This window comes from Loxodonta africana, chromosome 1 (genome assembly GCF_030014295.1).
Source record: "Loxodonta africana isolate mLoxAfr1 chromosome 1, mLoxAfr1.hap2, whole genome shotgun sequence".
Classification (NCBI taxonomy): Eukaryota; Metazoa; Chordata; class Mammalia; order Proboscidea; family Elephantidae; genus Loxodonta; species Loxodonta africana.
This window is the reverse complement of record NC_087342.1, coordinates 16,076,098-16,189,551: the sequence shown is the minus strand read 5'-3', so window position 1 is coordinate 16,189,551 and position 113,454 is coordinate 16,076,098. Positions and strand designations below refer to the sequence as shown.

Below are 113,454 nucleotides of genomic sequence, written 5' to 3'. Positions count from 1 at the left end.
TGAGGACATGTTGAGGCAGGAGCCTGCCTGGCTTGTTTACTTTGGCACTGGAAAGATATTTTGTCACCTCTTAGAACCACAGAGTGTTAAAGTAGATGGGCCCTGAGAGATCATCTGATTCAACTCCCTTGTTTTACAAAGGAGGAAACTGAGGCCAGAGAGAAGAATCTTCTTGTTCATCCCTGTCTTTCTCTGCCCTACTGATGTCGAGTGGTAGAGCAAAAACTGCTAGCTGTCTCCCCCCACCCCTTCTCTCCTTCTTTGGGGAGACCTCTAGACTGTATTTTCCCAGGCTCCTTTGTAGTTTGGTGAGCCATGTGACCATGTTCTCACCAGTGGAATGTAAGAGGAAGTGATGCAGGCGCTTCCAGGCCTGGCCCATCAAAACCTCCCATGCTTACACCTCCATGCTCTCTAACCTCTGGCTGATTGGCATGTCAATGCCCAGAGCAACTTTGGAAGGCACATGTCAGAGAATGGCAGAGCCGCCATAGAGTGCCTCTGTAAATGACTGTGAGAAGAGCCACCCCAGTCATCTGAGCATCAGTGCCTAAGACTCATAAGTGAACAAGAATTAAATGTCTGTGGGATGAAGTCGCTGCATTCGGGGGTCTGTTTGTTACTGCAGCTTAGCCTAAGCCTAGTCTAACTAACACGAGCCGAGTTAGGGAAGCCTCTGCAAAAGCTCTGACTACAGGCAGTATCAGGTGGTGGAGACGCTGGGATCGCTGACGATTTTACCGTCAACTTCGTTGGAGTGCCCCCCACTCCTACCTCCAGAGAGATTAGAAATGCCTGACTCCCAACTCACTCAGCCTTGGAATATAGTCTGAGATGGCTTGCCACCTGTTTCCTTCTAGATCAGTGGATTCCCAAGGCTGGAATGAATCTGAGAGGTTATCTGATGTATCCCCCTGGCCCAGATGGGGTCTCTTCTAAGCCATCTAAGAATCTTGTCTGGATTTTTATATCCCTGGGAAAGAAACATTATAAGTGTCCCTTGTACACTTGTTTATACCTCCTCGCTACTGTCTCAGAAGTTCTTTCCAGTTAACCAGTTGCTGTCGAGTTGACTCCAACTCATGGTGACTCCGTGTGTGGCAGTGTAGAACTGTGCTCCACAGGGTTTTCAATGGCTGATTTTTTTTGGACGTATATCTTGAGGTCTTTCTTCAGAGGCACCTCTGGCTGGACTCAAACTTGCAACCTTTTGATTAGAAGCTGAGTGCATTAACCACTCAAGGACTCCGAGAAGGTCTTTACTGAACCCTAAAACATCAGAGCTGGAGCACTCCTTAACAACCATCTAGTTTTGCAGGTGAGGACTGAGGCCCAGATCACACAACGAGATAGTGGTAAAGTCAGGACTAGAAACAAGGACTTAAGTCTATTACTCTTCCCAAGATTCTATGTGGTCTCAACTCTCCCTTGCTGAGATGTAGCCTGTTTTTTTCTTGTTCTCTCCTAGGCAGAGATGGAAAAGGGCTGGAATCTACCTTCACTGTGACCAACCTTTCCAGCTTCTTCATGTGCCTCTTGCTACTCGTCCACAGGCTAAGCCCTACCTAGCTGTGACAGTTAACTTGAACTCAGTCATTTCTGTTAGAAGATTAGAGAGAGATAAGCCTGTGGTGCTTAATGGGAGGAGCAGGTGGTGGGTGCATATTTGCTTTTTGGGCCTTGGTAGTAAAGGCAGATTCTCCAGTGGGATCTCTAAATACACAAGGGAAGCCCGTAAGGGTCATTAAATCATTAAACCTTACTGGTTGCCTAGAAGGACAACCCGTGCTGTGTGAAATGCTCTCTGTGAAGGGAGAAAGGAGCTGTGACCAGAGCCTCCGAGCACAGCGTCTTGGCTTGTTGGAGCTTGTCAGGCTGGGTCTGGGCAGCTGCGCAATCCTGCCTGTTAACAGGAGAGCAGGGTCCAGCAAAGTTGAGTTGGGGCCATGAGAGCGAACTGAGTTATTTACAGGGGAATTCTTGTTTTGGTACTTTCCTGGAGAGACCTGGACATTCCATAGGAGAACCTTGGAAAGCTGGGTTTGTTTTGAGGTTCTTTAAAAATAAAACAAAATCAAATCAAATCTTTACTCTTTTCTTCCCCATTTAAGGTGTGTTTATATGGAGCACCCTTTATGTTTTCTGCCAAATGACTCACAGAGTGACCACTGAGTCACTAGAAAGTGGGCCCAGGACACTGTGATCTGCTTATTCCCCTAGAGGTGGGTCAAGGAGATCTGGAGACAGAGTACCAGAGAGGGGCAGAGAAGTAGGGTGGAGAGGCAGGCCCAAGGGAGGAGGCCATCCTCATTTTTCTGAGAATTCAGTGGTCAGGCTGGGATCCTCAGCAGAACTGACAAGTTTCCCAAGAAGCTCCAGTATTCGTTTCAGTGGCGACATTGTTTGAATTATTGCAAATTCTGAGTTAGGGGAACAGAAGTAATGAAGCCACATGGAAGTATCACTTCATCTTTAGCGCCAGGATCTTGAGCAAGTTTTGTCCCCATTTTGAGCCCCCTTTATTTTCACCTATGAATGAGCCTTGCACTCCTAAATTTAGACATTTTATTATTTTTTATCAGCGGCTGGGGGGTATGGACACACGTGGTATGTAATTTACCAAGAAAATGTGTTTGCGCTGAATCTTTGAAATTCTCTCCTCAAGATTCCCGTTTAAATTCAGTGATCTCTACATCCTTTTGCTGAATTGTCATCCCGCATCCCTTTTGCTGATGGTAAGTTTGCCCAAGCCCTGCCTGAATTCACAGTTTCCTTTTCCCTGCGGCATGTTTGGGTGTCCCAGCGGCGACATCCCTGCAGAACTCTGGTTTGAGCCAAAGGCAGTGGTCGAAGGGGAACGAAATCCAGGCTCCAAAGGCGGAGGGGAAAGTGATGATTCCCACGCTGGCCCGACGGTGAGTGAGGTGTCAGCCGTGGCAAGACCAAGCACCACACAGCCCCGGGGGCCTGGAGAAGGGGTAGTGGTGGGAGTGGGTGTGCTTCCAAACAGTAAGGGGCGGTGGCCACGCGGTCTGGGGAGCAGGGAAAGGATCCCGCTTTTGTATCAAAGCACCTTATGTAATCTAGTTTGTGCCAGTCACATCCTCCGAGTACCTGCTCTTCTCAGACTTAGCGTCTGTTTAAGGAGTTGGGAACTTCTGGTTCCTGATTTGGAAGACTCGGCTGTTCGGGTTTTTCTCCAGAAAACAAAGCAATGCTAAGGGGGTGAGAGGGAGGACAGGGGCGTGGGACAGAAGTTGCACTGCGGCTCTGCCGACCTCATGCCGCTACCCCGGGCCAGGCCGATCTCCCGGGCGCCGGCCCCCGCCCCCTTCCTGCCCTCTCCCCGCCCCCGGCCGCCCGGTGATGTCAACCCGAGGAGGAGCCGCCCGCCCGGCGACCCGCCCGGCTAATTAGCATGGAGCTGCTCCGCGGGCCGCCTCCGCCGCGCCCGCCCGGCCCCCGGCCGCCCTCCCGCGGCTCCGACAACTTTTGAGGCGGGGACTGCGCGCGCTGCCTCACTCGGCTCACTTCCCCGGCCCCGCGCCGCACCGCCGCCCGCCGCCTGGCACTCGCGGCCGCCCCGCGCCCGCCCCGCGCGCCGGGCATGTGAGGCGCCCGGGCGCAGAGACCATGGCCTCGCCGCGCGCCTCGCGGGGGCCGCCGCTGCCGCTCCTGCTGCCGCTGCTGCTGCTGCTGCTGCTGCCGCCGCCGGCGGCCCCCGGGCCGCGGGGCCAGCCGCCCTCCCCGGCCAGCCGCGCGCCGAGCGGGGCGCCCCTCGCGGACGCGGGGCTGGCGCGGCCGCCCGAACCCGGCTCGGAGCGCGAGCTGCAGCCGCTGCCGCCCCAGCACAGCCGCGGGCCCGCGCCCCCCGCTCCCAGCCCCACGCCCTCCGGGCCGGGCGTCACGACACGGCGGGGCCCCTCCGGCCGAGGCAGGAGCGCGGGTGAGTGAGAGCCGGAACGGGCGCCGAGCGAGCCAGGGCCGGGGACCGGGGGCGCGCCGCGGGGCTGCATCTCCGGCCTAGGCCCCTCTGCGCTGCTCGGCCCGGCTGGGGGCTTCGCTTCCCGGCGCGCGTGGGGTCCTCGGGAGGGCGGCGAGTGGGGAGAGTGGATTTCCCGGACGCTTGCGCTGGTGGCTGGACCGGGGGTGTAACCATCCCGTCCGCCCCCATCCTTTGGAAGAAAACTTATCATCCCTGGGGTACCCTGTTTCGCCCTACACATCTCCTTTTAAAAAAGAAAGAACGCTTCCAAAGCGCTTCTCCCACCTCTGAGGTGATAACACACGGCTCGTCCATTCCCCAAATTCAATCTTTCTTTTCTTTAGATGCAGAACTAGCTTCTCCAGGTGCAGAGCCTCACTTCCAAGTATCAGTAACTGATGTGTAAAAGAGTTCTAGCACCGAGGATTTTGCAATGAACAAAGGAGTCGGTTCGAAACAAAACACTCTCCCCCAAGTCCGTTAAAAAGTTATTCTTTCCTGGTTCAGTCCCAAAGCAGAGTCGCTGGGAGACGGTTTGCAAGGTTGAAACCCTGCAGGACAAGCTGGCACAGGACGGTCCCCGAGCTCCCTCGCTCCTCAGCTCCAAAGGCAGCCACTGCGGCCGGGGCAGGTAGCAGGAACTGGCCTCCTCTCCTCCGAACCTTTCTGTCCAGTTCTTTCTTTCGGCCTGGAAGAAAATGCCAAGGACTGAGTGGGATTTTAACCATAATAACATTGGGACCTTGGAGACAGCACCTCTTTTGGTCTCAGTTCCACCATCTGTGTAATGGGAGTAATGATCCCTGTTCCTCCTGGCCTCCTAGTGATATGTGACAAAGTGAAAGTAAAAATAAATGGAAAGTGCTTTGAACAAAGTCAGCAACATGGTAGTGTTAGTCTTTGCCTTGCTGTGAGTGACACAGGGTATCCCTTCTCTCAGAGTTACCCTGGGGGAGCAAGGCTGCTTGCAGCATTAGGTTTTGACTTTGAGTTTAGGCGAAGGTTGAGCAGATTTCATTGGACTAATTGACAATTTATTTCAGTTTCTCAGATCACACAAACTTTTTGGCATATGAATCAGCTTGCTCTATCAAGCCTACGAATGCTTCTTGTAGTTGAATAAGTAAAGTTTTTGGCTTTTTTTTTTTTTTTAAATCAGGGGTCCTCTAGTCAAAACTCAAGTTCATATTTGGCCGTACTCCCATCATTGCAAAACGCCTTGCCCTTGTGAACTTCTACATCACTGGCATGAGATTGAGAAACTGAGGGAAAGTAGCTTCTCAAGACCTAGGAAACACATTCCGTTGTAACTCTGACTTGAGATAACTTACAACATACATTGGTTACTTTCCATGGGAAAGATCGAGAACATAAAAGATGTTATTTCCTGACTTTCCTGTCTTAGAAAAGTAACCGAGGAATACTGTGTGCTATTTTGTGAGTTTTTCTAAATAGAAACTCAAGTTCAGGGACTTGAGGACATGGCAGAGGAAACACCCAGGAAATGAAGGCAGGTTTCTCTGGCTGGTCTTTAGGCTTTGGTAGCTGAGGGCCCGTGATCTTGTTGTTAGGAGGTAGGTGGAGGGGATGCTGACTTGCAGGGCCCTGGGGGGCTGAGGTGGCAGGGGAACCTCCTTGCTTCTCTCCTGACTGGGAATCCCCGTAGGTCATGGAGAGGTTAAATGTTATGGAGAGATTGGAAGAAACTGGCTTAGGGGCTCAGCAATCTCCTTTGCCTAGCTAGTCAGAGACCTCCCCTTCATTAGAGGTGTGGCAGGTACAGCTGCCAGTCTTGTCTTTGAAACCTTCGTAGTTTGATTCATTTTGGAAAGTGAGAGTTTTGGAGGCTTCAAGTCCATGCGTCACTGGGAAGAATGCATCCTAGAGTCCCAGAAAGCAGTTAGGGAGGACTCAGGATGGTCTAAACCTTCTCCTACTACCGTGGTCTCTCTTGGGATCACCTAAGAAGTGCCGGCTCTTCAGCTGATCCAAGGTGGGATCTCAGGGGAGATGTTAGAAAGGTGGGGTGAGAAGAGATGAAAATGATTCTCTGTTCAAAACTGCTAGAAGTGACTAGTACTTTTGAGGATCCAGGCATGACCTGTACTTGATTTCTAGTGATGGTTCCAACAGTGTCACTTGGGGGAAAAAAAAAACAACAAGAAAACCAGTGGTAGGTAATATCAGAGATTCTGAGTTTCCTAATAACCTCTGAAGATTTTCTTCAGAGCCTTTTCATGAGCCGCTGTGTGTCACCAGGTAGTATCAGCTATTTCACAACGGGTAAAGTCTCAGTCCTGAAAGGGCCTAAGGAGGTCATCTGGTCCCCCCTGCTGCAGCTGTCTGCCCTCCACAGCATCCCTGACAGATGGTCACTCAGGTTCTGTATCACCATTTTGTATTTGGGGAGTTGCTTGTTCCTGCTGGTGATGAGCCCCGTGGTCTTACAAACAATGTGCTTCGTTTGGTTGTTGGGGAAACAGCCTGCAGCCCCTTCTGCTGCAGGGATATTGTTGGTCAGTGCCTCGCCTTTGTGGCTTGGTCTTCCAAATACACTGGTGTCAGGAGCAGGGACCAAAGATGTCCCCAGAGGCCACTCTGTGACTCCTTTTCTTCCCTGTGGTCCACTTCCAGCCCTTTTCCTCCTCTTGGCAGAGTTCAAGGCTCTTGCTGTTGAGTAATTATTTCCATTCTGTATGTGGGCTCTCTGCCTGCTTTGAGACGACAAGTCACTGGAGAACAGTCCCCTGTTTGTACAGCCATTGTTAAGCTTTTGTGCCCACCTGCCCACGCTGCTGGCTCTTCAGCTGATGTGTATTGCTGGTGCCACAGCCACTGGTGACAGGGAGGATGCTGAGTCCTGGAGGTTTTCTTTTTCTCTGTGTTTTTAACCTCTCGAGGTGTCTGAGCTGCAGTTCAGATCTGGATGCTAAGCTTATATTAATGTCTTGGTTTTTTTTTGATCCAGAGGCCATGGCTTAATTGTGAGGTTTGTAGATGAGAGGAACAAAAAGGCTTAAATCATAATGAAAGTCATTGCAGAAGGAAAGAACTTTCCCACCCACAGAGGAGATGATGCTGGAACAGCCAGCCGAAGGAATAAAAATCTTAGAAAAATGCACCTCCCTAGAGTAAAAGTAAGGGAGCCCTGGTGGCCAGTGGTTAATCACTTGGCTGCTAACTGAAAGGTCGATGGTTTAAACCCACTAGCCGCTCCACAGGAGAAAGATGTGGCATTCTGCTTCCATAAAGATTTACAGCCTTGGAAGCCCTGTGGAGCAGTTCTACCGTGCCCTGTAGGGTCACAGTGAGTCAGAATCAACTCGATGGCAATGACTTGTTTCAGAGTAAAGGAAGCGCTAGGAGGCCAGCCCCTTCTGAGCTGTTAAATAGCTGTCGCCTGAGTTGCCATAACTGTGTGGGCCAACTTCGTCATTTAGCCTGGCTGCTGGGAGACCATTACACGGTGACCCGGCCTGGGAGAGAGGCAGCCCCTTAGGGAAGAGAGAGTGGCTTTCTTCCAGGAGGCAGGAGGCTGGCATTCCTGAGAAGCCTGCTTGCTTTGATTGGGGGGTTGGGGGTGGAGGGGGTGGTGGTGGTGCCCCAAATAGAAGGAGGGATGTGGGGAAAGGGACTCTCAGTGATGCGTGTGTGTTTTAAAAGCCACATCCTTTTAACAGGGCAAGAGCCCTTTTCTTGCCTCCCTCCATGTGAGCGTGCAAAAGCTGAACTGATACTTCCTGGGGGAGAGCTGAGTGATGTAGGCAGAGGGAGAATGCAAGGTGTTTGCTGCCCACTGGGCGGTTACCGCATCCCTGGTCCTGGAGAGCCGGGGAGGGGCCTGTGCCCTCCCGGTGATCCCTTCTCGCCTTCCAGCAGCCCTGCCCAGCTGGCTGAAAACAGAGTTCCTGGAATTAAACTTGTCATTGCCCCAGAGAGTCAGAAAGAAAGCAAAGAACAGACGGCAGTTGAGGTTTTGCTAGCCACTTATTGCTGTCTTCAGTGGCTTCCCTCTGTCCCAGTCCCACCCCAGCCCCCTCCCTTTTTTTTTTTAATGAACGGAGGTTTCAGCTGTAATAAAGCCACCTCCCTTTGAAGAAGCCTGGGAAGCAACAGAGAAGGCTAGTGTTGGCCTTTTTTTTTTTTTTTTTTTGACTCCTAGGCTTTCAAGCTGGCTTGGCTTCCCTTTGAGCACCTATGCGTGGTTGGTGCTTTCCCACGCATTATCCTATTTATTCCTCAGAACAATGCTGTGAGGGATATTATTTCCCTTTTCCAGTTGGGGAAGCTAAAGCCTGGTGAGTTTAGATCACATAGTAAATGGAAGAGGCAGGATTTAAGTCCATTTTGACTAAATCCATTTGCTCTTTCCACAATATCATGAAATCTCAGTTTTCTTATCTGTAAAATGGGGCAATAGTTGTCCTAGACTGCCAAGATCCTCTCCAGCTTGTCATTCTTTTTCCTGTCTTCCTCAGTCCCCTGCTCTTGTTTGTTTCAGAGAATAGGGTCCAGGATTGAGGTGGAAGAAGAGATAAGGAGATGGGAATGGTAAGGGGGACAGTCTGCAGAGTACCAACCAAACAGTTGCGATCAAGTTGACTCCGACTCATGGTGGCCCCGTGTGTGTCAGCATAGAACTGTGCTCCGTAGAGTTTTCATGGCTGTGACCTTTCAGAAGCAGATCACCAGGTCTTTCTTCTGGGTTGCCTCTGGGTGGGTTCTAACTGCCAACCTTTTGGTTAGTCGTAGCTCAGTGCTTAACTATTTGTGCTATCCGGGGAGATCCAGAATTAATTTATGTATTTATTTATTTGAGGAATTGCCTGAGATAAGACTGCAAGCCTTTATAAAAACATGTATGAAATAGAATTTTGCATCGATATTACGAATTTTGCCCTATTTATATGCCAACTCATAGGTTACTGATGCTGAGGGCAGCTACATTATTTATTAACCAAACTGAAATGAATTGGTGGTGTTCTTAATGGACTGTCTTCTGGGAACATGGAGCATTGGCTGACACTATGAGGCAGTTGTTATGTTCAGTAGGAGGAGAGGTTAAAAGTACTCGTATTCAGTGCCATAAAATTGCTTTCTTTTTGAAGTCTATGCCCTCTTGTGCCCGCTCAGTCTTCATCCTGTATAAAACCAAAAAACCAAACCCGCTGCCATTGAGTCGATTCTGACTCATAGCGACCCTATGGGACAGAGCAGAACTGCCCCATACGGTTTCCAAGGAGCACCTGGTGGATTCGAACTGCCGACCTTTTGGTTAGCAGCCGTAGCTCTTAACCACTATGCTCACCAGGGTTTTCTCATCTTGTATAGGCAGATGTTTATCCCGTCTTTTCTCTCTCCTTTTGTTGGAGTGTGGCAGATGTCTCAGTCTGTGTCACATCTGACCAATTGGTAAATCGGGAAGTGTTTGCTGAGGCCTTCCCTGTGGATGAGGATCTGTGGTGGGTGATAGGGAGGGCTTCTGTGGAAGTGCATTTTGCCCCCCTGGAAATATGCATCGAACTGGTAAAAAGTGAAATAATGATGCAAGAGGTCTGAGTTCATAGCTAAAGACGTGGCAAGAAGATCAGAGTGACCAAAGGAATGGTGTGGCTAGAGAAGGACAGCAGCATGGAGGACTAGAGAAGAAGACTTCAGGGAGAAGGAAGGAGTTGTTTAGTGGTTGAAAGTTGACTAAGGATATGGAGAGACAGAGAGGCAGGGTGAGTATTGGCATCAGCAAAGTCCCAGATACTGAAAAGCTCAAGGCTTTTTAAATGGAGGTGGTCACTGCTTAAGAAAGGCCAGAAGAGAAGACTTGGGGAGGCTAGTTATCCCTCTAGAATAACCAGAGTCACTGAAGACAGGACTGGAGAGGAGATTAGGGCAGATCGTGGAGGGCTTCAGAGACCTGTTGAAGGTGTTTGGTTTAATGACATCTCCATTGTGGAGCCCTTGGTGGCTTTTGAGGAGGGGAGCAGTGGAGTTTGCTGGTTCCTTGTTTGTGATTGGTGCTGGGGGCTCTCAGATGAACCACAGATGAGCCACTACTGTCCAGAGTTATGTCTGAAATATTGGAATGCTGGCAGGCATTATACCAGATGTGTTGGAAGGAAAGGACTGAAGACAGGGCATGGACTAGAATGGAGGTAGGGGAAATGGAAAGCGAGGGTTGAAAGGGTCCTTTAAAAATGCAAAGCAGAGGGATTGGGGACTGGCTGGCTTAGAGACAACAGAGGGTGAGGAACCAGGGATGAGGGCAGAGAATGCAGAAGAGCTGGTTCGTCACTGAAGAGGTTACTTTAGTTTTAGTAACTTTCATTATCAAGGCTGCAGCGTGTCCTGCTGAGAATTTACCGCTGAACTAGAGAGGAGTCAGGGCTAGATACAGCCTGGTGGTGCAGGAGTTGAAGCCACAGAAGAGGAAACCAACTCGACAGAATGGAGAACATTCAGTGTAGACAGTGGGGCAGGAAGAGGCACCTGCCAAAAAGCCAGCCGAGCCTGAGGGTACCGTGAGGGCTGGGGCAGCTTGGAGGCTGGCTGTAGATCGGCAGGTGATGTGAATATAACACACGGCTTATGCATAAAATGCAACGAAGACCTATGCAAGTTAATACATAACTGCGTGGACCTGTGATCTTATCTGGGTGCCATCCAAGTTAAAAGGAAAAGGGAGATGGGAACAAAGGCCATGGAATTTGATTCTGAGGTGCTTGGTGGGGACTTTCAAGAGTGTAGGAAGCAGCCTGCTTGCACTGTGGTAAGCATGGGAGAGCGCAGATGTTGACCTTCCTATGACAAAGTCAACAGTGAAAAGAAGCAGAAAAATCAGAAAGAACCAGAACCCTTGATTCCCACCCTCTAAATCTGTTGTCGGTCGACCCCTGAATCTTCAGCGTATCAGGAATTGGCAACACGATCCACCGAGGTGCTTACGCAAGAAATCTGAAAATCATCCTCCATTCCACGACTTTCCTCACCTTCTGCATTCATTTTTTGGGTGACTCCAGTTGACTTTGTGTCTAACAGATCATCAGTCCTGCCTCTTCATCCCTATTGCTCTTGTCTGTTCTCCCTGCATCCACTCATGTTCTCCCTCTAATCCGTGCTCACGGAAGCCAAGTGATCTTCTTAAGATGTAATTCAGGTCACCTCACTCTTTTAAAACCCTTCAAGGGCTTTGCATTGTACTTTGAATAAAATCCAAACTCCCTGGGGTGGGATACAAGGTCCGCAGGATCTGACCCTGCCAACCCTCAGACTTCTCTTTCTCTACTTTGCTAACCACACCAGACAGTATTTAGTTGTTGTTATTTTTCAGTTTTGTTGTTGTTGTTGAGGTGAAATTCAAGCTACGTAAGATTAACCATTTTAAAGGGAGCAATTCAGTGGCAGAGTCCTGGTGGTGCAGTGGTTAAGAGCCATGACTGCCAACCAAAAGGTCGGCAGTTCGAATTCACCAGCCGCTCCTTGGAAACGCTATGGGGCAGCTCTCTGTCCTTTAGGGTCACTATAAGTCAGAATTGACTTGATGGCAATGGGCTTGGTTTGCGTTGGTTTAATTCAGTGGCATTTAGTATATCCACAGTGTTGTGCGACCACCACTTCTGTCTAATTCCAAAGCATTTCATCCCCTCTCCAAAAGAAAACCTCGTACCTGTTAAGCAGTTGCTCCCTGTTCCTACTCTCCCCAGCCCCTGGCAACCACCAATCTACTTTCTGTCTCTAGGGATTACCTATTCAGACTTTTTATGTCTGGCTCTTTTCACACAGCATAATTTTTTGTTTTGTTTTTATTTTAAGAGGAGTCGATAAATTTATTAATTATTCTTCTCTTTACACTTCAACTTGTTTAAATAAATCTTTACCTTAATATCCTTCTTAAAAATAATTTTTTTGTTGTTGATTTTTTTATTGTGCTTTAAGTGAAAGTTTATAGAAGTTAGTTTCTCACACAAAAATTTATATACTCATTGTTGCGTGACCCTAGTTGCTCTCTCTATAACGTGACAGCACACTCCTCCTCTCCGCCTCGGATTTCCCATGTCCATTCAACTAGCTCCTGTCCCCTTCTGCCTTCCCATCTTGCCTCCAGACAGGGGCTACCCATTTAGTCTCATGTATCTACTTGAACTAAGAAGCACACTCTTCACAAGTATCATTTGTCTTATAGTCCAGTCTAATCTTTGTCGGAAGAGTTGACTTCGGGAATGGTTTTAGTTCTGGGTTAACAGAGAGCCTGGGGGCCATGGCTTCCGGGGTTCTTCCAGCATCAGTCAGACCATTAAGTCTTGTCTTTTTACTAGAATTTGAGTTCTGCACCCTACTTTTCTCCTCTGTCAGGGACTCTCTGTTGTGTTCCCTGTCAGGGGGGTCATTGGTGGTAGCCAGGCATTGTCTAGTTCTGGTCTCAGGTTGATGGAGTCTCTGGTTTATGTGGCCCTTTCTGTCTCTTGGGCTAATATTTTCATTGTGTCTTTGGTGTTCTTCATCCTCCTTTGCTCCAGGTGGGTTGGGACCAATTGCTGCATCTTAGATGGCTGTTTGCTAGTAGTATAATGTTTTTGAGGTTCATCCACATTGTAGTGTGCATCAGTACTTCATTCCTTTTTTATGGCTGACTAATATTCCATTGTGTGGATATACCACAGTTTACCCATTTATTCATTGATGGACATTTGGGCTCTTTCCACCTTTCAGGCAGTTTTTATATACATGCCAAAGTCACTCCTGTCTTGTAGACTTGGCACATGGCTTCCTTCTGCCTGTAGCAAAAAGAACATTCCAGGCAGAGGGAGTAGCCAGTGCAAATGCCTAAGGTAGGAACAAACTTGCCATGTGTCAGGACTGGAAAGAAGGAAGGCCACTGTGACTGGACCGTGTAGGGTCATGAGAACCACTGTAGGAGTTCAGATTTTCTTATAAGTCTCATGGAGGGATTTTAAATAGGTGGAGAATAACCTGTTGCTGTCCAGTCAATTCTGACTCGTGGTGACGCCGTGTATGGCAGACTAGAACTGTGCTCTATAGGGTTTTCAATGACTGTAATCTTATGGATGTAGATCCCCAGGCCCTTCTTCCATGGCACCACGGGTTGGATTCAAGCTGCCAACATCTCGGTTGGCACCTGAGAGCAAACTGTTTGCCCACCCAGGGACCTTCGGTGGAGATTATTGTAGGAAAATAAGAGTGGAACTGAAGATAGGAGCCCAGGTCTAATTTTGTGCCTGGCGCATGTTAAGCACTCATGGTATTTGTTGAATAAATGATTGCAAAAAGGGAAAGTGGGTCCAGATGCAAAAGTTGGAAGTGGGAAGAAGAATGCATGCTTGCTGTCGTTTGTCCTGGCACAGCAGGAAGTGAAGGAGAAGGCAAAGAGGCTGTAAGTAGAGTGGAGAGGCTGCCCCTTGCTCTGGTGCAGAGGTGCGGTCCAGGGCGCTTGGCTGATGTGGGTGGCTGTGGAGGCAGACTCTCTAGAAGCAAGGATTTGGAGGTACATCTCTGGAGTGTGCCTTTTGCTTGTTGATAGTTTTTCTGCTTCCATTGCTAGCCCAGGAACTCTCAAAGGGCAAGGATGCATCTCAGACAGGTAGCCCCTGCCCCCTGACTTTGTTTCCCCTGCCAGACCAGAGAGGGTTTGGTGCCCTTTCACCTCATGCCAGCTTCCAGGCTGAGCTCTACACGTGGTAAGCAATGAGCCAGGAGGTGATGTTTTTGATTTAGGTGTTTAAGATAAAGTATGGTATTTCCAAGTTTGCTTTTTAAAAATTATAACATTTAATTTTTCTGGCTATAAAAACTTGATGTGTTTATCAGAGATATACTTTGAAAGTTATAGAAAAGTAAAAGCAACCAAAAAAAAATCACCTATATCCCAACTATTAAAACCAAACCAAACCCATTGCTGTCGAGTTGATTCCAACTCATAACAACGCTATAGGACAGGGTATGACTGCCCCACAGGGTTTCCAAGGAGCAGCTGGTAGATTCGAACTGCCTACCTTTTGTTTAGCAGCCAAGTGCTTCACCACTGTACTGCCAGGGCCCCATCCCAACTATCAGAAGTGTATAAAAATGTTAACAGTTGTTATTGTTTCTATGTAATATAAAATTATGTATATGTAACAATATAGGTATATCCAATCCATATATGTATCCGTATGAATATCCAGAATGGATACTGTGCCATTATACCATAATTGTTTTTAGCCATTTCTTTACTGGATATATAGAGTGTTTCTATAATGCTGTGATAAATATCTGTGTGCAAATGTCTTTGCATTTGTCTATGATTATTTGTTTAGTCTTAATTGCTGGATGTGGAAAAATTTTTAATATACTTTATTTTTAAAAATCTTTTATTGTGATTTTAGAGAAAATTTACATAGCAAATTACATTCTCACTTAACAATTTCTATGCATATTATTCAGTAACATTTGTCACACCTTTCACAATGTGTCAGCATTCTCATAGTTTCCATTCTGATTGTTCTGTCGCCATTAATCTAGCTTCCTTGTCCACCCTCACTTACTCATCTTCGGTCTAGGGTAAATGTTAACGTTAGGTCTCATTTAGATGATTGTTTAGAGGAGCACAATACTCATGGGTGATATTATTTATTTTATGAGCCACTTTGTCTTTTGGCCGATAGGTGACCTCTGAGAGTGGTTTGAGTTCCAAGCTTAAAGGGTATCCCAGGGTGATAGTCTTGGGGGTTCATCTAGTCTCTTCTGGCCCAGTAAGTCTGTCCTTTTAATATATTTTATTTTTTAGAGCAGTTTTAGGCTTACAGAAAAATTGTACGTATGTCCTCTCTTCCCCTTGAGCACAGTTTCTCCGATTATTAACATCTTGTATTCCTGTGGTACATTTGTTACAGTTGATGAACGAATGCAGATACATTATTATTAACTGAAGTCCATAGTTACATTAAGTATCACTCTTTCTATTTGTACAGTTCCATTGGTCTTGACAAATGCATAATGTTGTGTTTCCACAATGACAATAACACACACTGCCCTTAAAATGCCCTGTGCTTCACATAGTCATCCCTCTCCCTCCCCCACGGAACCCTCAGCAGTCACTGATCTTTTCATCATCTCTATAGTTTTGCCTTTTCCCGGAATGTCAGTTCCTCCATGTCTTTTCATAGCTTGATAGCTCATTTCTTTTTATCACTGAAAAATACTCCATCGTATGGATGTACACAGTTTGTTTATCCAGACACCTATTGAAGGACATCTTGGTTGCTTCTAAGTTTTGGCAATTATGAATAAAGCTGCTGTAAACATTTGTGTGCAGCTTTTAGCATGACATAAGTTTTTAACTCTTTCTAAGAAACTGACAGACTGTCTTCCAACGTGGCTGTACCATTTTACATTCCCACTGGCAGTGAATGAGAGTTCCTGTTGCTCCACAGTCTCATCAGCGTTTGATGTTGTCAGTGTTCTGGATTTTAGCCATTCTAGTGTGTAGTGGTATTTCAGTGCTGTTTTAATTTGCAGTTCCTTAATGACATGTGATGTTGAGCATCTCTTCATATGCTTATTAGCTATCTGTATGTCTTCTTTGTTAAGATGTCTCTTCCCAAATTTTGCTTACTTTGTAATTGGGTTGTTTGTTTTCTTATTGTTGATTTAAGAGTTTGTTGTGTATTTTGGATGTTGTTGTTAGGTGCCATTGAGTCGATTCTGACTCATAATGACCCTATGTACAACAGAACAAAATGCTGCCCATTCCTACACCATCCTCACAGTCCTTGCTATGTTTGAGCCCATTGTTGCAGCCACTGTGTCAGCCCATCTAGTTGAGGGTCTTCCTTTTTTTCCCTGACCCACTACTTTACTAAGCATGATGTCCTATTCCATGGACTGGTCCCTCCTGATAACGTGTCCAAAGTATGTGAGATGTAGTCTCGCTATCCTTACTTCTAAGGAGCCTTCTGGCTGTACTTCTCCCAAGACAGATTTGTTTGTTCTTCTGGCAGTCCACGGTATCTTCAGTATTCTTTGCCAACACTGTAATTCAAAGGCATCAATCCTTCTTTAGTCTTCCTTATTCGTTATCCCGCTTTTGCATGCATATGAGATGATTGAAAATACCATGGCGTGGGTCAGGTGCACCTTAGTCCTCAGAATGACCTCTTTGCTTTTTAACATTTTAAAGAGATTTGTAGCAGATTTGCCCCATGCAATATGTTGTTTGATTTCTTGACTGCGGCTTACATGGGCGTTGATATTTGGGATACAGGTCTCTTATCAGCTATGTGTTTTGCAAATATTTTCTTCCAGTCTGTGGCTTGTCTTTTCGTTCTCTTAATGGATGTGGAAATTTTATGATTCTTGACAGTATTACAAAATTATCCTTTAGAAGAAGAATTGTACCAAATTATACTTTCACCAGCATTATACAATTGTGTAGATTTCACCACACACTGTTTGTCAACAGGTATTTTGATTAAAAACAGAACAAAACATCTTTCTCAAAAAAAAAAAAAATTTTTTTTACCCCAGGTATCTTCTGACTCTGTGTGTGTGTGTGTGTGGTGTAGAGGGAGCCATCAATCTGAGCACCTTGCTGCTAACCCCATTTCCGGAAGCATCTGTGGCTTCTTCTGGTCCTCTGGCTTGAGGCAAGTTGAAGAGAGGATGGTTCAGCGAGTGGCTGACTTTACAGCGCTTGCGACCGGCAGGAAGCTCGGTCTACACCGTGGGCAGAAGTAGACGCCTTGAGAGCAGTCAGGCAAGCCACTCACAGTGGTGTGTCTCGGCAGGGTGGCAGTCAGAGCTTTGGCAAAGTGTCCCGGCAGGAGGGAAACAAGTATTTTAGAAGGAGCTGGAGTACAAAATTTGGGGTGGAGCAAGAAAAGGCCATGAGAACCTGGCATCTTCTTTCTAATTTAGAGCCATTTGATAGGCAATAATTGAGCCTTCAAACATTGGGGTATTGGGCAACATTAGATTTTTGTTTTGGGCCTCTAAGAGAACATTTTGACACTGTGCCTTATGTTCAGAGAATCCTAGACATTCAGAAATGGAAGGGATCTTAAAAGCTCTGTCTTCACTCATTAAATGATAGGAAGGCTTATTTCCAAAATTAAGAGGAAAAAGAAGAATCTCCGTTTTGTTTCAGGTCTCTCACTCTTTGTCTCGTCCAGCCTGGCTGATTTCCAGCCAGAGTCAGTAAATTTCATTTTTGTGCTCAGAAACTCTTGGCCTCTTTGTTCAGGGCAAGAAGCGAGGTCATTTGAGTTTGGGAGCTGGTCTGACAAACCCAGACACTTTGTACTGAGTGATGTGACTGCGGCTCACAGACACAGCTACTCGAGGAAAGTTGCTGGAAACCAGTGAGACAGTTTCACACCCATCCTAGCAACAGAGCTATAGCTGGGTAATGGAAACAATTTCACAACCATCCTCCAACCTGTAGTGGCCAGAGGTGAAAGCCGGTTGGAAGGTCTGGGGTCACAATTTTGGTTCTGCCACTCAGTCATTGTGTGACTTTTATCTATGACAAGAGGAGGGCAGACGTCAAGGTCAGGCTCCCCAGCTGGCTCTGCACCATCCTTGACTGTCTGAACTGAAGCAGTCAGATGGGAGGAAGGAGTAGCAAGAATCAGGAGTGAGGTGCCTGGTCGTAATCTGGTGGAGATGTTGTCCTCTGTGCGAGGCCCTGAGCAGTGGTTATCGTATGTCAGGCCAGGATTGAAAACCACTCCATTTTCCTTCCCTGGGTGGTAGGAGGAGATGGAAACGGCTTCAACTTGGGGACAAATGTCACTCCTACAGCCTCTGGGGCCGCCAGGACATTTGTTGCTGCCATGTAGTTAGAGTTTTTCCAGGATCATGCTGGTGAGCGCCCTCCTGGCCTTGCAGGCACAGACCCTGAGAGGTCCAGGCCTGGGGGTCAGACAGCCTCACTTGAGGCCCCAGCAGTGCCCCCTTGCTAGCTGTGGTTATGTAAGCTCTCTGTGCTCTTGGTTTCTCATCTGTCAAATGGGCTATTAACAGAACCTTGCTCAAGGAATATAAGTGCGAAGTGCTGGATGCCTCGGCAGGAAGACTCTGTAAATACCAGTGATGGTGATGCTACCAGATCCAGTGCCAGTTTCTGCTGATCCTTGTGTTTATGGTGATCCCTCCCCTCCAAGCCGCCAGGCTTTTAGATTTGGACGAGGGACAAATTCCAGCTTTCAAGGACCCCTGTTGCCTCATCATCCATTACCCTGGATGCCTGCCAGCCTCACTTCTTGGTATCCTTGAACCCCCTCTCCCTCATAGCATTGAACACAGAGAAGAAGGAGAGCAAGATCTGAAGCCAGAAAACCTCAGTGCAACAGCCCTAGCCATCTCAGAGAGTACAGTCATCTGAGGAAACCAGATTAACACACATGAAGCCATTAGAATTTGACAAAAACGGAATGTGAGGTGTGCCACGAAATAATAAGCCTTTAAAAATCAGTCAATCATACCTGGACCTCTGTAGCCAAAGAGTATTCTCCTTCAGGTCAGAACCTTTGGGGGGCTATTGACACATGCCTCAAAAGAGTCCGAAGGAGAGGCCACCTTCAGAGCCAGTGTAGGGGCTACACAAGCAAAACACAAAGGTGTTTCTTTGCAGCTGAACCTCCTCGTGCATCCAAGATGGCATCACCCACCTCAATCTCCTACATCATTTACTAGATTGGGCTTTGAATTTTTGTCTTCTTCCCAAAATAATCCAAGTCCATTATCAAGGAATAATGTTTGGATGAATGTTTGTCATTATTCAGGGTATTCAAGAGAATGTTCTGCAGGCTTTATTGAAAATCAGAGAATTTTAACCAATGGTTTGAACAAGAACCTCATTATTGGAGTAAGTATTGCCTTAGTGAGACCTCGTTGAAGAGGTGTATACTCACTTGGATAGGTGAATTCTCGTGGTTTGTTAGGAATTATTTATAGTATGGTCATGCCTTGTGTTAATGGAATGCTACTGTCTATAGCGCTGGCTGAGTTAGAGAAGACAAATGTCAGTGAGGGCTCAAAAGCTCTGTTGGGGAATAAGAGGACTGTTGGTCTCAACGTCTTCAACTTTCTAGCTATATGGCATTGGGCAGTTGCCTAATTTCCTGGATCTTAATTACCTCATGTTAAAGACAGGGACAATAATGTCTATCCTGCGTCCTTCATGGGGCTTTTAAGGGGGAGCAAATATAATTGTGACTGTGAAAGCACTTTTAAATGTAGACATAACAAATGTTTTGAGTCATAATACAGTTAACTGACATTGGGCAAGTCGTTTAATCTCTGAACATGTTTCTATGTCTGTAAAATGGCAATGATAATGCCAGTTCTGTCGACTTCACAGTGTTGTTACGATGAAGTGAATTAATGCACAGGGAGGTACTTTGGAAACACACGTGTGCTTACATGTCCGTCATCAATGTTTCCCAAGTAAACATCAGGCATTATTATTACTGTAAGTGAGGGGAAGCTTCATGAAGAAGGTAGGATTTGAACTGGTTATGGAAGGGTGCATCGAAAGTTGCAGAGCAGATGGAGAAAAAGAGAACATTTCTATGAAATCTCTGTGGCCTTTTCAGTCCTCCATCTCTTTGTCCTCTCAGCTGCCTCTGGTTCCCATACCTAATTCCTCCTTCCCAAGACCCTGTTTCCTGGCTGTTAGGATTCTGCATTCGCTGACCCACCTGGCCTGACCTTCCTGCTCCTTTACCTTTTGCTGTCTGCCACCTCTTCTCCCTCCCACTAAGTGGGAATGTTCCTCACAGTTCTGCCCTTGACCTCCTACCTGCCCTGTCCTATGCACCCTTCTCAGCTGCAGCTTAGTCCAGCGGACAATTATTGAGCACCTCCAGTGAGCTACACCCTGGGATTCAGAAATAAATGAGCCATGGTCCTTATAAGGGAGCTAGAACTGTGGTCAAATAAAGTATGATTCCTTAACAACATAAAACAATAGTCCAGAGGGAAAGAGCTCTCTCTGGGGAAGACTTCTTGGAAGTGGTGGTCTCCAGCCTGGTTGTGAGAAGTCAATCCGGTTTTGCCAGAAGGGCAAGGAGAAGGGAGTAGGGCATGCCAGGTGACAACTGCAGGGACAAGAGTGCAGAGGGTTGACATAGCATGGCTTGACATAGCGTGGCTTGACATAGTGTGGCTTGACAGAGTGTGGCTTGACATAGCGTGGCTTCGTTTGTTTTCTCTGAGCTGGTGATTCCAAGAACTACCTTTCTTCTCTTCAGAAATCTAATTCTGCACCTTCGGCCTTCTGTTGGACAGACATTCGCGCGTGTTTATTATCTTGCTGAACTTAAAACTCAACAGATAACATACTTGGCAGGGTTATCATGAAAGTGTTAAATGAGATAATAGATGTGAAAACACTTAGCACTTGCTAAGCACCAAATAAATATTAGTGAAATCTGAATCTATAGATCTATAAATGTAAATGTTGCCCCTTCCTCCCCCAAAACCTGACCTTCCTTTTCTTGTTAAGGGTCCCATTAATCTCCCATTGACACTCAAAACCTCGACCATCTTTGTCTCTTGCCTTCTGCTCTTGCTTTTTTACTCACATGTGAACACCGTTGACTCTTTCCTCCCTCTCTCTCTCTCCTTCGTCTTCCCCCCTTCCTCCCCTCTCCTTCTCTCCTTCTGTCTCTCCATCTCTCCTGCCTTCTTTCCTTCTCATCTTTAAACCTTTTCACCACACAACTCTATTTGGGCAGTGGGCTGCATAGAATGTCAAGATGTAACATCGCCCTTTATATCATGAAACTACAATTTGGATCTAAACGCCTTAGTGAGGCCTCTGCAAAGCCGACACGGAGGAAGGCCGTCTGTGTCCTTTCTGGGTTTTGCTTTCAGTACACGTTACCGTTTTGCTGTAGCTCTGTCAGAGTTGCTCTTTCTTATCCTTCATTCTTTCTCTATTTCTGTATTTCTTTTAAATTGGACTTTCTTTGGAGTCAGACAGACCTGGCTTTAGATCCATTTGTACCATTTGCTGTGCAACCTTGAGCACATTACTTAATCTTACAGTTTTTGGTGATCTGAAAAACAGGCAATTATGGTACCTACCTCATAGGGTTGTCATGAGGATTAACTGAGACAATCCATGTGAAATGCTGAGCAGAGTGCCTGGCATGGAGCAAATGCTACGTACATCTTGGCTATTATTCTTAGCCTGTTCTGGTATGTGTCTTCTATTGTTTTGTTTTAATTCTCCCTAGCTGTTATTTCTCCCTCCTCTTTATCTTTCTCCCTTCTGTTTTGTTTCTCTTCTCAGTCCTTTTCCTTTCTTCTCCCTCTATTTTGTCTCTTCTTCTTAACTTGCCCTGCTATACAGCTGATTTTTAAAATATTCGTTATATTTGACTAGAGTGTCAGGTTTCTCAATCTTAATTTAAAAATCATATCATTAAACTTTTAATTCATCTCTTTAAATAGATTTTACTCATACAGTCCCAGCGGATAGCATCCCCAGCTCCGATGTCCTCCCTGCCCCTTGGGGCCATGTGGTAAGTCTCCCGCCCAGAGTGAGGGTCCCTGGGACAGCCCGTGCCCTTATCCCCTCGGCTCACAAGCATCCCAGCTCTTTGTGCTGAAACGTCACCCCATTGTGTACATTTTCTAACAATGCTAAACTTTCCAGACAGGTTATGTTTCTATGATTTCCTCAGAGTCCTGGGCCACTTCACAGAGATCTGTAGAATAAATTAACTCCAGAACTTATAAAAGTCAGCTGCCAGCGCTGTGTCAATGTTGAAAGCCCAGAATGACAACTCATTAAGTTCAACCTGCACTGGCCCCAGCGGCTGAGGTTTCTTCCTGCCCCCTCCTCGAGCCCAGCCCGCTCCCCCCTCTTCCTCCTCAGAACCAGGATGTTTTTCCTTGCCTTTTTATTGTTTCGCTAACCTGGCAGGCCTCCTTTGGTGGAGCCCTGCCACCCGGCTTCCTCTCTGGGTGTGAGCGAGTGTATGGTGACAACACAGGCGACAGGACCGGCGCCGCCGCCTTGGGCTTCTTTCTCACAACGGGCTCTTTGCTGAGAGACTCTTCTTCAGCAACTCTGCGGGGTGCTTATTTTTCAAAGAGCAAGAGGGGCAAAGAAAATGGAGGCAGCAAGGTAGACGCCCCCTAGAAACAAAATAGGCATCCACGCAGAAAGCCTTTTTGTTTACTTATTTAACTCAGCGGGAATCTTCTAATCTTCAGCCCTAAGACTTTTTGCCAAGCCACCCCCCCCCAAACCCTTTTTAATCTATAGAATTATTTTTACTCTCAAGAGCTTGAGGTCCTATCTAGTTCCTTCATCTTTCACTCCTGCCTGGGTAGGCCTCATCCCTCCTCAGCGCCCTAGAGGCAGCCTGGGGCAATTCTGTTTCTGGAAGCCTAAGCCCCCTCCCTTGGGTCACGCCTCAGTTCCAGATCTGTCCCCCGCCCCCACCCTAGGACACTCAGCTGAACCAAAGCCTCCTCTTTCTCAGGGAGGGAGATAATATGCCTTGTCACCTTTCCATTCTAGAGGCTGTTTCAGGGGACCCTTTTTACAGATCACATCACTTCTCAGTGTGTATGATTTTTCTGAGGCCTGCTCCTTCCAGGGTAAGGACAAGGAAGGAAACGAAACTCCCCGAGAGCCCTGGACGGTCCAGATTGAGGGCTGAGTCCTTTGTTCACACAAACTCATTTGGCTCCCTCACGTCCTCCACCCAAGATCATTACATCCGCAGCAGCGTTTCAAAACACAACCCAGAGTGGCCGGCCGGGCGGAGGGGGCGGCTGCCTTTCTGGTGAGATCGTGGCCACCTCCCCCCACGCCCCCAAGGTTCCTGCCTGCCCAAAAATATCCACTGCGGCCATCCGGCCTGAAATCCCCCTCATTTGGATGGATCCTGGGGCGAAGGCAGTGAGGCAGACAGGGCCCCAGCCTTGGAAGGGTCGAGTTTTATCTGGGATGGAGGGCAGACGAGCAGTGGAAGGGGAGGCTGGGTTTCTTAGTCCTGTGCTTACCTTCCCCCTCAGCGTCCCTCTGTGCCTCTCTGGTCCACTTCTCACACCCCAACGACATTGTAATTATTTATTTACACGTTCAGCTCTCTGGGAAGCAGTAAGCTCCTTGAGGCAGATTCCGTGTCTGATTCACCCTTGTAACCCTCAGTGTCTTGCCTCTGGTTGGTGCTCAGTAGACATTTCTTAAATTCATAAATGCAACTCATTGATTGTGTTGTGGATTTGGAAATGTTACCTTCCCTCTTGGGCCCTCAGTCCTGTCATCTGAGGGTTAGACTTGTTGGTTGCTGTGGTCCCTAAGGATGGTGGTCATCTTTGTGCAGGGATGGGGGCACAAAAGACAGCCCAGCCGATTTCCCAACTTTGGCCTTGTTGGATGGTGCAAAGCAGTCATGGATGCTAGCTAGTGAAGCACACTGCATACCATGAATTAGTTTAGGAGGAGCTGTCTGAGCTTTTCTCTTCTCAGTCCTCACTGGTTCTCATTTGGGTGTGGTTAATGAGGAATGGTGAGCCCTAGTGGTGCAGTGGTTAAGCACATGGCTGCTAACTGTAAAGGTCGGCGGTTCAAACCCACCAGCGATTCTGGGAGAAAGATGTGGCAGGCAGCCTGCTTTTGTAAAGATTTACAGCCTTGGAAACCCTATAGGGCAGTTCTACTCTGTCTGTAGGGTCATCGTGAGTCAGAATCTACTCAATGGCAACAGGTTTGGGCTTTTCGTTTAATGAGGAAAGACACTGGTTGAGAAATTAAAGAGCTGGGCTTTAGTCACTGCCACTGTTCTCTGGGTTACTCTGGACAGATGACGGCACCAGAGAGCCTCAGCTTTCTCTTCTGTAAAATAGGGTAATAATTCCTATCCTGCCCATAACCTGAAATGTAAGGATCTAATAGGATAATTTAGGCCCCCTACATTTTTTTTTTTTTTTACATTATCCCATAAAAAGTGCTTTGCAGTTGTAAACGTGTGGGATTCCTTAATTTGATCTCTGAGAACGGAAGCATCACTTAACTCTCCAGGAAAGCACCTGTGAACAACGTTCTGCTCCTCTTGTGTGTGCAGCTATCCACCAAACTAAAGGGGGAATTAAAGGAGCGGGACTAAAATCTCTTTTCTCCTTCTCTGTGTGAGCAATTGGATTTTAGGAAAATCTTTCAATATTATACTTAAAAAGCCCCACTAGCATATAAGGATCCGTTGCTGGTGTATAAAAAAAAAAAAGGTGTATACAAGAACGTAAATACAAGGATTCCAGGGCCCGCAGCAAGCCCAGGAGGGGTTCTCAAGGTGAGAAGCCCAGGAAAGCTTTAAAGAGGAGGCAGAGCAGGGAATTCCATAGCTAGTGATCAGTGTCATAGTTTCAGAACCTCACCCTCACTGGCCTCAACCCCTAGCAATTTGGCCTCCATCTTCCATCCACTAAGTGGTACTCTGAAAAGCCCTTGGCACTTCTATTGACTAATTCATGGCTTTTTTGCAGGCCTGGGTGTCCACAGCCTCTGTGCTACATCTCGGTAACCACCACCTTCCTCTTACTGCTGCCTGTTCTCTCTCTTTTGTTTAGGGTTGCGGTGTGATTAATTACTTTTGTGTGTGGCCTTTCTGGCCATGGTCTTGTAACTTCCACCCACCCAGGTGATTATGTGATAGGGTAATTGTGGCCTACCAAGGGGATTGGTCGGTTTTGCCTGAAAAGAAAGCCAATTCCAGAGCAGAGAGGAGGAGCCCACCACCAAGGAAGGAGAGACCCAGCAGCAAGAGACGTTGTGGTGGGCTTCCTGCCCTCAGAGAGAGAAAGCTGAGTGGCTTTGGGCAGAGACAGAAGGCTAGGGAAGAGGTGTGCCTGCGAGCACAGCTGTGGAGAGGCTATTCTGATGGAAGAGCTGTATCCTGAGTGTTCTTAAGCTTGAATTGTAACTGTTAACGTCCCTAATAAACCCCATAATTGTGAGTGATGATCTTTGAGTTCTATGTGGCCATTGCATTGAATTGTCGAACCCCGTAGGGAGCGCTCTGGGAGGGGTGGTTGGTGTCAGAATTGGTAGAGGTGGCAGAGAAGGTATGTCTGACTTCCACCTCATAGGAATCAGCCTTGGGCTGTTGATCTTTGTTCTTCTTCTCCCTTGTCGGGTTGGAGGAGGTCAGATGCTTCCCCAATGCCATTTTTACAGTGGTAAATATATACACCCCAAAAATTGCTGTTTTAATAATTTTACGTGTAGAATTCAATGACATCAGTTACTTGCACCATGTTGTACAACGATCACCACTGTTTCCAAAAATTTGTCATTGCTCCAAACAGAAACTCAGTACCCCTTAAGTAGTAACTCTCCATTTTCCCCTCCCCCAGAACATGGTGACCTATGCTTGACATTTTATATAAGTGGGATCGACAATATTTACCCTTTGTGTCTGACTTCTTTCCCTTGGCATAACGTCTTCAAGGTTCATCCATGTTGTAGCATGTATCAGAACTTCATTTCTTTTTATGACATGATATTCCAATTTATGTATATACTACATTTTGTTTATCCATTCATCTGTTGATGGACACTTGCTTTGCTTCCACCTTTTGGCTATTGTGAATAATGCTGCAGTGAACATTAGTGTCTAAGTGTTTAAGTCCCTACTGTCATTTCCCTTGGGTATATGCCTATGAGTAGAATTGGCTGGGTTATATGGTATTCTGTGTTTAGCTTCTTGAGGAATTGCCAAATTGATTTCCACAGTGGCTGCACCATATTACATTTGTACCATTAGTAGGTGGGATTCAATTTTTTTACATCTTCACCAACACTTGTTATTTTCTGTCTATACGTATGTATATTTAATAACAACCATCCTAGTGGGAGTGAAGCAGTATCTCATTGTGGTTTTGATTTGCATTTCTCGAATGACTAATGATGTTAACCATCTTCTCATGTGCTTATTGGCCATTTATCTATATATCTTCTTTGAAGAAATGTCTATACAAGTCCTTTGCCCTTTTTTTTTTTTTTTAATTGGGCTCTTTATCTTTTTGTTGTTGAGTTGTAGGAGTTTTTAATATATTCTGGATATTAAGCCCTTATCAGATATATGGCTACCAAATATCTTCACCCGTTCTGAAGACTGGCTTTTCACTTTCTTGATAACATTCTTGGATGTACAAAAGTTCTTAGTTTTGATGAAGTCCAGTTTATCTTTTTTGTTGTTGCTAGTGCTTTTGGTGTCAAATCTAAGAATCCATTGTAAAATACAAGGCTCTGAAGCTTTACCCCTATGTTTTCTTCCAAGAGTTTTATGGTTTTAGTTTAGGTCATTGATCCATTTTGAGTTAATTTTTGTATAGGGTCTAACCTCATTCTTTTGCCTGTGGAGATCCGGTTGCCCCAGCACTATTTGTCTGTCTCTTTCACTGACTCTTCTTCCCCCTCCAAGTTCAAGTCTTCCATTGATTCAGTTCTTGATCCTCTCTTTTCCCCTCATGTGCCGTCTTTTTGTCCTTCTTCCTAATCCCCAGTCCCAAATTTTTAACTGCCTGTTGGACATTTCTACTTGGGAGTAAGTTATAACACCACCCCAAACTTCACATTTCAGGAACAGGCTTGTCTTATCCCTCAAACTCATTCTCCCTTCTGGCCCTATTGTTTTTTTGCCATCCTTTTAATCATCTATAAAATTACCCCCGAGTTAGAAGCTGATTTTAAAAGCCCTTTTGCTCAGACTTAAGGTATTATGAAGCTGTTGTCAAACTCAAGTCTATCTGATACCATAAGCCCTTGTGATATGGACATTTCCTTCTTCTTCATAGGAAGGAACAAGGTCAGTGCAGTTGAGTTTAAGGCTGAAGGTTGAATGCAAGGTGGGACTTTTTTTGGCCTTTGTCACTGGTTAGTGCCTTAAAGCTTTGCGTCCAGAATTAAGCTGAAGTGTTGATGGAACCAGCACCAAAAAATTGGAATTAGGAGATGTGGGTTTAAATGGTGTTTCTGCTGCTGTTTGGCTTGTGACTTTGAGCAATCACCTAATCTCTCTGCCCCCAGTTCCCTAAGTGCTGTATGAGGATAATAATACCCACTTGGCAGGGTTGTCATGAGCATTAAATGAGATAATAGATATGAAAACACTTGGCACTTGGTAAGCACTGAATCAATGCTAGTGAAATCCAAATCTAAACGGAGAGAAATGAAAATAAAGCGCTCGTTCTTCAGCTCTGTGCCCCAGAAACACAAGCGTGTACTGGCAGCGCTTGACTCACAGCCCTGCTGGTGACTGGCACCATGTGGGGGTGGGACAGGCCCTCCGGGAGGAAATTGCCTCTTTGGGATGACACCACATACTCCCTGTACCCTCCCACTCCACTGCTCAGAAACAATACAAGTTGAAAAACTCCAAATCGTTGGGGGAGTGGGGGTGGTGGTGGTGAGGCGTTGACTCTGCTAATTAGGAAGTCTATTCCCCGGCTGGTTCCCTGAGGATGCTGGTTCACAAACAGATGTTCTAGAACATTAAGGCACTGTAGAAGTGGAAGTTGTCAACGTGGGGGGGAAAAGAACCTGGCAAAGCAATAAAACTCTTCCTGTTAATTTCAATCTCCATTCATAGTCCAAGGGAAAGTGATGGCCTGACACAGAGGGGCGAGGGCACAGGGAAGGGTATTTCTAGCTCAAAAGGTACCTTAGAAATTGGGACATCTGAACTCCAGCGTGAGGCTGGTATGACTCAGTTGCCTCAGTATACGAGTGGGGTTTGAGTAATAGTCTCTAGCCATCTGGGGAGAGGGCCTGTGTGAGGTTCACTACAGCTGAGCCTCCAGGGTGCCTCCTCCACGCCCCCAGAGGATTCCCTGTGAATGTCAGTGGGGCAGAGTCTCTTCTGCTCACTCCACTCTGGCCTAGGCTCAGCAGCTTGAGGCATCCTTTCTCCTTTCCAGTCCTCCAGGGCCAAATTCTCTTCTCTACCAAGAGCAAGAGCTGGCTCCCTGGTACCTTTCCCAGCAAATGGTAGGTCCCTGTTGAGTCCTGTCCACTTTATTACTCTCCTACTCAGGGTTTACACGGGTGCCGACTAGGAAGTGACACCACAAACAAAATGCAACCACAATAGCTCTCAATAATTCAGTGCTTCGGAAAGGATTAGTCCTTGGACTTCAATAAATATTTTAACACTTGACCTATGGTTCTCCCTGAGATACAATATGGATTAGTGCAAAACACTCGGATGTTCACAGTCAAACAAGATTTTGAGTGGCGGAGGGGGTGGGCTAGGGGTGCTGCCTGCCCCTGCGGGGTTTGTTAATCCCTTTTCTGAGGAACAGTTAACAGGCAATGAAAGAATTGAGAGCATCCAGAGTTAAACACGGGGCCTTGGAATACCGTTCTTTCGGGACCCTTGCCATGATGGAGGTGGCCTTGGGTCTTACACTGTGCCCCCTGAATTCTCCATGCACCTCCTAGGAGAGGGATCATGGAGCAGAGCTTAGGATGAGACATGAGCCGCTCCAATAGCCACTCAGCCAACCTCAGTACTTTAGTCAGAGTGGACTCCTAGCTACCAAGAGTGCGTAGGAGCCTGGGTGGTTTTCACCTGCGGTCCCACCTCTACTCCACTGTATAGAGGAGGATTGGGAGACAGCCATGATTGATGAATGCCTGCTAAGGTCATCCCCAAATCTATTTGTTAAAAGTTGATAAACCTGAATCTGTTTAACAGCTATAGTTATATAGTACTCGTTACGAACTAGGTACCATTCTAAGCTCTTACATGTATATACTCTATTAGTCTTCACAACCCAGTGAGGTAGGTAGTTATTACCCCCATTTTACAGATGAAGTCAAAGCACAGAGAAATTCTGTATCTTGCCTAGGATCACAGGGTATGTAAGTGTTGGGGCCAGAAGATTAGCCACTGACTCTCTTACTAAGAATGGGATTCTGGTTCCAGGCATGGAGCTGGAAGCAGGTTCTTTTCCTTCTACATGAGTTGACCTCTACGTAGAGAACACAGAGTTACAAGGTATGGGCAAAACAATGCAACTTTTTGTGTTGTCTCCTGTGCTCCTAATACCCATAAGGGAAGAAAAAGATCCCTAGATAAGGAGGGCAATTAAATGTTGTAGTTTCTCACCATCCTGGCAGCTGTGGCATTTAGTGCCTGAGGAGAAGTGGTGGAGGTATCACCATAAGCCAGCAGGTATCCAAGGTCAGCAGGGCCCAGAAGTAGCAGCACAGACCAGGGATGTGTCCCATTGCCTCTAGCTGCCCTGGAGAGATGGTCATGGTCAGCTCTCTGATCAGGCCACCAGTTGTGGCCATGACTGGTACTGAGAACAGTTAGGCATCCATGGGGCAAGAGTCCTGGGCACAAGTAGTCTTCAGCCTGCTAACTCTGTATTCAAAAGCCACTCACATTCTTATGATCTAGAAATAGCATCAGAGCCAAAACCTATACACTGTATTAATATCAAGTTGTGTGAATCAATTTTATATTTAAGGCTTTCTGCTTTGTAGTGAGTTGAATAGTGTTACCCCCAAATTCGTGTCCACCAGAACCTCAGCTGGAAGCTTGACCTTATTTGGAAATACGGTTTTTGCAGATGTAATTAGTTAAGGATCTTAAGATGGAAGTATCTTGGTTTTAGGGTGGACCCTAAATCTAATGACTGGTGTCCTTACAAGAAGAGAAGAGGACATAGACACAGAGGAGAGGGCAACGTGAAGATAGAGGAAGAGATTGGAAAGGTATGTCTACAAGCCAAGGGACACCAAAGATTGCCAGCAACCACCGGAAGCTAGGAGAGAGGCATGCAATGGTTTCTCCTTCAGGAACCAACCCTGCTGAGACCTTGAATTCAGAATTCTGGCTTCCTGAACTATGAGAGAATAAATTTCTTTTGTTTTAAGCCACCCAATCTGTGGAAGTTTGTTATGGCAGCTATAGGAAACTAAAACAGACTTCAAATACTTTAGGAGGCAGTCTGGGGGCCAAAGAAAACCCATTACAAAGACATTTCTCCATGTCTCCAGAGATTGTCCTGGGGACCTCTTACTAGGATAGCGACCTCTTTTTGTTCTTTTTCTAACACACACATTTTTAATAACATGGGATCATATGGTACATACCATTTGGTAATTTTTACTTACAACATTCCTGTTGGCATCCAGTGGATTCCAACTCATAGTGACCGTATAGAGTAGAACTGCCCCATAGGGTTTCCAAGGAGTGGCTGGTGGATTTGAACTGTCAACCTTTGGGTTAACAGCTGACCTCTTAACCACTGTGCCATCAGGGCTCCACTTACAACATAGGGTGAGCATAATACATATTTAAAACTGTATATCTATCGTTAATATATTTTGCTCAGTCCTTTAAAATTTTTTCTCGTAATTAAGTTAGCCAACTCCCTGTTGCAGAAATTTAGGTTGTTTCCAATTTTCATTATTATAAACAGTGCTGTGATAAACTTCCTTAAACTTAAAACCTGGTGCACTTCCTTAATAATTTCCTTACAATTAATTTCCAGAAATGGAATTCCTGGATCAAAAAATACTTGTTTTTAAGGCTTTCGATATGAGTTGTTAAGTTTCTCACCATAAAGACTGTGCCAATTACATTCTTACCAACATTATAAGTCTTCTTTTTCTGTACCTGCACTGACGTTAGATATTATCATTTGCAACTTGATTGGCGGTCAGTCAATCAAAGTAAAGATCTTTTCTAGTTTGGGTTTGTATTTCTTTGCTTTCCAACAATACTCTCATGTATTTATTCTCCAGTTGTATTTTCCTCTTATAATTACATATTCTTTTATGATTGCACATTCATGTTCTTTTTCTATGAGATATACATCTTAGGGTTTTGAAATTTTTTTTTCATGTATTAAGGATGCTAACCTTCTGTCATGTGTTGCAGATATTTATTATTCAACTTTTAAAAATTTAGTGTTCATTTTTATAAAAGTTACACATAGTTTAATCAAATAGCTTCTATAAGGCTATCATAAAAAACCCTGACCACCCTATCACCATCATTTTCTGCTCCCCAGAATCAACCGTTTTAACTGATGGTTTTAGTAATTATATCCGTAATATGCTTATATTGCCACTTTTTTGGTTTGGTTTTTGCCAATATTTACTGATTTCTCTTTATGGAAATTTTCTATTGTTTCAAGCTCTGCCAGCTAGGAAGTGATGCATTTGATTTTATTCTTTAAGGTCTGCTTGAGAAACTTTAAAATTCATTTTTAACACAATTCAAAGTTACTTTTCTTCTATGCAGCGTGATTCTGACTATGTACCTTTGAATTAAAAAATAAAATAAATTAAAAAAAATTTTTTTTTTTAGTTGCCCAGGATTTGTTCTATCTTGTTTTAGCAATCCCACAAATTAGAAATTATTATTATTTTATAAAATCAATGATTCTTTAGATTTATACACATACTTACCATTTTCTTTGCTCATTATTTATTCTTATATCTCATATCCTTCACCTAGGATTGTTTTTCTTCCATTTGAAATAAGTCCTTTATAATTCCTTTTAATGAAGGTGGTCAATAAGCTCAAATTTGACTGCAGTTGTTTTTATTTTGAAAGATAGTCACAAAATGTTTTTGAAAAGATAGTTTTGCTTCATACACAATTCTAGTTTTTTTTTTCACTCGCTCAGAACATTGAAAATATTTATCCACTGTCTTTTGGCTTCAATTGTTGTTGTTGGAAAATCAGCTGTTAGTCCAATTGTCATCTTCTGTAGATGATTTTTCATTTTTAACCCTAGCTTCTTTTTATTTATTTTTTGTGGTAAAGTACCCTCTGGTTGCTTTTAAGATCTTCTCTTTGGTTTTCTGCAATTTCACTATAATGCAAATGTAGATTTCTTTTTATTTAGCCTTCTTAGGGCTTGTTGGGCTTCCTCAGGCTGAGAATTTATGCTTTTTATTGGTTCTAGAAAATTCCCATTCACCTTTTTGAATTGCTACTTCTCCATTCTCTTTCTCCTCTCCTGCTAGAACTTCAATTAGATGTGTGTTGGGCTTTCTCACTTTATTTTCCTTGCCTCTTAAACATTTTTCATATTTTCTCTTTATCTCTTGTTCTATTTTGGGTATTCTGTTGTTTTTTGTTTGTTTTTATCTTCTAATTCTTAATTCTTCATTTATATCTAATATGCTCTTAAGTTTTAGTTTCAATTTTTTTTGTTTATAAAATTTCCATTTTAGTTTCTTTCAAATCTTGATCATTATTTATAGTCTCATTTTCAGTTTTTTTTTTTTAAGTACTGTATATTTATTTAGAAGCCCCGGTGGTGCCATGGTTAAGCACTCAACTGCTAACTGAAAGGTCGATAGTTCAAACCCTCCAGCCACTCTGCAGGAGAAAGATGTGGCAGTCTGCTTCCGTAAAGATTTACAGCCTTGGAAATCCTATGGGGGCAGTGCTTCTCTGTCCTATAGGGTCTCTATGAATTGAAATTGACTAGACGGCAATTTTGGGGTTTTTTTTTTTTTTTTTGGTCTATTTTATATTTTTTGATAATTCCAGTATTTGAAGTCTCTGCCCATCTAACTTTGCTCTCTGTTGTTTCTGCTAACTTTTGCTCGTTGGTGCCCTGTTTTCCTCTATATTTTGTGATTTTTGACTGTGATTTCTCATTCTTAGAATTTTGTCAGTAACTATTAAAATTGGGTTGAGGGTATGTTCGTCTAGGGAGGATTTCCATTTGTTTCTGCTAGGTTCCTGGAGGCGCTACAAATCAGGGGCACTACCCCTCCCATTGATATTTATATATATACGTGTGTGTGTGTATGCATACATATATATATATATATATATATAAAAAAAAAAAATTTTTTTTTTTTTATATATATATATATGAAACCCATTGCCGTCGAGTTGATTCCGACTCATAGCGACCCTATAGGACAGGGTAGAACTGCCCCATAGAGTTTCCAAGGAGCTCCTGATGGGTTTGAACTGCTGACCCTTTGGTTAGCAGCCATAGCTCTTAACCACTACGCCACAAGGGTTTCCTATGGATATATATATATATATATATATACACACCCACACCCACACCCACACCCACACCTCACTTATTGACATGGTTAGATTCTAAGGACCAGATATTTATGGGAAAATCAGTGTTATATGAAAATGGAGGATTTTTTTTGTGTGTGTTTTCAGACCATCCATTTGTCCTTTTTTTTTTTTTAATTTAGAAAATATCATAGAAATAATAGCAAAGATTTGCTGATATGCTCATCCCTGTGACGAGTCCAGTTATGGATTATTCTTCTGTGGAGAAGGAGCCTTGGCGGAAATAAGGCTGGATAAAGCTGGAGGGCCCATGGCTTAACCACTTCACCTTTCTCTTGTGCTGGGTCAGAGCTTCCCTCTCACAGCTGCCTCCAGGGCTCCACTCCTACCCCTACAAGCCCTGTATTTATAATCCTGGAGCCTGCTCTTCCCTCTGGGCCTGGCAAGTCATCAAGGCTTGAGTGCTGGGAGCCTGGCCTTGCCCCGGCTGCAGCCGCGCCAAAGGCAGAGGCTTCAGGCCCCATTGGGCTCACTTTGGGATGTCATTAAACTCATACACATTTCTTCCAAACACCCTCTTGATGCCTGTCTTTCCTCCCTTCTAACCCCACAGAAATTTTGAGCTCCAGGGACTCAGGCAGCATAGGAGCTGGGAACCCAGAACAGGCGCCCACTGGCTGGCTCAGTGCCATGGCTATGAAGGAGGCCAGCCCCGCATGGTAGCTGGATGAGCAGGACGCTGGAACCATGCAGCAGAAAGCAGAGGACACAGGGCAGCGTGGCCCAGCTTCTCCGAGGCCGGCTGCTCAGAGACAGCCATTGCCGCCTTGCCCTGCCTTGCCCTCTGCTTTGTTAATGTGCAAAATAGTCGCATAGTAGATTTTTTATTATTGTCGTAAATGCAAAATGTTACATAACAAGATAGTCGCTAAGTGAGGAGCAGGCAGTTCAAATATATACTGGACAGTGGTCCTGAACCTTGTGAATCTTTTCAGCATAAAAACCTCTGAGTTATACACTTCAAATGGTGAATTTTATGGTACATGAATTATATCATTCATTATCTAAAGTGTATAATTCAGAGATTTTTATGTTGAAAGATAAACAAGGGTCAGGACCACTTTTAAGCATATCCTCAGCTCGAGGTTTAGACCACACAGGTAATGTAAAATTATGCTGCACACCCACATGGTTACAAATTCTTGGGTGAGATTTGTTTTTTCTTTCCCCTACCACCAAGATTGAAAGGCCAGGGTTCCTTGCTGTCCCCTTCTACAGGACAAATTTGTCTCAATTTGCCTTATACCCAAGGTACGGTCCTTTGGGGTCCCAGCTTTATATATGGGTTTCCTTTTAGACTCCCTCCTTGAAGGGTTTGGTTTCTCATCTCCTGTAGTCCATGCCGTCAGAACAGAAGTTCAAGGTCACAAACATTGAACAGACGCCCCCAGGGAAGCTACCAGCTTTCAAGTTAGCTCGGCTGTCTGAATTCCCGTGCTTTATTCATTTTTGTCCTTCGAAGATTCGAGTTCTTACTTGTCAGCTCAACAATGCAGTTAGAAATATTTTTTAAACTATCGTATTCAGCATTTTTAGTTGTTTGCAGCGGAAGAGTTATTTAGGATACTCCAGAACTATTGTCTGCCTTTGAATTTTTTTTTTTTCTCTTACGACTTTAGTCCACCCTCTTGGGAGAGAGTGGTTCAGAGTTCGGCAGGTCCTTTCTGCATGTGACCATTCTTTCCCTTTTGGAGACTGCAGTAGAATTGCTTGAGCTGACTGGGGCTGGGACACCCACACCTTGGGACATCGTGGCTTCCTCAAAGGCTCAGCCACACTCACAAATGAGTCTCATGGCCTTCCCTTTGCTCATGGCTTGCCAGCTTTGGGGCATGGGTTTTGAGTCTCTTCTTCTGCCTCTCTACAAGCACTTGTTTCTGGCTTCCTTTGAGAATAATTTCTCACATTGTGCCCAGTTAACCAAGAGGATAGAGAAGTAGTCCTCAAACGCCTTCACCTTCTACTCTGCCTGAGGAAACTTTGTAGCTCAGATAGGAAGAATAAAGGGAACTTGCCCTACAGGTCACTGCTGTCTGTAATCTCAGAGTCTCAAGTTGAAATTATGGACTTTTTGGTTGCCCTAGAATCTCACCCTCCACGTCCTGTATCTAGCCAAGTTTGGTCCTTGCCTGTCTAGGACTGGGCCCCAGAACAGGCTAGGTGCCTGGTCAACTTCCCTTCTCATCCAGGAAGCTCCTGTTCACTACCACCTACAGGAAACAGGACAGGAGACATCAACAACAGTAATTCTGAAGGGCTTTTAGGATTCCCTTAGGAAAGTTTATCAGAATCTTGTATGGAAGTTTTTCTAATCACTAGCGCCTCACTTCCAAACAGGTGAAGCCACTGTTCCTGTTAGGAGCGGACCAAACCAAAAAACCACTGCTGTTGAGTCGATTCCGACTCATAGCGACCCTATAGGACAGACTCGAACTGCCGACCTCTTGGGTAGCAGCTGTAGCACTTAACCCCTACGCCACTTAACCAGGGTTTCCAGGAGTGGACCAGCATGGGGAAAATGTTGAGAACCATTGGTCTAGAACCTCACTGTCCAATATAGTAGCCACTAACCAAGTGAAGTTATTGAGTTCTTGAAATGTGGCTAGTCTGAATTGTAAAATATACACTGGATTTGAAGATTTAACACCAAAAAAAGAATATAAAATATTTCCCTACATTTCTCATATTGATTACTTGTTGAAATGATAATATTTTTGGATATGTTGGATTAAATAAAATAGTTATTAAAATTAATTTCACCTGTTTCTTTTTATGTTTTAAAATGTGGCAACCAGAAAATTTAAAGTTACCCAGGTGGCTTGGTTTGTGGCTCATGTTCTATATCTCGGGTACACGATGCTGACCTAGAAGGTAACACGTTCCTTTTGGGAGTATATGGTGTGCCTGTGTATGTATGTGTGTGATATTTTGAGTTGAACTGTAGATTCTACCTTTAACCTCTATTTGTCAGATGGTTTGCCATTTTTAGGGTCACCATGATTTGGAATCAACTCGACGGCAATGGGTTTGGCTTGGTTTTTGGTTTTCGTATGGGTAGAAGTGACTTCTTTCATTGCTGCAGAGATTTCTCAACAGTACCCATAGTTCCGGATCCTGAGCAGAAAAAAAAAATCTTATTCTCAGATGGAGAAATAAAAATGGGTTTTTCAAGAAGCCATGTGGTCAGTAATCACTTCAAACGATTCTTGTCCTCATCCTTGCTCTCTCGAGACGCTCATTAAACTCAGCATCCTGTAGTTAGCACGTGCATTTCAGATTTGCTGCCGTGTTAGTTTGGATATGGTCTTAGAATGCTCTTTATGTTTGATGTTATCTTCCAGAGGCTTGGCTCATCCAGCTTTTGCTTCCAGGCTATGGCTGGGCTGGGTGCAGATGTCTCCCAAGTTGCAGGATAACCTTCTAAGGCCGGACTTGGGCATCCCACCTATCTGTTCTGACTCTGAACCCCCCACCTTCACAAATGACACTTGAAACTCCAGAGGATTTCCTCTGCAGTCACTTTCAGCCCCCAACTTTAACTTCATCCTCAGAGCATTTTGAACTAATATCTTCTTTGCTATCATCTTGATGATGGTGGAAACCCTGGTGGCATAGTGGTTAAGTGCTACGGCTGCTAACCAAAAGGTCAGCAGTTTGAATCCACTGAGCACTCCTTGGAAACTCTATGGGGCAGGCAGTGCTTCTCTGTCTTATAGGGTTGCTATGAGTCGAATGAACCCAGCAATGAGTTTTTTTTTTTTTTTTTGGTTGATTGTGATGGAAGTAAAATGATCATTTAAACATATTTTCTAATATAAATGAATTCCTGATTTATAAACTGCATGTCCATATTTACACGCAACATTTCATCGGCACCCCTAAACTGAAAGTTAGAGGGCATGGGAGGATCCATCCTAAAACTCTTCCCCAGCACTTTATTCTTCTGGCTGAGCACAGCTAAGAGGGAAGGGGCTGGGCTCGGAGCAGGCTGCCTGGTGGAGTCCTAGTTCTGTTGCGAGTCCTAGTTCTGTTGCTTTTTAACTGTGTGACTTGGACAAGGTACTGACCTCTCTGTGCCTGCGTCCTTGGCCTCATATGTAAAATGAGGATAATAAGACCACTTATCTCTGATTTTGTGTGAAGATTAAATGAATTAATGCTCATAAAGTCCTGAAAACAGTGTTTGGCATGTACATAGTAAAAATTCAATACACGTTTGCTAATGTTTTTATTATTTATGTTGCAAAAACGGGATCACACTCTGAATTCTATTTTGAAGCCTGTTGCTTTAACTCAGTAATATGGTTACTTCTAGAACATCTTTCTTTATTCTTATATAACATCTTTTTTTAATAACCATAAAACCTGTTGCCGTCGAGTCAATTCCAACTCATAGCGACCCTATAGGACAGAGTAGAACTGCCCCATAGAGTTTCCAAGGAGCACCTGGCGGATTCTAACTGCTGACCTTTTGTTTAGCAGCTGTAGCACTTAACCACTGTGCCACCAGGGTTTCCTTAATGACCATACACTATTCTTTTCATATGGATATAACTTAACTGATTTATCTCTGGTAAGATTTTTTTGTTTCTTTCTTTGCTTCTTTTCTATAGTAAACAATGCTGTAATGAGCATCCATGCAGTCCACATTCTTGAGTATTTCCTCAGGATAAATTATTAAAAAAAAAAAATTACTACATCAAAAGTATTTACATCATTAAGGTTTTAGCAATATTGCCGAATCTTTCACATGTCTTACCAGAAACTGTACATGCCCCACCTCCTGCCTACAGGAACAGATTTCAGGATTAGGTGTTGCTATCTTTCACCGCCCTACTGCCTCAGAGGGCACAGTTCTTAACAGCCTTGGCTATATAAGAAGAGCTTCCCCATCCGTCCAACCTGACCCGCCTCTTCCATGTCCCTCTCTGAGACTGCCCAGGCCCCACAGGTTCAGGCGTTCTTCCTTGAGCCCCGAGTCAATCTCTTTCTATTAATTTTCATCATTTATTGCACCCACTACAGAATTTGATTTTATATACTGTGTTGTTGCTCCATAATTTCTCCCATTGCATTGCAGGAATAATTAATAGAGGAATTAAAGACAGATGAAATTATTTTACTTGAATCTATTTCTGTACTGATACATTTGCGTTTCATGTCTCTGCTGAAGGTTTACTTTTCCTTTCAGAAGCCAGCAAAATGTCACTTATCCATTTTCTTACTGTTCCAGCTGCCGTCCGGAACCATTGGCCAGAAAATAACACTGAGCCCCACTTAGAAAACATCACCTTTTATCAGGGTCAAGGAAACTTTTCAGCAGTGGTCTCCAAAGAGCCTGTGATGGTTCAGACTTCCAGAAAGAGCCACACTTCTTCGAGCGCTCCAGAAGACTTTACTCTACTGACTGAAACAGCGAATACTGGAAGACGATCTGACTCTCCTAGTGGAACAGATTTCATCATGTCCCCTGCTGGGGGCTCACCTGAGGTAGCAACAGCTCTGAATTCCCAGAACAACACCTCAGGTGAGTTTGTGCTGATGAGGCTCATTTCATTCATGTGTGTCCACTCATGGAAAACAAAGCTTCCACCAGAGTTACCCCCCTCCCAAGGGTCCTGGGCTGGGGTGGACCAGACCTGTGACTTAGGGTCCCCTTGTGATGTGTTGTAGTTAATTGCTGGAGCCCTGATGGCGCAGTGGTTAAGCACTTGACTGCTAACCCAAGTTCGAATCCACCAGCTGCACCTGGGGAGAAAGATGTGGCAGTCTGCTTTTGTAAAGATTTACAGCCTTGAAAACCCTATGGGGTGGTTCTACTCTGTCCACAGGGTTGCTATGAGTCAGAATCGACTCGACAGCAGTGAGTTTGGTTTTTGGTGGGTAGTTGATTAAGTTGCAAGCACAAACCAGATGAGGGTACAGATTTGCTAAGAGATCTAACAGTTGACAGGTTTCAGAGCTGGGATTTGTATCTGAGCCAGGCGGGAAGGGTGTCTGAGGAGTGGGACTTCCCAGCAGTGTGGATGAAGATGCACAGGAGAGACAGAGAAGGTGGCCTCTTCACGGGGCAGCAAGGCCAGCAGCCTTGCCTGGGGAGGCTGGTAATTGCACACCGAGGAGAGGAGCAGAGGCAGAATACAGTCATGTGAATGGGACTCTGGAAACCAGACAGTTCAGATTTGATGGGATAGGAAGAGTCACGGAAGGCTTTTGAACAAGGAAGTGGCATGATGAAAGCAACTTGGGGGAGGATTTGCCTGGCAGTCATGTATAAGATATTAGAGGCTGGAGGGATGGGATGGGGAGGGAACCTGCAGTCAGGAGGACCACTCAGGAAGACACAGAAATTCACACCCAGATCTCAGATGCTGAGATATGGCCTAGTGACTACAGGGATGGAGAGGAAGTGGTTGGTAAAGTGAGATCTCACAAAGGAAAATTGATGGACTTGGTAAGGGTCTGAAAGTAGAAGATGCAGGCATCAGAGAGTGTGCCAGGATTCACGCCCTAGTGACAGGAGGTCTGGTCGGAGACTCAACTCTGTAAAGAAGACACATGAAGGTATTTCGTGCTTCATCCATGAAGGATGGTCGCAGAGCTTGCGGCCACTGCATGTGTTGCTGCCTGTGTCACCAGCCATGCAACTAGTGGGAGTTTTGTTTGTGTTAATGTCAAGCAAATCCTGGGACCAACTTTGTGGAATGTGAGTGATGTGCCATGATGACTGCAATCTGATCTCTGATTCCATATGATCTGATGTTGCTGTTAGTTGCCATCATGTCTATTCCAACTCTTGGTGACTCCAAGTGTGCAGAGTAGAGGTGTGCTCCATAGAGTTTTCAAAGCTGTGACTTTTCAGAAGCAGGTCGCCGGGCCTGTCTTCCAAGTTGCCTCTCGGTGGGTTTGAACTGCTGACCTTTAGGCTAGTAGCCGAGTGCATAACCATTTGCACCACCCAGGAGCAACCCATATCTTCTGATACTTAGCTCCAGTATGCCCCTTTTCTGATAATTTTACTATAAAATGCAAAGTATTTGGTTAATGAGATCCAAAAACAGCCTTTGTCTTGGTTTGTGATCTCTCTTTCAGGACTTAATGTTTCATAGAATGAATTAAAAAAACCAAACCCAGTGCCATCAAGTCAATTCTGACTCATAGCGACCCTATAGGACAGTAGAACTGCCCCCACAGAGTTTCCAAGGAGCGCCTGGCAGATTTGAACTGCCGACCCTTTGGTTAGCAGCCATAGCCGACCCTTTGGTTAGCAGCCGTAGCACTGAATAAAGTTGTGCCTAATTTCTTTCCATGGCTACACATTTTGTAGAGGTCAGAGCTGGGCCCACTAAAAGACTGTTAAAACATTTGGAAGTCTGATGATGGAATTTTAATTGTTGCTGTCTGGTTTCAGCCTGGGAAAAGCTTCACTGGTCATCCAGCGGTTCAGAGTCAGAAAAAAGGATTGCTGCTTCTCAAACAGAGAGTGGAATGCTCCAGGGCTCCCTGGCCATGGGAAAGCGTCTCCCAGAAGAAGCGACTATGCGCCCTCAAGTGGCTGCCACTTCTGTTTTGAGCCAGTCCTCTCTTCCTGCTTTGGAGATGGGAGAACAGACCACGTTCTTGGGGAAGAGAAACTCCTGGGGACCAGAGCTCTCCTCCCAACATTTCTCCAGGACTCCAGCTTACACCCCTCCCTCAGACCATTCTTCATGTGAGTTCTCCCATCCTCGGCTTAAATGGAAATAAATAGATGGATGCAGCTAGGTAGAGGCTAAGGCGGAAAGACAGTAAACAGAACTGGTGTCACTATAATGCAAAATGTTTGATGCAAAAGTACTGCCTGCAGTTTGTCCTAGTGTTTTCTTTAGCTGCATAAGGAAGAAAAGAATAGTTGGTCTGGTGACTCCTCTAGGTCTTTCTGTCCACCAACCCCCTGCTTTCCGCACCCCTCACCGCTCCCCCCCACATACTCCCACATATACGCACAACAAAGACTAATTGTTATTGGTGTGTGTTCTTAGACAGGCCTCTCAAACGCTTACCACACTCAGCTGCTAACCGAAGGGTTGGTTTAAGTCCACCCAGAGGTACCTCGGAAGAAGGTCCCGGGCTGCTACTTGCCCCAAATCAGCCACTGAAAACCCCACAGAGCACACACTTCTACTCTGACACGCAAGGGGTCACCACGAGGCACAATCAACTCAATGGCATCTGGTTTTATTCTGAGACAAGAGACCATGGCTGGAATAATGTATCCTTTGATTGGGAATTAAACTTTTAGTTTGTCTCCGTTACTGCAAACATGTTTCCTTTGATTGCGAACAAAATGTGAGTGTACATTTTTCTAGGAAAAAGAAGACAACAACTCAATGCAGATGTTGGCAGGGCATGATATTAGTAAGTGCAGCTGTAGCATAGCCATCTTCCTCCCTGCCAACCCCATTCCTACCCATCATTTACGCCTCAGCACAGGTATTCCACTTCCGTGAAGCTTTTCTTCAACCACACCCCCCACCCCGTCACCCCAATCCTCAGTGATTTACAGACTGTGCTAGTCCCCTGGTAACGCTTCGTTGTCTAATACCTTGTGTGCCCAGGTAGACTGTAATTCTCTTGAGGACACGGGCCGGGTCTGTTACTTCTCGTAGCTTCCCCCCTGCCTGAGAACAAGGTGCAGTTGATAAGCAATGGAGATTAGCGTGTGCCCATATACCCTCACAGGGCAGATACAGCCGGCGGACAAAGAGAGGGTTAGAAACTGCCTGTCTTTTCTATTCCCCGAGGTTTTATTCCGAGTCTGTGTGTGTTACTGGTTTTCCTCCCCGTGTCAGAGGGAGAAGACAGAGAGGGCTGGAAATATGACTGGGAAATAGAGGTTAGCTTGTTTCAGGGATTGCCATTTCCAAAATTTTTATAGGTCGGAGGTTTTTAGAAGTACTTTGCAAGGCTAGGTATTTGGGTTTATGTCATCAAAGCAAAACTGAACCCAGAGGTCCTTTCTGTAAATCCTATTTTGAAATCAGCCAATTCCTCTTCTGTATCCCCTGTATACAGTTTCCTGCTGACTGGATATACATATAATTTATGATTCATGTTTTTAAGAGATTGCTTTTTAAGGTTATGATCCTTTTTAAAGCTATGATCCTTTCCAGATCCGAAGAACTGTGGTTCAGTGATTTACAACCAGCTTCACTGAACAGTGGGAAGAGAGCTTTTTCTAGACAACTATACTTTGATTCTGGTCAGGGTCATTTAATATTTATAATTTAAATTCAACCCACTAATGTGGTATATTTGAAAATCAGCACGTTTCCAACTTTATTGGATTTTGCTATGTAGTCTCCTATATTTTTCAACATTAAAAAAATAATTGGTCCTAAAATTCTTTGGGAAACCCTGGTGGTGTAGTGTTTAAGTGCTATGGCTGCTAACCAAAAGGTTAGCAGTTCAAATCTACCAGGTGCTCCTTGGAAACTCTGTGGGATAGTTCTACTCTGTCCCATAGGGTTGCTATGAGTTGGAATCAACTCAACGGTAATGGTGGTTTTGAAAAAAAATTCTTTGGGCATTCATCCTTTTAGAACTGTATACTTTTAATTTCTGGAGAGTGCTACCGTATCTTTCATACTCCTTGGGTCTTTGTGAACTGGGTTATCTCTTCTAGGTTGGGTCCTAACTCCCTCTGAAGTATCAGAGAGGGCTTTGGACACTGTTAAATGGGAGTATAAATGAGGGGATCCAGGATCCTCCTTGTGGAGATCCCAGACAAGACTTGCACAAGGAACGAGACTTGCACAAGGAACTGAAGCCATACTAAAGTTCTGCTGTATTTTAAAGCTGGGCTAACAACAACAGCAACAAAAAAATTGCTACTGTTGAGTCAGTTTCGACTCATAGCAACCCTATACAACACAGTAGAACTGCCCCACAGGGTTTCCAAGGAGTGGCTGGTGAATTCGAAATGCTGACCTTTTGGTTAGCAGTCGATCACTTAACCACTGCTCCACCAGGGCCTTAAGCTCGACTAGCACCTGCTAACTCCCTAAACAGAGCTTTGGTCTCCTTCCTGAAACAAAACCAGTTGCCATTAAGTCAATTCTGACTCGACCCCACGTTTGTCAGACTAGAACTGTGCTCCGATGGGTTTTCAGTGGCTGTGATCTTTCAGAAGTAGATCACCAGGCTTTTCTTCTGAGGCATCTCTGGGTGGACTCAAATTACCATCCTTTCGGTTAGTAACTGAGTGATTAATCATTTGCGCCACCCAGGAACTCCTGGTATACCTCCTGCCTCCCTTTAAATCTAAATCCTAAGGCGTTACTACCTGGTAAAGGAACTGGGCATGCAGGCAAGAGTGCTGAGAGAGAGCTGGCAGGACTTGCCAAAGGTGGACCCAGAGTCAACCCAACCCGGCCGAGCAGCTCTATGGAAGTACAGAAGAAAGGAGGGAATGCAGTGTGGGCTTGTGCCATTTGACACTTGGCCGCTCCATCTACTAGTTAAGTGTGACCCAGTAAAACCCTTGGCCCTTAGACCAGTCAGATTAGTGATGTTTCTCACTTGGTGAGAGCTAGGATGGCCACCCAGGAGCCTGGCACGAGGTGGACGGGGCTAGCAAACAAGGTCCTTATTTGTAATATGAGGGGACTAGACTTTTTTTTTTTTTAGACTAGATGATCTCAAAGACCCTTTCTAGTTCAGCATCTCTTATTCCAAACACATTCAGCCTTTGTATCCTGTGCCTTCTTTCACGCACCAGTCTGTTACACAACACAACCTCTTCTGAGGCTGGAAGAACCGGGCGTTACCTGCTTCCGGAAAGAAATGGTTTGCCTTACAGTATTAAAGCAGGTATAGGATCAGGCAGCTAAAACAGATTTATGAAAGGGATTGGAAACCTTTTGAAAGAAAAAAATTTTTTTTTCTGCTTTACATCTTTGTATGCTTTCTGTATTTTCTATCGTGAACATGTATTATTTGAACATTGGAGTGTGGCGAGGAGTAAATGAAGGAACAAACAGGAAAAAAAAGCCTCTTTTGAAGGCGAAAAGATATGTGTATGTTCAATTGTGTGAGAGTGGCTACAGTTGAGCACTAAATTTAGCACTGAGCTTCCTGGAAACCAGGGCATAAAGGGAAAACCGGGTGGAGCATGCGATTGTTGTCAGATAAAGCAAGCCTATGGTTTTATCCATAGGCATAAGTGCTTTGTGAGCAGTAAATTCTACAAGGAATATTTACGGAAGGAATATGGAAGATCATAATGGACAAGGCCTCCAACTGCCATCTTTGGGAAATTTGTGCTCATGTTCTATAAAAGGTGGTCTCTTCTATAGATCTTCAAAAGGAGCTCAGGGTATAATAATGCATCTTAACTCATGAAAGTATTTCTGTGGGTTGCTGAGCTAACATGGTTCGGGGTAAATTGCTTTGTGGTGATTTCATTTTGTAAAGGGAAACAACATTGAAAAAGAAACAACTCAGAAGGTTGTTGATTGAACGTATCTTTCGCAAATATCAGCTGTGTCAGCTGTAATTTTGGCAAGTTCTGGATAGCAGTCAAGATTGAGTATTCTGATGTATGCACGAGGGTCCGGTGTTGGATGTTGCGCCTGGAGAGCCATCCATATGCTTTTACCAGAGTGGTAGGTGTTCTCTCCAGCTCCTGTTATAAAGATTAAGGAAACTGGCTTATTTTTGTTCCCAAATGGGTAGTTGTGGTTTTTTGTTTTTGTTTTTGTTTCTATTTGAATGGCTGATTCAAAGATAGAAATGAGCAAGGAAGGGCAATTATTAAATAATCAACAATGCTGGCCTCTTGATTAGAAGCAGTAAATCCCCCCTTAGATTTATCTAATGGGCATTCATTTACTAGTATAAGTGGTGATGGTGGTTGGGTTTGACCAAACGTTTACTCCTTTTACTAAGAGGCACCAGCTCTACAGAAGTACTCACACCCATTTCATGGTTTTACTATGAGGATTAACTGAGATTATGGATATAAAGTATTTAACACAATGCATGACACATTGTAATTGGCCAATAAAGGGTAGCTTTTAATAATGATGATAATAATGAGATCAGCCAAAGAATGCTCCGTAGAGCCGTCAGGGCCAGGGAAAACATAATAACTTCCCTTTTGTGACTTTCAGCATTTGCAACTTTTGTGATTGTATTTTTGTGGTCACTGATTTGCCAAAACCACAGGAGGTGAACAAGCCTGAGATCTTCAGGCCAAGTCCAACATAGCTGCTGCTGTGTTTTGGTGAGAACGTTGAATGAAAGCATGAGGTTTGCTGGAAATAAAAGTGTTTTGAAAGAACATCTAACAATCCAATGAGGTTGTAATTTGGTGAACGTAAAAGATGGACTCCAGGTTAGGTCTGAGAAGCTAAGGGGTTGAGTGAGAATTTGGGAATAACGTATAATAAATCTTTTCCAATGAGCCCTGGTGGCACAGTGAATAAGCTTTCAGCTGTTCACCAGGAGGCCAAAGGTTGGAACCTCCCCAGGAGCTGCACGGGAGAAAGACCTGGTCATCTGCTCCCATAAAGACTGCAGCCTAGAAAACCCTACGGAGAAGCTCTACTCTGTCGCGTGGAGTCGCTAGGAGTCGAAATCGACTTGATGGCACTCAACAACAACCATGCTTTTCCTTTTTTATACTCGAAAGGTTTGTGTGTGTTTGTTAGTTTTGTTTTTTAAATAGGAGTGAATAGACTAGAACTCTGCTTTTGTGTCCAGGCTTTTCTATTTATTTCGGGTACTAGTTTGATGGATCACGTGCGTGTTCATTTCGTCTTCCTTAAGGTCAAGGGACCAGAGCAGCAGACCGTACTCTGGGTATAGCTGGTTCCATAGGTTTTGTTCAAGAGTAGAAGGAGCCTCTTCGTTTCCTCTCTCTAGCTGATATTTATTTGTGCTTTTGGTCACAACTGCACATAGGAATGGTCTTCAGAGAACAGTTTATAATGACCACTTCCTTCTTCCCTTTTCTCGGTCATAATTAACAGCTTGAAACCTTTCATTATATAGGTGTAGAGTACTTTTTGTTATTTTTCCCCCACAAGCAAAAAAAAAAAAAAAAAAACAAATCACCCTCTTTTCTTCCCTTTGAAACTTGCCAGCCATGTTTCTGCCCACTCACTGAGCTTTCCCGCAGTTGGCTCCTGGCTTAGGAATTAATAGCCCTTTGTACCCCCTGGAGGTCAGTTCTCAGGGTGTCCTTTGGGAAATTTCTTTGTGGAAGGGAGCCTTCAGCGAGTCACCTACAGAACAGAGTGTGGATTTTCACCAGTGGTGTAAAATTTAATCCTTGAAGTTCTTGACAATTGTTTAGTGGCTACCATCCTTTTTGATAAGTATTGAAAAACTCTTCCCAACCTGAAGTCCTTGGTCTCCTAGGGGCCTGTTGGAGTAGTATATAGTGTCAGGAACTCATCTCCAAAGTCTAATGAGGCTAACTAAAATAATGAAAAAATAATGAAGCCTGTGTATTTATGGATGGAATTATATTAGTGGGGTAACAAGGAGCCCTGGTGGGACAGTGGTTAAAGCACTTAGCTGTGAACCAAAAGGTCGGAGGTTCGAACCCACCAGCCGCTCAGCAGGAAAAAGATGTGGCAGTCTGCTTCCGTGAAGACGACAGCCTTGAAAACCCTGGGGCAGTTCTAGTCTGTCCTGTAGGGTCACCGTGAGCCAGAATCGACTCAGCGGCGATGGGAATGGGGCAGCAATGAGTATCTCCTGCTGATCAGAAGCTCTGTTACTTAATAAATGCAGTTTGGTTTATAGTCTCTCAAAACATAAGGTTTATCGTGGCCCTGAGGTGGGGAATACTAGAGTCCTTGATGGTGACTAGGCTGAGAATTATTGTTCTGGGCCAGTAGTGTTCCAGCTGTGTTCTGCAAAGCCCTAGACCTCCTCAGTCATGACCTGGGAGTGGGTGCCCTGGAACTGGCCCACTTTTACTCATTTGATATATTGGGTTTTAATGTGTAATAGCATTTGAACAAAAGAGTTATGCTGCTAAAACAAAATAAAATACAACAAAAATCACCCTGTGCCTTATCATGAGGGCCTATCCTGTTTAAGTCATAATGTGGAATTCAAGGGTAGAAGTGTTCACCTTCCTCTATAGAAACCAAAGCAAATAATATGGAGAGTCTTTCTCCCGTCTTCCCTTTAGCCTGAGCATAAAATTTTCATTGTGGCTGGTAGATGACCTCACTGCTTCTCTACTTAGCTTATGAGAGTTAGAGCTAGGGAAGAAAGAGTACATGAAGGTGTCCTGATTGCACAAATGTTTATTTCTATATTAAGCCCACAGTCATTAGATTTCTTTTTAATTGTTTATTTAGTTGCTCTTGTTTGGAATATACACAGCAAAACAAACTAATTCAACAGTTTCTACAGGTACGATTTGGTGGCATTGATTACATTCTTTGAGTTGTGCAGCCATTCCCACCCTCCTTTTCTGAGTTGTTCCTCCCCAATTAACATAAACTCACTGCCCCCTGAGGTTTCTGTCTAATCTTTTGAGTTGCTATTGTCAGTTTGATCCCATATAGATGGGTTTTAAAAGACCATAATGCTCAAAGCAGACATTTTTTACTAGTTAAGCTAGTAAACTTAACTAGTTGTTTGGTTTTAAGTTTTCAGGGGATATTTTTGGTTTAAGGTTTAAGGATTATCTCAGGGCCATAGTTTCAGGGGTTCATCCAATCTTCATGGCTTCGAGAAGTCTGGAGTCCATAAGAATTTGAAATTCTGTTCTGCATTTTTCCCCTTTTGATCAAGATCATTCTATAGAATCTTTGCTCAAAATGTTAAGCAGTGGTAGTCGGGCACCATTCAGTTCTTATGATCTCAAGGCAAAGGAGGCAGTGGTTGGCAGAGGCAATTAGCCACACATCCCATATCCTCCTCCTATTCCTGACTCTCCTTCTTCCTCTGTTCCTCCAGGCTAGTAGAGACCAATTGTTGTGCCTTGGATGGCTGCTTGCAAGCTTTTAAGACCCCGGACACGATGCAACGAACTAGGGGGTAGAACAGAAGCACTAAACATGTTATTAGGCCAGTTAACTGGGGTGTCCCATGAAACCATGACCCTAAACCTCCAAACCAAAGAACTAAATCCCATGAGGTTTTTCATTGTATATAAGCAGCCTCAGCAGCTGTTTTTTTTTTTTTTTGTCATTGTTGTAAATTTATCTATCACACAGCTTTTGCCAATTCAACTGTTTACAGGTGTACAACTTATTGACAGCAATTGCAATTATCGACTCTGCAGCTGTACCCTTAATCAACATTATATTTCCATCACCGTTAACCCCTCCTGACCCCCTCCCTCCCACCCTTGGTAACCACTAATAAACTTTGTTCTCTATACACTTGTCTTTTTATGTAAGTGAGGTTATACGGTATTTCTCCTTTTGTGATTGACTCATACCACTCAGCATCACGTCTTCCAGTTCCATCCATATTGTAGCATGTATCAAGACTTCATTTCTCTTACTGTCTGAGTAGTATTGCCTTGTATGTATGTACCACATTTTGTTTATCCATTCATCTGTTGATGGGCGTTTAGGTTGTTTCCACCTTTTGGCTATTACGAATAGTGCTGCTATGAACCCTGACGTACAAGTCTCTGTTTGAGTCTTTGCTTTCAAATCTTTTGGGTATATACCTAGGAGCGGAATTGCTGGGTCATGTGGTAGTTCTATTTTTAGTTTTTTAAGGAACCGCCACACTGTTTTCCACAATGGCTCTACCATTTTGCATTCCCCCCAGCAATGGACAATGGTTCCAATTTTCCCACATCCTTGCCAACATTTATTATTTTCTGTTTGTTTTTAATCTTAGCCTTCCTAATGGTATCTTATTGTGGTTTCAATTTGCATCTTTCTGATGGCTAATGACACTGAGCATCTTTTCATGTGTTTGGTGGCCATTTGAATCATAGTCCCTAGATTTATCTACTAAAATCTAAGAAATGTTATTTGTATCTAGATACTTCGCTGATTTTCTTAAAACCTTTGAGTTTTGAAGCTTATTTTCTTCTGTTTTAGCTTCTGGAAGTATAAAGGAGCTAAATAACTTCACTGCCTTCAGTAGTCCCTCAGCCAGTCAGACAGAGAGTATGCATGATGCCACCATGTTTACTGATGGTGTCCCTAGGATGCTCCAATCTTTACCTGTCAGCCTGGGACCTGTAAATGAGACAGAGCACTTCCCTGAGTACTCCGAAATTGCCGCCACTTCAGCATCAGTCCATTCTTCACCCTCTGTAGAGGAATCAAGAAGGAACAGTGAAGTAACTGGGAATCTAGGGAATGCGGAGATCACTGAACCGTCAACAGAAAATGGATTTAAACTTACATCTTCTGAGATCTCGATGGAATTTTGGCAAAGTGATTCTCCAAGTAAGTGTTCAGTCTTTACTTATGAATGTTATTAGATAGTTGAATTTTCTTGAGAAGTTGCTTCAAGACCATTTGCAATCTCCAAAGAAAAGCATATTCTTAGATAACACCAGCTCGTTTATCTGTTACACCACCTTGTTGCATTTTGATTTTCATCCTTTGCAGACCGTTGTGCAGTAAGCCAAACAGGTACCACTCCTCCCTCTTTTTTGATAAATGAGGACACAAAGGCTCAGAGGAGTTGAGTAATGAGCGCAGGATCTCTCAGCTCACTCACAGCAGACTCGGCTGGTCCCTCAGCCTTGGGGCTCTCGCTTCCGGTTCCACCTGCTTTTCACTCTGAAGCATTGTCTTCGCAGTGAGAGCCGGCCCACCCTTTAGAACGACCTTTTGTTATTTTATGTATGGATTGTCATTACAAAATAAAACATGCAGATATAAATATATTCCCCAAATCCATGACTTTTGTTTACTCCCTATACTTGATTTATTTCACTGTATTTCAGAATTAGAATAATCTTTTCCAATATCAGAACTGTTTTAGAAAAGTGTTTCTGACCATGCAGAATATTTACGCCTATCGTATTTGCTAGACTTAATGATGCACTTAACTCCTTGACCACTTTTTAGTGGAAAGAGAATAAAACACTTAAGCCTATAAGTAACTCTGCCACTTTGCACATATTGTTCAAAAGCACTGAACTCCAGCTTCCCTCTTCACTACCTTTTACTTAGGTATCGCTGTCTTGCTGACACCTAAGAGTTTTGAAATAATTACTTAGAGTATGAAACTACATGCCTGGTTATACATATAACAAATGCTGTACAGGGTTCCTTGGCAAAGGGGATCTCTTTTTAGAGAGGAATCACCTCTCGGTTGTTGAGGATTCTCTCTTACACCTGTGTAATGGTGGCATTTTTTTCTTTTTTCCCAACTTACAGCCTCCGGAGGACATCACCTTGCCACCATCTCTGATGCAAACAATGGAAGTTCCATTTCTCAGACTGAGACTGTGTCTAGATCGGTGCCATCCATTGAAGGTGGAGAGAGCACAGCACACTGGTCCTTGACCAACAGCAAGATGTTTGTAAATGGGACAGGAAGCTCGACTTCACCTCCTGAAGCTATGAACTCTTCAGTTTTGACCCAGTTCTCTGACTCTGCTCCACAGCCCGAAGGAAGCACGTTGAGTGATAGGAATTACTCTGAGCCATCCACAGAGTCTTTGTCTGTATCTTCCTCAGAAAGCCTGGATCCCTCAGCATCACGTGGTGAACATTCAAGTGAGTTTTCATTTCATAAAGCTGAACCCCACTGCGGGGAGAGGGGACGTACTGTGTTTATGATCTTTGTGGCATAGCACCAGTAATCAGTTGCCACTGAGTCGACTCCAACTCATGGTGACCCCCATGCATGTCAGAGTAGAACTGGGCTCCATAGGATTTTCATTGGCTGATGTTTTGGAAGTAGATTGCCAGGCCTTTCTTCTGAGATGCCTCTGGATGGACTCAGTCCTCCAGTCTTTCCCTTAACAGCCAAGTGCCTTAACTGTTTGCACCACTCAAGTATCCCCTGTAACGTAGCAAGGTCAAGCATTAATGAAATAACACCCCTGGGCCCCTCTAGTTTTATGCGTTAATGAAATAACACTCTTGGGTCCCAAGTCATTCTTCTAGCTCATTGCTACACATATACCTGTATGTTCCCAAATTCTCCCTGACACATCTCCAAGGAGCCACTGCTGCCACCTGCCCCTCCCAGATGCAGCTCAGGGACCCCACTGCCCATCTCCTCTTACTCCCTACTACCTACCCGCCATCCCACGTTGTTGTTGTTGTTAGGTGCCATTGAGTAGATTTTTGACTCATAGTGACCCCATGTGTTACAGAGTAGAACTGCCCCATAAGGCTTTCTAGGCTGTAAATCTTGAAGGAAGCAGATCGCCAGTCTTTCTCCCACAAACCCTATGGTGGGTTCGAACCACCAACCTTCCGGTTAGCAGGCAAGCACTTAAACGTTGCGCCCCCAGGGTTCTTTCCCTATCCCCATACCTGCCTCAATCACAGAGCTCCTGAAAGATGAAAATAACACCTTCTTAGGAGCAATTGTTCGCCACTGGTCTGGATACTCATCAAGGGAAACCCTTTCTTCCTTTTTTATTTTAACAGCTTTATTGAGGTATAATTCACATTCCATACAAATTCACCTGTTCAAAGTGTGCAATTCACTGGTTTTAGTATATTCACAAAGTTGTGTAACCATCACCACTATCGAATTCCATAACATTTCTGTCACCCCAAAAAGACGCCGTGTGCCTGTTAGCACTCACTCCCAATTCCCCCTCCCTCCATCCCCTGGCAACCACTAATCACTTCCGTCTCTATGGATCTCCTATTCTGGACTTTTCATATAAATAGAATCATACAGTACGTGGCCTTTTGTGTCTGGCCTCTTTCACTTAGCATAATATTTTTAAGATTCATCCACACTGTAGCATGGGTCAGTACTTCGTTCCTTTTTATGGCTGAATAATATTTCGTTGTATGAATGTACTACATTATGCTACATTTTGTTTATCCTTTTGTTAATTTATAGACATTTTGGTTGTTTCCATTTCTTGGCAATTATAAATAATACTGCTGTGAACATTCTGGAACATATTTTTGTGTGAATGTATGCTTTAATTTCTCGATCATATGGTAACTATGTTTATCCTTTTGAAAAACTGCCAAAGTTCTTCCCAAAGTGGGTTACCATTTTACATCCCTCTCAGCAATGTATGAGGGTTCCAGTTTCTGCACATTCTTGTCAACACTTGTTATGGTTCATCTTTTTTATTATAGCCATCCTAAGTGGGTATGAAAGAGCCTGGGTGGTGCAAGTAGTTTGCAATCAATCACTGCTAACTTAAAAGGTTAGCAGTTCAAACCACCCAGCTGCTCTGTGAAAGAAAGGCCTGAAAAACTGCTTCTGTAAAGATTACAGCAAAGAAAACCCTATGGAGCAGTTCAACTGTGTAACACATGGGGTCGTCTGGAGATGGGGGCTGACTTGATGGAACCTAACAACAACGGTGGGTATGAAGTGGTATCTCATTGTGGTTTTGATTTGCATTTTCCTAATGACTAAACTCCACTCATCTGTCAATTTGTCAACATGCGTGCTGCTGTGATGCTGGAATCTATACCACTGGTATTTCAATACCAGCAGGGTCACCTACGGTGGACAGGTTTCAGGGGAACTTCCAGACTGAGAAGACTAGGAAGAAGGACCGGCAATCTACTTCTAAAAAAATTGTTCAGCGAAGATCTTATGGATAGCAGCTGAACATGGTCTGATATAATGCCGGAAGATGAGCCTGTCAGGTTGGAAAGTACTCAAAATATGACTAGTGAACAGCTGCCTCCTTAAAGTAGAGTCAACCTTAATGACGTGGATGGCATGAAGCTTTTGGGACCTTCCTTTGCTGATGTGACATGACTCAAGGTGAGAAGGAACAGCTGCAGAAATCCATTAATAGTTGGGAAGTGGAATGTATGCAGTACAAATCTAGGAAAACTGGAAGTCAAAACTGAAATGGAATGCTTGAAGATCAGTATCCTAGGCATTAATGAGCTGAAATATTGGCCATTTTGAATCAGACAATCATATGGTCTACTATGCCAGGACTGGCAAATTGAAGAGGAACAGTATCACATTCATCATCAGAAAGAACATTTCAAGATCTATCCTGAAGTATAGCACTGTCAGTAATAGGATAATACCCGTACACTTTCAAGGAAGTCCAGTTAATACGTCCAGAATTCAAATTTATGCACCAGTCACTGATGCCGAAGATAAAGAAATTGAAGATTTTAACCAGCTTCTGCAGTCTGAAATTGATCAAACATGGGATCAAGATGCATTGATCATTGCTGGTGATTGGAATGCGAAAGTTGGAAAAAAGGTAAAAAGATCAATAGTTGGAAAATACGGCCTTGATGATAGAAATGACACCAGAGATCGCATGATAGAACTTTACAAGACAATGACTTATTCATTGGAAATACCATCTTTTCAATACCATAAATGGTGACTATACAGGTGGACCTAGCCAGATGGAACACACAGGAATCAAATCGACTACATCTGTGGAAAGAGATGTTGGAGAAGCTCAATATCATCAGTCAGAACAAGGCCAGAAGCCGACTGTGGAACAGATCACCAATTACTCATATGAAAGTGAAAATTAAAGCTGAATAAAATTAAATCAAGACCACGAGAGGCAAAGTATGACCTTACGTATAGCCTACCTGAATTTAGAGACCATCTCAGGAATAGATTTGACTCTTCGAACACTAATGACTAATGACCAGATAAGTTGTGGGACGATGTCAAGGATACCATATGCAAAGAAAGCAAAAAGTCATTAAAAAGCAGGAAGGAAGGAAAAGACCAAAATGAATATCAGAGAGACTCTGAAACTTGCTTTTGAACATAGAGTAACTAATGTAAACAGAAGAAATAAAGTAAAAGAGCTGAACAGAAGATTTCAAAGGGTAGCTTGAGACAAAGTAAAATACCATCATGAAATGTGCAAAGACCTGGAGTTAGAAAACCAAAAGAGAAGACAACGCTTGGCATTTCTGAAGCTGAAAGAACTAAAGAAAAAATTCAAGCCTCAAGTTACAATATTGAAGGATTCTATGTGGAAAATATTGAATGACATAGGAAGCGTCAAAAGAAGATGGAAGGCTTAAAAAGCTAGAAATAGAACTACCATATGATCCAGCAATCCCACTCCTTGGAATACATCCTAGAGAAATAAGAGTCTTTACACGAACAGATATATGCACACCCATGTTCATTGCAGCACTGTTTACAATAGCAAAAAGCTGGAACCAACCAAGGTGCCCATCAACAGATGAATGGATAAATAAATTATGGTATATTCACACAATGGAATATTACACATCCATAAAGAACAATGATGAATCCGTGAAACATTTCATAACATGGAGGAATCTGGAAAGCATTATGCTGAGTGAAATTAGTCAGTTGTAAAAGGACAAATATTGTATAAGACCACTACTATAAGATCTCGAGAAATAGTTTAAACAGATAAGAAAATATTCTTTGATGGTTACGAGAGGGGAGAGGGAGGGAGGGTGGAAGAGGGATATTCACTAATTAGATAGTAGTTAAGAACTACTTTAGACAACACACAATACAGGTGAGGTCAGCACAACTGGACTAACCAAAAGCAAAGAAGTTTCCTGAATAAACTGAATGCTTCGAAGGCCAGCGTAGCAGGGGCGGGGGTTTGGGGACCATGGTTTCAGGGGACATCTAAGTCAATTGGCATAATAAAATCTATTAAGAAAACATTCTGCATCCCACTTTGGAGAGTGGCACCTGGGGTCTTAAACACTAGCAAGCAGCCATCTAAGATGCATCAATTGGTCTCAACCCATCTGGACCAAAAGAGAATGAAGAACACCAAGGACACAAGTAATTACGAGCCCAAGAGACAGAAAGGGCCACATAAACCAGAGACTACATCAGCCTGAGACCAGAAGAACTAGATGGTGCCCGGCTACCACCAATGACTACCCTGACAGGGAACACAACAGAGAATCCCTGAGGGAGCAGGAGAGCAGTGAGATGCAGACCCCAAATTCTCATAAGACCAGACTTAATGATCTGACTGAGACCAGAAGGACCCCAGTGGTCATGGCCCCCAGACCTTCTGTTGGCCCAGGACAGGAACCATTCCCAAAGCCAACTCTTCAGACAGGCATTGGACTGGACAATGGGATGGAGAGGGATGCTGGTGAGGAGTGAGCTTCTTGGATCAGGTGGACACTTGAGACTATGTTGGCACCTCCTGCCTGGAGGGGAAATGAGAGGGTAGAGGGGGTTAGAAGCTGGTGAAATGGACACGAAAAGAGAGAGTGGAGGGAATGGGCTGTCTTATTAGAGGGAGAGCAATTGGGAGTATGTAGCAAGGTGTATATAAGTTTTTGTGTGAGAGACTGACTTGATTTGTAAACTTTCACTTAAAGCACAATAAAAATTAAAAAAAAGAAGATGGAAGGAATATACAGAGTCACTGTACCAAAAAGAATTGGTCTACATTCAACTATTTCAGGAGGTAGCATATGATCAAAAACTGACAGTATTGAAGGAAGATGTCCAGGCTACGCTGAAGGTATTGGTGAAAAACAAGCCTCCAGGAACTGATGGAATACCAACTGAGATATTTTGTCAAATGGATACAGTGCTGAAAGTGCTCACTTGTCTATGCCAAGAAATTTGGAAGACAGCTACCTGGCCAACTGACTGCGAGAGGTCTGTATTTGTCTGTGTTTGTGCCCGTTCCAAAGAAGGGTGATCCAACAGAATGCAGACATTATTGCATAATATCATTAATAATCGCACTGAAATAAAATTTTGCTGAAGATCATTCAAAAGTGATCGTAGCAGTACATTGACAGGGAACTGCCAGAAGTTCAAGCAGGATTCAGAATAGGACGTGGAACAAGGGTGTCATTGCTGATGTTAGATGTATATTGGCTGAAAGCAGAGAATACCAGAAAGATATTTACCTGCGTTTTATTGACTATGCAAAGGCATTTGACTGTGTGGATCATAACAAATTATGGATAACATTTTGAAGAATAGGAATTTCCAGTACACTTAATTGTGCTCGTGCAGAACCTGTACATAGACCAAGATACAGATGTTTGGACAGAGCAAGGGGATAGTGCATGATTTAAAATCAGGAAAGGTGTGTGTCAGGGTTGTACACTTATTCAGTCTGTATGCTGAGCGAATAATCCGAGAAGCCTAACTATGTGAAGAAGAACAGGGTATCAAGATTGGAGGAAGACTCATTAACAACCTGCAATATGCAGATGACACAACCTTGCTTGAAAATGAAGAGGACTTGAAGCACTTACTAATGAAGATCAAAGACTACAGCCTTCAGTATGGACTACACCTCCACATAAAGGAAACAAAAACCCTCACAACTGGACCAATAAGGAACATCATGATAAACAAAGAAAAGAGAAATTGTCAAGGATTTCATTTTACTTGGATCCACAATCAATGCCTATGGAAGCAGTGGTCAAGATATCAAATGACTTGCATTGGGCAAAAGACCTCTTTCTTTAAAGTGTTAAAAAGCAAAGGTGTCACCTTGATGACTAAGGTGCGCCTGACCCAAGCGGTGGTATTTTCAATCCTCTCATATGCATGTGAAAGTTGGAGAATGAATAAGGAAGACCAAAGAAGAATTGATGCCTTTGAATTATGATGTTGGCAAAGAATATTGAATATACCATGGACTGCCAGAAGAACAAACAAATCTGCCTCGAAAGAAGTACAGCTAGAATGTTCCTTAGAAGAGAGGATATCGAGACTTCATCTTGCTTACTTTGGTCACATTGTCAGGAGAGACTAGTCCCTGGAGAAGGACATCATGCTTGGCAAAGTAGAGGGTCAGCAAAAAAGAGGAAGACCCTCAATGTGATGGATTGACACAGTGACTGCAACAGTGGGCTCAAACATAGCAACGATTGTGATGATGACACAGAACAAAGCAGTGAGTTGGAATGGACTTGATGGTACCTAACAACACAACAACAACGGCTAATCTAGAGCATCTTTTCATGTGTGTATAGGCTTTTTGTACATCTTCTTTGGAAATGTCTCTTCAAATCCTTTGACCGTTTTTTAGTTGGGTTGTTGTTTTATTATTGTAAGAGTGTATATTCTGGATAGTAGGGTCGCTGTGAGTCAGAATGGACGCCATGGCAGCGGGTTTGGTGTCGTGGTTTTTTTAGTCCTTTATCAGGTACATAATTTGCAGATATTTTCTTTCGTTCCGTGGATTATCTTTTTGACCTTTTTGATGATATCATTTGCAGCTCAATAGTTTTGAGTTTTCGTGAGTCCAATTTATCTGTTTGAGAAACCTTTGCTTTAATGGTCCCTTTTAATAATGTGTTTATTTAAAGTGATTAGAAAAAAAAACTCTGAGCAGCCTTATCAATGTAAAACATATGTTGATGAAAGCAAAAACCCATTAACTTATCATTTAAAGTTATCACAGGCTTAAATTCTTGCTTCTCTACCACTAATAATCATAGCTCCAGTTTCTCTGTGTGAGAATCCTAACTAGTGAGGAGAATTGGCGTTAGAAAAGCATGTGCTTATCATGAAAGAATGACCACGCATGGGTGGAAGATATTTATGCTCTTCTATGTCTGTACATGAAAAACACAGTATCTGTCTCCTGAAGTAAAGGAATCCTGTCCCACCGTCACCACTGTGGGGCTCAGAATTTTACCTTCTCAGACCAAGGGCTTGGCTCCCAAGGCCTTTCCCTTTTAAATCTCTTCCGTCCCCTTTCTCTCTGCAGCTCACGCTCGCTCCGTTGTTTAATCTGGAAAATGGGATTCCAATGTGAGCAGATCTTGCAGTTCGATTATAAAGAGCTAGATGAGGAATAACCTCACTCCTGTCTAGTTCAGTTATAAAGAACTAGATAAGGAATAATCTCAAAGGTTTTTCTTGATTCCTCCAAATCGGCCAGAGCTGACTGATTCTGCAATCCAGCTTCAGCATCCACTATTCATTTCTTTTTTGAGTTCAGATATAGTGCCTGCTTCAGGGTGTGGCCCTCTACTTCATAAAGTCTGTAACCCTGACGTGGTTATTTGCCTGGATTTAATTAACCAGAGTTTTTTTAAGATTTCTCCAGCCAAGACCTTTTTCTCTTTGCCCGGAGAAATTGCGCTCAGATACGCTGAGTTCTTCAGCCTCTCCTGGTTGACTTTTCATAGGTCTAGAGCCCTGCGGTTCTACTCCGTCCCATAGGGTCGCTATGAGTCGGAGGAATTGACTCGAGGGCACTGGGTATGGGTTAGAGCCCTTCAGCCTGAATCCAGTCGTCTCTCTCTGGTCTCTGGCTTTCTCAGTGCTGCTCTAGGTCACTGTACGTTCCTGTCCCCACTCTTTTTCCTGCCTATCAGTGAACTCAAGCCTATCATAATCTTACCTGAAATTCACCTTTATATCTATTTTCCATGAGTTGTGTCCATAGGATGCTAAGGGCCAGCCTGGGCTGGAAATGGGAATAAGAATCTAGAAAAGAGCCTGTTTCCTCAGAGTCAGATTGTGAAGTATTTAGGCCAAGAAGGGATTGGGCCTCACTTTCCTCATATGTATCTGAAAAAAGGGGTTTGTTTGATAATCCATGATCCCTTTTTATTCTAAGACTCCTTAAGCTTAGAACATAATATATACCCGAAAAGGGAAGGAAAGAATATACATTCATGTATCACTTATCCCCCTCCATCCCCATCCATAAAATAGAACAAATGCATTAAAAATAATAATAAAACGAAAAGCAAACTACCTGTAACCTCCAACCACAGTGCCATTGCTAGCTGATGTGTTAAGGCAAAGAAATAACACTGCACAGAATGAGAGGCCCCGTGTTAATTCGTGTGTCACAGGTCATACAAAGAGGGGAAAGCCTTTTGAGTAACGTGTGCCTCCCTCCTGGGCCTTCTCAGAACACCTAAATCCCCAGTAGGGTGGTTAGTCTTTTACCCGTCATTCACCGCCCCCACCACCAATTTTCCTGACGTAAACTCTATTTATTATGTATCACTGAGCAGAAATACGGCATTGATCCTGTTCACTGAAGTAATAAACCTTCCCAGAAATCTGAGTCACCTGAACAGATATGCTGATCCGCAGTCCCTCTTGAGGTTTTAGTCATTTTGCTATGTGTTTATAAGAATGACATATATTTTGGTTTTCCGCATTGTCGGTCTCAGATAAAGACCCTGAGATAGCATAGGGAGGCGTTTTGGCTCACATAGCCCAAGAAGTGGGCCTTATTCCTGACACTTGATTTCATGTACAATACTGTTGCTCTGTTCCTATATTTGGGGGCGGTGGTGGTTCAGTGGTAGAATTCTCACCTTCCATGCAGGAGACCTGGGTTCGATTCCCAGTCAGGGTACCTCATGTGCAGCCACCACCCGTCCGTCAGTGGAGGCTTGCGTGTTGCTATGATGATGAACAGGCTTCAGTGGAGCATCCAGAATGAGACAGACTAGGAAGAACGGCCTGGTGATCTGCTTCTGCAAATCAGCCAATGAAAACCCTATCTATGGATCACATGGTGTTTTGTTCTGCTGTCCACGGGGTTGCTGTGAGTTAGGAGTCAACTCGACAGCAGCTAACAATGGCAGCAGTAATCACCGTTCCTTTTTTTCAATCTTCTTTTAGCTGTTGAAGGCAGCCATGACGTGGCAGGCAGTTCAGTCCCACAGGAAAAGACTTCCGGTTCTCACCCTCACAGCCCACACACGTCAGCTACTTTCACTAGAGGTGGAGAGCGGACGCTGCGGTCTCTTACCAACGGGAGCACAGCTCCTGAGGAAGTGGGGAGCTCTGCCTCGGTGCTCAGAGAAACAGAGAGCGCCACACAGCATCTGGACGTGACTGAGGACACAGACTTCGTTTCAGGTTCACTGGCTGCCTCGCATGTCCTTGGGGGTACTGTGTCTGCAGCTGAATCTCCTTTTCCACATTCCTTCAGCTCATCTGTCCATCTTCCCACAGCCCTAGAAGGACTCAGTTTTCTGTCAACACGGAATGTACCTTTCAAGCTCTCCGGAGGTGAAGGGAACTTTCTGGGTTCTCCCCGATCAGGAAAATGAGCAGCCCTTCCCAGCCTGTTCCTCCCCACCCCCCCACACACATACACACTTGCCTTGGCATTTGGGTTGATGTCTCCTTCAAATAAAGGAGACCAGCTACTTTGTGGCTAAAGGAAACCCCCTGGGAAAGAAATATCTCATTACACGTGATGGAAAGTTGGGAGGGTTTTCCTTTTTCCATTTAGGCATAACAATTGTTCTATTTGGGGTCTTAAGAGCTTTTATCAAAAAAGGCACGTGGAAGGAATTTGGATCTGTTCCCAATTCTTAGGCTTGCAGCCCCTCCTTCTCCTTTATTACCATTTCCTTTGCCACTACCACTGTTCCTCAGGGGAGGAGTAAATAGCCTCAGAGCAGACACTGTTCTGCCATCTGGTACTGTCCCTTATCCGGAGTGCTCGCCATTGAAAACCACCTCCCAAGGAAGTGTTTCACCTCAGTCGTGTTCATGGAAAGGACATTGAAAGTCTATTTTATATTTCATGTTTGTTCAGTTGACCTAACTTTAGTTTTTCCCTTTGCAGTCACTGGAGTTGGTTACGGTCAATTGAATGGCACAGATATGGAACAGAGGACTTCCAGCGACCTCACGGACCACACCTACGCTTCATCTACCTTCACCAAAGGAGAACGGGCATTACTGTCCATTACAGACAACATGGACACAAGGGAGAGTTCAACCTCTTATATCAAGATCTCCAACTCTTCACATGTGCAGTATTCTTCCTCTTCTCATGCTCGGACTGAGAGAAGTAATGCCTCATCCTCATCCTATGATGGGGAATATGCTCAGCCTTCCACTGAGTCACTGGTTATGGGTACTCCCAACCCTCCATCCTACACGCCCACCACTAACTTGTCAAATACTTCAATTCTTCCGGACGTGTATGCTGAACCTGTTGGTGACTCCTCTTCTTCTCCATCAGGGGCCCCTTTGCCTCTGCCGTCAGTGTCACAGTCCCACCAATTGTTCTCATCAGCCCTACCATCAACCAGTGCCTCTGCTCCTCTACTGAAGTCTACCTCGGATGCGTTTTTATCTTCCTCACCTTCACCTTTACCAGTGTCCTCGATAGCATCTACCCCTGCCTCATCTACCACTGCCCCGTCTACCCCTGCCCCATCTACCCTTGCCCCATCTACCCTTGCCCCATCTACCCTTGCCCCATCTACCCTTGCCCCATCTACCCTTGTCCCATCTACCCCTGCCCCATCTACTCCTGCCCCATCTACCCCTGCCCCATCTACCCCTGCCCCATCTTCTGTCTCACAACCAACCTTACCACGTTCATCTTCTACCCCTGTCCTGCCTAGGACAAGGGAGACTTCTGGGACTTCACTTGGGACATGGACAATGGCATCATCCATAGCCATGCTCCATAGCAGTCAAACAGCAGATCCTAAGAACCAGAGTGACCCATACCAGGAGAAAGCCATTACAGAGCCAAAGTCACCAAGCCTAGGGTCTTTGCCAAAAGTGTCCACCGAAGCTGGAACAGTGAGTTCTCCTTCGGGAGTCCCTTTGCCCCCAGCCTTAACAGAGTCCTCCACCAAGCAAACTCTTCCAGCCTCGAGCACCAGCTTAGCCCAAGTGTCTCCAGCTCTGAGAGCCACCACTCTTGAGACTTCTCATCCCTCTGTGACCACTGTCAGTCTCCCATCAAGCACAGTGGCTCTGATGAGTGGTACCACAATAGTACAGACTACATCTGGAAAACAGGTCTTGCCAATAAGTCCTGAGATCCTAGTGCCACAAATCTCAACACAGGATGCTGTCACCACAAAAAGGACTCAAGTTCATGTAGATACTACCACCAGATTGATTCCTCTGACCAGTGCACCCACATCAGCAAGAGAATTGGCTACAAGGCTTAGTGTTACAGAAGAGCACAGCCCAGCTTCACATTTCTCCAGAGCACCTCCTTCTCCTCAAACCACAGATGTTTCTACTGTTCAAGCACTGACTCTTAAATCTACCACCTTCCCTGCTCAGGGCAGCACACAGTCACCAACGGCATTGTCATCTCCAGCCTCAGGTAAAAGTCTCACAAGCACACATTGAATGGGAGGCCCAGTCAAACACCGAGAGCTGTACAGGGCTCGAGGTTCGTGTGGATGTGTGGATGTGGCTAGTATTTGAAATAGTATGTGTCTATTCTGTGATCTAAAATGCTTCCTGTTGAAGCACTTAACCATGAAATAATGTCACGGTGGGCCTAATGTTCCCACCCCTGAGTTACATGATTCTTCCTGAAGAGGAGCGGATGCACTGGCGTGCATGACATTAGTAGGCAGCATAGCCGTAGCTTTTAACGCCCTGTAATTGCAAGAGCTTTCAAGCGTGACTCTCACCCTTCCAAGGTCAGAGAGGGGCAGCAGTGTGGGATTAGAGGGTGAGGAGACTGAAGTAAAGAAACTTTAGGTGGCCTCTGGGACACGGAATGAGTCCGCCTGCTCCCAGATCAGAGCCCAGGGCTTGTGAGCGAGTCAGCAGGCTCCCCTACCCCCTAGGGAGACTTCTCTTGATCCAGAGGAAGCATGAGCTGCTCTGTCTCCCTAAGATTGTGTTGCTAGTTGAGATGGCAGGGCTGGAGGGGGCATGGCCGGTAGACCTGTCCAATGAACTAAATTTTTTCCATAGTGACTGCATGGCCAGGGCTCCTTTACATTGCGCTTGAGGTTACCTTTATCTATATTCATGTTAAAGTAACTGGTGCAAGGAAAATAAAGCCATCCAAATGATTCTTTACCATTTAAGAAAAGATAGAAGGAAGCGGGATGATGTACCTTTTGATGTCATGTTCAAGGTTGTCCTTTTGGCTTGTCCAGACCAGGAAGGAAAGAAGAGAAATGTTTTGTAGTGACAGGAGCAGGGACTCAAGTTACTGACAGTCTCAACCAGTCTACCGTGATCAACCTGTGGAATTGGCGGGGGATCGTAAACCACCACCCTCGCCAGCCTCAGAATACATGAAACATCGATACCCCCCACCCCCTTTGTGCCAGTGATCCCAGGACCTCTGGGAAAGGAAAGATGGATCATTCTTCAGGGAAATTTGGGAACCCTGCTTCAGAGCACACAAGGCTTCATTTCCAGAGGCCAAACATATTACAATACCAGAAGGTACTTTACAAGTCTCCCCTTAAGGAGGTGATGGAATGCAGTTCATAGGTCATTACAATGATAACTATAGGCAAGTATTAGGAGCGTAATTACTGGCTGGTAATGTATTCTTTGTGATGGTGTTTGTGTGTATGTAAGTGTTTTTAGGTAATAGTTAAGGTAGCAGTGAAGAATAGCAACACCACCTTTAGATTTAGGCATTTGTTTCTTGGGGTTATTGTGTTGGAGTTTGAGCTCTTGACTTCTTTTCTTGTTCCACCATGGATATGCTCCTTGTAGACAATGGAGGTATGTTGTGGGTTGCAGCTTTTCTAAGTCAGTGCGAGTAGCCTTTGTTACGAGGCCCCTGGAGCATGGTACTAGCAGTTATACAGAGCAAAGCAGAGAGTTGTGGTTACTGCCCTCGGGGGCTGGGAGTCCAAGATGATGTCAAAGTGTGTGAACCATTACGGCCTAAATGAATTCAGATAGGGCTGATTTTTACATTATGTGAAGAGAGAGGGCAATTGTAGTGCCCAACTCTGATCATTTTTCTAAATGATTGCACAGTGTGTAGAGACCCAGTTAAATTTTGAGTTTTCAGATAAAGGATGCTATGGTTTTGATAAAACACTCAGTTGCACAGTTACAGCAGGGGGAATGGCTTGATCAGGGATGCTTTCTTCTCCTTAACATGTTGGAAATTGGCATTGATTCAAACAGAATTTTCCAAGTGTCACAAAGGCAATATAGCCATCAATCCTGAACTGAGGGACCTGTGAGCAGTGTTTAGATGTACAACAGAGCTTACATTCAGGGAGCCACTGGTCTCGCATTTGTATGTGTACACAAACTGGTACCAGTGCCCAGGGCTACAGCACCTGTCTTCTGTACCTCTTGGGGGTCCATAGTATTCTGGAAGTATGGCCTTTCAGGGTAAGTAAACACAAATAAGCAAGAATCAAATATTAGCTGGGAATACTAAATACCTACCTAGAGCTGCCTTTACATTTCCTGTGCGATTAACTGCCTTATTCCTGGAATGTGTTTTCAGTCAACATCTGTGCCACCAACCCTTGTCTTCACGATGGGAACTGCATTGCTGATGCCTCCAGCCGTGGGTATCGGTGTGTGTGCTCACCTTCCTGGAGAGGGGATGACTGCAGTGTGGGTAAGAGCAAAAGTAATGTCCAGTCCACCACAGTGTCCCTTTGAGATATTCAGTGAGCTCTATAGTCCTCCAGAATTAGGGAAATAATATTTTCTAATTAATACTCTGATCCACTGAGAGTTAGCATGATTATGTGTTCTCTGCAGGATAGCGTCAGACACCGCAGTGTGACGCCGACAAGCCCCACGAGCTGGCTCCACTCTGTGGGCTTCCGATATGCTAGCCACACTGGACCACCTATAGCTCCCTAAAGACCCCTACACCTTCCTGCCCCGGCCTTTAGCTTACGGGTGCTTCGGCCTAGAACGCCCCCTCCCTCTGCTTATTAAAGTCAGTCTACCTTAGTCCAGATGTTATATAAACAGTTTTTAATTCTCTCCCTCCATCAAAATCTACTCCTTTCTTTATACTTCCAAATCCTGTCTTGTATTTATAGTCGAGGAGCCTTGGCGGTACAGCAGTTAAGTGCTTAGCTGCTAACCAAAAGGCCAGCAGTTCATACCCACCCACTGCTCCGTGGGAGAAGGATGTGTGGCGGTCTGCTTCCATAAAGATTAAAACCCACTGCCGTCAAGTCAATTCTGACTCATAGCGACCCTATAGGACAGAGTAGAACTGCCCCGTAAGGTTTCCAAGGAGCACCTGGTGGATTCGAACTGCCGGCCTTTTGGCTAGCAGCTGTTGCACTTAACCACTACGCCACCAGGGTTTCCTCTGTAAAAATACAGCCTTGGAAACCCTAGGGGGCAGTTCTACTCTGTCCTTTAGCGTTGCTATGAGTCAGAATTGACTCAAAGGCAATGGGTATTTATAGTTGGTGATTTACATGGTGGCCTCCACCCTTACTGGGTTTTTTCCACCCTTAATAGACTATCAGCCCCCTGAAGACAAGGCTGATATCTTACTCATCTCTGTGGTCCCACTGTACCTGGTGCCATTTGGCCCTTAGCAAGTGCGGACTGTTCTAGATCATGGTCATGCTGTCTGCCACAGATCCCATAAGGTCTGGTTTCCTCCCTTCCGCAGATGTGAATGAATGCCTCTTGAATCCCTGCCCTCCCCTCGCCACATGCAACAACACTCAGGGATCCTTCACCTGCAAATGCCCTGTTGGGTACCAGTTGGAAAAAGGAATATGCAATTTGGGTAAGAGACTTGGTCTATGTTGGATTTTATTTTGTACCACCATGTATTTTATAAAATAACATCTACTGTTTTTTTTTTTAATCTCTAATCAAAATCAGTATTTCTCCAATCTGTAAACTTAAGGAATATGGAGAGAAGTAGAAGACATTTCCTGTAATTCCCCCACTCAAAGAGATAGCACTTTACTTTGCAGTCTTTTTTGGTATGTGTTATATTTCTACATAGTTGAAATCCTAAGGCATATGCCTGCACTCTGTATTTTAAACATTTTCCCGTTATTAAAAAAATAGTATACAAACATCTTAATGACTTCGTAATATGCATTACATAATTTACTTAACCATTCTACACTGCAGTTAGGAAAAAAAATTATCAAAAGGGCTTTCTAACAACACAGTAAAAAAAAAAAAATTAGGGGGAGAAAAGAGAATAAAACCCTGATTGGCCTACCACTTGCACATTCTTTTCAATTCTAAAAATGGTCTCCCTGTTCTTACCCACAGTCAGACAGGTTTTCACAAAGATGCTGTTGTAACTGTACCACATCATTTGTTGTGTTTTTGTTCCCTAATTTGTAACTTAGAAGCTAGTTGATTTTAAGTATAATCTCTGCTTTGCAAGTTAGAAAGCAAACAAGTAAACCAAATGAAAACAAAAGCCCTGAGAGGGTGCTATGCTAATGTGGCTAAGCTTATCCAACTGGCTGATGAGAGAGGCCTGATTTCCAGCCCACAGTTCTTTCCATTATACAATAAGGCATTAATCATAAGAGCTTTCTTGCATACAATAAAAATAAACTAAAAAAAAAAAACCACTATGGGGCCCAGTCCTGCTCAGACACACACGGGGTTGCCACGAGTCAGGGTCAACTCGATGACAACTGGTTGGGTTTAAAAAAATCACTTGCTATCTAGTGGATTCCAACTATATGTATTTGGTAAAACTAATTTTCCTTTTTTAAACATGAGAATAACAAACAGAAAAATAACCTTGGAGTGAGAGAGAGGCAAGGCATTGGAATCTATGAGAAACAGACAGGGGCTTTCAAACTATGGTAATATGAGGTGGTAAGTTCACATGGTTCTTAAATTATTAGTATGCTTCATAATTTACAGTGATATTACATGTATTCTTGGCAGGTACTAAATAGTAAATAAAGATTTTTTTTACCTCTTATTTTTGTACTTTAGACGAAGGTTTACAGGGCAAGTTAGTTTCTCATTAAATAATTAATACACATATTGTTTTGTGACATTGGTTGCCAACCCAATGACATGTCAACACTCTCCCGTTCTCGACCTTGGGTTTCCCATTACCAGCTTGCCTGTCCCCTCCTGCCTTCTTGTCCTTGCCCCTGGCCTGGTGTGCCCATGTAGTCTCGTTTTGTTTTATGGGCCTGTCTAATCTTTGGCTGAAGGGTGAACCTTGGGAGTGACTTCAGTACTGAGTTAAAAGGGTATCCAGGGGCAATACTCTTGGGATTTTTCCAGCCTCTGTCAGACCAGTAAGTCTGGTCTTTTTTTTGTGTGTGTGGTGAGTTATAATTTTCTTCTACATTTTTCTCCAGCTCTGTCTGGGACCTTCTACTGTGATCTCTGTCAGAGCAGTTGGTGGTGGTAGCCAGGCACCATCTAGTTGTGTTGGACTCACTCTGGTGGAGGCTGTGGTAGTTGTGGTCTATTAGTCTTTTGGACTAATCTTTCCCTTGTGTCTTTGGTTTTCTTCATATTCCCTTGCTCCAGAAAAAAAATTTAAATAGTATGTAAAAAAAAAAAAAGAAAAAAAAAGCTCTGAGTAAGTATTTTTTGAAAAAACAATTGTCTGTGTCCTTTCAAAGTGTTATCTGTATGAATTCCTATTATTTATAGGGCTACAACAACAACAATATAGGGCTACAACAACAACAGTAGGACTAAGGAGATCATCAGACTTTTTAAGAAGGTTGGAATGCTACTAAAATAACTAGAATTTTGAAAATTGATTAAAATATAAGATTGAGCCAAAGCATTATTAAAAGAAAGAAATATCTAGAAATATAAAATACATATATATATATAATCAGTCAAAATCAAGAATTCGTCATATTTGAATCATTTATCTGCATTTGGATAACCTAACCCGCTTAGCCATACCCAATAAGGAATAAAGCAGGAATTCTGGGTTCATTCAGGAGTGGAGGAGGTGGAAATGATTTTGTTTTGAAACAATATGGAAAGTTACACTTGCCCAGCGTCCAGCTCCAGGCCTCCTACCTCCCATACCTGAGCCTCAATTTCCTCATCTATAAAATCAGATTACCAACTGCTCTGCTTCCCACTCAGGGTTCCTGTAAAGATGACATCAAATAATTACTTCCACAAGCTCTGAAAATGATAAAGAGCTCCCCAGATGTGTGGTAACATTTAACATTATTCTTCAAACTCTTGGACCAGAATTAAAAGCAATAAAAACAACAGACTACTATGAACACAAAATAATAATTACAGATCTTTTTAAAAATCATCTTAGATAACATATGGATACCAACAACAAAATTTGAAATAAAAATTCAACTTAAATCAGATGATCTAACTGTAGGCATGAACGGGTGGGAAGAATACTGTATGATGCTGTCTTTATATTCGTAATGAAATCCGAGGCCATGCTTACTTGAAGCCATCCTCTCGTGATTCAGATGAGATCTGTGTGCTTAACATTTACAATATGGGTTTCTTTTTTTTAATTTTCTTTCTATTTTAATATTTTATTGTTGAGCGTATACACAGAAGAGCATTCATCTATTTCTATGTGTACAATTCAGTGACATTGATTACATTCTTCAAATTGTGCAACCATTCTCACCCTCCTTTTCTGAGTTGTTCCTCCCTTATTAATGTAAACTCACTGCTCCCTAAGTTTTCTGTCTCATCTTTCGAGTTGCTGTTGTCAATATGATTCCCTGGTGGTGTAGTGGTTAAGAGCTCAGGCTGCTAACCAAAAGGTCGGAAGTTCAAATCCACCAGCCATTCCTTGGAAACCCTGTGGGGCAGTTCTGCTCTGTCCTGTAGGGTTGCTATGAGTTGGAATTGACTCAGCAGCGGGTTTCGTTTGGTTTTTTAGGTAGTTCTTAAAAGAGCACAGTGCTTAAGGCAGACATTCTTTACTAGTTAAGCTAAGCTATTGTTTGGCTTAAAGAAGACGTCAAGGAATATTTTTGGTTTAAAGTTTAAAGATTATCTCAAGGCAGTATTTTCAGGGGTTGCAATATGAGTCTGGGTATAACCCTTGACATGCATGGCCCTATGAAATATAAAGAAAGATAAGGAGTAGGGTGACCGTTCTGGAAGCCTGTGTGTTGAGTGTCCCACAGGTAGCCCGGATCCAGAGGAAAGTAATTCTATTGTGTTAACAGCCATCTTTTCCTTTTCAAGTCATTTAGCTTCATTGTTCATAAACATCGCAGGAACATGCAAATTAGAGCATGCTGGAGTGCTTTCATTTGGTGGAGAATGTTTTCAAAAAGCTCCCTGCTGCTCAGAAAGAGTCCTAAGCAGCTGGCTTCACTGAACTGTAGAACAAGCAGAAAGATGTTAAATAAGGATTAAGGGCTTTAGACAGTAAGTATAAGATGTTAAACGTTTTCCCGGGCTCATTGTGGGCCTTTTTCAGAATTCAGCATGCGAGCTTTCTTTGTAAGGGCAGCTTCACGGGCTTCTGGTTTTTGTTTTTGTTCTGGAGGGTGGGGTGGCTAGGAGGGATCCTTCTCTCCCTCCTTAGGGAAAGATAAGAATTTAATATAAAGAGAGATAAGAGCTAGCTATAAAGCAGGCTATACTCATTTTTTGGTTGCCTGCCCACTTATAAGTTTTGTTTTGGTATTGCCCACTTATAAGTCCCATTTCCCTTAGGCCCAATCAGCACAAATTGGTATTAAATACAATTTTATTTTATGAGTGAAATAGGCCTTGGAAACAGGGCTGCTTTCTTTCACTTCTGAACCCACGGTATCTTCATTATGAGTTATTTTCATCGTGTGGCTTATAATCATGGATTCTGGCAACTCCCAGAGTGTGGGACCACTACAAATGTTTGACATCTTTCTCTGTAGCCCCTTGGTTGTCCTCTGATGCCTCTGGGGACAGAGGGTGTGGTGGGTAAAGGAGAGCTTTGAAGATGAACACACATGAGTTTGAATGCTAACTTTGGCACTTGGAAGCTGTTTTTCTGAGCAAGAGGGATGATGATAGCTCCAGTGAGAAGAAAAAACTGAAGCAGCCCTTTGAAGTTGAGGGGTAAACTTGGTAAAGGACCCCAGAGACCAAGAGTGTTCCTCAAAAGCTTTGGCAGGCCTGACAAACATTTTAGTATCTAGCGCCCTGTCTTCCTCCCATTCTCCTCAGCTTATATTTAGAGCAGCTCATCTTTCTTCTTTGTCAGCTTTATTGAGCATCTGTTATGTGCAAGGCCACAAGAAGTTGCTTGGAGTCTCTCACCCAGAGACTTAAGTTCAACAGATGCTCACTGTGCTGGAAAGGGAACCCAGGAAAGGGAGAGGTGGTTTCCACCCTCAAGGAGAAAGAAATGCACAGATTGTTCCATGAGGTCAATCTGGATAAAAGATGGACAGCCCAGAGATTTACAAAAACATAGCCTTGAGTAGGTCAATTCATCATGTGGTCTAACAGGTTATGTTTTCATTTGCAGTTAGAACCTTTGTGACAGAGTTTAAATTAAAGAAAACTTTTCTCAACACTACTATGGAAAAACATTCAGACTTACATGAAGTTGAAAACGAGATCACTAAAATGGTAAGTTTCCTAAAGAGCATCTTTGTGCTAATGTTTTGTTCACTAGTACAGATTTTATTCAGAGTTAGGAACCTCCTGGGCTATTCGTAGCTATCATGTTTGGAAGATAAACTTCGTGGTAAAATAAAAAGTCTCTCAGAAGCGGGTTATTAAGGACTAGAGGAGCCCAGTAGATACATTTGTTCCGTGTGTCCCATTTGCAGTCTTATCTGTACGTTGATATTTCTTTTCCATCTACAGATTTGTAGTCAGAGACATATAGGTGACATACATCGATAAGTGCTGTTAGGAAGAGGAAGGACCCCCCAAAACACTAAAACCCATTGCGGTTGAGTCAGTTCTGACTCAATGATCCCACTAGACAGAGTAAAGCTGCCCCACAGGGTTTCCAAGCCTGTAATCTTTATGGAAGCAGACTGCCGCATCTTTCTCTGGTGGAGTGGCTGGTGGGTTCGAACTGCTGACCTTTTGGTTAGCTGCCGAACACTTAACCACTGCACCACCAGGGCTCCTAGGAAAGACCCAGATAATCCTAACATCACATCTGCAGTAGACCTCTATGCTTTGGAGGTTGAAGAGAATAATAGTCTTCCTCCAGGGAATGCCAAAGGAGTAAGAGTTAATCCAGGATTCGGGAGTCCACTGCTTAGAACATACAGGGGCCTTTGATTCTTCTTCTTTCCTTCTTTACCTACTTCCTGTCAGAAAAAAAGAAAAATGGAGAGGAAAGAAGAAAAAATGAAAACGAAGCTCAAATCAGTAAATTCTGCTTCTCCATTGCTACCTGAGTCTAAGATTTGGTGTTCAGAAAATTGAAATGTGCCATTCAAATAAGTTTTAGAGATTAGTTGATGTTTGATTTCAGGTTTCCTTGTTCATCTGGATAAGAGTTAGTATAAAACCAAACCAAACCCATTGCCGTTGAGTCAATTCCAACTCATAGCGACCCTATAGGACAGAGTAGAATTGCCCCGTAGGGTTTCCAGGGAGCAGCTAGTGGATTCAAACTGCTGACCTTTTGGTTAGCAACCTGAGCTCCTAACCACTAGAGTTAGTATATTAGCCAAGAATTCTAGAAGGGTATTGTTGACCGTGGATTTTATTAGTGTAAGATAGGCATTGGAATTCTGTTTCTGTATCTCCTGAGCATCTATCCTATGGCAGGCCCTATGCCAATGCCTCACTCTTGTAGGAGGTGTTGCCAAACCCTTTTACAGATGAGAAAACTGGGAGGCGGTGGAATATTAGTGGCAATGGCCAAGTTCACACAGAGCAGGATTTGAAGCTTACGTCTTTAGCGTTCCACATAGAGCTCTTTCTTATACTTCCACCACAGCTCGGTTGTGCTGTAGGTAGATAACTCTTTCTGAGGTAGTTCAGGGCTTTAGGACTCTGGGCAGGGGCACAGTTCTTCACATTACACACGCTAGGTGACTTCTCTGACTTGTTAACTTTTGCCCAGTTTCAACATATGCTTTATTGGTGATGTGACCTCCCCACCTTCAAGAAATAATGGAGATTTAGGCAGTGACTGGGGAAACGACTCAAATGGCCTTTCCCAAGATGTCATTCTGCTTTACCAATATCTAGGGAAAAAGTTCAGATAATGCAGTGAAACCTGTGAGAGCTGGAACTCAACGGAACTGCCTTGTTTTTCCGGATCTCGTGAGTTTTCCGCCTTTGGAAAATATTTGCATTTTCCTTCTCTGACAGGTTTCTGCCTTACACAAGTTTTGGTTTTTACGTCATAATTAAATAATATATCATTGCCTATCAAAATATAAATCAAGGTAATGCAAAGCCAGAAAGGGTTTGATAACATGCCATGTTTGAATGCGTCTTCTGAAGAGTAAGATCTGTCTGAGACATGAGCTTTGAAGACAAGTGGGTCTGCCCCGTACACAGTATGGAGCCCCTCGGATCCATAGAAGGAATCTCCAGCCCCTGCTATGGGGGCAGTGGGGAAACAGGCATGATACTTTGTGCTGTGGCAGGGTTTTCTGCTCTCTCTGAAGGCCCAAGGCAAACATAGGGAGAGTCATCCTTAATTTACTCCCAACAAAAGGGTACTTGACCCATGTAATGTAATTTCCCTTTTTGAAGAAGACCTATCTTTGAGTTAGATCAACTCATTGTAGATTATGAGGCCTCTGTGTGGGGCCCACCAGGCCTGGGGTAGCTGAAAGGACACCAACTTTTTCAACAAGGCTCATTCACGATGCAAAGTCCAAATAAACAGTGGCTTCTGAGCCCTTTGAAACCCTGGGTCTTAGAAGAGAACCTGCTCCTTTGAAGATGTTTTGCATCCCAGGGTGCTGTTCTGAACATCATTTCCTGCCAAGCTTGCCCCCTCTGATTTACTGTCTGCTTTTCTCCCTTTGTACTTGTGAAACAAGAGAATGAGAGCAGAAACGCATGTAAGAGGAAACAAAAAAGGGACACCACTTCTGTGTAAAGCTGGCCGCTGGTAACTTGATGGCTGGAAAATGTCTATTTTGTCATAAAAAAAAAAAAGAAATAGAAAATTGGTTCTAGGTCCCAGGCTTTTGTCTAATTCCCAGTTAACGACAAACCTGTTCTTCTTTTCAGTTAAATGTGTGTTTTTCAACGTTACCTGGCTATACCCGATCCACAGCTCATGCTTCTGGGTAAGTAACAGAATTACGTTTGCTTGTGAGCCAGTCCATAGAAACGGGAGGATAGTCTAACACGGGTGATAACAACAATCTGGTCTCTGTTTTAACCAAGTCACTGGGTGACCCAACACCAAAGTCATTCCACCTTGATGTTCTTCCATTCCCTCACTGGAGAATGGACATGACGGGGATTTTCCGAGAACGCTGCCATTTTGAACAACTAAAAACCTACAGACTTTGCCCACAGGGAGTCCAGCATGGTGGTGCTGTCACTGCAAACCACCTTTTCCCTGGCCTCCAACGTGACGCTGTTTGACCTGGCCGACAGGATACAGAGGTGTGTCAACTCCTGCAGGTCCTCTGCCGAGGTCTGCCAGCTCCTGGGATCTCAAAGGAGATTCTTTAGAGGTAAGAGCGATGCCTTCTGGGAGGCCCCCACCCATACAGCTAGGCATAGACCTAAGATAGAACAGTAAGGCATTCAGGGCTCAGGGCCAACAACGCTCATCACAGAACCTGTCTTTGAAGGGGGTGTTAACCAAAAGACCTTGGTATGTACACACCTTTGTGCATGTACACATACACACTCACACTCCTATACACATAGCCTTGAAGACACCTGGTCCTTGGCATGTACTGTATTACTGTTATTATTTGCAAATGACAAATGCACAGAAAGAAGACCCGAGGAACATAAGCCAGAATGTTCACCGTGGTGCCATGAACGATGATTTTCCTTTTCTTGTTTTTGCTTTATCTATTTGGTCAAAAGCTTCTACAGTGACTCTAGTGTGAGGCTATTGAAGAAAGGAGTTAGAGACAAGTTCACGGGGAAGATCTAGGGCTTAGAGGGAGGTTTTCATTGCTGGGATGGGGAAAACACTGCCTAGGAATCAAAGATGTTTCCTTGCAAAGAGGCCCAACGCCCGCTGCCATATCGTAAATGAGCAAGCAGACTCTGGCTACTCATTTTACTACAAAACTAGGGCTGGCAAAGGATGAATGATCAGTCTAACTGTCATCATCTGGTATCCAGATGCTAGCCCTAAGCTGTAGGGATCAGATTTGGGGGGCTCTTTTTAGCCTTCTAGTAGATCTAGGGCATGCCTGTGGATCAGGTTTCCGTAACTGCTGGTCCAGAGAGCGTTCCTGAAGGGGACTGTGAGTTGCAGAGCTTGGGAACTGGGTATTAACATTTCACAAATGGGATACATGCTGCTAGTGTGGCCCATGTTGAGGGTCCGTTATTAATGTGAAAAGCAGTCAAACTTTCTGGAGTTGAAGTTGATTTGATTTAGCAAGAATTGGGGAATTAGGTAAAACATTCGTGCACCATTATATTGTGCTCTCAATGTTGGGCAAGAGCTCTTTGTTTTTACTTTTTGATTCCCTCAGCAAGGATTCAAGGACACCACTTTTTCGCCTCCAGAAAGATAGGAAGGGTACCATTCAATTCACTAAATATTTATGGAACACTTGAACTGCCAACTTTTTGACTAGCAACCAAGTATGTTAACCATTTTCACCACACAGGGAGTCCATAGGGTACTTTCTATGTGGTCAGCGTTGGACCAAGTTACTTTTTTTTTTTTTTTGTCCCCATTTAAATGCATTCATGCCTTGCAGATCTAGTAGCCAGATATTTGGATTTGTAAGATCCTGCTCCTAACAGCCCTGCCCACTCTTTGACCCTCCATTCTTTTGACTGCTTGGATGTGGCTTATGGGAAAGTTCATGTCTTCCTTTCTTGAGGTCCAGGGTCCCCATTATTTACCTCTCCTTTCAGAGCCCTGGAGAAAAAAGGCAGCACCCCCATGTTGGCTGTGTGCAGCTCCCAGGCCTTCTCCAGTATTCCCCATAAACCCAGCTTGGTTTCTTGCTAACCTTTGTGAACAGTGGAGAGGTGGATCTGACTGGCAGGAGCTGTCAGCTGTAACGCCTGTGTTTCTCGAACATATGGGCAGTGCTGGGCCACCCTGGAAACTGCCATGGGAAAGGAGATTTTTCCCCTTCTGTTCACAAAATACCCACTTCCTTGCCTTCCAAAGAACACAGCTCTGATCATCGCCAGAGGTCTAGAGTCTGTAAATCCCCAGTGGAGTGTCTCAGTCTTAGATTTATATAAGTTCTCATTGTCTGACCTCTTGGCATATGTTATGCCGAGGAAAGAGCATGGGAATTATGGACGTAGAAGAATCACATCGGCAGACTTAAAATGAAAATGGCCTTAAACTTGACTCCATTTGATGGATTATGAATTTTTAGGAGAGCAACTCCTTCTCTATTGTAGAGACAAGGCCAGTTCTCCCTGTTTTCACGTGAATTTGCTTCTGTGCGAAGGAGGCTGAGTGAGCAAGGCGATGAGTATCTGCCGACATACGAGGTTAAGAGTGAGGATGGAGGGAAAACGCTGTATCAGCTTCCAGAAAATCACTCGTTGGACCAGGGGCTCAGGGCTGTTGAACATGGCTTGTGGCTGGCCTAGAAGGACCTATAGCTTTTTGCCCTAGACTATCTCTTTATATTAAGGCTTGACAATGGGTAAAGCCCTCAGAGAGGTTAGATGGGTGTTACGGAAGTTCAGTTCCTCTCTGGTGCCAGCTTCTCTGTGTTTGCCTGGTGTGATTTTCCTCTTTTAACTCACCCCCCGCCCCCCGCCGTCATCTTAAATACAAACTTTTCACAATAAACAAAGGAAACTCTATCACGCATACAAATGGTGTTCTGATTAAACACACCAACTTCCACTGATAAAGACAGGAAGTACAGCGTTGAGACTAAAATTGTGTCCTGAACTCAACTCCCCATGACCAGGCTGCCAGCCCAGCCCAAGCTCTCAGGACTCACAGAAGGGGAGGGTGCTGGGAACCCAGTGCAGCCAGGAGCCCTGCCTGTCAGTTGACATCACCTGAACCTGCCTGAGTGGGGGCGGTTTTCCAGAGTGTTAAGATCTATGTATTAGTCAGAGTCCTCTAGAGAAATGGAACCTTCTCCAGGGACTGGTCCCTCCTGGTAACATGTCCAAAATACATGAGAAAAAGTCTTGTCATCCTTGCTTCTAAGGAGTATTCTGCCTGCACATCTTCCAGTATAGGTTTGTTTTTATTTCTATAAGTCCATGGTATGTTCGATATTTTTAGCCAACATCATAATTCAAATACGTACATCAATTCTTTTTCGATCTTCTGTATTCATTCTCCAGCTTTTGCTTGCATATAAGGTGATTGAAAAGTACCGTGGCTTGGGTCAGGAGCCCTTAGTCCTCAAGGTGACATCTTTGCTTTTTAACACTTTAAAGAAAGATCTTTTGCAGCATATTTGCCCACTATAGTACGTCATTTGATTTCTTGACTGCTGCTTTCATGGGCATTGATTGTGGATCCAAGTAAAATGAAATCCTTGACAACTTCATTCTTTTCTCCATTTATCATGATGTTGCTTATTGGTCCAGTTGTGAGGATTTTTGTTTTCTTTTCTTTTTTTTATGTTGAGGTGCAGTCCATACTAAAGGCTGTGGTCTTTGATCTTCGTCAGCAAATGCTTCAAGTCCTCTTCACTTTCAGCAACCAAGGTTGTGTAATCTACATATTGCAGGTTGTTAATGAGCCTTCCTCCAATCCTGATGACTTGTTCTTCTTCATACAGTCCAGCTTCTCAGATTATTTGCTCAGCATACAGAATGAATAAGTATGGTGAAAGAACACAACCCTGACGCACACCTTTCTTGACTTTAAACCACACAGTATCCCCTTGTTCTGTTAGAATGACTGCCTCTTAATCTATGTGCCAATTAATTGTTCTGAAATTCCCGTTCTTCACAATGGTATCCATAATTTGTTATGACCCACACAGTCCGGTGCCTTTGCATAGTCAATAAAACACAGGTAAATATCTTTCTGGTATTCTCTGTTTTAGCCAAGATCCATCTGACATCAGAAATGATATCCTTTGTTCCACATCCTCTTCTGAATCTGGCTTGAATTTCTGGCTATTCCCTGTTGATACACTGCTGCAACCATTTTTGAATTATCTTTAGCAAAATTTTACTTGCATGTCATATTTATAATATTGTTAGATAATTTCCATATTCTGTTTGAGCACCTCTCTTTGGAAATGGGCACAAATATGGATTTCTTCCAGTCAGTTGGCCAGGTAGCTGTCTTCTGAATTTTTTGGCGTAGACGAGTGAGTATTTTCAGCTTTGCATCCATTTGTTGGCCCCTGACCCCTTTCCTTGTTCTGACTGGTGATATTGAGCTTCTCCATCCATAACTTCCTAAAGTCTTGTTTTTCACCAGTGCCTTCACTGTACTTCAGTACCATCAGTTCTTGATCATATTCTACCTCCTGAAATGGTTGAGTGTCAATCATTTCTTTTTGGTAGAGTGACTTTGTATATTCCTTCCATCTTCTCTTGATGCTTCCTGCATGGTTCAGTATTTTGCCCATAAACTCATTGCTGTTGCGGCAATTGTGACTTATAGCAACCCAATAGGACAGAGTAAAAGTGCCCCTTAGGGTTTCCAAAGTACAACTGGTGGATTTGAACTGGTCACCTTTTGGTTAGCTGCCGATCTCTTAACCACTTCACCATCAGGGCTCCATTTTGCCCACAGAATCCTTCAATATTGCGACTGAAGCTTGAATTTTTTCTTCTGTTTTTGCAGTTTGAGAAATGCTGAGGTTGTTCTTCCCTTCTGGTTTTCTAACTCTAACTCTTTGCACATTTCATAATAATATTTTACTTTTTCTTCTCAAGCCACCCTTTGAAATCTTCTGTTCAGCTCTTTTATATCATCATTTCTTCCATTCACTTTAGCTACTCTGTGTTCAAGGGCAAGTTTCTGAGTCTCTTCTGACATCCATTTTGGTCTTTCCTGTCTTTTTAATGACCTTTTGCTTCCTTCATGTTTGATGTCCTTGATGTCATCCCACAACTTGTCTGGTCTTTAGTCGTTGGTGTTCAGTGTGTCAAATCTGTTCTTGAGATGGCCTCTAAATTCAGGTGCGATATACCTGAGGTTGAATTTGGCTCTTCTGGACCTGCTCTAGTTTTCTTCAGCTTCACCTTGAACTTGCATATGAGCAGTTGGTAGTCCGTTCTGCAGTCGGCCCCTGGCCTTGTTCTGACTGATGATATTGAGCTTCTCCATCATCTCTTTCCACAGATAGAGTTGATTTGCTTCCTGTGTATCTGGCGAGGTCCACGTGTATACGTTGTTGAAGAAAAGGTATTTTCGCTGAATAGGTTGTTGGTGTTGCAAAATTCTATCATGTGATCTCCAGCATCATTTCTATCATCAAGGCCATGTTTTCGAACTATTAATCCTTCTTTGTTTCCAACTTTTGCATTCCAATCACCAGTAGTTATCAATGCATCTTGATTGCATGTTTGATCAATTTCAGACTGCAGAAGAAAAAAAATGTTTCTTCATCTTCGGCATTAATGATACATAAATTTGAATAATAGTCATATTAACTGGCCTTCCTTATAGGTGCGTAGGTATTATCCTATCACTGACACTGTTGTACTTCAGGATACATGTTGAAATTTTCTTTTTGGCAGTGAATGCGACACTGTTCTTATTCAATTTGTCATTCCTGGCATAGTAGATCATATGATTGTCCAATTCAAAATTGCCAATACCAGTCCATTTCAGCTCACTAATGCCTAGGATCTATCTTTAAGTGTTCCATTTCATTTTTGACAACTTCTAATTTTCCTAGATTCAGACTTCATACATTCCACATTCTGACTATTAATGGATTTTTGCAGTTATTTCTTCTCAGCAAATGAAGGTCCCGAATGCTGTACTCCATTCATGTCATTAATTTAACTCTCCTTTGAGGAGGTAGGAAACCCTGGTAGCATAGTGGTTAAGTGCTACGGCTGCTAACCAAGGGGTCGGCAGTTTGAATCCGCAGGCGCTCCTTGGAAACTCCGTGGGGCAGTTCTACTCTGTCCTATAGGGTCACTATGAGTTGGAATCGACTTGACGGCACTGGGTTTTCTGGGTTGAAGAGGCAGCTCTTCCCCAGTCGTATTTTGAGTGCCTTCTAACCTGAGGCACTCATCTTCCAGAACTATATCAGACAATGTTCCTTTGCTATTCATAAGGTTTTCACTGGACAATTTTTTTAGAAGTACATTGCCAGGTCATTGTTCCTACTCTGTCTTCATCTGGAAGCGTCACTGAAACCTGACCACCATGGGTGACCCTGCTGGCACTTGAAATACTGGTGGCATAGCTTCCAGCATTATAGCAACACACAAGCCAACACAGTATGACAAACTGGCAGACGAGTGGTGGATATATATGTATAGAGAGAGAAAATCATGGGGTGATTTTAAGGATTTGGTTCACACAATTGTGGAGGCTGATAAATCCAAAATCTGTAGGGCAGGCCAAGAGGGTGGAAACTCGGCTGGATTTCTACATTGGAGTCTTGAGGACAATTCCTTCTTTCTTTGGGAAACTTCAGTTTTTGCTCTTAAGGCCGTCAGCATTATGGAGGGCAGTCTGCTTTACTTAAAGTCAACCGACTGTCAATGTTAATCACATCTAAATACCTTCATAGTAAGATCTAGACTAGTGTTTGACAAAACAACTAGGCACCGTAGCCTAGCCAATTTAACACATAGAGTTAACCATCACAAGCCGGTACCTGGTTTCAGAATAGGTTTGGTGTCTTCCTTAAGGTGGGAGGGGGAGACTGCTCCTGGGAGATTGTCAGCTCTTCCGCCCTGCCCAGTGTGTATGTTGTGCTTCTGAGTGGCTCTCTTCCCATTCTGAACTTGCTTTTGCTCTCCAACAATAACAGAAGAGTCTGTGTCACCTTACTGTATACATGGGGTGAGTACATTACTATTCACTGGCCAATTGATTTCCTATTTTTGTTCTACTGTCTACGTACCCCATTTACCTGTATCCTTTTTGCAGGCCCTAATTTAGGTGGTAAACCAAAACCAAAAACCAAACCCATTGCCACCAAGTCGATTCCGACTCATAGTCCACTCTATACAACCTCACAGAGTGCCACGTGCCCAACAATGCACACTCTTTGATCAATAATGAAATGAGTCTTTGTCATCCGTGAAACAAGTACAGCCCACATGCCCAGGGCTGTACAAAGCCAGTGGACATACATGTAAGAAATAAGGCCCAACCATGAATGCGGCAGCAAGCCTGTGAGATGTGGCCTCCACGCTGCCCACCTTCTGTTTCTCCTGGTCGTGGCCTAGTCACTGTTGGTCTGCCAGTACCTTTAGCACATGGACACTGAGCACTGTCTGCGGACCAGTCTCTCTGCAAGGTGTTGGAGACTGAGAGATGAATAAGTCTCACGAAACTTTCAATCCAATGGGGGAAATGGACAGGTAGACATAATCACCACACAGCCTTGGAGAAGCAGATATCTTTCATCCCTCTCCCTGTAGTAAGTTTCTGTTAGGTAGCTCATTGTCGGGGTAGCAAGCCACTCAGCCACAAGAAAGGCCCTGGCTGTCCAGGCAATACAGACACCCAGAGGCAAGGCAGGCTTCAGCTTGAGACAGGTCCGGCAAGCTTGAACCCTTCCTGCTCTAAGCCACTCAGCTTCCTTTGAAGAACATGGCCATGTTTCCAGACTTGTGCTGATTCTCCACCTGTAGTCACTTAGCGTAAAAGCGCAGAGGACGCCACACACCTCAGGGCTGGGTGTTAGTAGTGGAAGCTGGGAGGAGGTGATGGGGCCCTGGTCCTTCCCAGTTTGGTTTTACACTATGTCTGTGGAATACGGTGAGGGTGTTTTTAATGGGGAAGTGCTCATGAACTTTCAGGAAATCGATCCAGGGGCTGACACGGAACGAGTGGCAGAAGCCAGTGCAAAATGGACCCTGGAAAGGAGTTTTGGCACCATGGAGATTTTTCTGAAGACCATTCCCAGAGCCTCTTTAAATAGAAAGTTCATGCATTTTAAGGTTTGAAGTAGAGGAAGCTTGGGTTTGTTTCACCATCTTGTTTTTCCATTGCAGCGGGCAGCTTGTGCAAGAGGAAAAGTCCCGAATGTGACAGAGACACCTCCATCTGCACTGATCTGGATGGCATTGCTCTGTGCCAGTGCAAGTCGGGCTACTTTCAGTTCAACAAGATGGATCACTCTTGCCGAGGTACTGGCGGACTCTCTGGGCTTCTGTGGCCGGAAGCTGGGATGGAGGGAGACGCTTTTCTCTACAGGCTCACACGTGCTTTGTCTCTCGCTGTCTGGCTCTCTCTCTGCTAGAGGTGTGACTGTTTTAAACTGGGGCTAACCAGTTCTTGTTATTCGGCTCACAGCTAGATTGAATACATTCTGTCCTTGGGACGGTGGCATTGTCTCTGGCCGGTGCATTCTGGTCCGGCAAATCAGATTCAAAGGAAGAGAAAAGAGAATGGATTGCTTGTGGTGGCAATACCTTTGCTTTCTTTTTTTATTTTTCACTGAAGAGGAAGTTAGAGAAATTATTGTTTTAATTCCCCACCACCACCCTCCCCACCCCAACACACAAACCAAATCCATTGCCTTTGAGTTGATTCCTACTCATAGCAGCCCTATAGGACAGAGTAGAACTATCCTATAGGGTTATCCAAGCAGCGGCTGCTGTCTGCTAATCTTTTAAAATGGGGATACAAGCATGGTGCCAGCCCCTTATCTTTTAGAGGCAGCTGTGGCTCTATGGACGTAAGACTTGACTGAGGCTCAAAAACCTGAGCCAGAGCCTGGCTCTGCCTCACTGATTGTGTGACAAGTTGCTTTGCTTCTCTGTGGCTCAGTTTCCTCTTCTGTGAAATGGGTATAATAATACTTCATTGGCTATCCTAAGAAGTAAAGAAGGCAGTGTATACGTAAGGACTTTGTAAGCAGTCAGTTCTTGTATTTTACCCAGGTTGTTGTTAAAGTAATGAGTTATACTTTTAAAAGTTTCATAAATGTTTGAGAGCAGAAATCTAATTCTTCAAACCTTTTAGGTGAGGCTTACCAGATTTTTACACAAATAACACATGCCTTCTACGTTTGTTTGCCAACCATGCCCCCTCCAAGGTATTTCTGTAAGTGCAGTATGCTAATTTTTTTCAGCAACATGTAAAAAAATTGCCATAGCGGCAGGGCTTATGAAAATACCTCACAGGGAAGGGCGCAGTTGGCAAACAATTGCAGCAGGTGCGCATTATTTGCGTAAAAATGCGTTTGGTTTGAGATCAACACAGCTCAGTGAGTGTAGTGCAAGAATAAAACCCAACCAGGTTGTTGTGGAGTCAACCCCAATTCGTGGTGACCCCATGTGTGTCAGAGCAGAACTGCACTCCACAGGTTTTCAGTGGCTGATTTTTGAGAAGTAGATCTCCAGGACTCTCTTCCAAGGCACCTCTGGGTGGACTCAAACCTCCAACTTTTCGGTTAGCAGCTGAGAGCTTTAACTGTTTGCGCCACCTGGGAATACTGATTCAAAATAAAATTAATTCAGGTCCGGAGCACTGTGTACCCTGCCTTCTGAAAAGCTGTTGAATTCTGACTTCCTCAATTCCTGATCACCAGAAAAGCTAGCACAGTAAAGGGCATAATGCAGCCTTAAACACTGCGCCACCTCAGAACATGCATGGTGGTTTTCCTGCTCAATCAATACCTCGCTGGCAACAGATACATTTGAATCTGAGTCAAAACTGCATTTTGGGGGAAGGTGACGTGCCTCTTGTTTCTGTCAGGACTTCCATTTCAGAGGGCTCGTTCCGTCAGGAGAGGATAAAAATACATTTGAGGGCAGTGGCCTCATCCTGAGCTTCCAACCCTCTGGCATTGGTAGGCTTACATACAACGTTCTTTTAAAGGTTGCACGTCCTCAGCATTCCACGCGGGACCTGGATGGGTTTTAAGAGGAGAGCAGACGCCCGCGTTGGGCGTCAGTATTGATGCGTGACTGGTACACAGCATTTCTCAGCAGTGTGTCAGACTGCCTTGGGCCTGTGGTGACCTTGGCTTTGGATGTACATGCTGCGTGAGGGGGGCAGCAGGGAGGGGGTTCCCTGCTTTACCACAAGGAGATAATGCCTCCTAATTCCATCTTATCTGGTTTAATGCAAAGTGTTTCTCGCCCTTCTTAGAAACTGGGGACTTGAGCCCCATTTCCTGTGGGAAAGTGACCTTGGCTGAAATCCATGTGTGTGGGGTTCTGTGCAGCTGGCTGGAGGGAAAGGTGTGGCGGGAGGAAACGTGGATGTGTAGGAGCTGTGGTCTCTGTAAGCGTTTCCTCTGGGGTTTCTAATGACTTTAAGAACACCCCTGCCAACTTTGCTTCTGGCTGCTCTGAGCTGTTGTTGTCATTATTCAATGCCATCCAGTCAGCCCCGACTCATGACGACCCCTCACACAGTAAAATGACGTGCTACTCAGTCTGCACCATCCCCATCCTCAGTTGTGGATCAGACCCTTGTGGACCGCAGGGTTTTCACTGGTCGATTTTCAGAAGTAGATTGCCAGGCCTTTCTTCCTAGTCCATCTTAATCCATGTCACAGCAACATGCAAGCTTCCGGTGACAGACGGGTGGTGGCTACGCATAAGTGGCATTGGCCAGGTCTACCACTGAACCACCACTGCCCTGTTCGCCTGAGCTCCTTCCTTCTATTCCCAAATCACCTGTTTCATGGTTATCTCACTTACAGGCTAGCAATAGCAGAGCCATCAAAGATTGGCCCAATGCAAATGACACAGGTGCTAGCAAGCGATGTTTATCAAGTAATGACCCAAAAACAACATCAAGAAACCTGGGTGTTAGCTTTTAGGCTTGTTGCTGAGGACCCGTGACGTGAAGCTTCTTCTCAGCAGTAGAGCTGTTGGTTGGATTTCCAGCCTGCAGCCATCAGACCTCGGATGAGTAGACTCTGGAGCTCCTTGGATCCTAGCTCTGTCAGCTGGTTCTGCTGGGTTAGCAGTGACGTCTTCTGGCCATTGGTGCTGGAGCACAGGGTGTGTCAAAAGACTCCCCTTCTGGACAATTCAAATCCAAGGTCAACCCCCTGTATAAATGGCAGAGAGAGTTGTGTGTATGCGTGTTTTAAAACACTGCAATTCACAGCTATACATTGGCAAGTTTTTATAGCATTCTGTCTCTCACACACTCACGCACACATGTACTTCTTAGTCTCGTACATCAAATGTCTTTACGATATCTTTACCAAGCTTTCAAAGCTTCATATGAAATTCAAATAGACATTTTTCCTGTAGGTTTCATAGCTTCTTTCCATCATGCAAGTATCACAATAAATTCCAACAATCTGTTTGTGTATCTCTTTCTCTCACCAGACTGCAAGTGCCTTGAGAGCCTGAGCTGGATCTAGATTTGTGCTTAGCACCTTGTAGGGTTCAACAGATGTTCACCAAATGAACAAATGAATGACAAGACAGCACCAAAACAAACAAAAAAAAACAAACCCAGTGCTGTCAAGTTGATCCCGACTCATAGCGACCCTATAGGACAGAGAACTGCCCCATAGAGTTCCCAAGGAGTGGCTGGTGGATTCGAACTGCTGACCCTTTGGTTAGCAGCCGTAGCACTTAACCACTATGCCACCAGAGTTTCCATAAGACAGCACAGATGATAGGAAAAGATTGGCTGGTCTTGACTGAGTTTCAATTTCATGGGATAGATTGCCTGCAAGGAGATAAAAGTTTTTAGTTTTACTGATTTTAAACTAGAAAGCGTAAGTTTGCTTGTGGCTGAATCAGTGGGGGAGGCCCCGTTTTGGCATATCTGCTGGCTGTTGCCACATGCATTTCACCATTGGTGCTCTGTGGGTCATCAGAGTCCCTGTGGTGTCAGTGAGAAGCTGGGTCTCAAGGAGGTTGGAATTTCCCTCCAAGTGCTCCTGGAGCAGCGCCAGGCACACAGTAGCACCCAATCTTTGATGAATGACCAAATGAGCACATCTGAAAGAAATAAATATCATTACACCAGAGGGTCAGCCCACTTCTGAAGCTAAATGAGAATGGCCCGGCCCACCAGCTCCCAGGCAGGACCACAGATGGACCAGACTTCCGGCTGGATGACAGCCAAAGGATGGAACGCTCCCACCCAGCAGAGGAGGGTGGGTGGGTAGATGTGATGTAGGAGAGATTCCAGGAAAAAGTGCTCTGTGTAAGACAGACTGGTGTAACGTCAGCCTGCTCATTGCCACCCCGATGGGGATCAGTCCCTGGAGAAGCGAGCAGTCCCTATGCAGTTGCCGCACAGATGGAGGCCGGGTCCAGGGACAGCTCCTCCCACTCCCAGGACCCTGTCCTAGTAGAGGCAGAACAGCGCTGACTGCCAGGGTGTGGTGCTTTCCACCCTGAGAGAGGCTGAGGCACTCAACTTGATCCTTAGAGAAAGCCCAGTTGTGGCCAGTGGAGAGCTCAGAGGTATCAAAGATTTGGGGGATGAGACCTCGTTACTTTTTCCCTAAATGCGGTACGATTATGTATGCTCAGCTTTATTGCAAAAAGAATTTGAGGCACCTAGTAAAAATCATGCCATAAAACAAGATTTTGAAATATTTAACAGGCAAATCTGATTGAAAGGGAAAGAAATGGACTACTTTGATGAGGCTAGAAGGAAAATGAATGTGTAGAAAGATATACCATACAAACCTGCATGTTTGCTAAAGGTGGGCACTCATTCAAGTTCTGAGCTTCCTAGACTCTTAGGCAAAGAGGGAAACAAGATTTCTAGAAGAGTTGGGGTCCATAAGATAAAGTATAGTGGTTCAGGGGCATCCCCATCTTTCTGGGCACTGAGGCTCCAGAGAAATTTCTCTGGGGCGTTGTCATCAGGAGGTGACTGAGTGATAGTATGACAACATGGCCCATGACATCCCTTGAGTAAACACCACAGGGAGTTTCCCATGACTGATCCTTATCGTTGTTGTTTCTGTCTGTTGTTGAGTCAATTCTGACCCATGGCAACCCCAACCCCATGTGTGCTGAGTAGAACTGCTCCATAGGGGTTTCAATGCTGTGGCCTTTGGAAGCAGATCACCAAGCCTGTTTTCCAAGGTGCCTCTGGGTGGGTTCAAACTGCCAACCTTTCGGCAAGTAGTTGAGCGCTTAACTGTTGGTGCCGCCCAGGGACGAGCAGTCCTTGCAATAAATAGCCCATAACTGTAAGAGAATGTTTCTTAGAAAAAGTGATTCTATGGAGCCAAAGTATTGTAGTTGAGGTTCACAGCTTCCTAATGACCTGTTGTGAGATAAGTTACAAATGACTTGCAACAGCATTTTCCAACCTGTTCTACAAAACTTCACAGTTAAGTTCATAGAGTCTATGTCAATAAAATACATGCTAAAAAGACTAAACTTCTACCACTAAAAAAAATTGATGGGAGAAAAGAATATTAAACATATCTATGCAGTGAATGTAATCCACTAATCTTCTGTAAGGGGCAGTGGTGGTTCAGGGTTCCAGGCAGGAGACCCGGGGCCAGTGCGCCTCGGGAGCAGCCGCCACCCACCTGTCGGTGGAGGTTTGCGTGTTGCTATATGATGGTGAATGGTTTCAGCGGAGCTTTCAGACCAAGACAGCCTGGCGATCTACTTCCCAAAATCAGCCAGTGAAAAGCCTATGGATCACAATGATCTGATCCACAACCCATCATGGGAATGGTGCAAGACCAGGCAGTTTCATTGTGTCGTGCACGAGGTCACCGTGAGTCAGGGTCCAACTTGCCGGCAGCTAACAACAACCACAATCTTCCATAGTGGAGGATGCCAGGAAGTCTCATAGGAAATCTCCGACTTGGCCCAAAGGGCATGCACCCCACCCAGCACTGCATAATGCTGGCACTCACAACTTGTCCTTGTGCTGTGTTGTCTGTTCAGGGTTGCTGTTCTACATTATTTGCCCTTTTTTGGGGGGGGCGGGGGGCGGGGAATGATATACTGTAAGGGACTGCATGTTTGCAAAAGGTGATCTTTTATGCAGTCCCTATCTTATATTAATCATGAATCAAATTTTTATCATTCCTTTGCAGCAGTGAGTTTGTCTGTGAGGCCATTGTTTATTGTCTGCTTTCGTCCAATCATGTACAGTATCTCATGGTGTTCTGTCAGCTTATTGCAATGTGGATAGCGTTCTGTGATCAGATCGGTTTGGGAACTGCTGATCCAGGAGCATGGCTCGATTGCAGGTCCTGGTCCTTCAGTGAAGCAGTGTTCTGTGATCGGCACAGCCAGAGAGTTGAAAGTTATGTCCTCGGGCAGATGCCAGTCAGGGACACATCTAGATATGTCCAAAATACCCTGCACAGACCATTGGGTGAGAATTCTCTTATGAAAACTGGGATATCTACCAGGACCCTGGCCCAGAAGATGCCAGCTGTAGCTCCCATTTCCTCATGGAACGGGGCAAAGGGGTTGCTGCCAGGCCAGTGTCTCTATATATGGAAGGACGTCACACAGAGGACGTTCTTCATCTCCAGAGAACTTATGAAAAACAATTGCATTGCTGGATAGTAATTACTGCAAACATTTATTTGGTGGTTATTATGTGCCAGGCACTGTGCTAAGCCATGTGCATACCTCTTTCACTTAATCCCCTCCAAGAAACTTGTAAGATAGATATTATTGTTATTATCCTCTTTTTGCAGATGAGAAACAGAGCCACAGAGGTTAAGAAAAATTTCTCGATAAAGTTAAGAGTTGAGCTGGCAACACTATTTCACCAGGTTATAATCCTAAAGCTATCTGTAGCCTTCTGATTCTGGAATATTCTTGCAGACTTTAGGGTAGCTGGAGTTTAACTGGAGCACTCGTGGTGCAGTGGCTAAGTGTTTGGCTGCTAACCAAATATCAGCAGTTTGAATCTACCAGCTACTCCGCGGAAACTGTATGTGCCAGTTCTACTCTGTCCCATAGGGTCGCTATGAGTCAGAATCAACTCAACAGCAATGGGTCTGTTTTAGTTTGGAGTTTAATCAACTGTGAGTTTGGGCAGAGGGAGGTAAACAGATCCATTCATGGATTTTTCTTTTCTCTTTCAGCCTGCGAAGATGGATACAGGCTTGAAAATGAAACCTGTATGAGGTAAGGCTCCGTGTTCATTTATTCTGATGAATTTGTTGCACACCTTACCTCAAAATTACTTAGGTAAATTGCCTTATTTCTTTTGAGATTTGAAACTAATTCTTTTTCTTTTTTTTTTGACTTGCAGTTGCCCATTCGGCCTTGGTGGTCTCAACTGTGGAAACCGTAAGTATACAAAATTCTAGAGCCCCCTCAGGCCAGGGCTTGGGCCCATCATTAACGCATGGGATGTTAGTCCTCTCTCATTTCCCTCAGTTCACATCCTCTGCCTTCTCAGGTCATGCACTAGGTGGTACGGAGAGAACAAAGCTCAACGACTTGATTGGTGCTCTTTAGGGGCTCAGGGTAGGGGAGATAAACACATTCCTAAGTAACCAGAGTGCGCTAATGCCCTCCTGAGAGTTAATACGATAAATAAGGTGTGAGGTGTGAGGCAGGGACCATGCCCAGAGGAGAGTGGAAGAACATCTGTAAATGGCTCTTGGAGATTTTTAGGAGGTTTCGAAGACTTTGCTGGCAGGTATGGAGAGAAGAAAACCCAGCTAGAGGGAGCAAGTTAAACAAAGGTCTTGAGGGAGGTATGAACCTGTGGAGTTCTGGGGACAATGAATGAATGGGTGTGGCTGGAGTATAGAATGAAGGAAAAGGGGGAAATGAAGGATTAGGTTGGTGAAGTATATGGGGACCAAACTGTAGGGGGTTTTCAGGCTGAGTGGTTTAGACACTAACCACTGGGGAGTGTTACAGCAGGAAAACAGTTTGATCAAGGAAATCAAGTTGGGTTGCCAAGAGGAGGATAGACTAGACAGAGGAGACCATGAAGACAATTTATACTGGTTGCCATCGAGTTGACTGTGTCCCATAGGGTATTCAGTGGCTGATTTTCAGAAGTAGATTGCCAGGCCCTTCTTCAAGGTGCCTCTGGTGGGCTCTGAACCTTTGGGTTAGCAGCTGAGTACATTAACCATCTGCACCACCCAGGGACTCCTAGGGGCAGTTTAGAGACTTCCAGTATAGTCATGGCCAGGAGTCAGGGCTAGAGACGGACTTAGGTGTCATCTGCTCCATTACGGCTTCTGAAGGACAAGAGAGAGAATGCAAAGAAGTCCGAGAGTGTTGGTGGTGACTGCTCAGATAGTGTGTTTCACAACCTAATTCAGTTGTTTGAGAAAATAGTTGTGATTCATTTAAGATTGTTTTCACTAACATTTTCTTGCATTGAGACCTTAGAAATTGAAATCACCTTCAAAAATATGAAAGAAATATTTTGGAATAATACCTCAGTACTTTATTTTAGGGTAGCTTTGTAATCCCTGGTGGTGCAGTGGTTGAGAGTTCGGCTGCTAACCAAAAGGTCAGCAGTTTGAATCCACCAGCTGCTCCTTGGAAACCCTATGGGGCAGTTCTATTCTGTCCTATAGGGTCGATATGAGTTGGAATTGACTTGACAGCAATGGATTTTTTGTTGTTGTTATTGAAGAATGTGCCAATATTAAATATCCCATGTTTACTGGACCAAGACTAGACATGATTTGACTTAATATGTATAAAAGCTCTCAGTTTCTGTTCCCTAGCAGTAGACCTTACATTTTATTTTATGCCCTCAAATGCTATTAGCTTTGTTCATAAAGCTTTCCTATCAGCAAATTTCATTATTGGATTGAACTTCCTTTGAACATAAAAAATGAATAAAATAAATCCAGTGTCCTAGTTGACAACTTTTTTTGCAGCACTTTTTATTTGTAGAATTTATGCAGGTTCGAAACTTTATAATCAATTTAATTTATGTTTATTTTTTCCAAGAATATTTTGGGTGACCCTTCATCAAATACTTCAGTAAAATTCACTAATTTTGTGATACTGAATACTGAATAAAAGCCATGAATTTAATTGGCACAATCTTTTCTTTAAAACATGTATTATTTTTTTCCTTGATGCTGCTGCTTCTACATTTTGAGACATTCCTTCTCTCCTATGATTTATTTTGCTAACAATTTCTGTTTGGAGAGTCATACTGTGTGTGTGTGTGTGTGTGTGTGTGTGTGTGTGTGTGTGTGTTTTAGGGGAAAGTTTACAGCGCAAATTCGTTTCTCATTCAAAATATATACACAAATTGTTTTGTGATGTTGTTTACGATCCTCACAATATGTCATCATGCACTCTCTCCCTTTCCCTTTACACCCTGGGTTCCATGTGCCCGTTCATCCAGTTTTCCTGTCCCTTCCTGCCTTCCCGTCTTTGCTTTTGGGCATGTGTTGCCCATTTGGTCTCATAAACTTGATTGAACTAAGAAGCACGTTCCTCACAGGTGTTATGTTATATAGGCCTGTCTTTGGCTGAAAGGTGGGCTTTGGACATGGCTTCAATTCTGAGTTAGCTGGCTGTCTAGGGGCCATAGTCTTGGGGGTTCCTCCACTCTCTGTCAGACCAGTAAGTCTGGTCTGTGCTTTTGTGAATTTGAATTTTGTTCTACATTTTTCTCCCACTGTGCCCAGGACCCTCTATCGTGATCCCTGTCAGGTTGGTAGGGAGTGGTGGTGGTAGCCAGGCGCCATTTAGTTCTTCTACACTCAGGCCTGGTGGAGAGTCATACTTTTAAAAGGTGCGTTTTGAACAGCTTTCTTAATGCTTTGTCTTAAATTATCTCAATCAGTTGTATATATTCTTAGGATGATGTGTTGCTATCTGGACTTGGGGTGTTTCTATTGCTACCCAGGTTATAAATTTATATGCATTTGAATTTTAAAGGGATTTTAGCCAGCAGTTGGTCTTTATGTCTTCTAATTGCTCCTCCTCCTATATCTGAGGTTCAGGTTCCCAGCCACCCTCAGGCATCAGTGACATGACTTTGGAAGGCATGACACTGGAAAGAAACAGAACAGGTATCTGGGTACAAACCAAAACCTGTTGCCGTTTAGTCAGTTCTGACTCATCAGTGATCCTAAAGGACAGAGTAGAACTGCCCCATAGGGCTTCCCAAGCTGTAATCTTTACAGAAGTAGACTGCCACCTTTCTCCCCCAGAGCGGCTGGCGGGTTCGAACCACTGACGTTTCGGTTAGCAGCCAAGCACTTTACCACTGTGCCTGAGTACAGACCTGTTGTGAAACTCTCCCATTGTCCCCAGCTGGAGAAGCAGGAAGCCACCTTCAGGCCAGAGCCTAGGGATTCGGAATTACATGTATATTTACGACCCCTGATGAGCGTGGTCATTTGGTTCATCCTGACCACAAAGTAGACAGCCTAAGACTTGGAAAGGTCACCTAGAAGCAATGTATTCAAGAAGTCATACTGAATAGAGAGGAAGGAGCCCACAGAATTAATGTTTACTAAAAAAAAAAAAAAGTAGTAACCTGAGGCCACTTACTGGTTGAGTAAACAACCCTATATACCCTTTAATAGCTCCTATAGCAGTAAAAAATATATATATATATTTTTTATAGCACTGTTATATTATTATTTAAGGACGTCACGGTGCCATAAAACCATATAAACACAGACATTTGTTACGACGGACCAAGTCGTTCATATACATTAAATGATTTTCAGTGTACTCAGCTTCATAAGGCAAGGAAGTATATCATAACTTAGATTTTTTAAAAGTCAAAAGGTGGTCAAGATGATTTTTTTTAATGTCAGTGCTTAAAAGGGTAAGCTTCAGTTACTTGGCAATTTAGCTAGATGGCAATAAATGGCCTTTTCTAAAAATCACTCTTTAGCCGAGCCAGTTTCTCTCTCAACTGGGTTCAGAGCCTTTGTGTTCAGGAAGATATCTGTGCTTTCAAGGGGCTGTCTGAGGTACAGAATTGCATTTATTCATTTTTTCCCAAGACTCTGATTCCTCACTCAAAACCAGAAGTGACCCACAGAGAGCCCTGAAACTGACCAGAGAACGGAGTGGCCTGCACACAGAAATAGACTAAAAAAACCCAGAGCTTTTCAACATGGAAAAAGAAGGCTAAGTAATTAGGCAAAAAAAAAAAAATCGGATATTTTAGACTTGCTCATCAAATGCTGGAATACGAAACCGAAGTGGTATCATTGTCTTATAGAAGAAATGGTTTCAGGGCTAAGAGCAATGATTCCACCCAGAGCATAAGTCAGCAGGCCTTGTCTTAAGACATTAAGTATTAAAAACAAAGGAGCTTAGATACTTTCATGAAGGGTGGATTAAGAAGAAGGAAGAAGGTTCAAGGTTCAAGGTACTGCAGAGTTGCATCAGACTGTAAGAAACGCACTTGGATCCAATCCCACGTGGATGGCAGAGAGAGAGGGTGTCAGACAAGGTCTCCTGAGGGTGCCAGCATTTACTGGAAAATGCTTCATATTTTTCAGTGAATGGGTGACCCAGAAATGGAAAACGAGTTTATAAAGGGTTGAAAGAAAAGGGAATGACCCACAGGGGATTGTTCTAAGTGGCTGTCTCAGTCATCTAGTGCTGCTATAACAGAAATACCACAGTGGATGGCTTTAACAAAGAGAAATTTATTTTCTCACGGTCTGGTAGGTTACAAGTCCAAATTCAGGGTGTCAGCTCCAGGGGAAGTCTTTCTCTCTCTATCGGCTCTGGAGGAAGATTCCTTGTCATCAGTCATCCCCTGGTCGAAGAGTTTCTCAGGCGCAGGGACCTTCGGTCCAAAGGACGTGCTCTGCTCCTAGGGCTGCTTTTTTGGTAGTTTGATGTCCCCACTCACTGCTTGCTTCCCTTTCCTTTTACCTATTGAGATAAAAGATGGTACCGGCCATACCCCAGGGAAACTCCCTTTACCTTGGATCAGGGAGGTGACCTGAGTAAGGGTGGTGTTACAGTCCCACCCTAATCCTCTCAACATAAAATTACAATCACAAAATGGAGGATGACCACACAATACTGGGAATCATGGCCTAACCAAGTTGATACATTTTTGGGGGGACATGATTCAATCCATGACAGTGGCATTCACTTTTTTTTTTTTTTTTGGTCAGTGGTAATTAAATCCTATATTTACCTGAAGGTGATATACCACTACATTCATTGACAATTCTGTAAGTGCTTATGTCGGGAAGAAGATAAATCTCCATTATGTTTGTGGAGTCCTGGAAGTAGCTAGAATTTCTCTCTGATCCCTGAGACTTCTTTTTTCCTCCCTATTTGTCCAATCTGGGTCCCTGGGTGATGCAAACAGTTAACACACTCAGCTGCTAACCAAAAGTTTGAACATTTGAGTCCACCCAGAGGCACCTCGGAAGAAAGGCCTGGTGATCTATGAAAAATCAGCCACTGAAAACCCTATGGAGCACAGTTCTGCTCTGATGCACATGGGAGCACTATGAGTCAGAATCAACTCCATTATCATCATGATGCCTAGCAGATGGTAGACTCCTGTCTGGATGGGTAGCTCCCTGCCACCCTATGCAATTGGCAGTTTATCATTAAGGTGCGGTGACTTTTTTTAACTCTCTGGTAGTGTGGTGAATATCATTTATGATTTTGGTGTCTGCATCAGGGCTTCAAACCAGTTCATTCTGGTTCATCTTATTAAAATGTAACAAGATCCCCAGGTGATTGGAAAACCATATGGTGCATTCTTAAAAAGCTAGAAATAGAAATAGCATATGATCCAGCAATCCCACTCCTAGGAATATATCTTAGAGAAATAAGAGCCGTCATACAAACAGACGCATGCACACACATGTTCATTGCAGTATTATGCCCAATAGCAGAAAGACGGAAACAACCTAAGTGCCCATTAACAGGTGAATGGATAAACAAACTATGGTACATACACACAGTGGAATACTGTGCAATGTTAAGGGGCAATGATGAAGCTGCAAAACGTCTCACAACGTGGATGAATCACTCCTCGTTCCTCATAAAGAATATCCTTCAAACTGGAAAGGGTAGGACAAATTCTTCTCTCAAGACTTTTAACTCCTGAGTAAATTTGAACCTGATTAGACTCCCGTGCATGTACGCCTGGCCTAGGTAAGGCCACCCACACCTGGCCAGCTCAGGTTTGCACTTGTCTTACCACCGGTCTTTTCTTTCCATGGGAAATATGTCTCTGTTTGTACCCCGTATTCCAACAATTCTGTCCTCTTACACCATTGGTCAAATGGCCTCAGAATTCTTTTACAAACTTGTTGTCGGAGATGCTCCTGTCTTCCCTGGCCCCTCCACCCTTTTCTTCTAACCAATCAATTCAGTTGCCATCAAGTCGACTCCAACTCATGCCAACTCCATGTATATCAGAGTAGAACTGTGCTCTATGGGATTTTTCGAAAGTAGATTGCCAGGCCTTTCTTCCAAGGTGCCCCTGGGTAGACTAGAACCTCCATGTTTTGGTTAGCAGCCGAGTATGTTAACCAATTGCACCACCTATGGGCACCCTTCACCTTTGCTTGGATTTTATGTTGACTCTTCCTCAGTTTTATAATCTTCCCCATGACATCTTAGTATACTTTACCTCCTTTTTTTTTTAAATAAGTTCTTTTTTTTTGTAACATAAAACAACACATATGCATTGTTCCCTTTTTTAACCCCAAATTAATTAGAAAATGGATTTAAAAGAAGAAAACTGAGGTAAAGAATTTCATCACCCATTAAAAAATCATTGCTAATACACTCGTAGATAACTTGAACACTACATGGGGTCTGAGGTGCCCTAGTGGCACAGTGGTTAAAGCACTCAGCTGCGAACCAAAAGATCAGCAGTTCAAACCCCCCCCCCCCCCGGGGAGAAAGATATGGCAGCCTGCTTTCATAAAGATTTACAGCCTCGGAAACCCTGGGGGGGCAGCTCTGTTCTGTCCTGTGGGGTCACTAAGAGTTGGCATTGATCTGTGGGCTGTGGGTTTTTGGTAAGTGTGGTCTGTGGGACAGCAGCATCAGCACCGCCAAGGAGCTTGTTGGAAATGCAGAATCTCAGGCCTGCCCACTCCAGACCTACTGAATCAAAAGCTGAATTTTAACCAAACCCATAGATTTGGTTGATATGCAGATTTGTACACATATTAAGTTTTGAGAAGCACTGGCATATATTGTTCTAAGAATATGTATGGGAATATGTTTTAGGTAGAAATTAGATCTTGGATCTCACTGAAGGTTAGGTTTTGTCACCTGTTTTTAACCTAATAAACTATGGAATGTTGTCATTTACATAATTTTATAATGTCACTTTCGATAGCTTTATGGACTTACTCTATGGATATGCCATGATATGCCATTCCCCTCTATGGAATGTTGTCATTTACATAATTTTATAATGTCACTTTCGATAGCTTTATGGACTTACTCTATGGATATGCCATGATATGCCATTCCCCTCTTACTACCTTTTAAAAAGCTCTTATATTGCCATCCTCTAAGCCATTCATCTCTTTTATGGTTATTGTTACTTTGTGATTATAGAACTCATAATTTTTCTAGGTTACCTTTTCCTGGCCTTAGACACATTTAACCATCCCTCTTTCATATTTACAATATGCCCTTTTTGTAGGTCGTCCTTTCCATTTAAAAGTTCTGTGTCTCTTCAGTGGGGACTCCTTCCCCACCAGCCTTCCAGCACAGCCAGAGAGAATTCAGAGCCTCCCCCTTCCCCCATTTATGTTCCTCTATCTCCTCTCCCAGTAAAACACCAACGCTCTCCTTCACAGTAATTCTACAGTGTCTTCCCACCCCAGCCGACAGCCTCACGGCAGGTGTATAAAGTATCCATTAATTGGGTTTGCCCCGTTGTTACATTCAGGCTATAAAAAGATTCGCATCAGTGAAAATGCTGTGTGTTGGCAAGAGTTGCTCAACAAACACACAGGAAGGCTGCACTAAGCAGTGTAAGAGGAAGGACTGACAATTAGTTATCCAGACGTCAGCTGCACATGTCATTCAACTGAAAGCAAACATCTCATTCAGTTTCGATTGGCCTCATTTTACCTCAGAATGGAAAGGAAGTAGAGGTTAGGGAGAGAGGATGCTATTACGTATCTAATCTTTCTACTAGGAGGAACTGAGACAGAAGGGGTGGAAACTTCTAGAGAAAATGATGGAGTCATCTGGGAAGTTGTCCCGGTGGAGGGAGGCAGGCACTGGGTACGGTCACAAACAGCCTGCAGCCTTAAGAAAGGCAAATTTCAAAAGAAAGAGAAAATAACAATGCTGTGAGCAGAGACCCTAAAGAAAAGATGATGCAAGAGCTATAGAAAGACTGAAAAGGCTCTTTCCTGTGTAATCTACATGGTGCTACCCAAAGACTGGGCTCCATGCTGGCAGCATCACCATCACCTGGAAGGTTACCAGAAGTGCAGCTTCCTGGTTCCCAGCCCAGATCTATTGAACCAAATCTCTTGGGATCAGGAATCTGGGTTTTAACAAGCCTTTCACAACATTTGGATGCACACAAAAGCTTAAGACAGACTTTCGAACTAGTTCTTCCTGGTTCAGTCACAGCCGAGGAAGCGACGCCAGAACAGACCTGAATTTTTTAAAATTTGGAGGTGACCCAGAATCATAAGAATGGGAAGAATTACAGGTCAAAGCCCCGCAAGAAACTTAAGCTCCCTTTTAGAAAATCAGGACAGAGTACTCGCTACATGGCAGCCAAATTTCTTGCCTGTCAGATTCTGTGCAGAGTCGGAATCAGCGGTGCCTGTCTCAAAGATGGCGGCCAACTATGCCACTTTAAACATGTGTCGCTCTCCTCAGTCCTGGAAGTAATCCAGTCGCATGTATCAGGCTTCTGAAAGGGCCCACTACACCTCTTGCGAGTCTGATTCCAGGGCTTCAACTCATAATTTTTCCTGTTCTAGATATGGTTCCGTATCACCCAGATTTGAAAAATTCAAGTCTCTTCTGATTTCTCTTCGTCAGCCATGACTTCGAAGCCTTGGTTTCAGAAACACTAGTTTACATCAGTGCTCCTCAAAGTGTGGCTTGTGAACCATCAGTTACCAGACCATGAGGAGAATGCAAAAATTGAGAGTAAACATTTAGAAATGTTTCTAATTTGATATGACCATAATATCCAATTATGGAATTCTTTAAAAATCTTGACTGTGTTTTACAAAATATCAATCTACAATAGATTGGAAATTTACAAGAAACAACTCAAAAATCCTCAAAACTTTTACTTCACTACAGATAGTTTGAGAAGCACTGGTCTATACCATTTCTATCTCTTTTTAGACAAAACTGCTTGTGAAATTTCCAAGAGCCACTTGCAAGGGTTACTTTCAAAACAGGTGTTCACTTGTTTCATTGGACGTGAAAACTCATGAACTTGGTGTGCAGGGATAAGCCGTTACTAGACCCTACAGGGTCATGAAGGGTCCTGCTGAGGGATTTGGTCTTATCTAAGACCAAAGGGAAGCCACTGAACATTTTTTCAATAGGAAAATGGTACAATCAGATTTGCATTTTGAAAAGAGTAGGCAAGACTGGGTAAAGGGAGAAAGCTGGGAGGCCATTGCAGTTGTCCAGACTAGAGATGATGGTGGTTTAGGTAAGGAGATGAAGAAAAATGTATAAATTCCAGAGATTTATCTTTTATCTTAAAAGTGCATCTTGAATATATGTAAGGATGCGAGAGAATTACCTCGTTCTACTTTCTTTAAGGACCCCTGGTGCCACAGTGGTTAAGCACTCAGCTGCTAACCAAAATGTTGGTGGTTCAAAACCCACCAGCCACTCTGTGAGAGAAAGATGTGGCAGTCCCCTTCCATAAAGATTACAGCCTTGGAAACCCTATGGGGCAGTTTTTTGTTTTTTGTTTTTAATTGTGCTTTAGATGAAGGTTTATAGAGCAAATTAGTTTCTCATGAAATAATTAATACACATATTGTTTTATGACATTGGTTGCTAACACCACGATGTGTCAACACTCTCCCCTTCTCGACCTTGGATTCCCCATTACCAGGTTTTCTGTCCCCTCCTTCGTCTTGTCCTTGTCCCTGGGTTGGTGTACTCATTTAGTCTCGTTTGTTTTATGGACTTGTCTAATCTTTGGCAGATGGGTGAACCTCAGGAGTGACTTCAGTACTGAGTTAAAGGGTGTCCAGGGGCCATACTCTCAAAGTTTGTTCAGTCTTTGTCAGACCAGTAAGTCTGGTCTTTTTTTGTGAATTAGAATTTTGTTCTCTATTTTGCTCCAGCTCTGTCTGGGATCCTCTGTTGTGATCCCTGTCAGAGCAGTCAGTGGTGGTAGCCGGGCACCATCTAGTTCTGCTAGACTCAGTCTGATGGAAGCTGTGGTAGTTGGCATCCATTAGTCCTTTGGAGTAATCTTTCCCTTGTGTCTTTGGTTTTCTTCATTCTCCCTTGCTCTAGACATGGTGGAACTATTGGGGAATCTTAGATGGCTGCTCACTCACCAAAGTAGGATGTAGAACATTTTCTTTGTAAACTATATTACAGTAATTAAGCTAGATGTTCCCCAAGACCATGGTCACCTATGGGGCAGTTTTACCCTGTCCTGTAGGGTCACTATGAGTCAGAATCAACTTGATGGCAACAAGGTACTTTCTTTGGCTTTGTTTCCTGTATATCTTAATACTGGTGGTTTTTCATAACAATCAGGTTTCTATGCTATCTGTTTAAATGAAAGGGTGGATAGGTAGTTGTACAGCTTGTGTTTGCTCTTACCTCATTCTAGTCAGTGCTGATGTTCACGCCCAACCAGCATCATGGAATCCATGAGCTTAGGGAAGAGAGCGCGAGCGTACCTGGCTCTGTGCATTATCCTTCTGAGCCCCTAGCAAACCTGGTTCTAGTCTTAATTTACTGTAGGAAAACTGACTATTGGCCCTTTTTTTTTCACTCTGGGTCTTACAACCCGAGAATATAACTCTAATTATATTTCCATAAAAAAATCAATGTTGAAATTTTGAAATATTTTCATAAGCAGAGTATATTGGAAAATATAATTTTGCCAGAAATACACAGGTGTAAAACCAATTAACTAAAATTTTTAATGTGGATGATCACACGTGATATGTGCTTATTTGTGGACTGCCGGTTTGTGGTAATTAAACACAGTGCATATTTATCAAGGGCAGACTTGGTGCCTAGCAGGGTTTATGCAGTCATTCCCAGACTCCGGGCGTTTGGGGAGTCAAACCTAGGGTTGCTTCCTTTTTATTTTATCAAGAAAGAGCTAAAGCCGAATAAAGAATTTTTCTATTTACTTAATTCAAAAAATGAAAACACAATTAACATCAAAGGATGGGAAGTGGCCAAGAAAAGATTCTGTGTTTTCTCCATTACTTTTTAAAAGCCAACTTTACTGAGACATAATTTACACATAGAAAAGTATAGTCATCTTAAGTGAGGTAGGAAGGACAAAATCTTAGAATACAGAACAGTTCTTAAAATTGAACAATTTAGCTTTTGAAAAGTTTACTACATTCCCTTTATTTTGTTCATTTTACCATCCGTACATGGGTTGATGAAAATGTCATAAGGGACTGGTCTGCAAGTAGCATGTAGGAGCCACCATTCTAGGAGTGGCTAGAAAGGGGAAACTCTCCATGCTATCTATTTAAATAAAAGGATGGGTGGATCGTTGCATAGCTCTATGTACCAACATTAGGAGCCCTGGTGACACAATGGTGAAGCACTTGGCTGCTAACCAAAAGGCTGGTATGTGAATCACCCAGCGGCTCCGCAGGAGGAAGACCTGGCAATCTGCTTCCGTAAAGATTGTTAGTGTTGTTAGGTGCCATTAAGTTGGTTCAGACTCATAGTGACCCTATGAACAACAGAACAAAATACTGCCCGGTCCTGCGCCATCCTCACGATCGTTACTGTGTTCGAGCCTATCATTGCAGCCACTGTGTCCAATTATCTTGTAGACGGTTTTCCTCTTTTTTGCTGACCCTCTGCTTTACCAAACATGATGTCCTTCTCCAGGGACTGGTCTCTCCTGATAACATAAAGATTACGGCCTAGAAAACCCTATGGGGCAGTTCTATTCTGTCACCTGGGATCATTAAAAGTTGAAAGCAACTCAATTGCACCTAACACCACCAACATGTATTAACATGCTGGGGTCTAGGAAGTAGAAGGTGAGGTTGCCAGTGGAGGGAAGGTGATGCTTTGTGTGTGTATATATTGGTGGGGGTAACCATTTTTCTGTACTTATGCATTACTTCATTGCTTCTAACCAATCTACTTCTTTTTTTTTTTTTAATGTTTAGCCTATCAGCTCATCACGGTGGTGATCGCAGCCGCAGGAGGTGGGCTTCTGCTTATCCTAGGCATTGCACTGATTGTTACCTGTTGCAGGTGAGTGGTGGGAGTTCAAGTTCTATTTCTTTGCCTCTGCTATGCAAGGCTCAATTTTTACCCTTTTAAAGAAAATTTTTTTAAAGAAAGTTTGGGGTGGTTTACATGTTAAATCCTAATGTATGGCTGATCATTAAAAAAAGGAACAGAGGAAATTCATGACACTTGGTGCTAGTGGGGAAAGAAATGGGAGCAAATGAGACTTTGTTCTCTTTATTAAAAATGAATGTTTAAAAACACAATAAGAAAGAAAAAAGAGGTGAATTGGACTTCATCAGAATCAAAAACATTTGTGCTTTTTAAAGGACACTGTTGAGCAAGTGAGAAGACAACCCACAGAACGGGAGAAAATATTTGCAAATCATATGTCTGATAAGGGACTTGTATCCAAAATATGTGAAGAACTCTTATAACTCAATAATAAAAAGAAAACCCAACTGAAAAATAAGTGAAGGATCTGAACAGACATTTCCTCACAGAAGAACAACAAATGGCCAGTAAACGTAGGAAATGATGCTTGACATCATTTGTCATCAGGGAAATGCAAAACCACATGAGGTACCATTTCACACCCACGGTTGTTGTTGCTGGGCGCCAAGTCTATGGCTATAATAAAAAAAATTAAAAAAGAAAAAATAACAGGTGTTAATGAGGATGTGGAAAAATAGGAACCCGTATACACAGCTGGTGGATTGTAAAATAGTGCAGCCACTGAGGAAAACAGCCTCAAAAAATTAACCATGGAGTTACCATATGACCCAGCAATCCCACTCCTAGGTATATACCCAAGAGAAGTGAAAACATATGTCCACACAAAAACCTGTACATGAATGTTCATAACAACATTACTCATAATACCCAAAAGGTAGAAACAACTCAAATGTCCATCAACCAATAAATGGATAAACATACAATGGGTTATTATTTGGCCACAGAAAGGAGTAAAGTACGGATACGTGCTGCAAAATGTATGACCCTTGAAAACATTACACCGAATGCAAGTGAATGCCAGTCAGAAAAAGACCACATATTGTATGATCCCATTTATATGAAATCTCTAAAACAGGCAAATCTGTAGAGACCAAAAGGAGCCCCTCATGGCACAGTGGTCAAAGCGCTTGGCTGCTTGAACCCAGCAGCCTCTCCGTGGGAGAAAGATGTGGCAGTCTGCTTCAGTAAAGATTACAGCCTTGGAAACAGTTCTACCCTGTCCTATAGGGTTGCTGTGAGTCAGAATTAACTCTAAAGCAGTGGATTATAGACACAGAAGGTAGATGTGTGGTTGTCTACGGCTGTGGGGAACATCGTTGGGGGTGGGGCGGGCGGAGATTAGAGGTGGTTGCTAAGGGATGCCAAGTTCCTTTTGTTCTAAAACTAGTTGTAATGATGGTTGGACAACTCTGTGCATATACTAAAAAACATTGAATTATACACTTTAAGTGGGTGAATTGTATGCTACGTGAATTATATCTTAATAAAGCTCTTATCAGAAAAAAAATAATAATTGTAGCAGGAGTGTGGAATGAATAGCTACTCAACAGTAAACTTGGCTCTAGGCTTTCTGGAAGCCAGTGGTGATTGGGCTCCTACTGGAAAAGGAAGGGAGAAGGAGAGGTTGGTCTCCCTTCTGTGTGATCATCTATTCAGATAAGGGAAACTTAGGACCTTTGATTTAGCAGATAATAAATAGCAAGAATTATCAGGACTTAACAGATGGAGTAAACCTACTGGAGGAAACCTACCAAAGTACCAAGTTCCCTTTTCTACCACTGACATTTTAAGCTATCAACTCTCTCCAATATGGCGGCAGAGTCAGCCTGGGGATTTGCAGCAATTTGCCCTAACTGTCCATCCTTGAATGGAGATCTCTCAGAACACCAAACCTTTGCCTAATCTTTACCAAACTGCCATCAAACCATCAAAGATAAACTGTATGCGTGGAAATAAAATCCTGGGTATGAGACTAGGAGCAGTTACCTAGAGGGACAAAAACTCAGTGCTCAGCTTTTAGCCTTACATTTGCTTGGTGTCCTGTAGCATTTCCTGTAGCCATTTTGGGAAGGAGTCTGTGATCATTGGTTACTGGGAAGGGAAGGTAGTTGTGAATGAGTAAGTCATTGTTTGAGACCGGATACCCCACCCTCCAGGGAGCCACACAGTGACAGGTGTGCTCTGAACTTACAAGAGGGGCCAACACCTAAGGCACATGCTGGGCATTTAGTTTTATGACCCTGAGTCTTTTCCTGCCTTCCCCTCAAAATGTATTTATAGGAAAGTGAGGTAGGAGGAAGAAACTTCAGATTATTTTACTCAGGGAAAATACTGTTAGAATCTTCTTATCTGAGGCCCATTAGGTAGGTGGATAGCATACAGGTGAAATCTTCCCAGTAGGAAGGCTGTCCCATAGTTGTCCTGATCTGCTGAAATGAGAATATATACCTATAAAAAAAATACCTCTACAGGTGCATAAATGTGTGTGTGGAGGGGGGAGGGTTTGCAAACAAGACCTCCTGTTTCTATGAAGTAGTTTTATGTAGTTGACAGAGCATTGGCTGGGGAGCTGGGAGGCCTGAATTCTAGTCCCAGCTCTGGTCGTAGCAAAATGTGACCCAGGGCACAAGTCTCAGCTCTTTGCTGAACCAGAGTTGCCCCATCCCCAGAGACCCTGATTCAGTAACTCTGAGTGAGACCTAGAAGCTTCCCATGTAAATTCTGATGCTAAGCCAGGTTGGACACCGTTGGACTAGAAGGATTCCAAGGGCCCTTCTGGCTCCAGTGTTCTGTGAAATTATGATTCTTGTTTCCCTGGTCACCCCAAGACCCAGTGATCCCTGCCCCCACACTAATCTAAGTCTGCTCTACTGCAGCTGTCTTTAGCTTCCCCATCCCTGATAACCTTGTCCTTTTGGGTTGGAAGATTTTTTTTTCTTTCCCACCCAGTTGCATTTGTGTTTGTATTAGGCAAGTACTGCTACTAATAACAACCATCATAAGACTCCTCAGCGGGCAGCTACCAAGAAATACAGTGGCGGCTTTGGTCTAATGTTGCCTGTAAAATGATAGTTGGTGCTCTCAGAGATACCATTTCTTTATAGAACTCATTCATTTAACTTGTCAAATGTTTTTGTACCCCACAGAAAGAATAAAAATGACATAAGCAAACTCATCTTCAAAAGTGGGGATTTCCAAATGTCCCCATATGCTGAGTACCCCAAGAACCCTCGCTCGCAAGAATGGGGCCGAGAAGCTATTGAAATGCATGAGAATGGAAGTACCAAAAACCTCCTCCAGATGACAGATGTGTATTACTCGGTGTGTATCCCCAGGCTCCTCTGAGAAGTGACGGGATGCTCTTTTGTGGTAGTAAAGGCATTGCAGCTAGTGAAGGGTTAAAGAGAATAGTGGCCATCTCTTATTTGCATATTTTAATATTCGATTACTCAGGATCTATTTGCATGATATTTAAAAGTTTTGGCTTTGGAATGTGAAGGGTAGTTCCTTACAGCACAGTACTTTTATGGGGTTGTAGGAATAGCCCTCTTGTTACCAAACTTGTTTATAAATTATATAGGATTAGAAACTGAAAAGTAGGAAGAATTTAGGGATATTTAGCCCTTGGCCCTTTTGGTTTTATCTTTGTTCTGCCATGCTTTACCTCGTGTGGTTGAGTAGTTAAAATTGGGGGAATAGAAGAAGGTATAAAGAGAATAATTCAATGTAATCATCAACAAGGGCTTCTCAGAGGTTTAGAACACTATCTGCTCCCAAACCAGCCAAATCCATTGCTGTCAAGTCAATCCAACTCATGGTGACCCTATAGGACAGAGTAGAACTGCCCATAGGGTTTCCAAGGGTGTCAGTTTTAAGGAAGCAGACACCTTTCTTCTATGGAGCAGCTGGTGGGTTTGAACCACCCACCTTTCGTTTAGCCAAGTGCTTAACCACTGGACCACCAGGGCTCATTTGTACTTATGCCTACTCAATAACATTTATACACGTTCATTTATCTTCCGATTTTATCTGGTCAAAAACCCGTTGCCATTGAGTCAATTCCGACTCATAGCACCCTATAGGACAGAGTAGAACTGCCCCATAGGGTTTCCAAGGAGAGGCTGGTGGATTTGAATTGCCGCCATTTTGGTTAGTAGCTGCAGTTCTCAACCATTGTGCCTTTACCTGCTCAGTAGGTCTTTAATAATGTGATATGTCCAGCTCTGGACTGCATCATTTGGAAAGACAGGTGACTACCTAGCAAACTTGCTTCTTCTGTCCTGCTTGAAGTAAACCCATGTAATATTTCTGTGCTCTGTCCAGTTCATTTCACATTACACTGCTCCAGCCAGAAAGCAAACACACACAGGAGTATCTGAGCTGGAAAGTAAAGGGATGGCAGGTCATGTCTCCTGCTCTGAGGAGCTGTTTGAGCTATAAAGATAAACATGAAACCTTGCCCCCTAGGGGCTTAATAGCATTAGACAATCTCATTACAGAAACCATAATCCCTCTGGTTGCTATGGGAATTAACCATGAGGATTCAGACTTTGGATGGGAGCAGCGAGTTTGTACATACTGAGGAGCTGTTTGTACTTTTCATGGGCTCACTTTGAAAAATTTGAATCTGGACGAAGAACAAGAAAAAAGAAGTGAGAAGAGTTTGTGTAGCCCCAAACTCAGCTCTAGTTAAAATGTTTTCATTGATATTTCTGCTTTAGGACTTTGCTCTTTGCTATGTTTGTAAAAATCCTTTCACTTTAACAACTGAAGGCATCACAGAGCACATATTTTACCCGGGTGTGCCCACTGCCGTCAAGTCGATTTCAACTCATAACGACCCTTTAGGACAGAATACAGCTGCCCCATAGGGTTTCCAAGGAGCGGCTGGTGGATTCAAACTGCTGACCTTTTGGTTAGCAACTATAGCTCTTAACCACTGTGCCACCAGGGCTCCCTTCAACCTTAGTGGAATGCAATAACACAGCAACACATGGGCCTACGGCACCGGCGTGGTAGGACCAAACTTAGCTGCATGTTTCCATGGCATTAGCAAAAGAGTTGCCTTAAAAAGATATAGTCAAGGACTTAAATGAACCCGATCTTCTTTTCAAAATTAACAGGCTGAGCAGCCTGTAGAAGTAGAGCGTAAGCTTCAGCATGATGCTGTCTACTCCGCAGAGAAGAATACTTTTTTAAAAATCATGGTAATAATCAGAACCATCATCACGCAGGCTTAATTCAGGTCTTTTCCTCCGTTGGCCCAAAGTCACCAGGCTGCCCCATCCATGTGCTTTCAGGTCTCCTTTTAAAATATTGGCAGATGTATTTCAGGTTCCATCAAGAGATGGACCTGTGATGGCCCTGACTTCTTGGTCAGGCCTTGGTTCTGTGATTTGTATCTGCCTTTCTCTTATGTTTATTAAAACGTAGCATTCTTTTTTAGCTATAAATGTAAACTCAGGATTAATAAATGGACTTTTCTTCTTTTCTCTTTGGCCACCAGCCCGCGGGTGTAAGGAATCCTGAACTTGAACGAAATGGCCTGTACCCGGCCTACACTGGATTGCCGGGATCGCGGCATTCTTGCATTTTCCCTGGACAGTATAACCCATCGTTCATCAGTGATGAGAGCAGGAGAAGAGACTACTTTTAACTACAGAATAGAGAGGGAGGGCCCGCTGCTCTGAGCGAGTTACCCAGACTTCACGGGACTGCACCAGAACAGAGCGCCACCGCTGGCTGCTCCCGGGACTTGTTGGAGCCACACTGGAGTGGCAAGCAGAAAGTGGGACAGGCGTGAGGGGAGTGACCACAGTGGAAGGGGACAGATGGGGCCTGTGGATGTGGTACCACAGGCTGCCCATTTGGCACCTTTATCGCTGCTGTGAATGTGAACATGGGCCAGTACAGAGAGAGTTTCTAAGAATAACTGCGACATGGCCACTAGCTCTAAGGCAGATCAACTAAGGTAAATCGCGTTAGGCATCATGGCAAGGACCCAGTTTTTCCTTAGTTTGCACTTTAGTGAATTGGATGAGGAAGTCTCTTTTTGGATTTATTTCAAGACTAATTCCAAAAGACCTCTTTTCCTCAGACACTTCCATAAGCCTCAATTTGGTGATTCATTTGAAGCAAAATACTGGCTGTAGTTATTTTCCTGCCTGGTGCCTACGTGCTAAACGACAGATGATGCTAAACATACCACTAAGGTTTGAAGATGCTGCAGTTTAACGCACAGTATTTTAATATGTTTTTAGGTCTGATTTTGCTACAGTTTCCAAGCCAACTCCCAAAATGAGGACTTGAAATGAGTGAGGCACGGCACACATCTCCAACTTGTTTTTATCAAGGTGGCACATTTACTTAAAATTATCTTGTCCCTTTGCAGTGAAGTCTCCCTTCTTCAAACAAGTCTGGGTCAGGGCAAAATAATGTCTATTTAGTTCAGTTAGAGGCATCCAGCTGCCCCGTGGTAAGCCCAGCAGGCAGAATCGGGGGGCTGGCCCTAGTATGGCCCTGGCGGATGATCTAGCAAGTTGCGAGGTGGGGGCACTTTTTATCAGTGAGGCCATTGTGAGATGTATGGGACTCTGACCGCCATTTTGGAGGCCAGAGGCTGCTATGGATGGGTTAGAATGGAGTGCTGAATAGAGGTGTTGTCTGAGCTGGTATTTTCACCACCAAAGGAAAAGCAACGTGATGTGATTCTGCAGCTGAAGGTGGTTAGAGGGATGGACAACACAAGCATGTCAGAGTTCCCAAAACACCAGTGCTTCAGGAAGCTGTGTGAATTTCTGCGGAAGAATAGGGAGCCTGGATGGAGCACCACTTGGTTTGCTTACCTGCTAGTATTACCTCTTTGATTGTACCCATAATCCTATCCACAGACCCAGTGTAAACTTTCAGCTGCTCAAAGCTATTTGTTCGTTGAAGAAATCACCATCTTCTCTCATCCAGTAATTTCTGCATCTTTACACTACTGTGCCGTTCCCCAGAACCATGGTTATAAGTCAAGTCAGCATCAGAGAACTAAAGACTTCTGGTCAGTTAGGGAGTTGGGAGTTCGCCTTTGGGAAGGAAATTCTACACATCTAATTTCTTGTACCTGTGACATGGGTCCTACAAGGGGGCATATCCAGTGCCCAGTGTCTTTACTGCCTCTTGTGGAGCTGTGCTTATTCTCATCATCTGCTTTTGAAACATCCTGGTTTAGGATGACATGAACACAGAAGCAAAGGACACATACTCTTTTGGAAATGGTTCAACCATTGGGAACAATTCCACACTGGGCATGGTTTTTTCTTCAAGGTTCTCTAATCTCCTCAGAGCTGTGTAGTCCTCATTCTGATGTCATCTTCGTTCTCCTGGTTTTAAGCACATACTGCTGTGTGCCACGGGCCTCCATTGCTCACCATCATCACTCTGCTGAGGTAGGAGTGTGCTTCAGGTGTGATGCATCTTAGCACAGAAATCCACTCATCTCATGGGACAGACACAAAAAATTCTGTTTTTATCAATGGATGCCAGGCTCAAATTTGAGAGCATCATATTGCCCTTTTGAAATCTTGGGTCTTATATCCACCTGGAGAGCTCAGAGCTCCTGTACTCAGCTCACCTGAGCTCACAGACTTGGCACCTTTGTGAGGGGAGCCCAGCTTTCTGGCTCTTTCCATAGCCTCCTTGCTCACCCCAGGACCCTTGGCTATGGGAAGAGCCCAGGTGTGGGATTCATTCCCAGGCATACACTTCTGCCTTCAGCTGACATCACAGCTGACAGATCACCTGTATCAGGGTCGTTCGCTATCAGCTCCACAGTGAACTGTTCTATCCCACAAGAATTCTTGAGAAGAATCCCAGTCCAGAAAAGAGTGTCCCATGAGTTCCAAAAATGCTTTCCTGTTAATTGTCTATATGGGGTGGATTAAGAGTGTATTTTTTTTTAACTGTGAAAAAATGAGACACCCTGCCAGGTTGAGTGAACATCGTACCTACAATTTCTAGGGGGCAGTGGGGATGGGGAAAGCGCAACTCAAGAACCATGAGGTTCTAAGAAGTGCATGGCTGTTCCCCAGTGCTAGCTGCCCACCTGGTGAGGCAGGGAGAGGCTGGCTTCACCCCTGCTTGTGGGTAATCATTCCAGGAGGGTTCTGCCTGGGCTGAGGGGAAATGGCTGGTTGCCAGGAGCAACCCCTGGACGGACAGCCGGGCTGGGCATGCACCTGGCAAACAGGAACTCTCCGCTCTGACCCAGGTGCTCCAGCGTCTGTCCCCTCCTGTAAAGTGTGAGTCATGCATTTGGAGCACCGTGGGGTCCCACAGCTGGCGGAAGGTGAGAGGAAGAGAAGTGTGACACTTGAGTTGCTTAAGCTTCTGTAGGGAAGAGCCCAGCCAGATGGCACCTGTGCGGCTTGAAGTGTTCAGAGCTCACTCTCAGGTGGGGGAGGTGCTCCCCGCTGGCCTCCCAGCACCTGGGGGTTTTGTGTAAGACCCACCACCACCCGCTGCTGTTGCGTCCGACTCATGACAACCCTGTGTGTGTCAGAGTAGAGCTGACCTCCATAGGGTGGATCACCAGGCCTTCCTTCCGAGGCATCTCTGGGTGGACTCGAACCTCCAACCTTTCAGTTAGTAGCTGAACACATTAACTGCCTGGGACACCCAGGGCCATGCAAGTTCTCTTAGTTCCCCGATCTTTTCCTCTTTTCCCCATGAGCCAGCCCAGGGCACTAAAGTCTGTTTATTGAGGGGATGCAGCTGACATCTCTTGTGTCCTCCCGTGACAAGGCTCCATGCAAGGTACTTGGCCTCAGACACCCCTGAGAGGTAGGCATGAGAGAGCCCATTCCTCAGACAGAAACCTGCAGAGAGGCAAACTAAGTTGCCTTGTAAAGCTGGGATTCAAACCCCAGTCTGCCTGGCTCTTCTTTGCACTTTCCACTATCCCTCTCAGCCTCACCATCCAAAGGGGACAAGAGAGAAGAATGGGCTTAAAAAATAAGTTCTTATTTGTCTTAAAGAGCCTAAGTATTATCAAGCAGTAGCTGACCTACTGGCATAAAGTGCAAGAAAAATGTTGAATCCCCTTTTGGAAAGTCCTTCCCGGTTTGTTTTTGCATATGTGTTTTTGAAGGTGGCAGTCATCACGAAGAAAATCGTGGCTGGCCTCACTTAGCAAGGAGCGCGTTGGTATGTGGCTTTGGGTGTGAAGGTGTAAAGTGATGGCCTAGATTTTTTAGAGACATGGCCAGACTTGGTGTCCCACTGAGGGCTGCCTGCGTCAGAGGAGACCCCGAGAAGACTCGAGACATGTTCCCGTAGTAAGGCCCCGGCTCCCAGCACATTGGGAGCGCATTTTTGTGAACCATTACCAGAGTTGGAAACATAGTTTGTTGAATGTCTTAAATGCTTGCAAGCCTTCCTCCTTTGAGAGGAAGTTTATTTTCAGGAGCAGCTAAGTCATTTAGAGCCAAAATTGCTGAATGGGTGGTGTAATTGAGCTGGCTGATAGCATTTGAGGTTGGAAAACAAGACGTGACTATTAAGTTCTTGAAGACATGACTCTTGAAGTTGGCTTTGAGGGCCCTTCCCCAGAGGGAAGGGCAGCATCCTTGGAATATGAGGCTGGATGGCTGCCCAGGAAAAGGCCTCTGTGGGATGATACTGACTCAGGTGTAAACGGTCCCCAAGCAGGCATGTTAGAGGCCCTTGCACTTGGCTTTGTGGTGCCCCCGTTCAGCCATTTTACCCACCTGCAGGTGCCCGGGTGCCCTGTAATGCTGCTCAGCTTTGCCTGAAGAAGCTGGGGCTGCACAGCCCAGTTGCCCTTGGCTTAGTTCAGCCTAACACATTCAAAACGAGGGTTTTGACCTCCAAGCTCTTAAGTACCTACCCTGATTGTTAGACCGGAGCACTTCTTTAGAGAGAGGAGGAGAGCAAAGTTTCGTATCTCAGTATTTTGTCTCTTATGTAAAAATGCACTCAGTATCAGAGAGGTTTTTCTGTCTGAAAGCTTCTGGGGGGATTAGAAAGGACATTTCATTTGCTTCTTGACAAAGTGGCATTCTGAGGTTCTCATGCCTTTTTGGAAACAGAGGCAGGACTTTGTAGGCTTGGCCTTTTTTAATCCCCCGAAAAGAAAACTGGCTAAAATTCTAGGACCATTAAAGTATTACATGTCAATTAATTTGTTTTATAAAGTATCTTTTCAATAGTGTTGTTATTGTTGTGTGCCATTGAGTCTATTTCCGACTCATAGCGACCCCGTGTGACAGAGTAGAACTGCCCCATAGGGTTTTCTAGGCTGTAACCTTTACGGGAGCAGATGACCAGGTCTTTTCTCCCATGGAGCTTCTGGGTGGCTTCGAACCACCAACCTTTCAGTTAGCAACTGAGTGCTTAACCATGGTGCCACCAGGGTTCCCTTCAATACTGTTATAAACCATCATATCTGGTGTTAGCTCTTCACAGACAAGTCTGTGAAACCAAAGGGGCAATTTAGATCTAAAAAGAGATGGCATTTTTCAGAAGACGTTTTAGAGAATTTTCACATGAGGTCCTGGTTGTATTTTATTCTTTAGATGCATCTAATTCATGTCAGGTGCAGGGTTATTGGGTAGCAAGGATGGGGCAAGACAGGGAGGGAACCCACCAGTCTCCCTGGCAAACTAACCCAGCTCACTTATCTTTCTGTCCTACCTTGTTGGCCTGTTCTAAAAGGAAAGGGGACATTTCATCCTGGATTGCTGTGAGTTTTGTTAATGTTTGTGTCGCTGGATTTACAGTTAAATGAAGCATATAGCTGGACTATGAACTTTTTCAGTTTTCCCATTGTCCCGGATTCCTCTTTGTAAACCTTTAAACCTTAGCCCCTGATCGACTGTGTTAAGTCCACTATGAGAATGTTATTTAAAGTTGTGTTATAATTGCAACCTCCACTAATTATTCAGTACTGTAGCAGCAAAGTATTATTTGTAAGAATTTGGTTATTTTTATACTTATATCCACTATAAGTCTGGCGTTCTAGTCAGTCAAATGATGCAATAAAATTAATATCATTTTCATTGTGTGTTTTGTCTCTTAATAACAAGCAAACCAGACCAGAGTGCAACAAGTTATTTTTCATGAGGCATCGCCTCAACAGCAGGTCTGTACAGTGAATTCCTGCATGCCGAATGTAGGAAACCAACCAACCAACCAACCAGGTGCTGTCAAGTCACTTCTGACTCATGGCTACCGCATGTGTGTCTGAGTAGAACTGTGTTCCGTGGGGTTTTCAAGGGTGTGACCTTTCAGAAGCAGACCCCCAGGCCTTTCTTCCAAGGTGCCTCTAGGTGGATTCAAACCACCAACATTTCAGTTAGTAGTTGAATACTTAGCTAATTATGCTACCCAGGGACTCCTTCAAATAACTGAGTCACTTCTGTGTCCTCAGTGCCAAGTGCAATGAGGAAATACACTTTTTTTTATTATGCTTTAAGTGAAAGTTTACAGTTAAGTTACTCACTCGTACAAAAATCCTAATACACACATTGTTGCTCACCCTGTAATGTGACAGCACACTCCTCCTTTCCACCTTGGATTTCTCATGTCCATTCAACTATCTCCTGTCCTTTTCTGCCTTTTTATCTCGCCTCCAGACAGAAGCTGCCCATTTAGTCTCATGTATCTACTTCAGCTAAGAAACACACGCCTCACCAGCATTATTTTATGTCTTATAGTCCAGTCTAACCTTTGTCTGAAGAGTTGGCTTTGGGAATGGTTTTAGTTTTGGGCTAACAGAGAGTCTGGGGGCCATGTCTTCTGGGGTACCTCCAGTCTTAATCAGACCATTAAGTCTGGTCGTTTTACTGGAATTTCAGTTCTGCATCCCACTTTTCTCCTGCTCCATCAGGGACTCTGTTGTGTTCCCTGTCAGAGCAGTCATTGGTGGTGGCTGGGCACCATCTAGTTCTTCTGGTCTCAGGCTGATGGAGTCTCTGGTTTATGGGGCCCTTTCTGTCTCCTGGGCTAATATTTTCCTTAACTCTTTGGCATTCTTCATTCTCCTTTGCTCCAGGTGGGTTTGGACCAATTGATGCATCTTAGATGGCTGCTTGCAAGCTTTTAAGAACCCCAGATGCCACTCACCAAAGTGGGATGCAGAACATTTTCTTAATAACCTTTGTTGTTCCAGTTGATCTAGATGTCCCCTGAGCCCATGGTCCCCAGACCCCCACCCCTGCTACTCTGTCCCTCTAAGTGTTTGGTTGTATTCAGGAAACTTCTTAGCTTTTGGTTTAGTCCAGTTGTGCTGACTTTCCCTGTATTGTGCGTTGTCCTTCTCTTCACTTAAGATAATCCTTGACTATTATCTAGTTAGTGAATACCCCCTCCCTCCCTCCCCATCCGTGTAACCATCAAAGAATGTTTTCTTCTGTGTTTAAACCTTTTCTTGAGTTCTTATAATAGTGGTCTCATACAATATTTGTCCTTTTGTGACTAATTTCACTCAGCATAATGCCTTCCAGATTCATCCATGTTACGAGATGTTTCGTGGTTTCATCATTTGTCTTTGTTGCATAGTATTCCGTTGTGTGGATATACCATAATTTGTTTATCCATTCATCCGTTGATGGGCACTTAGGTTGTTTCCATCTTTTTGCTATTGTGAACAGTGCTGCAATGAACATAGGTGTGCATATATCTATTCATATGATGGCTCTTATTTCTCTAGGATATATTCCAAGGAGTAGAATTGCTGGATCGTATGGTAGTTCTATTTCTAACTTTTTAAACTTTTTAAGGAAGTGCCAAATCGATTTCCAAAGTGGTTGTACCATTTTACCTTCCACACCAGCAGCATGTAATTGTTCCACAACCTCTCTAACATTTATTATTTTGGTTTTTTTGGATTAATGCCAGCCTTGTTGGAGTGAGATGGTATCTCATTGTAGTTTTGATTCACAATTCTCTAATGGCTAATGATGGTGCCCTGAGCATAGAGGAAATACAATTTTGATGGATGGATGGTTGGACAGATGGATAGACATTAATGATAAAAAGCCTAATTCAGGTGTAACATCT

General features: G+C 44.0%; 1 protein-coding gene across 4 annotated transcripts; it reads left to right on the top strand.

Annotated features, from left to right (window-relative positions):
• The first annotated feature begins 3,633 nt into the window (after positions 1–3,633).
• On the top strand, positions 3,634–112,820 carry HEG1 (heart development protein with EGF like domains 1). Of its 4 annotated transcripts, none has more exons than XM_064292600.1 (18): positions 3,634–3,946; positions 38,315–38,608; positions 40,493–40,792; positions 49,152–49,505; positions 50,448–50,789; positions 59,797–60,036; positions 60,755–62,266; positions 64,388–64,504; positions 65,531–65,650; positions 70,334–70,437; positions 73,027–73,085; positions 73,321–73,481; positions 81,088–81,222; positions 88,101–88,143; positions 88,271–88,308; positions 100,311–100,398; positions 103,536–103,710; positions 105,896–112,820. In XM_064292600.1, exons 1-18 carry the CDS (start codon positions 3,634–3,636, stop codon positions 106,043–106,045), a joined length of 4,545 nt encoding a protein of 1,514 aa, XP_064148670.1. In that variant the 3' UTR covers positions 106,046–112,820. The 4 variants fall into 4 exon arrangements, with proteins under 4 accessions (XP_064148670.1, XP_064148624.1, XP_064148586.1 ...); XM_064292554.1 differs by having other exon boundaries at positions 59,797–60,066; XM_064292516.1 differs by having other exon boundaries at positions 59,797–60,189.
• Positions 112,821–113,454: the final 634 nt, after the last annotated feature.

Excerpts from the sequence above, each read along its gene's own strand:
- HEG1 (XM_064292516.1), top strand. The coding sequence starts at position 3,634 with ATGGCCTCGCCGCGCGCCTCGCGGGGGCCGCCGCTGCCGCTCCTGCTG. Across the intron at positions 65,651-70,333 it reads AAAAGGAATATGCAATTTGG|TTAGAACCTTTGTGACAGAG; the intron begins GTAAGAGACTTG and ends TTTCATTTGCAG. Across the intron at positions 73,086-73,320 it reads TCCACAGCTCATGCTTCTGG|GGAGTCCAGCATGGTGGTGC; the intron begins GTAAGTAACAGA and ends CTTTGCCCACAG.